The sequence below is a fragment of the Danio aesculapii genome, chromosome 9 (genome assembly GCF_903798145.1).
Source record: "Danio aesculapii chromosome 9, fDanAes4.1, whole genome shotgun sequence".
In the NCBI taxonomy this organism is placed as follows: domain Eukaryota; kingdom Metazoa; phylum Chordata; class Actinopteri; order Cypriniformes; family Danionidae; genus Danio; species Danio aesculapii.
This window is the reverse complement of record NC_079443.1, coordinates 28,828,333-28,972,511: the sequence shown is the minus strand read 5'-3', so window position 1 is coordinate 28,972,511 and position 144,179 is coordinate 28,828,333. Positions and strand designations below refer to the sequence as shown.

At 36.2% G+C, this 144,179-nt stretch overlaps 8 protein-coding genes across 9 annotated transcripts in view; 4 read left to right on the top strand and 4 right to left on the bottom strand.

The window, feature by feature from the left end:
• Nucleotides 1-8,703, bottom strand: part of LOC130235182 (armadillo repeat-containing protein 8-like) — a 24,143-nt gene extending 15,440 nt beyond the window's left edge. Inside the window, 3 exon segments of the mRNA XM_056465639.1 lie at nucleotides 1,760-1,831; nucleotides 3,944-4,020; nucleotides 8,621-8,703. Coding sequence (XP_056321614.1) covers nucleotides 1,760-1,831; nucleotides 3,944-4,020; nucleotides 8,621-8,668 — 197 coding nt within the window. The 5' untranslated portion in view covers nucleotides 8,669-8,703.
• Nucleotides 8,704-29,072: 20,369 nt separating this feature from the next.
• On the bottom strand, nucleotides 29,073-53,877 carry armc8 (armadillo repeat containing 8). The gene is made up of 22 exons (XM_056465509.1): nucleotides 53,795-53,877; nucleotides 49,120-49,196; nucleotides 46,932-47,003; nucleotides 44,942-45,084; nucleotides 44,751-44,848; nucleotides 44,581-44,673; nucleotides 42,944-43,024; nucleotides 42,769-42,844; nucleotides 42,322-42,412; nucleotides 41,887-41,947; nucleotides 41,590-41,790; nucleotides 40,960-41,055; nucleotides 40,155-40,237; nucleotides 39,827-39,908; nucleotides 39,655-39,741; nucleotides 36,839-36,931; nucleotides 36,607-36,756; nucleotides 33,742-33,837; nucleotides 31,545-31,640; nucleotides 31,260-31,332; nucleotides 30,660-30,753; nucleotides 29,073-29,994 (listed from the first exon to the last, which is right to left on the bottom strand). Exons 1-22 carry the CDS (start codon nucleotides 53,840-53,842, stop codon nucleotides 29,961-29,963), a joined length of 2,025 nt encoding a protein of 674 aa, XP_056321484.1. The 5' UTR covers nucleotides 53,843-53,877; the 3' UTR covers nucleotides 29,073-29,960.
• A 2,407-nt stretch (nucleotides 53,878-56,284) lies between these two features.
• On the top strand, nucleotides 56,285-65,748 carry dbr1 (debranching RNA lariats 1). The gene is made up of 8 exons (XM_056465957.1): nucleotides 56,285-56,620; nucleotides 56,791-56,915; nucleotides 57,577-57,657; nucleotides 57,753-57,838; nucleotides 59,427-59,651; nucleotides 61,171-61,248; nucleotides 61,333-61,478; nucleotides 64,732-65,748. The coding sequence occupies exons 1-8, from the start codon at nucleotides 56,424-56,426 to the stop codon at nucleotides 65,498-65,500; spliced, it is 1,707 nt and encodes a 568-aa protein (XP_056321932.1). The 5' UTR covers nucleotides 56,285-56,423; the 3' UTR covers nucleotides 65,501-65,748.
• Nucleotides 65,749-72,580: 6,832 nt separating this feature from the next.
• Nucleotides 72,581-82,757, bottom strand: rab5b (RAB5B, member RAS oncogene family). Its single transcript, XM_056465376.1, has 6 exons — nucleotides 82,669-82,757; nucleotides 78,534-78,823; nucleotides 76,678-76,829; nucleotides 76,474-76,596; nucleotides 75,935-76,028; nucleotides 72,581-74,243 (listed from the first exon to the last, which is right to left on the bottom strand). The coding sequence occupies exons 2-6, from the start codon at nucleotides 78,694-78,696 to the stop codon at nucleotides 74,131-74,133; spliced, it is 645 nt and encodes a 214-aa protein (XP_056321351.1). The 5' UTR covers nucleotides 78,697-78,823; nucleotides 82,669-82,757; the 3' UTR covers nucleotides 72,581-74,130.
• A 775-nt stretch (nucleotides 82,758-83,532) lies between these two features.
• On the top strand, nucleotides 83,533-90,740 carry tbccd1 (TBCC domain containing 1). The gene is made up of 7 exons (XM_056464780.1): nucleotides 83,533-83,921; nucleotides 84,664-84,995; nucleotides 85,078-85,242; nucleotides 85,773-86,139; nucleotides 86,729-86,915; nucleotides 87,948-88,451; nucleotides 89,847-90,740. The coding sequence occupies exons 2-7, from the start codon at nucleotides 84,666-84,668 to the stop codon at nucleotides 90,040-90,042; spliced, it is 1,749 nt and encodes a 582-aa protein (XP_056320755.1). The 5' UTR covers nucleotides 83,533-83,921; nucleotides 84,664-84,665; the 3' UTR covers nucleotides 90,043-90,740.
• Nucleotides 90,741-93,716: 2,976 nt separating this feature from the next.
• On the top strand, nucleotides 93,717-97,417 carry crygs2 (crystallin, gamma S2). Its single transcript, XM_056464901.1, has 3 exons — nucleotides 93,717-93,725; nucleotides 94,409-94,732; nucleotides 97,134-97,417. Exons 1-3 carry the CDS (start codon nucleotides 93,717-93,719, stop codon nucleotides 97,404-97,406), a joined length of 606 nt encoding a protein of 201 aa, XP_056320876.1. The 3' UTR covers nucleotides 97,407-97,417.
• lcmt2 (leucine carboxyl methyltransferase 2) lies at nucleotides 96,996-111,140 on the bottom strand. The gene is made up of 14 exons (XM_056465710.1): nucleotides 110,901-111,140; nucleotides 107,323-107,447; nucleotides 107,145-107,226; nucleotides 106,868-107,057; nucleotides 104,737-104,893; nucleotides 104,106-104,295; nucleotides 102,798-102,905; nucleotides 102,614-102,701; nucleotides 102,298-102,534; nucleotides 100,471-100,683; nucleotides 100,298-100,395; nucleotides 99,337-99,524; nucleotides 98,405-98,540; nucleotides 96,996-97,714 (listed from the first exon to the last, which is right to left on the bottom strand). Exons 1-14 carry the CDS (start codon nucleotides 110,940-110,942, stop codon nucleotides 97,547-97,549), a joined length of 2,022 nt encoding a protein of 673 aa, XP_056321685.1. The 5' UTR covers nucleotides 110,943-111,140; the 3' UTR covers nucleotides 96,996-97,546.
• A 219-nt stretch (nucleotides 111,141-111,359) lies between these two features.
• On the top strand, nucleotides 111,360-134,121 carry gtf2e1 (general transcription factor IIE, polypeptide 1, alpha). Of its 2 annotated transcripts, none has more exons than XM_056465508.1 (5): nucleotides 111,360-111,424; nucleotides 114,370-114,979; nucleotides 128,131-128,332; nucleotides 128,455-128,690; nucleotides 132,886-134,121. In XM_056465508.1, the coding sequence occupies exons 2-5, from the start codon at nucleotides 114,532-114,534 to the stop codon at nucleotides 133,341-133,343; spliced, it is 1,344 nt and encodes a 447-aa protein (XP_056321483.1). In that variant the 5' UTR covers nucleotides 111,360-111,424; nucleotides 114,370-114,531; the 3' UTR covers nucleotides 133,344-134,121. The 2 variants fall into 2 exon arrangements, with proteins under 2 accessions (XP_056321483.1, XP_056321482.1); XM_056465507.1 differs by lacking the exon at nucleotides 111,360-111,424 and adding an exon at nucleotides 111,434-111,566.
• The last annotated feature ends 10,058 nt before the right edge of the window (nucleotides 134,122-144,179 follow it).

Genomic DNA, 144,179 nt, shown 5'->3' with positions numbered 1-144,179 from the left:
CCTACTGTAATGCTGATTCAATTGAAACAGGAAAAAACATAGGGAGGGCTTGAGTTTGTTTGCCTGAATCAATTGGATGGTTGGCTTTTTTCAGAATAGTTTGTATTTTACCATTTCAAGTCATAAAGTTATTGGTTTATCATCATGGCACACTTGACTTTTTATCTCTGAATTTTAAGTTTATTTATTGATGATTCTTTCTGATGCAGAAGTTAAAACTTCTAACTTAAAATTACATATAACATAAAAAAACTCAAAAAAATATAGTAACTGTACAATATAACCAGAATTATGAGAAAAACATGACAGAAGAATTGTGATTAAAGTCAAATTTGCTAAATATAAAACCTGAATTGGGAGAACAATTGTTTATATTACATTACATTACAGTACATTATTCATTCATTCATTCATTTTCTTTTGGCTTAGTCCCTTTATTAATCTGGGGTCACCACAGCGAAATGAACCGCCAACTTATCAAGCATATGTTTTATGCAGCGAATGCCCTTTCAAGCTGCAACCCATCACTGGGAAACATCCATACACACATATTCACACACATACACTACGGTCAATTTTAGCAAATCCAATTCACCTATACCACATGTCTTTGGACTTGTGGGGGAAACCGGAGCACCCAGATACATTATTTTATATTATATTACATTACATTACATTACACTACACTACATTACATTACATTACATTATATTATATTATATTATATTACATTACATTATATTATATTATATTATATTATATTATATTATATACTGGTTTCCCTACACTGGCTACCAATCCAGTTTAGAATTCAGTACAAAGTACTGTTGTATGTTTTTAAATCCCTCCATGGTCTGGCCACTGAGTATATTTCAGAGCTAATTAATATACACCAACCCGTGAGATCACTTCGCTTTAAGGATCGACATATTTGCAAGTTCCGCAATCACACTTGAAATGTCGAGGCGATAGAGCTTTTCAGTAGCAGCTCCAAGACTTTGGGACGATCTTCCACTCTCATTTCCAACTTTTGAGGTCACTGAAAACACACTTACTTTCTTTAGCTCTTAAGCATGTGTTGTGAGTTTATGTATTTTGGTTCTTTGTATGTTTGCATGTATTATGTGTTTTTATGTACAGCACTTTGGTACCCATTGTGGTTGGTTGAAAGTGCTCTAGAAATAAATTAACTTGAGTTGAGTTATATTATCTCTCAATATTGACTTTTTCCTCAGAATTGTGGTATAAACTAACACATTAACATTGTGTGAGATGTAAACTTAAAACTGCTAAGAAAACAGAACTGTAAGTATCTGAAATGCAATTGTTAACTAATTAATGTAATTTACTTATTATTTATTAATTTTATTTATTTATTTATTTATTTATTAAATTATTATTATTACTTTTATTCTGAGATTACAAAAATGACATAAGAATATATTTTTAAATAATGTGCACAAAAAATTATTTTTAACAAATACTGCAACATACAGTAAACATTTTAAGTGGATCTAAACCTTTAATCAAAATGGTCCCAAAACTATTCATCCACACCTATTCCTGTCTTAGGAAAAACTGTCTTGACTTCTCTATATTCTGTTAGCAAGTCAAATTTGCATTTATGCATTAAGATCAATCACACTATTAGGTGAGATAACTGTGTAACTGTATAATGGTATAAAGCAACTATGATGTCTCGGTCATGCTGGTTTACAAAACCTCTATTGGTAAAAGGGAGTAAAGTGGGAGGACCTACCTTGGCACGGCTCCCAGCACGATCAGGTTGGCCTTCTGTTTGTTGTTTCCGATGACAGCATTTTTCATGTCACTGTTAACACAGGTGCAAACACATATAACACAAGACCTATGGCTTAATTCTTAAACTATTACAACTGTAATTAACCACAAAACTTCTTAACGGTAGAGAGAAAATGCATAAACAAAATTAGTACAAATATCACAAGCATTCTTTTATTAGATATTGAAACTGTGTGAACAATAAATGACCAAAATATTATGAATGTGTTGTTTAAAGCAGCTGAATTAAAGAACACTGGTGTCTTTGTTAGACATTTTCATATAGACAGTTAACATGTATTTGAATGATGTGAGCATCATAGAGGCTCATAATGATAGAGAGTAAATAGTAAGAGACTCCCAGCACAGATCTCATGACTCATTCAGCTCACTCACAGCATGCACAGGTCATGAAGCCTCACTCAAGTTCTCCTTTGAGGTTTCTACTTAATAGTACGAACATCGTACTCGCAGCACAAAGTGATTCTGGTCTGAATGAAAATGGAAATGCAGTATTTTTTTTTTCATTTAATTCTGATCTAAAAACAAAACTAAATTATATGTAAATTAATAATGCATTTTATAAATATTCTTCTTTGTGAACAAAAAGGTTAATGAGTGAATGTTTTAGAAAGGATTATTGCTACATAAACAGAGTTTAAATTATGTATGAATGTAACTATACAGTTTCAATAAACCCATGCAGCAGTGATGTTTTTATGCACTCTATTTATTCTATTTACTCAATTTATTTCAATTTAAACCAGGTAATATGTTCAAATGTAGGGATGAAATATAAATATTAGATATGATACTTACAAATTTTTTTTAGACATTATGATAAGAGGACTAAACTAAACCTGAAATGTAATTATTATTTTAAAAAGCTGAATCGTAGTACTAATAATGAAATTAATTCTGATAATAAAATACAAGGGGTGTCACGGTGGGGCAGTGGGTAGCACGAACGCCTAACAGCAAGAAGGTCGATTTGTTCGAGCCTCGGCTGGGTCAGTTGGCATTTCTGTGTGGAGTTTACATGTTCGCTTAAGTTTCCTCCGGGTGCTCTGGTTTCCCCTACAAGTCCAAAAGACATGCGCTAAAGGTGAACTGGGTAAGCTAAATTGGCCGTTGTGTATGTGTGTGAATGAGTGTGTGTGGATGTTTCCCAGTGATGGGTTGCAGCTGGAAGGGCATTTGCTGCGAAAATCATGTGCTTGATAAGTTGGCGGTTCATTCCGCTGTGGCAACCCCAGATTAATAAAGGGACTAAGCCAAAAATAAAATGAAGGAATGAATTAATAAAATACAAATAATCCAAAAAAGGAATTAAAAAAAGTAAAATCTCAAAAAAACAATAACCAAAGCATAAATTTTTTTGAAAAAAAAAAAAAAAACACCTAAATATTAATAAATAGCATACAATATTAGCATATTGACAATACTCACTTAAGATCAAAACCATTTGAAAGTTGTAATAATTACAAAAGTCATTACAAGTTATTAAAAATTACTAGTTTTATTATCCGACACAATAAATTCTTGCAATTTTTTTAATCTGGATGGATTCTAAATGGCTGTCAATGGTTTTATAATTATGTTCTTTATATATATATATATATAGCCTGTCATGTGAATGCTTTATTATTTAACATTTTTTAGAACCATTTCTTTAGCGTTATACTGTTGATCCCAGGTGTGGATGGCCTTTTAGAGCTACTATTAGTGGTGCATCTCTGTTGACGTTGTTGTTGACAATGTTGCATCATGTTTAAATCTGAGGCAGCATAATGTAATTCTAGAAGAAGCAGTATCTTAGTATGATGGAGTCTCTATAACTGTGGAAAAGTACTATGGCCTATGGAAGTCAGGAAACGTCAAGCTAACAGTAACCAGAGCTGGAGTTAAAATAAAGATGAAGAGAGCGAAGCCACAGCTACTCAGACACACTCACACAAACACACAAGTACAGCAGCAGTGCACAACATCTTACATGAAACAAATAAAAAAATTAAAAAACAACACAGACTTGTTCTCCGAGGAATAAAAACATCCTCTTGTGGTGACAGTCACAGCTTTTTGCACTTAAAAGTGAACACAGTGAACTGTAACATAGAGAAAAGACACATGGTTGCGTACTCACATGACTCCCTGCAGGACGTTCTGTGGGTCGGGGTCAAAAAGCCGGTCAACATAGTGGCGACTCGTGGCTGTGACTTCCTGCATGGTCACAAATGACAGAACAAAGATGATTCAGCAAACTCGTCCCATCTGAGGCATCACAACACCCTCTTTCTCGCCCCACAGCCTCCTCTCTGGCTCACAGGGGCACAACACTTCAGTCTGTTTATCCTTACAGTTGCAGACTGTTGGTGGAAGCCTCCAGAAGGACAGCAGAGATCTGATGCCGCTACCTCAAACGTTCAAAGAGAGATGGCGATTTCATGCCTAGAGAATTAGGGGATTGGTGGTCTGCGGGAATGACCAAGTCACCCCAAACAAACCAAACCATCTATAAGATCAGCTGACACTGAGATAGCACTCAAATGTTGATCCTTCAGAACATTAAAATCATAAATCTAGTAAAATATTACAAATTTTAATTGCGTGAAATTTTCAGAATCTGGGTCCATTTTGAGAGAAGAGGGCAAACCGATCCTAATTATATTCAGCAAAAAGTAACGAATTTAAAATTATAGTTTGAAAATGTTGTAAATAAAATATGTTCAAATGTGAAATAAATATTGGTTCTGCGTATCAGTAATAAATGCATAAATAATTAGTTTGATAACATAATATAACACCATAATATATACAGTTGCAAGAGAAGTATGTGAACCCTTTGGGATTACTTGGATTTCTGCATAAATTGGACAGAAAATGTGTTGTGATCTTTATCTAGGTCACAACAATGGAATAACAAAGTCTGCTTAAACTTATACTACACAAATATTATACGCTTTCATGTTTTATTGAACACATCGTGTACACATTTACAGTGCAGGGTGGAATTCCGTCCGTGGATTTGATGTTTTGAAGAATCAACATATATACAGCTGAATCTGCAATGCTGTTGTTATTACTGAGTAAAAAACAAAAGTAATACAATGAATAATATTGGTTTTGAATATTAGACAAATAGACGTGCAAATAATCTGTATTGTTTATAAATGAAAATAATGCAGTGATTTAGGTTTGTTCATGTGTATACCAAATGCATACTAATCAGTGTCCTTAAATGCAATTTTTAATCATAATAAATGTTATTATTACTATTAGGACTGGGTGAATTGGTCTAAAATAAAAATCTGAATGAATTGAACATTTTAACTCAATTACAATTAATGAACGATTATTTTATTTATTTATTTAGTTATTTTTTGCTCTCATAGTTCACTGACAGATTTTGTAGAGTAAATATTCTCACATATTACAAGTAAGAGATTTTTGAATAAAGGGTGCATTACTTGATTTTAAAATAGTTAAACACACAATATCTACTATCTATAATTACTGAACATCAACGTTGAACAACTGAAATTAAAACACACTCTAGAACCAACAGTTACTTTTTTTCTAATAATAAAATGAAAATAAATAACTTTTCTGAATACTACCTTAATGTACAAATGTACAAGTAGCTAAAGCTCGCTCATTTAGAGGCGGGAACTGGTGGACGTGCAACAACTTTATTTATAAGGTAAACACAAAACAATAGTAACTATTCTGAGCTACTCCACGGGACTCGACACTTGTAAACACTTGCTTTAAAGGGCTCACTGGAGTCTGCGCAGGTCTGCAACCCACCATATGCGTGCACTCGACCCAGAAGTATAAATCAGCCTTGACAGAGTGGGGTCATGTCACTCCACATGTGGTAGGAAGAGTAATTGAAAAAAATTGACCTGGTAAAATTAGATCGATTATAGGTTCTGAATGCCGATTTCGATTACTTTTCGATTAATAACCAAGCCATAATAATAATACTTATTATTATTATTATTTATGAAAAGAATACACTACGAAAAAAAAGCTTAGCATCAGCAGGAATACTATTCACATATCACATAAACAAATAAGATTATTTTCAAAAACTGCATTTACCAACCAGTATTTCCGACAACTCAAAAATTCACACTGACTTGACTTGAAGTTGTATAACACCAACAAAACTTGTTCCAGCATAAAATGAGCTACAAACACACTGCAACAACGCATTTGAATGATCTAGGATAATTATGGGATAAGCATTATGTCTAACTCTTATTACCCAGCCCTGAAGAATTATGTGGCTGTCATTTTAGAGGTCATTGCATTTAGGCTGCACTTATTACATAAACATTAACATTTATCTGACATTGGTTAAAGTGTGGGATGGTATGTAAGCCAAAACACACGTCCTCGAGTGTTTTGAGATATGACATCACGGCATGAATTTAGAAATATTACTATGCTGATAAATATTTTAAACTCGTATGTGTGTCTCAGAGACCTCAAGTGTAAATCTTAAACAACAGAGGTTAAACAGAACCTGAAAATTGATGAACCTGATGATAACTGTTGACTTTTTGATGAGAGGATTTCTACTTCATCATACAGCAAAAGGTTAAAGCTTTAACAGTATCACTCTACTGATTTGATTAAATTAGAATATTAAATATTAAACATTTGATAAGACGATACCAAACAAAACTAGGCTGCAAGATATTAGAAAAATCTGACATTGCAATATTGTTTTATTCTGCGAGAGCACCAGGAGGAAACCCACGTGAACGCAGGGAGAACATGCAAACTCCACACAGAAACGTCAACTGACCCAGCCGAGGCTCAAACCAGCGACCTTCTTGCTGTGAGGCAACAGCACTACCTACTGCACCACTGCATCGTCATTTCTAAACATAATAGTTTTAATAACTCATTTCTAATAACTGATTTATTTTATCTTTGCCATGATGACAGTAAATAATATTTTACTAGATATTTTTCAAGACACTTCTGAACAGCTTTAAAGTGACATTTAAAGGCTTGACTAGGTTAATTAGATTAACTAGGCAGGTTAGGGTAATTAGGCAAGTTATTGTATAATGATGGTTTGTGATGTAGACTATCGAAAAAAATATAAAGCTTAAAGGGGCTAATAATTTTGACTTTTAAATGGTGTTTAAAAAATAAAAACTGCTTTAATTCTAGCCGAAATAAAGTAAATAAGACTTTCTCCAGAAGAAAAAGTATTATTAGACATACTGTGAAAATTTCCTTGCTCTGTTAAACATCATGTGTGTGTGTGTGTGTGTATGTGTGTGTGTTGTGATATGACACAATTTCACTAGATGACTTAAATATCTCTATTTGTAAATAATTTATGATTCTGGAAGAGAGTGCATCTGCAAAAAATGTAATTGACAATCTACAATAATTCATACATTCAATAAAGAAAAAGATACAAATAAAATAAACAGTGTTTTATTGCTTTCCATGACGTCTTAACACTACTCAGGTACAGTGCTCAGCATATATAAGTACACCCCTAACAAATATATCTTTAAAATGAACATTTTTTTAATAGGAGGCTATAGTTAATCATCATAAGTTACAAACGGTCTAATTTCTTATGCCTGACTGCTTTTAAAATCCTCACACAATCACAGGCCCAAAAAAAAAAGGTGCAAAATGACCTAATATAATCCAGACTCAGCATTGCAGATCCTGCGATGTGACTATTGCGAATGCTCACATTACGATATCAATACTGAAATGAAGCTCTAAACAAAACAAAGCTAAAGTTGGTTTTATATTCACACATTCTGACTTTCTCCTTAATAATATAATTTCTAAATAGTGCAATCATAGCAGCACCCAACGGCGACACCGGCAACACCGTTTACAGACCATTTTGAGGGATGTAAACAAAAAACTATGATCCAACGTATTCCTGTTTTACATTTTTAATTTCTGTAGCTTCCGAGAATCCTAAAATTCCCACATATTGAAAAATAATTTCATGATAGCTGTTTTAACATTAAGTTTTGATTGAATTGTCTCATGTTACAGTTATGAAACAGTTTGATAACAAGCTGAGAATGTTCATGGGCCAATGACATGACCACATTTAAATGGTGTATAGTCAATGAAATTGTGCCAATGTTGTTTTGAAGTCATACTTACATGTGATTTCAGACCGAATCTTCAAAAAAGTGTTAAACAATAAAGAGCAATATATAAACGAATATAAAACCAACTTAGCCTTAATCCAAACAAAAGATGAAAGCTGATTTTTAAAAGAGGTCACCTACAAAAAGAATCAAAGTACCACCATATTTTTCTACACTACCATTTGAAATACTTTATAATATCCGGTTAAGAATGGTAATCACTATTTTTAATCGCTAAGCTACACAGGTAGCGACCCTGACAGGTGATCGCATCATTGCACCGGTGTCCCACCACAGTGAGTGCTGATCAACATGTGTCAAAACACAGGACACAAACTACAGGGCTGTCAAAAGGGGGGCGTTTCCAGCACATTTGCCCATCAGATCATCCCTTAAGCACTTCATCAGACAGTATCGAGCAGGTTTGATTTTGTTTTTGAAGCCGCGGCTCTAAATATAGATAGAAAACTAAATATAACTTTGATTTGACAGCTCTGAGCCCATCCAGATCTGCTGTTAGCCACATAAACAGACAGGCAGTCATCAGAAAAGCCACACCGGTGAAGTTAAGATCAACCGCTAAGGTCTATGTAATGTGTCTAGTGTATATCTGAGAGATCCTGAAGTGAGAATGTGAGTTTTTAATAGGAATAATCAAAGAGACTCACAGATAACACGCTGATGCGTAAAGGGGCCTCCAGCAGGCACGCCATCATTCACTCAGCGGAACATTCACAGCGGCACTTTCCACACAAACGTAGCTCAGCCAGCAGCTTATTTACAGCGGCACTTTCGTTACTGCTTTCATCGGCAGAACATTCACACCAGCACTTTCCACACCACTGGGTTCCAGGATCTACGAAGTTCGCCACGTAATATTTATATAATGTAATATGTATGTACATTTATATATATCGTTCCTATGACTTACTTATACATCAGTACGTTTTACTGACTCGTTCTCTTAATTTTTATTAACAATGCTTGAACAATAACAGAAAGACATTAATACTTTTTTTTAATTACACAAAAGCCTGAGAAAACAATCATTGTACATTTACAATCTTTCCATCCTCATTGATAATAATAATAATAATAATAATAATAATAATAATAATAATAATAATAATAATAATAATAAACATATATTAATAAATAAAATAACACAGTTTAACAAATAAAATAAATTATAAAGAAAATTGGGGAGTTGTAGTTCTAAAAAATATAACACTAAAATCCTCTAATGATGAATATAAATATCTTGCTTTCTGACTTTTGATCTCTCTCTCTCTCTCTTAATATCTTCAAATATATAACAAATTCTTCTTTAAACACCAGTCTTGAGGGAATTTTGAAAAAATTGCAATTATGAATATAACATTTTAATAATTTCAGCAAATTATTCATTCATTCATTCATTTTCTTTTCAGCTTAGTCCCTTTATTAATCTGGGGTCGCCACAGCGGAATGAACCGCCAACTTCCAGCTGCAACCTATACTGAGAAACATACACTCTCATTCACACACATACACTTCAAACAATTTAGCTTACCCAATTCACCTGTACCACATGTCTTTGGACTTGTGGGGAAAACCGAAGAACTTTTTATATTTTTATATAACTTATTATTTATCAGAACTTTTTTATTTGTGAATGTGTTGTATTTAATTTATATTTTTAACATGCAGTTTATATAGCATCTCGAGATGTGTGTGTGTGTATATATATATAATCTAGAGAGAGTGTTTTGAGTTTCATTGCTAGGAGTAGGGCCCCCAAATCACCAAGTCAGCCCCTGCATTTGAGTCATCAATATTGAATTTTAACCTTAGAAACTCTTTTGCAGGATAAATATGATTCATTGTGTTTTCGTCTCTTTATAGTTCACCCTAAAAAATTACACTTCATTATTTTTTACTCATCCTCCCAACTGGTCAAAACACATTTTTAGTAAAATGTTTATTGTTCATCTTTATATAGAGAGATATGTGGTTTTAAATGAGGGATTAAATCACTGATCAGCTCTATTATAGATCAGTGGACTAAATGACTTACATGGTATGTTATAATTAACAAGAAGCTTCTAGTCATATCTTAACTATTAATCAATAACAACTAGACAGAAACCTCTTCACAGTGGTAACTTGAAAAGCTTTACTTTAGGCTGTTTTGTGTTTTCCAATGTCAGGACAATTTTTCTTTTTTTAAATTGTCGGTACTTGGATAATAATAAACCCTAATCAAACCAATTTTTTTCAAAAGTTTTTTTTTTTTTTATTATTTGTGAAACAATCGTTTGTTTCTTAACACATGTGTATTTGATTGGTCAATCCCCAATCAGCGCTGAGAAAAGTAACGTGTACCACGTGACAAAGCATGCAGCCGGCTACACTTTTATTTTTTTATTATTTTTTATTACAATTTTAACTTTATTTATAAATTGATTATCTTCAATAAGTGAATTGTTTAATTTCCAGTAATTAAAACGAATCCTCGAGTTCTTGTATTACCAAGACTAATAACTATATGGATCATTTTATAATCACTATAAACTGAAGGCACTATATTAGTTTCTTGGACGTGATTCCCAAGTTCCTTAGATGTTTAACCAAAAATCAATTCTAGATTGTAATGATCTATCCTTATTATTCCCAAGTAAAGTCTATCTTATCAATATTTCTTTGTCTCCATTCATTCTGAATTAGAAAGTGAAATTACAGTGGGGAAACTGCCGGCTGTTTATTGCTAGGCCGGGCTACACTTTCCACACCGTAATTTCACTTTCTAATTCAGAATGCATTACTCGCCGAATTAATTAAATTAGTGATAAATAAAAAGCAGGATTCAGCTAAACACCGGATAAAAAGAACTTAGCACTCTTTTATTAATTTACCTAACGCCTAAAGGTTACCGGTGTTCTACCCTTGTTTTAAACTAAAACTAGTTTGATGTATTGTTCACTCTTATGTAAATAAAATTATTAAAAAAAAAAACGTGTCACTGTTTTCTGTATGCCGTTTGTTCAGCAGTAAATTATTTATTATATTATCAGTAGTATTATTATAAACGAAGAATACAAAAAAAATTAAGGAAAGTGCGAATGGAAGAGTGGTAAAAATTAATTTCTTGCACGGTTCACATGACCGTTTTGCGCATGTGTTAGAATAGCATGTGTGTGAAGTGGGCAAAACTGCTGCTGGGAGGATTATGTCAAATGACTAAAATGCAAAGGTTAAAACCGTATGTGGGCTGGATAACGTGTTTTTGTCGTCTTTGAGTGTAACGCTGTGCATTAAAGATAAAGGATGAAGGTTGGCAGTGGAAGGCTGTTGTCACGGAGAGCTGGACAAGATCTATGAAGAGCATCAGTTACCTGGAGAATAAAGAGGGTGTGAAGGTGGATCTGCTGCTCTGCTGCGGAGACTTCCAGGCTGTCAGAAATGAGGGAGACATGAAGTGCATGGCGGTGCCTGCCAAATACAGACACATGCAGACTTTCTACAAGTAAGCAAACGCCTGCGATAGATAGATAGATAGATAGATAGATAGATAGATAGATAGATAGATAGATAGATATAGAATAGATAATAGCATTATTTAAATTGAATAAAGTCACCTGTTAATACACTTTTTCTCTGTTATATATTGTTAAGTTTGTTATATTTGTTTTCCAAGGTACTACTCTGGTGAAAAAAAAGGCTCCTGTCCTGACGATTTTCATTGGTGGAAATCACGAGGCATCAAACCATCTACAAGAGCTTCCATATGGAGGCTGGGTGGCTCCTAACATCTATTATTTGGGTGATTCAAGCAATGCAGTTATATTAATAGGGTTTTTGTTTTGGTTGGAGATGCAGAATGATTTCTGCTGGTCTTAAGGGGATAGTTAACCCAAAAACTTAAGAAGCCATAGCATTAAATATTTGCAAGCCCAACGTTGCAGCAAATTATTACATTCTGTTTTTGATTTACTATACAAACATCTAAACGTGTAACTCAAGATACACTTAAGATTTACTTAACTGTGTACAGATTTACTTAAGTGTGTAAGTGTTGCTAATAGAACTCATGATGTGCTTCTTACACATTTACATTTTTGGGAACATATCAATGTATTCCATTCCCTTAAAATGGTTTATTTCCCTTTTCTTACTTGATCCTTAAAAAGTCTTACTGTTTCTTTCTTGAAACACTCTCAACCACCACTTTTGATTCATTTAAAGTTATCACCATATCAGCATGAAAAAAAAGCATTATGACAGATTTCTTTGTAATATGTCTTGCTAGTTGTCTGTGCTAGTATCTTATTGCATGTGTTATTGAACTTAATATTTAACATCATTTAATTACAAATGTTTGAGTAAGTAAGTGACAAATATCTGCATCAGAAACGGAGAGGCACTGATGCTCACTTCACGTGTTTGCAACCCCAGAACGCACACAGAATACTAATGAACACACACTCTCACACACACACATTTGCACATAATTGCAGAGCTGGTGAGGATTGAAGTGTATTATTGGGGAAACATCCTTATCTGTGTTGTGTGTGCGTGTGTGTGTTTTGTGCATTAGGGCTCTGGAGGGAAAAGGTAATGCATTCTTTCCTCTCTTTCTTTTCTTGTTATATTTAGTGATGATGGCTGAATTTGGTGACTCGGGGACATGGAAATGCCCGAATAAACACCTCCTTCTCCCTTTTTCTCTGTTGGAAAGGGGAGGAGAAGAAAGTGAAAACTTCTGTAGAAACACCAATTTAGGCATCTTGCACACATGCACACGATCCCCACTGGGGTTTGTGTTACTAAGATTGGAAGGAGATGGCTAAAAAAAAAACCGTCTGCAGTCCCACACACCCCACCTAAAGCACAGAGTGTGGGGGTGGAGATCATGAGAGAGAGAGAAAACAAGAAGCGAAGAAAAGAGAGAGAAGCAGGGTGCGGAGAACAGGAGGGGGTTGCGGATAAAGATGGAGAGATTTCAGTCAAAGTGAATGGGGGAGAACAAATGGAGGGATGGGAAGAAAGGGACTGGGGGTAGATGCGTGTAAATTTGAATTAGGATTGTTTTGTTTTTCAATTTCTTTCTATGCTGGTTATGTGAAGATGGAGATAGCAATATAGGGCTGAGGAGGACTGCGTCTGTGTTGCCACCCTATAGCGACGGACGGTGATTGACACAGTGTTTTATATGTTTTGACAAAACAAAAACAGTGCCGCCTCTCCTCTCTGCAACCTCTTCTGCGGTGCTGCAAGATAGCGCCGCTTGCAGCCTTCCTTTTTACGACATTTCACAAACATGCATTTCTGACAGAGCTTAACAACCAAGGAATTGAAGTCAATTTCAACTTGTAAAGACGTGTGTGTTTCTGAGTAAAACCAATTGAAGTTCCTTAATGTACTACAATGGGAAAATATCCTGAGAGTTGAGCTGGAGGTGGAGAAACAGAGAAGAGAGGAACAAGAAAAATCAGCAGGCTGTGTTAGTCTGCCACGCACTGGCCATGACTCTTTACTACCCATACGAAAATCTATATACTGTACTTTGAGGTCAGAATTATTAGCCCCATGTTTATTTTCCCCCCAAATTTCTGTTTAACGGAGAGATTTTTTCAACACATTTCTAAACATAATAGTTTTAATTACTCATTTCTAATAACTGATTTATTTTATCTTTGCCATGATGACAGTACATACCATTTGACTATATTTTCTTTTCAAGACGCTTCTATACTGCTTAAAGTGACATTTAAAGGCTTAACTAGGTTAAATAGGTTAAGTAGCCAGGTTAGGGTAATTAGGCAAGTCATTGCATAACGATGGTTTGTTCTGTAAACTATCCAAAACAAATATTGCTTAAGGGGCTAATAATTTTGACCTTAAAAGGGTTTTTTAAAAATTCAAAACTGCTTTTATTCTAGCCGAAATAAAACAAACAAGACTTTCTCCAGAAGAAAAAATATTATCAGAAATACTGTGAAAATGTTCTTGCTCTGTTAAACATCATTTGAGAAATATTTAAAAAAAAGAAAAAAAAAACTCAAAGGGGGCTAATAATTCTGACTACAGCTGTATATATTTATATATATATTTAGTTGATATTTGAATTTATTTTGGTTCAAGACAAAGACATATTTAATTTGTCAAAGTAAAACTAAGAATAAATGTAAAGTTTTATAATCGCCATGGCTGCAAGAGTTTGAAAAATTAAACAATATATTTTAACATATTAATATGTTAATTTATTTCTGAGAACTTTAATTTTCAGATTCATTACCTTTAGTGTCGCATGATCCTTCAGAAGTCATTCTAATATGCTATTTGGTGCTCAATTAACATTATATGATGCTAAGTCTACGTAACGTTTACATGCAATTTTTAATGAACAGAATGTTCAAACTATTTGCATTTAATTGAAATAGAATTGTCATTACCGTCAGTTTGGATAAATTTATTTTGTTCTTGGTTGTTTTGATCATTTATGTTTTATCTTAAACAGTTTTCATCCACGAAACAGTAAAAAAGCTGCATTATAACTGTCAGGTTTCTCTGAATAATACAGATATAAGTGTATGTGCAATTTGTTAATGACAAGTCTGTAATCTGGGTCTGATTAAAAAAGTGTTTAAACTGGTTTTGATAATGGCACACTGGGATTTTGAGAGTTTGTTTGTGGGAAGCATCACACGTTTGACAAATTAAGCAATACTAGGAGAAGATGAAGGAAAGGTTGTGTGACAAAAAAAAAAAAATATATATATATATATTATATATATATATATATATATATATATATATATATATATATATATATATATATATATAACTCCTATGGAGATGCCATGGGTCTGCTATTTGCCAATGACCAAGCTTGAGAACTTGGCTGGTCAATAAGAATACTCAAAATTAACTAATACAAGAATAGAGGTAAGAATGAATAAAAATACTGGTTTTGAATTAGGCAGGGTTGTGTGCCTACAAATACTAAATAATTCACACAAATATTAATGAGATCTAATGTTTACAATGCGCTGTCCAGATCTGATCCTGGAAAGACACTGTCCTGCAGCGTGTAACCCTAATCCTATACCACACCTATACCAAGGTTTTCAGAGCTTGAGCTATTAGAAGCAAAAGATTTGCCAAGAGCTGGCCTCTCCAGGAGCAAGGTTGGACACTTATATTTAGGAAACTCCATATACGTTATTTTGGGTAAAGTATCACCCAAGCCACTTTCAACTTAATTATGTCCAAAACACATGATGTGATGGAGTAAACCCCATCTTATCTGGCTGAGCTTCTGAGTTACCAGCAATCATCTCAAACTCAAACAAACAACTTCTGCACGTTCCTCACACACTCCTAAAGCTGAAAGCAGAGCGTCCTTTTTTTAATAGCTGGTCTTAGATCTTGCAACAGACTACCTCAGGATAGAGTTTAATTCTCAGTTGAAGACTTATTTGTATTCCATGGCATTTGATTTATTTGTATGTTTTTAATGTGTACAGTCCTTTCTATTAGTTAAGTGTTGTTAAGTTCCTGCTCTTTAATCTTATTATTGGTCTTTGGTGCACACTAGTGCTTGTATATAAAAAAGGCTGTACTTGATTCCATATAGACATGTACATAACTAAACTCACTCTATCTCTCTTAGCTGGACTGGGAAAGCAATGGTGGTCTGGTGAAGAAAACTTCCTGCTATCCGTGAGGATGAGGAGAATGATGAAGAGCAGAATTCTGTGTCAAGGGCCCCACGTTCGCCTCTTCGCCTGACCAGGGCCCTCAGTTCCCCCTTGCGATCACCCCTCCTTCCCCCTCGGCCCTTCCGTGCTCCATCTGAGAGCATGCGACCTGCCACCCTCCAGATCCCATGTGGTCAGTTTTAGCAGCGCCCCTCCTGAACTCAGCCCCAGGTACACACACACACACAATCTCCTATCACATCCACAATCATCTGCAGCCCTCTGGTGGCTCTTATAAGAACTTTATTGATTCATAATTTAGAAGAAGTATCCAGCTACCATGACAACCATTTTGGGTGAAATCGCTGCTTGCTCTAATGATTGGCTTTTCAATTTCACCCTAAGAAATCAAGGCTTTTCTAAAGCTGCAATTAAATGAGCAGAAAGTAATGGAGTCCATTTCTATCTAGGCATTTTTATTATATATTATGTAGCTAATGATGCTTTGATTCTTACCAGTTCTTGGTCGGTTGTGCACAAAACACATGATGCATGTTTTATGATGTCTCGCAGGTTCGTGGACGGCATAGAAACAGAAAGCAATTCCAAGCTCAACACAAAGGTTTGAGTTCGGTCCCAGCCTACCTCAGAGTGGCCCTCCATCCCCTTCCCCAGGTACAAACCAGCGTCAAGTCAGAATGTGATTTCTGGGAGGGAACATGAAGTGATATTTCTAAAAATAGACTGTCTTGCACAGTCAGACTTCTCCTGCAGCTTATTCTGGCCAAGAACCGCCCACTTAGACAGGAAGGGACCATCTGACCAATATTTAGAGCTGCCCAGCTATTTTTAATGTGTGGTACATCTGAAATCATATAAAGTTGAAGTCAGAATTATTAGCCCCCCTGAATTATCCGCCGCCTGTTTATTTTCTTTCTCCAATTTCTGTTTAACGAAGAGATATATTTTTTTCAACACATTTCTAAACAGAATAGTTGTATAACTAATTTCTAATAACTGATTTATTTTATCTTTGCCATGATGACAGTAAATAATATTAGACTAGATATTATTCAAGACAGTTCTATACAGCTTGAAGTTAATTAGGTTACTAGGCAGGTTAGGGTAAATAGACAAGTTATTGTATAGCGATGGTTTGTTCTTAGACTATTGGGAAAAAAATAGCTTAAAGGGGCTAATAATTTTGACCTTAAAGTGCTTTTTAAAAAATTAAAAACAGCTTTTATTCTAGCCGAAATAAAACAAATAAGACTTTCCTCCATAAGAAAAAATATTATCAGACATACTGTGAAAATTTCCTTGCTCTGTTAACATTAGTTGGAAAATATTTAAAAAAGAAAAAAATTAAGGAGGATAATAATTCTGACCTCAACTGTATAAGCTGAAAATTAAAGCTATTATTTTTTTAGAGCCATGGTGATTTGTCTTTCGAAAGTTTTAAGGTAGTTGATGCCACACCCTGAACTTCACAAACTTGGGCAAATCTAGTTCTTTCTAAGAAGGATTCATTGTAGCAGATGAGATGTATAAAAATGTAAATGTTATATGTGTGGATTTGTGTGCAGTGAGCCAAGAGCAGCTGGAGTCAAAGCAGAGCATCACCAAACTGAGTGAGGAGGTAAGGCAATCAAGAATATCCAATACAAATTCATTTAATTACAAAATATGAAATAATTTTTGCATAAAATACATTTAAAATGTTTGCACTGTATTCAAAATTGAGCCGTTGAGACAAGCTTATTAGTCCAAATCAAGAGAGACCAGAATTAGTCTTGAGTTTGAGTCAAGACTACACCAAATCCTGGAAAATATGGTTATAGACTAGGGGTGTCCAAACTTGGTCCTGGAGGGCCGGTGTCCTGCTGAGTTTAGCTCCAACTTGCTTCAATGCACCAGCCAGGAAGCTATTGACCTTATTCTTCAATGCAGAAGTGCACTCGTTTTGCGAGTCTGGTTCAGTCGCCTATGGGAGAAATGATTAGGAATTATAAACAGCAGAAAACTGTCAAACTACTCGCTCTACAAACAAGTGTTTGCATGACAATACAGATAAAATAAAATAATATAATAAGAAAATATCAGTTTGCAACATCAAGCAGCAAAACAAGCTGTTTTAATGTCTAAAAATGAATGGAAGTGAATGAGAGCAGAAGTCTCGAGCCAAAAATATTTAAATGGCTGCGCCCGCTCGTACGCGGAGAATAAAGTAAATATCTAGTAAGAGCTTGATAAGCTGATTCAGGTGTGTTTGATTAGGGTAGGAGCTACATTCTCCAGGACTGAGTTTGGACACCCTGTATAGACTCTCAAACTCTGGAGTTGTGCACCAGTGCAACATGCAGGTTACACATTTGTTTAATATCACTAAAGATCTCTTTTCTAAAAGTACATCAAGGTCTGCCGAAAGCTATAAGCCACTAGAGGCCACGCATTACATTGATTTTACCACTTTTAAAGGGTGTTAGACAAGTGGCTTATTGATTTTTTTAGTAAAAAGGCTGCACTACAGCATCAAATAAGACCTCTTTGTTCAGTAAGTACATGATAATAAAGAGTTGGCTGGTGATCATTTCAAACCTAACCCAGTCCGGATGATCAGGACCCTGATTCCAAGCAAAAAGCTATTAAAAGAAAGGAAATGTAAAACAGTGAAGTGAAATTCATCTAAAACATCTACAAGGAAATCGCTGCCTTGGACAATGTTTTACTGTGCAGTGTGCCTCAAAATTTGGTCATTGACACTCATAATCATCATGTCGCAACCAAAATGTTAACTATGGGTATTAGTGCATTTATACACTGTAAGGGCGTACTCACACTATGTACAGGTGCCTTGATCCGGGCTGAAGAACGCCTGTCCCCCCTCCGGTCTCCCCTGACGGACCGCACTCTCATTACATTCGGGCCTGAGCACACTTACGTCATCGATGATGCGCTGTTCAGTAAGCGCTTTCACTCAGTATATTTCACTCAGCTCAGTTATATTGTTTTAGTCGGAATTATGAGGTTTGCTAAAAGTGCAGCTGTCGTGCAGTGAGGGGTTTGCGTCTTTAATAATCTACGACAGTTTGCGTTCATTGAACAGTAAGAATGATTAATAAATCCATATGAAACAGTCCCTTAAGTCACGTCTCGTCTTCAGTTTCGGGCTGAGCCCAAGTGAACCGTGCTCTGGCACACCTCTTCCACCGGACCAGGGCCAGCTAACTGAACCGTGCCTGAGCCCGATTCAGAGCACTCACACTTCTCAAACGATCCGGGAAACAGGCCTGGGCATGGTTCGGATAGCATAGTGTGTGTACGCTCTTAAACCCAAAAAGTAAAGTTAACTCAAACTGTTTGAGGAAACAGATTGCAACAAACCATTTGAGTTACAAAACTAGTACAAAACTAGTTCAAAAACTAATCCTAATGAGTACTGTGAACTTAACACTAGGCATGGGCCTTGGATAAAAATATCACGGTTTTACGGTATTGTGATCACTGCTCTAAATTATATTCTTTTTAAATGTCTGGGTAAAAAAAATACTTTTTTTCCCTTTGAAAACAATATATTTCTATTTTTTTTATATATTTAATATATTTTGGAGCAGCAACATGTCAGCCTGAATAATTCAAATGAATCATTTGACTGCTGCTGTCATCATATCTTTTTTGCTGGAGACACTGTTGTCCTAAAAAACAAAAAAATGTAAATAAAAAATATTACACATATACCTTAGGAACGATATTACAGAAAATGTTGGCGGTTTTAAAACCTTGACAATTCCAAACCGCGGTATACCTTGAAAACGGTTACTTAACACATTTGAGAAAATGAAGCATTTTGACCACAGTAGAACCCAGTAAACAAAGAGAACTACAACTAACTGAGTACTGTAAAACCCAATAAGTTTAGGCAACTCAAACCGTTTGAGGAAACCGATTGTAACAAACCATTTGAGTTACAAAAAAAGTAATCTATATGGGTACTGTGAACTTACTCCATTTAAGTTGAAATAATGAGGTATTTAACTAACTCATTACCTTCAACACTGAGTTCAAAAGTCTTTTCAAATGAGTAGAATTAACTTTCAGTAAATTTTGAGTTAACTAAACTCATTTCATTTGATAAAGTTGACTGTTGGGTTTTACAGTGTATGAAATTGACAGATTTGCAGGAATGGCTCTGAATAAAGAATACCAGTCTGATTGCATTTGCCCGTTTACTTACATTCTGTTGATCTCATTCACAGATGACTAGTCTATCCCAGCAAGTCTCCCAGCTGAGCAAAGAGCTACAGGAAATGACACGTCTCCTCCGGCCCATACTTGTTATGGGATCTCAGCCCTCCTGACTGCCCTCAGTCCAACAATGCCTCAGTCTGCCAGCAGTTGCAGTGGTCCAACAATACCCACGCCACCAGCTCCTTCACCCATAGCCTCACCATCCACGCCACTCAGGCCAACTTGCTCCCTATTGGACAGTGCAGACACTGGGAGCATTGGCTTACCCAGCTGTCTCCTACCCACCAGCCCACCACTGAGACCCCACGCACAGGTTCAGGTGTCTCCAACAGGCTGTTCGAGAGGACCTTCCCTGCCAGTCCTAGTTTCTCCTGTGACAGCCCAAACAGATGGGCCTGGCACCCAGGCAGCTCCAACCCAGCCACCACAAGCCAATCAGCCCCCTTCTCCGTCTCTAACCTTTTCATACTCACTGCCATCTTTCCGCACTCAGTCTTCTTCCTGCTCCCCCTGCCAGGGGCCTCACCGACCTGCCAGTCACAGCAGAGGTTTGCTACCTCAGCCCCCTTCACTGGACAACCCAAATCCACCACTATCACATTGCTCGGCACCACCCTCGATCAATAACTCCCCAGGAGACCACAGGGTGGGTTTCAGCCAGTTCCCCTTGTCCCCTTCCTCCACTCGGATCCAGCCAGGGGCATGCACTCCTCCTTCTTCTTCTTGTCCACACACCTCCCCACCCTTGCCCTGCTCTCTGGACTCCCTGCCAGAAACACAGGCCTCTTTTGGCCCAACATGGTTGCCGCAGAACCCCGTCCAGGGACCTCCTCAGTTAGAGATTGAAATGCAAGAGTGGGCAGCAACTGCAGGGAGGCCCAGCACAGAGCATATCAGCTTCATAGATGAAGAAGGACCACCACTGTGAGAGACTAAATGAAGATGAATAGGACTAGCTGACTTAGCAAATAAGGGAGTGGTGAACTGGGCTAACTGCAATTTCCCCAATACACCTCCATACCGAACTGATTGCTGCCCCATTAGGATGACACTCTTATAACTACACAAGTTGTGGCTCTGTTTCAAAACTTAGTGAGCTGCCTAACCAGATAGCTTAGTTATCCTATGCTCCAAAACTAGACATCTAAAAGTGTTTTCTTTAAAGAGACATTGTTTGTCCAGAATTTCAGAATGCAGTGTGAGCTAGTTACAAATGCAATCCAGGATTGTGCCACTCATTAAATTGCTAAGTCCACACAAGAAACGTATGCTACCTTAATGCCATCTATTCGCCATAGATAGATAGGTAACAACCTGAACATTCTGTTGACATCCTCAAATTTTAAATGAAATATTTCTATGGCATTACAATTAATGCTAAAAATTAGAATCTGGGTGATCAGTAGACAAAACCACAATGAAAAAAGTAACAGGCATAACAGCTTATTTAACTATATTAGATCTTCAGTCTATTGCAATAGCCAAATAGATGCCATCGCCACCGCCATTTTGACTGTTAGCACATTATGTTGCAGCTGTCAGATGGAGCTTTTAGGTTGAGGTTAAATGTAATTCCAAGATCCATTACAAATCAATATATTCTCACTTCCAATATGGCTTAAACACATATTTATTCATAATTGCATTAATTAGTCTGATTTTAGCATGATGCTAAGCTAAATCTAATAGAACTATCAACTGCTAGAAATATTGATATGAACGGTTCCATGTAATTATCAGTGAAAGAAAATGTTTAGCCTAATATTGTTTGTACAAATGTATTAGGTCAAACAGCATTAGCTAGCAAAATGCTAATGTCAAGCTCAATTGGAATCCATAGGGTATATGCCGAAGCATGCTAATAGGACTTTTAATTTGCCAGTAACATGGGTTAATCATTTCCGGTGAATTGTATGCCAATGCAAAATCGGCACGTTTAAGGTCTGTTTCTTTAAAAATCAGCGATCTCCACTGGCTAAGTGATATCCGATATAAAGTGGGTCTCAGATTGTACAAGAAGCACTGCATTAAATAACATTTTCCCCCGCCATGTCTTTATAATATGAGCATTTATTTTACCCCAGTATATTGAATGGAGCTTCTACGCTAGCCTGCCGATTCTGACGGGCGTGTGCGAGTAAACGGCTTTTTGTCTCATTTTACGCTTGAGCAACTAAATGAATGCCAAAGTCTGTTTAACTGATTGTATTTGAATTACATTACAACATCGATGCTGTAAAAGGAACCGAATAAAATGGAAAAAAGCTCACAATAACAGGTCACCGGAAGTTTATCAGTATGGGAACAACACTAGCTCGGCATATACCCTGTTGTGAACAATGGTTAGATTACATGATTTGGGGGGGTTAAGAAGGACAGCTGTTAATCCTTTCAGTCATTTATGAGCTTCCTTTTTGGTTAGATTTAAACTTAGATTGTAGCTGACTATGGCAGACTATGTACTGAGGCAGTTCACTATGCTTTTGAAACAGCCACTGATATTCACTATATGGCAGCACACCAGTACCTGATACCAGCCAGTTACTCTTCTCTGAGCACAACTTGTTGAAGTTCCTCTTCTAAAGGCATTATATGACCTTCACATGCATCATTGTGACCCAATTGACACGGATCCCACTGCGGCCATAAATCCTCTTTGCTATAGGGGAATTTAATATAACAAATGAAAGTGCACTGATTAACTTGCAAGACTGTGCACTGATCATGCGCAGACTACAAGGACTGTCAGGTGGTGTTTCTTATCTCTGTATTACCAAAACAATGTTTATACTCTACTAATACCCACTTTGTGAATTGAGTTCGCTTTTTGAATTTCCAAACTTGGCAAATGAATGAAGCTGTCACAACACATTATCCATCATACTTCATTTGTTTCCTCCAGATTGTCTCGAGCCAGTTAACACATTTACTAGCCAGAACCACCAGTTGCATATTAAGTTAGCACGGAGACCTTGGGAAATATCTGTCCTCCTTGCAAAATTTAGTCAGTTTCAAGATTTCTTCATTATATTCAGTCAAAACATGTATGAATTAGTGCTAGCTGAAAGTGTAACACACACACATATGTACAGTACGTGTAGCCAGGGTACAAAATTAACATTTGCAACACTTCTAAAAAGAGCTCCAGCCACTAAACTATATTAAAGAAACTGTTCAACCGAAAATGAAAAATGGCCCATAATTTAACCATCCAGGGGGATGGTGCAGCGACAGCAGTAATACAGTCAATGTATCTGTCAGTTGTGATAAAACAGGAGCTGAGTCGAAAGGCAAAGCTCTCGATTTACCGGTAAACTACGTTCCTACTCTCACCTATGGTCATGACCAAAAGGACAAGATCTGAAATACAAGCGGCCAAAATGAGTTTCCTTCGCAGGGTGGCAGGGCACACCTTTATAGATAGGGTGAGGACCTCTGTCGCCCAGGAGGAGCTCGGAGTAGAGCTGCTGCTCCTCCACATCGAGAGAAGTCAGCTGAGTTGGCTCAGGCATCTGTTTCAGATTCCTCCTGAATGCCTGCCTAGGGAGGTGTTCCAGGCATGTCTCACCGGAAGACCCAGGACACGCTGGAGGGGCTATGTCTCTCGCCTGCCCTGGGAACACCTCGGAATCCCCCTATAGTTGAATGAACAACACCCCCGCCCCCCCCATAGTTGAATAAACTTAACTAGCCACAAGCTATCCTCAGTGTATATGACTTTCTTCTTTCAGATGAACACAGTCTGAGCAGTTTTATATTTTATCACTGCTCTTCTATGCTGTAAAATGGTTTTGGGTAGTGGCCACTTATCTGAAGCTTTCAAATCTGTTGTAAATCTGCCCCATATGCCATCGGGGGTTAATGCATGTCTTATGAAGTAGATCTATGTGTTTTCGTAACCAAAATATGTCACATTTTTAAATGATAAAGTTAAATAGTTTTCTTTTTAGCGTTTTCTTTTGTCCCACCCCCCACCCCCCCCAAAAAAACTGTGTTAAATTTAGTTCATTTTAAATAAGTAGTTTGAACAAATAGCAAGCATTTTTGAGAGTCTGAAGCATGACGTAAGACTTATTCATAGACTTATTTTACAATTTGTTCACCACAGAAGATGACAATGAGCAAGAAATCTAGTTGGCTTGGTGTTCCTGTATGACAATATACAGTGTATTACTATTACTCTTCCACTGCTAATGCGCCTTACATCATATAGATCAAGTCAGAGGTCAGCCAAGAAGATTTCAAGAACGTGCATTCAGCAGCAGTCAGTGATTTGAGTTTTATCATTTAAAAATGTGAAATATTTGTGTTACAAAAACACATCGATCCTCTTCATGAGGCACCCTCTAAACAATTTTGGAACAAATATAGAGAAACCAATATTCAAATGACACTTAACCTAATGTTTGTCCATATTTAAACCAATTACGACAACCCAGCATTTTTTGTTTGTTTGTTTTTTTGAGGGCTGTGGTGGCATATGGGTTAGTTTTACTAGTTTTATCTGTTTCTTGTATTCCTTGTACATCTGTATATTTGAAAAAAAAAAAACCCTGCAGGACATTATATTGCTTATAGTAGCAACAGTAAGCCTGCGATGTGCCCCAGGTGAAAATCTTGATTGATTTTGTAATAATTTGGTTTTGTTTTACTGCTTTGAATGATAAAATGGCCTCACGTTTCTGAAACTGCAACAATAAAAGAACAAATAGATGTCTTTATGGTACTTAGCTAAAATTGTTAAAAGATTACCAACCATCTGGCTGCTTCACTTCTTCACGGCAAAGCCAATTTATTCTCATTTGCGCTTGGCAAAAGTTCATTTGTGGCCCTGCACGTATTAATCCATGACATGCTAAGCGCTCTAACATGTAGTATCCTCCTAAAAATCATGATGACTAAGTTACGTCTATCTCCTTTAAACTGAATCAAAACAGAAATATTCAAGACAATCATTAGAGCAGTGTTTCCCCTGCTTGTTCCTGGAGGCACACCAACAGTCCACATTTCCAACCTTTTCCTAACCAAACACACCTGAACCAGCTTATCGCATCTTTAGAAGTTATTCCAAAACCTAAAATTAATGGGTAAGAGGAGGGAGGGGGCAGCATGGTGGAACAGTGGGTAGCACTGTTGCCTCATAGCAAGAAAGTCACTGGTTCGAGCCTCAGCTTGGTCAGTTGGCATTTCTGTGTGGAGTCTGCATGTTCTACCCGTGTTGGTGTGGGTTTCCACTGGGTGCTCTGATGGATGGATGGATGGATGGATAGACGGACGGATGGGTGGATGAATAAGATAGATGGATGAGATGTTTGGATAGATGGATAAGATGGATGGATGAATGGATGGACAGACAGATGGATAAGATGGATGGATACCTGTAGATGGATGGATGGATGGATGGATACCTGTAGATGGATGGATGGATGGATGGACGGATGGATGATTGGCTGGATGGATGGATGGATGGATGGATGGATGGACGGATGGATGTGAAAAGATGTATGGATGGATGGATACCTGTAGATGGATGAATGGATGGATGGATGGATGGATGGATGGACGGACGGACGATTGGCTGGATGAATGGATGGATGGATAAGATGGATGGATGGATAAGATGTATGGATGAATGGATGGACAGACAGATGGATGAGATGGATGGATACCTGTAGATGGATGGATGGATACCTGTAGATGGATGGATGGATGGACGGATGGATGGATGATTGGCTGGATGGATGGATGGATGGATGGATGGACGGATGGATGTGAAAAGATGTATGGATGGATGGATACCTGTAGATGGATGAATGGATGGATGGATGGATGGATGGACGGACAGACGATTGGCTGGATGAATGGATGGATGGATAAGATGGATGGATGGATAAGATGGATGGATGGATAAGATGGATGGATGGATAAGATGGATGGATGGATGAATGGTTGGATGGATGGACGGACGGACGGACGGACGGACAGACAGATGGACGGACAGACGGATGGATGGAAGATTGGATGGAGGATTGGTTGGATGGATGGATAGACGGACGGATGGGTGGATGAATAAAATGGATGGATGAGATGTTTGAATAGATGGATAAGATGGATGGATAAGATGGATGGATGAATGGACGAATTGACGGACGGATGGATAGATGGATGGACGGATGGATGGGTGGTTGGATAGATGGATGGATGGTTGGATGGACTGACGGACAGACAGATGGATGGAAGATTGGATGGATGAATGGATGGATGGATAGACAGAGGGATGGGTGGATGAATAAGATGGATGGATGAGATGTTTGAATAGATGGATAAGATGGATGGATGAATAGATGGATAGATGGATGGATGGATGGACAGACAGATGGACGGACAGACGGATGGATGGAAGATTGGATGGATGATTGGTTGGATGGATGGATGGATAGACGGACGGATGGGTGGATGAATAGATGGATTGAATTGGGTAAGCTAAATTGTCTGTAGTGTATATGTGTATGTCCTGGTCCTCCAGGTTGGGGGTTAAGCGGTGGGTTAACGACCCAGCTCGTAAAATTAGATGATACGAAACACCAACATGGTGTGGCAAAATATCAACTTTGATATAAATGGCCCCTGGAGTAAGCAAGTGAGACGAGGGAGACATCCAAAATATATACTGTTGGTGTGCCTGTAGGAACAGGGTTGGGAAACACTGCATTAGAAAACACACTAAACAGATCAAAAAGTCGAAACTGTGTCTTGGTACCACACAAAACCGCTCACATTTAGCTACATCAGGGGTCAGGATGCCATATGCTGGATCCTGAGAACTTGACATGAACAGCCAGAGAAGTCAATATATATATATATATATATATATATATATATAAACACACACGACTGAAATAAACTCAAATACACAGCTTTAGCCATCCTGCCAGCGTGCCTTCTCATAAAAATAAAGATGAAAAAAGTCCTCTAGCGCTCCCCATTATCCAGCATTCACAATACTTCTCAAAAGCTGTTGGCTGTATGACAGTAGAGAGCACTGCACTTTTATTTAACGTATTTATTTTCTTGACTCTATCCATGTATGTATTTATCGATGTATCTGCGATCCTAAGAACACGCTCCCACAAGGAACCTCACAGATTGTTCTAGCAGCCGCTGCCGATAGAAGCAGAAACACCTCAAACTGAATGAGTTTCTGACCACCATCTGATTATGGATCTCAGAAATGGTGATCCCCTCAGCGTCTCGGATTTACCAGCAACAAACTGGCTAAACGCAAGCGGTCAGTGAATAATTCGCCACATCTCTTGGAAGCAGATTTGATCAGTTGGCACCTGCACGTCTGCCATCTGTGCATCCTAACTTACCATACGTAGGGAAGGGGCACGCTGTTTATAACATAATAGAATACTTTGGTTTCTATTTTCGCTATTTAGGTCTGAGGGTTTGAATGCGGATGGTAGGAACTTGGATGGACTTTGGGGGTCTGGGGTTTCCTGCATGTCCAGTTAATTTGCATGAAGAATGTGCCTGCATATATGGGGGTGTGTGGGGCGGGAGGGGGGTTAGGTTGCACGACCCATGGAGAACAGGGGTCCAGATGTATTTTATTAACTGTAATAAGCTTTATGACAGACACTTAACAAGACAATAAAACAAAAGCTGATGTTTTGTAAGAAAACAGTCTACTGTGCTCTTTCTAAATGACCCTTTTTGTTTCTGAAAGATTTCAAAATATGATCAGGTTAGTTTGCCCCAAAATGAAAATGATTTAAATCATATGTACATCATTCCAAACCCATAAGAAACCCGTTATCTTTGGGAACACATTATTATTTTAGAAATATTGAGGAATTAATTCTGAAAGCCTAAAAGATATAATTGAAAGTATTCTGGTCAATTTCCTTTAGGCGGTTTAAGTATGACAAAAAGACAATGTTTAAGTATACAGATTTGATCATGGACAGTCAATCAAGCTTGCTCAACACATGCAAGAACCAATCAGGATCAGTTTTGCATGTCACAACAGTGCGTTTGAGCTTCTGCAAGAACTGATGAAGTTTCTCACAAGTCAAACACATGGGAAGGTTGTGCTTGTGGTTTCACATGTTAAAATATCCATCGAATTAAATATCATACAACTGCAGAAAACGTTAAGAGACCACTTTAAAATGTCTCTAGGTTTACCGTTTAGTTTGTTTTCTTGTGTAAACTAATAATTTTACAATATTTTTTAGACGGACGGACGGACGGAGGGATAGATAGATGGATGTATAGATAGATGGATATAAAGATGGATAGATGGATGGATAGACAGATGGATAGATGGGTGTATAGATAGATAGATAGATAGATAGATGGATAGATGGATGGATGGATGGATGGATGGATGGATGGATGGATGGATGGATGGATGGATGGATGGATGGATGGATGGATGGATGGATGGATGGATGGATGGATGGATGGATGGATGGATGGATGGATGGATGATGGATGGATGGATGGATGGATGGATGGATGGATGGATGGATAGATAGATAGATAGATAGATAGATAGATAGATGGGAAGACAGACATTAACATAAGACAAATATTAAACTTCTACTCCAACCCAGAACTAATAATTCCAGTAGCTCGAGTCACAGAATTTTCAAGGGGTCTCTTTATTGTTTTCTCAAGCTGTATGAAGTGATTGAGCCTCTTTTTCTTTTCTCTTCAGAATGATTCACAAGAATTTTCTTTAAAATTTTAAAGCATCTGAGTTTTGGGAAAACAGATGATCAATGGAGGGACAGAAATCTCTTCCATTTAATTTAAAGATCTTCATTTGCGTTCTGAAGAAGAACAACATTCTTTTGGAATGATGAACAGTTCAGAATGATGATCACAGTTTTCATTTAGAGTGAACTAACCCTTTAAACTGAATTTCACTCATTATAGAACAAGACTTTTATACTCTAAGCTGTGGATTTTTTTTTCATTCTAATACATTTTATGACAAAAAAGGAGAAGAGCTTGATCAAATTTAGGCAGGATGCAAACCTGTTTTTCCCATATGAGCTTCAAGGTCCAACGTTCCTGAAACCTCCTAACTGTAAAAGCCTCATCTGCAGCAATTTCTTCGGTGCTGAAAAGCCCTTCTTCTTTAGGAAAAAAAGACAGACACACACACAGAAACCAGTGGGCTGCTCCACGGCAGAGGCCTGCATATATTTGAGTGGAAACATTCACTATAGAGCTTCAAAAAGAGGGAGCAATGAGGAGAACGACTGGCTTAAAGATAAAAGGAGTGAATATGAGAAAACAATGGACCTGTCGAAAGAGCAAACAAACTTTCACCTGCTATTCAGGTTTGGATGATTTCTACCAAATGTCTTTTTTTATATGAGACCCCAACATGCCGCCTCGCCAGACAAACCCACATCAGCCTATATTACAGAGAGGAAAATACAAAGGGAAAAACAACCTGAAAGGGTAAATTAAAAATCCAAAAAATATATTTATATATTTATATTTATATATATTTACGAGGTATGTATCCACAAAAAAAAAGAACAAAAACAAGCAGTCTTTTTCTAACCTTGTTTCAAAATCCCACTTAAAATAATAACAATTATTATTATTCTCATAATAATAATAATATCATCATCAATAGTAAATCAGCAAACCAAAATGCGGAGGCTAAGCTCCTGTAAGCGTAGCACTGAGAGGTCAATCCGCTTTCTCCAAAGGGAGTCCAAAGCATCAAAGCCTCAATCCACCAGGTGGCGCTGCAACACACTTTGAGGAGCTTTCGTTTTCCTTCACGTTAAGTCCGAAAAGCAGACAAAACCAAAAATAATAGTTCCAGGAGAAAACAGAAGCTGACGGAACTGAAAGCCCAAATGGTGCTGTGGCCCCCTGGCAACCTCGTCTCTGATTTACCAAGCTGTTCGGGGTCTCCACAACCAAAGGTGTCTTGTGCAACCAAACAAAAAAGGAAGGGCAAAACAAAACCTAAAACACAAACGCAGGAGATGTGCTCCTCCTAGAGATTGTTAGTGAGGCTGTATCGCGCCTTCCTTCGAGGTCATGCCAAATACTGCTGCATCGCTGTTTTTGCCCTGAGAGAAAGAATGAGAGGAACAGACGCATCATTAAAGGATTAGTTCACCCAAAAATTTATATTAAGTTATTAATTACTGAGCTATGAGGGTAATTCAAGTCCCTGTGCTTAGGTGTTCATATTAATGTCAGTCTTAAGGATATCTATAAGCTACTGTGCTCCAAAACAAAAACTAAATTTACAAATCTTCAAGTTTATCACTTCCGTCAAAATGAGACAACTATTTTTTGACACCAAACCATACTTCACTTCCTCATCAAATCTTCTGACCAATCAAATGCTTTCTAGTATTTAATATGTACCGCCCCCTTCAAGACGCTGTTGCTGATGCTCAATTCAGTCTTTCATTCACGTCAAGGAGCGCTCAAACAAGGGTTCACCTAAACACTTGCAAATGTAAAAAAAAGTAAATGAATAAATAAATGACAGCCAAAATGTGTTGATCGGAACTCCTTATTCGTTTTGAAACATGTTGTGCGCATATACTGCACACATACTGGAAATATCCTACACACACATACAATGTCATTATGGAGGGAACTAGAAGATTTCAAATGAAATCCGTTACACACAGTGTAATGTTAATGTCTCATTAATGTGGATGCAGCCTTTTTAATGAAATGACTAGCAGGAGATGAGTGTGTAAGTGTGTGTGTCCTTCACCTGTCACAGAGGTTGGGATCTGATGCCTGGGTAAGTTTGTGTAGGATATCAACAAAGCCCATCTCCCTCAGCTTGTCTTGTCTCTCTTGTGAGCCTGGAGGAAGAAGGAAAACAAAACCTTGTATTCTGGACTACACACAAAGAATCCAATTTACACCATCAGATATGAAGAAACAACGCTGCATCAGTCTTGGTTTTTGTTTCGACTAAAACATTATTTTCAGCCCTGTGTGGTTTATGTTCTCTGAAAATGTGTGCTTTGATGTGTGGAATTTTAGAACAGACTTGAAAAGAAACATTAAGAGAAGAATAGTAAATCAATATTTTGCATTGGCCATTCAATGACTTTAAAAGGTTAGGTTGTATTATTTAACATCATTTTCTTATTAATCAAATATAAATAGTTACATTTTATTGTCTTATTCAGAAAGTTGGATGAATTATCATATTTAAGATCGTGTTTAAAAAAAGTTTAATAATTAAAACCAATAATTGCATTTAAAGTCCTAACTTTGCATTTCTTCATATGCCAAAACGTCAGAAAAACAGAGCACAACTGTTAGCCTGAGCTTCAGTGTTTTCAATGTTGATGTTTCTCACCGTCCTCCTCATTCCAGATGAGATTAGAGATGCAAAAGGTGGCAGCCAGCTGCAGTTTTACATTGGAGTGACCCTGAAACACACACAACAGAAGAAAAAGACACAAAACAAATGAATTAAAATGGAGGACACAAGTAATAATAGAAGGTGAACAAGGCTAATTATTATATTTGAAAAAAAATTCTAAGGCAAATTATCATTATACATTATAAATAATAAGAAAAAACAGTAAAGAGAGCAGACAAATGAAGGTAGTTTAGCAAAACCAGAAGACATTATGCTGACCATATAATATTTAATTTTTTGGAGCATGTCGTCATTGGTCATGATGAGTTCCTTGGCAGTGTTTCCGTCAGCAATGTTGGCTAATATACATAATGTCTGTAAAAAATGACAAAGACATTGTTAAATATCAGCTATGGAGACTTATGGATCAACCCCCACCCACTTGTCTACACAAAATAAAAATAAAAATGTATTTGAAGGAAAATGAAAATAAGAAATGAAATTATTTTGTAATGTTTGTATTTAGGAATCTTTCTATCAACCAATAAGGATCAAAGGTTTACTAAGTTATTATCTACACACGCTCCTTTGTGGAAACCCAACAGAGACTTCTACTGTTTTTTTTAACTCAACTAAACTCACTAAATCATTAATTTATTCATTCGTTCATTTATTTATTTTCCTTCAGCTTAGTCTCTTTATTCATCAGGGGTCGCCACAGCGTAATGAACCGCCAACTCATCCAACACACGCCAACACAGGAAGAACATGCAAACTCTACACAAAAAAGCCAACTGACCCAGCTGGGACCAGCGACCTTTTTGCTGTGAGGCAACAGTGCTAACCACTAAGCCACTGTGTCACCCCTTCAACTAAACTCAATTGTGTTTTTTCCCCATTGAATTGAGCTAAGCACAAAGTCTAACACACAGGGCACACGTATTAGGGGGTTGTTTGAATCCACTTTTGCTATTTTAAGGAAGGAAAAATCCACTCTGCGCCCCTGCACATGGTCTAACAGAGTTGAGCTTATTCTCTTAATGAGTTATGGGTGTGTTTGGAGAATAAACAATCAGAGTCTCATCTCTCATTCCCTTTAAGAGTCAGTTGCGTTGCGCCATGGCACATGTGCTATTTACATGGCGGTATTACAAAAACTGAATGCTTCACTAGCGAGAAAACAATTAAACAGACCATCTACTGTGCGAGAATAAAGAATGAGCCTCCTCCATTCAACCTTTACTTTCACTTTCACATCCTCTCTTTCGTGGATAAGGAAACGGTGTGGAAATTGGATTTGCCATTTAAAACAACGTGGCGGAAAATGGGAAAATTGGTCAGAAAATAGCAACACATCGTGGAAACATGTATTGCGCCTTATTGCGCCAGGTGTATGATAGGGCTCCATAATCTCTCTCAATTACTCCTAAACTTAACCCTTAAAGAAACCAAAGCCGCACAATGTCAAAAAATATTGTTTTCAGTAAAGGAACATCTGGTCTTTTTAGCTTTAGTTAAACAAGAACACCTAACCGTTCAAACGTTTGGGGTCTGTGAAGCTAATCTTAATCTTGACCTTTTTTAAATTTCATCTTTTTCTCTCTTAAAGAGATAGTTCACCCCACAAAAAAATCATTTATTGCCTACATTTACTCACCTTCAAGTCGTTCCAAACCTTTATGAGTTTCTTTATTGTGTTGAACACTAAGAAGGCATTTTGAAGAAAGCTGAAAACCGGTAACTATCAACTTCCTTAGTAGGAAAAACAAACACTGTGGAAGTCAGTGGTTACAGGTTTCCAGCTTTCTTCAAAATATCTCTCCCGCTTTATATTAGACGGCCTTAACTGCTATGTACTTGCATCAGAAAGTAAAAGAATGTACTAACTTCTGGTGCTCTTGAAGAGGGATACATGTAGAGTTAGGAACAGGTTGGGTGGTATGGGTCAATTTAAGGTGTATGAGGTGGTCCACAATTGTAATTACAGAAATTAATTACAGATATAATTAGATGCAGATATTTAATCAATCATTAGTACAATGTAAAACATGTATTTACATAATAAGTACACTCTAACAAACGATTAATTTCAGTGTAAGTACATATTAGTTATACCACCTGATATAAAGTGGCACCAAAATATCTTCTTTTGTGTTCAACAGAAGAAAGAAACTCAAACACGTTTGGAAGAAGTGAAGAGCGAGTCGATGATGTCAGAATTTTCAATTTTGGGTGAACTATCCTTTTAAGTCTCAACATGGCTGAAGCTATTTGGTCAATATACGGTTAAAATAACACAAAAAGAAAATATTTCGGTGGAAATTGGTAGCCCTTGACTTCAATAGTATCTTTGTGTTCAACAAAACAAAGAAAGAAATGCTTAAAACCACCCAAGGGTGTGTTAATGCTAGTAAATATTCATCTTTGTGTGACCCATCCTTTTAACTTGTATGAATCTAGTGTAATAATCGCTTACCTGCTCTTTGACCTCTATGCTGTGCTCTCCCTCCAGGATAAGCGTGACCGCCTGCATTATCTGCTTCCCATGTGAGCTCATGATCTGGTCTATATGCTACCAAAGACAAGCAAAGACAATCAGTGTGTTACAGAAAGCCCATAATCTCATTAGGCACTGAAAGGAAATATTTCCGAGCATGAGTTTTTGTTTTTGCATTAGAGCTGCGTGATTCTGGATAAACTGAGAGTCCAGATTTTTTTGTTTGTTTAAAATATAGATCACAATTCTCCCACAAAAATGAATAAAACAACATTAATAATTTACCAGAGCTTCTGATGAAATTGTATTTGCTGTAATACATTTTAATAATTTAGTATTAGTATTTTATTTAGTATTAAAGACACAGTATGTCAGCTTCACCACTAGAGGTCGTGCATGCACAACAAACAAAAGTGTAGTTTAATGATGCCGAGTGTAGAATCAAGGGAGTTGGTGTCTTCTTAACATTCCCTAAGACATCTACAGAAATCATGTTCAAGGATGAGCTTAAGTATATAAAATGTATTATCATGTTAATATGACGTAGAATAAGGCTGAAAGCTGTCAAAGCCGAATGAGCTGAAGAGAGCTGAGAGAACTTTTATTATGCCACAGTCGACCACTTCCAATAATTCTGGTCATGATCACATGGAGAAGCAGCAGCCAGTTTTAACATACTAAATACAATTGAGGGTTTTGTGCAGTCTAATAAAACACACAAAATACGAAAACATCTTGTGTTATTTTGTTTTTATAAAATAAAATTGGAAATTGAGGGTGTGTGATGTCATTAGCATGGCGAAACAATGACACAACTCATGTGACCAGCTAAAACTGGTTATTTCTCTGGATTTAAAGTCTCCATGAAGCACAAGTAGTGACCGTTTTTTTGTATTGGTGATGCAGCTTCTATAGAAGCGGAATAAAACATAAAACAGTGGGCGTGGCTTGTTTTTTTCTAATGCAAGCTGATTGGATGTAGTAAAGTAAGTGTTTCATTCAGAAGGATCAGGAAAAGGGTTTGGGGAGAGTTATTACAACCTAACAGACTCCTCTTTCTCACCATTTCTGCTTGTTGTCAAAACTGACAGTTGGAGGGCCGTGGTTAAAAACGTTAGCCACGGTCAATTCCTAAGATATACATAATCTGACAATTTAATTGAAAAAAACACAAAACTGGATATGCATTTTCAGATTTCAATTAAAGATTAGAAGGGCAAACTATTTTTTTTTTCTTAATGATATGCACGGATGAATTGTTCACCACAAAACTAGCAATGCGAGCTAACAAATCATTTGTTGAAACATTTGGGATGATGTTAGAACATAAGTCACCAAAATATGTAACACTACTTTACTGGATTTTTTTTATGTTTTAAAGAAAGTATTTATACAGATTGTAAGTCTTTGAATTTGATATAATATTTTCTATCTTAGGATGAAAGAATTATTCAATAACTCTAAATTCTCTAAACTCTAATAATAATTCTGATAACTCTAAACTCAATCATTTTAAAGACTTCATGTTTTTCACTACTGGATGAAACTAGCATTTTTGATGAATCGCTTGAATGAATTAGTCAATGACAAATACACTTTAACGGCCTCTTGTCTTCATCTACTGGTGCCACCTTAATTGCTACAACCTTATTTGAAGCATAAAATAAATAACATGACAATGATAATGATTTCAGACATTAATGTTTATATCAAAAATAAACTGAGAGAAGATTTGTTCAACACATTTCTAAACATAATAGTTTAATTACTAAATAATTCTAATAACTGGTTTATTTTATCTTAGCCATGATGACAGTACATATATTTGACTTGATATTTTTCAAAACACTTCTATACGGCTTAAAGTGACATGTAAAGCCTAACTAGGTTAATTAGATTAACTAGGCAGGATAGGATAATTATTTTATAACAATGGTTTGTTCTGTAGATTATCGGGAAAAAATAGCTTAAAGAGGGTAATAATTTTGTCCTTAAAATGGCTTTTAAAAATTTTTTAAACTGCTTTTATTCTATCCGAAATAAAACAAATAAGACTTTCTCCAGAAGAAAAAATATTATCAGACGCATGTGAAAATTTCTTTGCTCTGTTAAACATCATTTGGGAAATATTTAAAAAAAGAAAAAAAAAATTCAAAGGGGGGCTAATAATTCTGACTTCAACTGTATATGTTACCCTATGTATAAAATTGGAGGAACTGTTGTAACAATGGTTTAAAAAAAAAAGAATTCTATCTTTTGTCTTTTTTTTTTGTTTTGTTTGCCTCTTCTTTTCAGTCTTTATAGTTGTTGTTGCTTTTTGTATTGCTTTGTGTTGCTTAAGATCAAAAAATATATACATAATATTTAAAAAAATCTGTCATCATTTACTCACTCCTCAGTTGTTTTAAACATGTTTGACTTTTTTCTGTTGAAAACAAAAGTATATATTTTACAAAAAAAAGCTAGAAACCTTGAAACCATTGACTTCCACAGTATGTTTTTCCTACAATAAAAAGTTGATGGTTTCAGGTTTCCAGCTTTCTACAAATATCTTCATTTGTGTTCAACAGAAGAAAGAAACCCATAAAGGTTTAAAACCACATGAGGGAGAGTAAATTGTAGGAAACTTATAATTTTTTAAAAGTTGAACTATCCTTTTAAAGACTGAAGAGGTTCAACTACACATGAGGACTCTCTCTGGGTCAAACGCAGATTTGAATATTCCACTATGACCAACAAAGCTTTAATAAAGATGCAAATATTGTAGTCATATAGAATTAAGATTGCACATGTTTTAATTGAGATTGTGATCTTTCAATCATGCAGCTCTAGTATAAATGTTACCTGCCGGGTGGAGAGCAGGTTTCGGAGCAGCCCCAGTGTTTTCATGAGCACATTGGTGTCAGGATCAGACAGGAGTCGAAAGAGCTGTTCCGTGCCCAGAGCTCGAACGATCTCCACCTTCACCTTCTGATCCGCCTGGAATGCCATGTTCTAAACACACATTACACTTTTTGATGACACCAGGCTTTTATATTAAATCTCTCTGATGTGGATTGAAGTCAGCTGGTCTTACCATGAGAGCCCAGATGCCGTTAACCCTAAGAGCTGGACTGTCGCTTTGCGTGAGGCTGCATAGTAACTCGATGACCCCAGACTCTAAGATAGGCTGAGAACAAACACACTTTTAGACTTTAGTCAGTGCTCCAAAAGAAGTTATACATTCAAAGCAGGGAATCAACATATTAAAAGCAAATTAAATTACATAAAAAAATATAATAATAATATTTTAAAGGACAAAACTTAAAAAGATCCAATTTATTACAAAAAATAAGTGGAAAAATATATCGACATTAGCTTTAGTATAACTTCAATTACACTTAAATGACTTAATTCACATAAAATTAACAGTTAACAAGACTAACTAGGTTGCATTTAAAGCTGTGAGTAAACTTGTACAAGAACAACTTTCATATTGTATAAAACATTTGGGAATAAATCACGGTTTCCATCCACTGAGTTGAAGATGACAATATACTGTACAGCAGGGGTCTCAAACTCAAACTCGCGGGGGGCCATATCAGTGACTGACAATTCATAGGAGGGCCGTTTTAACATTCTAGCACACAACAAAAGTCGACACCAGATGTAATTGATGCACTTAGACATTCTTCCCCAGAGTATCAAAGCTCCTTTTTTGAGTCTTGTTGTACATATTGAAGGGGTATAGTTTAAATTGCTATGAAAACACTACAATTTAATAATTATTATCTCCCAATCAATTGTTGCTTGACCAAAAGTTTAACAGATAGTGTAAGACAGCAGTTTGGATAACTTTTTTGATTTTACCGGCAATTGTTCTTCTCAATATCATTCTTTTTTGTAAAACTACAACACAGAGGGGGAAAGTATGTACATATTCACATTTACTTTATCATGTTTAATTTAGCCAGCAGTCAAATTTTAATAATGTACATTTTTTATACAATTCTTAAAATGCATATTAGGAAAATCTATTAATCTACCATTTGAACCGAATATTAGCAAACTGATCATATTTACACCACCAGCATAACATGCAAGCCATGAAAAGGTGTTTGTACAACAAAATACAGGTGGTATAAAACTGATTATAATCAGATGACCCTTGAATATGTACAAAAATGCAACTTTAGTAAAAGTAGAGCACTTATGGACATATATTTCAACGTTTAAATGAGCCCCAGAAATAACCTGCATGTGCTCGACCGCACACTGAGAAAATCTGAAAGTTACCCGAATATATATTACAGTACCTTAAATGGCCTGAAAGTGTGAGTGTGTGTGTTTGGGGGGATGGGGGGGACTGGTCAAAACCACAAGTGTATATGCGACTGCACAACAATGATAGTGATTCAAAAATATATGTTTTGTTGGGGACGAATCTTGACGTCAGTTGTAGGCCGCAAGTGGCCCGCAGGCCGGCAGTTTGAGAGCCCTGCTGTACAGAAACTTTGGCTCAGGCATTTCAGACAGACTGAAAGATTTTTTGTGATGAGATCAAACTGCTGGCTTGTTCAATAATCTACTCACATTATTGCCGCATATTTATTCAGTGACTGTGTTTTTCCTTTTGTACTTCATGCGCGTCTTCTTGTCGGACAAATTTCAATCAATAAAGCTGCAAATTTTATATGCAAATTTTAAGAGCGTGTGCTCAGCTTTGTGTTTTAAGTCATCCAGTATATTTTTATGCAAAGGAACCTTACTTACTTACTTACTTATGCAAAGGAACTAGAGCTGTGCATCAATGGATTCAATCTTCAGTTACTACACTGAACTGAACTAAGCTGAACTTCAACTCTGAAAACTGGACTAACACAGTTTCAATTTACTAGAACTTCTATGTTAAGCTGCTTTGACACAATCTACATTGTAAAAGCGCTATAAAAATGAACTGAACTGAACTGAATAAATAGGTGGATGAAAACACACTGTACAGTAATGTTTTCTGTTAATATCTGTGTCTTCCGTTCAAATTCTTAGATATTATTGTATGTTCAAATGAATAGATATTATTTTTTATTCAATTATTAAAAATGATCCAGGATGCTCATTTAGTATTTTCAAAAGCACATCATACTGTATAATAGCAAAACATAAATAACAAATTGACAGTTGAAGTCAGAATTATTAGCCCCCACCCTGAATTATTAGCCCCACTGTTTATTTTTTCCCCAATTTCTGTTTAACAGAGAGAAGTTTTTTTCAGCACATTTTTAAACATAATAGTTTTAATAACTCATTTCTAATAACTGATTTATTTTATCTTTGCCATGATGACAGAAAAAAATATTTGACTAGATATTTTTCAAGACACTTCTGTACAGCTTAAAGTGACATTTAAAGGCTTAACTAGGTTAATTAAGTTAACTAGGCAGGATAGGGTAATTAGGCAAGTCATTGTATAACGATGGTTTGTTCTGTAGACTATCGAGAAAAAAAATTGCTTAAAGGGGCTAATAATTTTGACCTTAAAATGGATAAAAAAAAAATTAAAACTGCTTTTATTTTAGCCGAAATAAAACAAATAAGACTTTCTCCAGAAGAAAAATTATTATCAGACATACTGTGAAAATTTCCTTGCTCTGTTAAACATAATTTGGGAAATATTTTAAAAAGGAAAAAAAATTCAAAGGGGGGCTAATAATTCTGACTTCAACTGTAGTCCAACTTCAATTTCAAAAATCCTTGACTATATAGAAACCACACAAATCAAATACTATAAATCTAAAACAATTTTTTTGTTGACTGAAAACCAGTGTTTAAGCACTAAGGTTTAGGTGTGCTGAGTTTTTTCCCTTTGTAAACAATGTTAATAATGCTAAGCCCAACCAAGCGTGAGTACTTTACCTCTTTACTGGGTGAAAATTCCAGCAGAAGGTTGCATAGTGTTGAAGAGGCCATAACCAGAACCTCATCTGGTGCGTTCTGTAATAACTACCAAAACAAACAAATCATATGTTTATTCTGTTTGGCTTAGATTAGCGTTGAGATTTAGCTTAGCATCATCGGGATGTCATACCTTCATTAGTGGTTTCCATACCGCATGATCATGGAAACTCGTTCTTAGCTGTTGTACTGATCGGGATAAACTGTGCAGACATCTAGAGAAAAAAAATGAAAAGAAATCATCTGAAATACAAGAGCAACATTTATTTTTTTAATTCTTCAAACTTTTCAACATCCAATTGCTGTGGAATTTCAACAAACACATTTCATATTTACACTACTGATCAATAGTTTGAGGTCAGTAAGCGGTCTTGAAAAAGGACGCTCATTAGGCCCATCAACAATGCATTCATATTATAAAAATGAATTACAGAAATACTGTGAAAAGAGATGCCTCATACCTGACTGCTGCTAACCGTACTTTGATACTAGATTCTGATAAGCCGCTAACGATTCTGTCCATCATGTTTTCCGTCTCTGTAATCTGTAGGGGGGAAATTGGATCTTTTATTACATCTACCCAATATTATCTTTACTTAAGGATGTTCATTGTGAATAATTTGTCTGACTGACAACTGACACTCATTAACTGTAAACCGACAAGGTTTTAACAATGACAATTAAATTGCAATTAAATTAAATTGGAAGTGTGATTGTGACCCTTTAAAAATCCACATATTTCAGTCCAATTTCGCTACATGTAAAAGTGTATGTGACAAATAAAGGCTTTTCTTCATCATCATCATATGTTTTAGCTTAGATAACCACTATATACAGTAAAGCCCATAATTAGGGAAAATCCTGACATACAGTTTTTGTTCAAATGTAAATAAAAACTAAGAAATAATTTATTTTGCACAAAAATACCTCTTGTACATCATCTTATTATCTTTTGGGAGAAGCCTGTGTCATTTCCGGTCAAAAAAACTAATCTTGCTGGTTGAATAAAAGTAATGTTAAGTTTTGCCAGGGGTATGAATATATAATTTTGGGCTTGACTGTATGTGTTTGTGTGTTAAAATAACTTGAATGACCCTTTGAACTATTATATGACAATAATAGTAATCAGCCAGAACAGAATTCTTACTGTCAATTATGAACATGTTTTAACTGTCATGGTATGAATTAGAATTAGATAAGATAAGCTATAAAAAACACTTGTCGTGGTAATCTATCTATGACAGGAAGATAGCTATGGTGTCTCACCTTCTTCCTGATGTCCTCATCATTAGACCCCAGTGAAGCATAGAGTTTAAAGGCTGCCTGTCGAAGCTCATGTGCATGTTTCAAGTCATGATCCAACTAAACACAGACAGAGACATTATTTTTTTGTAAATGCAATCGGTTACATCAGCCTATTCTGCATATTTAGGTTGATATAAGAACAGGAGAAGACACTAAAATGTCCTCCTTTGCAAACGAATTAAATGCACGTGGGTAAAAACAAAAAATATATAAGAAATGATGTGGCTATCATTTGGTTTTAGGCATCAAAACAATAAAAGAGCAGCTTTCGGTCATTAAAAATAAAATCTAATTTAAAATCTAACTAAATTTATTGAGATCGTTCTTATACATACGCTTCAAAAAGCACAGGTCAGAAAATAAGGTATGTTTTAATTTTTGAAAATGAATGAATAACTAGTAAAATATTATGTGCTGGAAAAGGAAAAAAATGAGTTTTTAGAAACCAAATATTAAAACTATTGTGTTAAAAATATTTGAAAAAGAATGACAAATTCACAGGAGGGCTAATAATATTTATCTCAACTGCATAAAAAAATCCCTATTGCGTCTTTGACACATGTACGTATAAATATATGTGCATGAAGTTACCCTTTTAATATCAGTGATGGCACTGACGGAGCTGGGGTATTTAAAGTAGTCAGCCAACATGGACACGAGATGGTCCGTGACGCTGGCAATGCGCTGCAGTTCAATATCTGGCTCCATCAGGTAGGCCAGCGTCTCTGCACCCTCCACCCTCTCCTCCAGTAACCGCTCTTTACTGCACATCCGGACCAGGCATGGCAGAGTCTGTCCAAACAAACACACACACACACACCCAACTTGTTTATGTGTGCTGTCAGCTTTTAAATCAGTCACAATATAAATAGGTGTTCTAGGTGATACCTTTAGTACAATGCAGTTGTCTTCTGTCCTGATGGCTCCTGCTCGACACATGTACGTTAAACTGGGAGGAAGAGTAGGAGTATGTAAATTGAAGAATTCACACAGGTAAATTTACTTTAAATTAATTGGCACAGATAGCCTAGTGCAGGCATGTCCAAGCTCGGTCCTGGAGGGCCGGTGTCCTGCAAAGTTTAGTTCCAACCCCAATCAGACACACCTGGGCTAACTAATCAAGCACTTACTAGGCTTTCTAGAAACATCCGTGCAGGTGTGTTGAGGCAAGTTGGAGCTAAAATCTGCAGGACACCGGCCCTCCAGGACCGAGTTTGGACACCCCTGGCCCAGTGGCAACTCATATCTATACTGCTCTATCATAATAAAGGCTAAAATGGCAATGAATAAATACAGATTACCTGCATAATGAGATTTACTCACCATTTGGCGGCTGTAAGCTGCATTTCGATGGGTTTGTCCCTTTGCATCATTCTAACAAAAACCTGAGAGAGCTGTTCACCATCTACAAGCACTGAAAAACCCACACAAGTAAATTAAACACAGTAAATCAATTTATTAAAATCTTAAAACAACAGTGCTGCTTTGTATTTATTATTTCATATTAGTTCTTTAACAAAAACAGCAACTACATTGCAATCATACTCACTAGTGGCTTCTACAGAAGTACATAAACTCTCTATGAAGATTCTGAAGACTATTTTGTATGCCAAAGAAACCAACTCTGTGCTTTCATTTCACTGAACAGTGATCCTGATATTATTAAGATTTAGAAAAAGATGGACTGCACACAAAAGAGATATTCTTGGCTTACTGTGAGCCAGAGGGACAAAATAATGATGATGGTTGGAGAAAGAGGGTCATGCTCACCATTCACCAGTGTCATGGAGACCTGAGCGTTCTCATAGGCCAAGACTGAGAAACACTTCAACGCCTGCATCCGTACCTGCAGAAAGAGTTGTTCCCACATTATTACTAAGAATACACCAACCAGCATTAAAAATACAATAGCTAACAGAAAAAGCCATAAGGTTGCATTATGTACTTTATAAGATGGAGAGATAAGCAGAGGAGCAATGTTCTGGATGGCACCATGGTTGAACAAGACCGTCTGATGTTCAGGAGTCTGGGCAAAAAAAAAAAAAAAAACATTAAAGAAAACCAACACAAGCTAATGGAAAATATATGTAGCATTTTTGCAAAAATTATACGTTTGTACTTTCCCGTTTCATACTTCATACAGTAAGTGGCGCTAAAATTGGGTTGAAGTTTTTCAGGAATAGGTAAACATGTGCCCAAGTAGAGTACAAGTGCAATTCTATACAAGCTACTAAGAAAACAAAATCATAAAAAACTGATCATACACAAGCAGATAAATACAGTATGTGATGCAAATCATAAAAAGTCTAAAAATTATGTACTACGGTGAAAATATTTTGTGGTTATACAGTATATGGCAGTGGTTCCTAAAGTAGGGTTGGTGATATCCAAAAATCAAAACTATTACAATTAACATATTGTATCCATAACTAGCCAAATATAATCATAATAGTTGCATTAAACAACATGCAGATAAAAAGCCTTTTGATTTTTTTCCATTGAATTGTGATCCCTGGGTTGATTACTTTAGATTAACGACATAGTAATACTGCAGAGTATCTATGCGATTATTACATAGTAATACAGCAGACTGATCTTGCGACACCATGTTAAACTTTCCAGCACTCATGAACATTCAAAATAAATACAGGTCACGGCTGAATGTGGAGGATGATTTCTTAGTGCAGTCTCCAAAAATGTACTTGCTGTGCTCCAAAAACTGTGCCCACCCGTCTCATTAGGTGAGCTTAATGTTGAAATAAACAAATTAATAATTACTATACAAAAATTACATGGTTATTACATTGTTGCAGTTTTTGTGTGTTCAATATGCTTTTGTTTATATAGGCCTTTTGGTGTTTGCAATATTTGCATATTTATAACCACCTCAGAGGATAGTGGGGCTTGCGAGTGACAACTGTTATTTTTAGGGGTCATGGGTTCTTTTTACAGAAAAAATGTTAGAAAAATGCAGTGAATTGTGTAAGGACTTGACTAAACGTTCCTAAATTTAAACTAGAGAGAAAACAGTAGTTAAGAAATCATCTGATAATAGCAATGTTGACGTTTGAATAAGCTCTGCAATTCATTTCTGTCACATTTTAAAACAATTTTTTTTACAGTAGGCTGCTGTACAGCAAGCAGCTTCACAGTATATTATAATTAAATTTTACATTGTACTTTAAAGCAGAACTTTAGGTGTTTGTTTTTGTTTACATACGTCTGACTTCAATGAAATTAACCAGAGAATATTCAGACATCAAAGAAGGTGGACCCTAAGAGCCACATCTACCTATTAAACATTCATCACTGATCAGTGGCATTTTAAAGATATTTACCAGCTAAAGAACATTTTTTAAGAAAGTTTTGGAACGTCCTTTCAAACTCCTGAAACAAACTCCAAATAACCTTTGTTTGGGGCTGCTTTTGTTTAAAATGGCATCACATCAGTTCGTTCTTCACTTTAAGCATAATAGGCTCTTTTTAGTGTGGCCACAAATGTCTGTACATGGCTAAACCAGAACCTTTTACTTGCTTTATCATAAGTCTGAATAACTGCATATTAAGTGGTGTGCATGTTACCTTGCAGCAGTGGGCGAAGATTTGCGTGATGTATTCCTGCGTGTGCTGTGACCGACTCAACAAAGACATGAGGTGGGGGATCACGGTGGGATCCTGATAAAAATAAACACACTTTGATCACACTTGTGCTTGTGCATATGTAAATATATAAAACAACTGGACGTGCTTACTGTGTAGAGCAGCTGGACTGGTGTGACTGGGCTGATGAAAACGGTTCTTAAACAGCGCAGACATGCCTCAATAAAGATCAAATCAGAACACAAGAGACCTGTGCACAAACAATGGAGACTTGAGCACTGTTCTTATGACAAATACAGAAGGAATGTCCGAAGATTTAAAGAAAGAATTAAGGATTGAAAACCTTGCAACAGGGCTGGGATGATGTGACAGTCCACCAGGGACTTGATGTTGTTCTCTGTGCCCATGGATAGACTGCCCAACACAACCGCACATTCAGTCCTCAGCTCCAGAGTGGAGGAGCTCTGCTGGAGGAGATACAGGAGTCTACAAACACACATTCTGATCAGCAATAAACATCTCATGAAATCAAAACAGCTTTGAAATGTCAATTTCAAAAATAGTCAATTTTTCCCCTACTGTAATGCTGATTCAATTGAAACAGGAAAAAACATAGGGAGGGCTTGAGTTTGTTTGCCTGAATCAATTGGATGGTTGGCTTTTTTCAGAATAGTTTGTATTTTACCATTTCAAGTCATAAAGTTATTGGTTTATCATCATGGCACACTTGACTTTTTATCTCTGAATTTTAAGTTTATTTATTGATGATTCTTTCTGATGCAGAAGTTAAAACTTCTAACTTAAAATTACATATAACATAAAAAACTCAAAAAAATATAGTAACTGTACAATATAACCAGAATTATGAGAAAAACATGACAGAAGAATTGTGATTAAAGTCAAATTTGCTAAATATAAAACCTGAATTGGGAGAACAATTGTTTATATTACATTACATTACAGTACATTATTCATTCATTCATTCATTTTCTTTTTGGCTTAGTCCCTTTATTAATCTGGGGTCACCACAGCGAAATGAACCGCCAACTTATCAAGCATATGTTTTATGCAGCGAATGCCCTTTCAAGCTGCAACCCATCACTGGGAAACATCCATACACACATATTCACACACATACACTACGGTCAATTTTAGCAAATCCAATTCACCTATACCACATGTCTTTGGACTTGTGGGGGAAACCGGAGCACCCAGATACATTATTTTATATTATATTACATTACATTACATTACACTACACTACATTACATTACATTACATTATATTATATTATATTATATTACATTACATTATATTATATTATATTATATTATATTATATTATATACTGGTTTCCCTACACTGGCTACCAATCCAGTTTAGAATTCAGTACAAAGTACTGTTGTATGTTTTTAAATCCCTCCATGGTCTGGCCACTGAGTATATTTCAGAGCTAATTAATATACACCAACCCGTGAGATCACTTCGCTTTAAGGATCGACATATTTGCAAGTTCCGCAATCACACTTGAAATGTCGAGGCGATAGAGCTTTTCAGTAGCAGCTCCAAGACTTTGGGACGATCTTCCACTCTCATTTCCAACTTTTGAGGTCACTGAAAACACACTTACTTTCTTTAGCTCTTAAGCATGTGTTGTGAGTTTATGTATTTTGGTTCTTTGTATGTTTGCATGTATTATGTGTTTTTATGTACAGCACTTTGGTACCCATTGTGGTTGGTTGAAAGTGCTCTAGAAATAAATTAACTTGAGTTGAGTTATATTATCTCTCAATATTGACTTTTTCCTCAGAATTGTGGTATAAACTAACACATTAACATTGTGTGAGATGTAAACTTAAAACTGCTAAGAAAACAGAACTGTAAGTATCTGAAATGCAATTGTTAACTAATTAATGTAATTTACTTATTATTTATTAATTTTATTTATTTATTTATTTATTTATTAAATTATTATTATTACTTTTATTCTGAGATTACAAAAATGACATAAGAATATATTTTTAAATAATGTGCACAAAAAATTATTTTTAACAAATACTGCAACATACAGTAAACATTTTAAGTGGATCTAAACCTTTAATCAAAATGGTCCCAAAACTATTCATCCACACCTATTCCTGTCTTAGGAAAAACTGTCTTGACTTCTCTATATTCTGTTAGCAAGTCAAATTTGCATTTATGCATTAAGATCAATCACACTATTAGGTGAGATAACTGTGTAACTGTATAATGGTATAAAGCAACTATGATGTCTCGGTCATGCTGGTTTACAAAACCTCTATTGGTAAAAGGGAGTAAAGTGGGAGGACCTACCTTGGCACGGCTCCCAGCACGATCAGGTTGGCCTTCTGTTTGTTGTTTCCGATGACAGCATTTTTCATGTCACTGTTAACACAGGTGCAAACACATATAACACAAGACCTATGGCTTAATTCTTAAACTATTACAACTGTAATTAACCACAAAACTTCTTAACGGTAGAGAGAAAATGCATAAACAAAATTAGTACAAATATCACAAGCATTCTTTTATTAGATATTGAAACTGTGTGAACAATAAATGACCAAAATATTATGAATGTGTTGTTTAAAGCAGCTGAATTAAAGAACACTGGTGTCTTTGTTAGACATTTTCATATAGACAGTTAACATGTATTTGAATGATGTGAGCATCATAGAGGCTCATAATGATAGAGAGTAAATAGTAAGAGACTCCCAGCACAGATCTCATGACTCATTCAGCTCACTCACAGCATGCACAGGTCATGAAGCCTCACTCAAGTTCTCCTTTGAGGTTTCTACTTAATAGTACGAACATCGTACTCGCAGCACAAAGTGATTCTGGTCTGAATGAAAATGGAAATGCAGTATTTTTTTTTTCATTTAATTCTGATCTAAAAACAAAACTAAATTATATGTAAATTAATAATGCATTTTATAAATATTCTTCTTTGTGAACAAAAAGGTTAATGAGTGAATGTTTTAGAAAGGATTATTGCTACATAAACAGAGTTTAAATTATGTATGAATGTAACTATACAGTTTCAATAAACCCATGCAGCAGTGATGTTTTTATGCACTCTATTTATTCTATTTACTCAATTTATTTCAATTTAAACCAGGTAATATGTTCAAATGTAGGGATGAAATATAAATATTAGATATGATACTTACAAATTTTTTTTAGACATTATGATAAGAGGACTAAACTAAACCTGAAATGTAATTATTATTTTAAAAAGCTGAATCGTAGTACTAATAATGAAATTAATTCTGATAATAAAATACAAGGGGTGTCACGGTGGGGCAGTGGGTAGCACGAACGCCTAACAGCAAGAAGGTCGATTTGTTCGAGCCTCGGCTGGGTCAGTTGGCATTTCTGTGTGGAGTTTACATGTTCGCTTAAGTTTCCTCCGGGTGCTCTGGTTTCCCCTACAAGTCCAAAAGACATGCGCTAAAGGTGAACTGGGTAAGCTAAATTGGCCGTTGTGTATGTGTGTGAATGAGTGTGTGTGGATGTTTCCCAGTGATGGGTTGCAGCTGGAAGGGCATTTGCTGCGAAAATCATGTGCTTGATAAGTTGGCGGTTCATTCCGCTGTGGCAACCCCAGATTAATAAAGGGACTAAGCCAAAAATAAAATGAAGGAATGAATTAATAAAATACAAATAATCCAAAAAAGGAATTAAAAAAAGTAAAATCTCAAAAAAACAATAACCAAAGCATAAATTTTTTTGAAAAAAAAAAAAAAAAACACCTAAATATTAATAAATAGCATACAATATTAGCATATTGACAATACTCACTTAAGATCAAAACCATTTGAAAGTTGTAATAATTACAAAAGTCATTACAAGTTATTAAAAATTACTAGTTTTATTATCCGACACAATAAATTCTTGCAATTTTTTTAATCTGGATGGATTCTAAATGGCTGTCAATGGTTTTATAATTATGTTCTTTATATATATATATATATATAGCCTGTCATGTGAATGCTTTATTATTTAACATTTTTTAGAACCATTTCTTTAGCGTTATACTGTTGATCCCAGGTGTGGATGGCCTTTTAGAGCTACTATTAGTGGTGCATCTCTGTTGACGTTGTTGTTGACAATGTTGCATCATGTTTAAATCTGAGGCAGCATAATGTAATTCTAGAAGAAGCAGTATCTTAGTATGATGGAGTCTCTATAACTGTGGAAAAGTACTATGGCCTATGGAAGTCAGGAAACGTCAAGCTAACAGTAACCAGAGCTGGAGTTAAAAATAAAGATGAAGAGAGCGAAGCCACAGCTACTCAGACACACTCACACAAACACACAAGTACAGCAGCAGTGCACAACATCTTACATGAAACAAATAAAAAAATTAAAAAACAACACAGACTTGTTCTCCGAGGAATAAAAACATCCTCTTGTGGTGACAGTCACAGCTTTTTGCACTTAAAAGTGAACACAGTGAACTGTAACATAGAGAAAAGACACATGGTTGCGTACTCACATGACTCCCTGCAGGACGTTCTGTGGGTCGGGGTCAAAAAGCCGGTCAACATAGTGGCGACTCGTGGCTGTGACTTCCTGCATGGTCACAAATGACAGAACAAAGATGATTCAGCAAACTCGTCCCATCTGAGGCATCACAACACCCTCTTTCTCGCCCCACAGCCTCCTCTCTGGCTCACAGGGGCACAACACTTCAGTCTGTTTATCCTTACAGTTGCAGACTGTTGGTGGAAGCCTCCAGAAGGACAGCAGAGATCTGATGCCGCTACCTCAAACGTGCAAAGAGAGATGGCGATTTCATGCTAGAGAATTAGGGGATTGGTGGTCTGCGGGAATGACCAAGTCACCCCAAACAAACCAAACCATCTATAAGATCAGCTGACACTGAGATAGCACTCAAATGTTGATCCTTCAGAACATTAAAATCATAAATCTAGTAAAATATTACAAATTTTAATTGCGTGAAATTTTCAGAATCTGGGTCCATTTTGAGAGAAGAGGGCAAACCGATCCTAATTATATTCAGCAAAAAGTAACGAATTTAAAATTATAGTTTGAAAATGTTGTAAATAAAATATGTTCAAATGTGAAATAAATATTGGTTCTGCGTATCAGTAATAAATGCATAAATAATTAGTTTGATAACATAATATAACACCATAATATATACAGTTGCAAGAGAAGTATGTGAACCCTTTGGGATTACTTGGATTTCTGCATAAATTGGACAGAAAATGTGTTGTGATCTTTATCTAGGTCACAACAATGGAATAACAAAGTCTGCTTAAACTTATACTACACAAATATTATACGCTTTCATGTTTTATTGAACACATCGTGTACACATTTACAGTGCAGGGTGGAATTCCGTCCGTGGATTTGATGTTTTGAAGAATCAACATATATACAGCTGAATCTGCAATGCTGTTGTTATTACTGAGTAAAAAACAAAAGTAATACAATGAATAATATTGGTTTTGAATATTAGACAAATAGACGTGCAAATAATCTGTATTGTTTATAAATGAAAATAATGCAGTGATTTAGGTTTGTTCATGTGTATACCAAATGCATACTAATCAGTGTCCTTAAATGCAATTTTTAATCATAATAAATGTTATTATTACTATTAGGACTGGGTGAATTGGTCTAAAATAAAAATCTGAATGAATTGAACATTTTAACTCAATTACAATTAATGAACGATTATTTTATTTATTTATTTAGTTATTTTTTGCTCTCATAGTTCACTGACAGATTTTGTAGAGTAAATATTCTCACATATTACAAGTAAGAGATTTTTGAATAAAGGGTGCATTACTTGATTTTAAAATAGTTAAACACACAATATCTACTATCTATAATTACTGAACATCAACGTTGAACAACTGAAATTAAAACACACTCTAGAACCAACAGTTACTTTTTTTCTAATAATAAAATGAAAATAAATAACTTTTCTGAATACTACCTTAATGTACAAATGTACAAGTAGCTAAAGCTCGCTCATTTAGAGGCGGGAACTGGTGGACGTGCAACAACTTTATTTATAAGGTAAACACAAAACAATAGTAACTATTCTGAGCTACTCCACGGGACTCGACACTTGTAAACACTTGCTTTAAAGGGCTCACTGGAGTCTGCGCAGGTCTGCAACCCACCATATGCGTGCACTCGACCCAGAAGTATAAATCAGCCTTGACAGAGTGGGGTCATGTCACTCCACATGTGGTAGGAAGAGTAATTGAAAAAAATTGACCTGGTAAAATTAGATCGATTATAGGTTCTGAATGCCGATTTCGATTACTTTTCGATTAATAACCAAGCCATAATAATAATACTTATTATTATTATTATTTATGAAAAGAATACACTACGAAAAAAAAGCTTAGCATCAGCAGGAATACTATTCACATATCACATAAACAAATAAGATTATTTTCAAAAACTGCATTTACCAACCAGTATTTCCGACAACTCAAAAATTCACACTGACTTGACTTGAAGTTGTATAACACCAACAAAACTTGTTCCAGCATAAAATGAGCTACAAACACACTGCAACAACGCATTTGAATGATCTAGGATAATTATGGGATAAGCATTATGTCTAACTCTTATTACCCAGCCCTGAAGAATTATGTGGCTGTCATTTTAGAGGTCATTGCATTTAGGCTGCACTTATTACATAAACATTAACATTTATCTGACATTGGTTAAAGTGTGGGATGGTATGTAAGCCAAAACACACGTCCTCGAGTGTTTTGAGATATGACATCACGGCATGAATTTAGAAATATTACTATGCTGATAAATATTTTAAACTCGTATGTGTGTCTCAGAGACCTCAAGTGTAAATCTTAAACAACAGAGGTTAAACAGAACCTGAAAATTGATGAACCTGATGATAACTGTTGACTTTTTGATGAGAGGATTTCTACTTCATCATACAGCAAAAGGTTAAAGCTTTAACAGTATCACTCTACTGATTTGATTAAATTAGAATATTAAATATTAAACATTTGATAAGACGATACCAAACAAAACTAGGCTGCAAGATATTAGAAAAATCTGACATTGCAATATTGTTTTATTCTGCGAGAGCACCAGGAGGAAACCCACGTGAACGCAGGGAGAACATGCAAACTCCACACAGAAACGTCAACTGACCCAGCCGAGGCTCAAACCAGCGACCTTCTTGCTGTGAGGCAACAGCACTACCTACTGCACCACTGCATCGTCATTTCTAAACATAATAGTTTTAATAACTCATTTCTAATAACTGATTTATTTTATCTTTGCCATGATGACAGTAAATAATATTTTACTAGATATTTTTCAAGACACTTCTGAACAGCTTAAAGTGACATTTAAAGGCTTGACTAGGTTAATTAGATTAACTAGGCAGGTTAGGGTAATTAGGCAAGTTATTGTATAATGATGGTTTGTGATGTAGACTATCGAAAAAAATATAAAGCTTAAAGGGGCTAATAATTTTGACTTTTAAATGGTGTTTAAAAAATAAAAACTGCTTTAATTCTAGCCGAAATAAAGTAAATAAGACTTTCTCCAGAAGAAAAAGTATTATTAGACATACTGTGAAAATTTCCTTGCTCTGTTAAACATCATGTGTGTGTGTGTGTGTGTATGTGTGTGTGTTGTGATATGAACACAATTTCACTAGATGACTTAAATATCTCTATTTGTAAATAATTTATGATTCTGGAAGAGAGTGCATCTGCAAAAAATGTAATTGACAATCTACAATAATTCATACATTCAATAAAGAAAAAGATACAAATAAAATAAACAGTGTTTTATTGCTTTCCATGACGTCTTAACACTACTCAGGTACAGTGCTCAGCATATATAAGTACACCCCTAACAAATATATCTTTAAAATGAACATTTTTTAATAGGAGGCTATAGTTAATCATCATAAGTTACAAACGGTCTAATTTCTTATGCCTGACTGCTTTTAAAATCCTCACACAATCACAGGCCCAAAAAAAAAGGTGCAAAATGACCTAATATAATCCAGACTCAGCATTGCAGATCCTGCGATGTGACTATTGCGAATGCTCACATTACGATATCAATACTGAAATGAAGCTCTAAACAAAACAAAGCTAAAGTTGGTTTTATATTCACACATTCTGACTTTCTCCTTAATAATATAATTTCTAAATAGTGCAATCATAGCAGCACCCAACGGCGACACCGGCAACACCGTTTACAGACCATTTTGAGGGATGTAAACAAAAAACTATGATCCAACGTATTTCCTGTTTTACATTTTTAATTTCTGTAGCTTCCGAGAATCCTAAAATTCCCACATATTGAAAAATAATTTCATGATAGCTGTTTTAACATTAAGTTTTGATTGAATTGTCTCATGTTACAGTTATGAAACAGTTTGATAACAAGCTGAGAATGTTCATGGGCCAATGACATGACCACATTTAAATGGTGTATAGTCAATGAAATTGTGCCAATGTTGTTTTGAAGTCATACTTACATGTGATTTCAGACCGAATCTTCAAAAAAGTGTTAAACAATAAAGAGCAATATATAAACGAATATAAAACCAACTTAGCCTTAATCCAAACAAAAGATGAAAGCTGATTTTTAAAAGAGGTCACCTACAAAAAGAATCAAAGTACCACCATATTTTTCTACACTACCATTTGAAATACTTTATAATATCCGGTTAAGAATGGTAATCACTATTTTTAATCGCTAAGCTACACAGGTAGCGACCCTGACAGGTGATCGCATCATTGCACCGGTGTCCCACCACAGTGAGTGCTGATCAACATGTGTCAAAACACAGGACACAAACTACAGGGCTGTCAAAAGGGGGGCGTTTCCAGCACATTTGCCCATCAGATCATCCCTTAAGCACTTCATCAGACAGTATCGAGCAGGTTTGATTTTGTTTTTGAAGCCGCGGCTCTAAATATAGATAGAAAACTAAATATAACTTTGATTTGACAGCTCTGAGCCCATCCAGATCTGCTGTTAGCCACATAAACAGACAGGCAGTCATCAGAAAAGCCACACCGGTGAAGTTAAGATCAACCGCTAAGGTCTATGTAATGTGTCTAGTGTATATCTGAGAGATCCTGAAGTGAGAATGTGAGTTTTTAATAGGAATAATCAAAGAGACTCACAGATAACACGCTGATGCGTAAAGGGGCCTCCAGCAGGCACGCCATCATTCACTCAGCGGAACATTCACAGCGGCACTTTCCACACAAACGTAGCTCAGCCAGCAGCTTATTTACAGCGGCACTTTCGTTACTGCTTCATCGGCAGAACATTCACACCAGCACTTTCCACACCACTGGGTTCCAGGATCTACGAAGTTCGCCACGTAATATTTATATAATGTAATATGTATGTACATTTATATATATCGTTCCTATGACTTACTTATACATCAGTACGTTTTACTGACTCGTTCTCTTAATTTTTATTAACAATGCTTGAACAATAACAGAAAGACATTAATACTTTTTTTAATTACACAAAAGCCTGAGAAAACAATCATTGTACATTTACAATCTTTCCATCCTCATTGATAATAATAATAATAATAATAATAATAATAATAATAATAATAATAATAATAATAATAATAATAAACATATATTAATAAATAAAATAACACAGTTTAACAAATAAAATAAATTATAAAGAAAATTGGGGAGTTGTAGTTCTAAAAAATATAACACTAAAATCCTCTAATGATGAATATAAATATCTTGCTTTCTGACTTTTGATCTCTCTCTCTCTCTCTTAATATCTTCAAATATATAACAAATTCTTCTTTAAACACCAGTCTTGAGGGAATTTTGAAAAAATTGCAATTATGAATATAACATTTTAATAATTTCAGCAAATTATTCATTCATTCATTCATTTTCTTTTCAGCTTAGTCCCTTTATTAATCTGGGGTCGCCACAGCGGAATGAACCGCCAACTTCCAGCTGCAACCTATAACTGAGAAACATACACTCTCATTCACACACATACACTTCAAACAATTTAGCTTACCCAATTCACCTGTACCACATGTCTTTGGACTTGTGGGGAAAACCGAAGAACTTTTTATTTTTTATATAACTTATTATTTATCAGAACTTTTTTATTTGTGAATGTGTTGTATTTAATTTATATTTTTAACATGCAGTTTATATAGCATCTCGAGATGTGTGTGTGTGTATATATATATAATCTAGAGAGAGTGTTTTGAGTTTCATTGCTAGGAGTAGGGCCCCCAAATCACCAAGTCAGCCCCTGCATTTGAGTCATCAATATTGAATTTTAACCTTAGAAACTCTTTTGCAGGATAAATATGATTCATTGTGTTTTCGTCTCTTTATAGTTCACCCTAAAAATTACACTTCATTATTTTTTTACTCATCCTCCCAACTGGTCAAAACACATTTTTAGTAAAATGTTTATTGTTCATCTTTATATAGAGAGATATGTGGTTTTTAAATGACGGGATTAAATCACTGATCAGCTCTATTATAGATCAGTGGACTAAATGACTTACATGGTATGTTATAATTAACAAGAAGCTTCTAGTCATATCTTAACTATTAATCAATAACAACTAGACAGAAACCTCTTCACAGTGGTAACTTGAAAAGCTTTACTTTAGGCTGTTTTGTGTTTTCCAATGTCAGGACAATTTTTCTTTTTTAAATTGTCGGTACTTGGAAATAATAAAACCCTAATCAAACCAATTTTTTTCAAAAGTTTTTTTTTTTTTATTATTTGTGAAACAAATCGTTTGTTTCTTAAACACATGTGTATTTGATTGGTCAATCCCAATCAGCGCTGAGAAAAGTAACGTGTACCACGTGACAAAGCATGCAGCCGGCTACACTTTTATTTTTTTATTTATTTTTTATTACAATTTTAACTTTATTTATAAATTGATTATCTTCAATAAGTGAATTGTTTAATTTCCAGTAATTAAAACGAATCCTCGAGTTCTTGTATTACCAAGACTAATAACTATATGGATCATTTTATAATCACTATAAACTGAAGGCACTATATTAGTTTCTTGGACGTGATTCCCAAGTTCCTTAGATGTTAACCAAAAATCAATTCTAGATTGTAATGATCTATCCTTATTATTCCAAGTAAAGTCTATCTTATCAATATTTCTTTGTCTCCATTCATTCTGAATTAGAAAGTGAAATTACAGTGTGGAAACTGCCGGCTGTTTATTGCTAGGCCGGCTACACTTTCCACACCGTAATTTCACTTTCTAATTCAGAATGCATTACTCGCCGAATTAATTAAATTAGTGATAAATAAAAAGCAGGATTCAGCTAAACACCGGATAAAAAGAACTAGCACTCTTTTATTAATTTACCTAACGCCTAAATGTTACCGGTGTTCTACCCTTGTTTTAAACTAAAACTAGTTTGATGTATTGTTCACTCTTATGTAAATAAAATTATTAAAAAAAAAAACGTGTCACTGTTTTCTGTATGCCGTTTGTTCAGCAGTAAATTATTTATTATATTATCAGTAGTATTATTATAAACGAAGAATACAAAAAAATTAAGGAAAGTGCGAATGAAGAGTGTAAAATTAATTTCTTGCACGGGTCACATGACCGTTTTGCGCATGTGTAGAATAGCATGTGTGTGAAGTGGGCAAAACTGCTGCTGGGAGGATTATGTCAAATGACTAAAATGCAAAGGTAAACCGTATGTGGGCTGGATAACGTGTTTTGTCGTCTTTGAGTGTAACGCTGTGCATTAAAGATAAAGGATGAAGGTGGCAGTGGAAGGCTGTTGTCACGGAGAGCTGGACAAGATCTATGAGAGCATCAGTTACCTGGAGAATAAAGAGGGTGTGAAGGTGGATCTGCTGCTCTGCTGCGGAGACTTCCAGGCTGTCAGAAATGAGGGAGACATGAAGTGCATGGCGGTGCCTGCCAAATACAGACACATGCAGACTTTCTACAAGTAAGCAAACGCCTGCGATAGATAGATAGATAGATAGATAGATAGATAGATAGATAGATAGATAGATAGATAGATAGATAGATATGCATTATTTAAATTGAATAAAGTCACCTGTTAATACACTTTTTCTCTGTTTATATATTGTAAGTTTGTTATATTTGTTTTCCAAGGTACTACTCTGGTGAAAAAAAGGCTCCTGTCCTGACGATTTTCATTGGTGGAAATCACGAGGCATCAAACCATCTACAAGAGCTTCCATATGGAGGCTGGGTGGCTCCTAACATCTATTATTTGGGTGATTCAAGCAATGCAGTTATATTAATAGGGTTTTTGTTTTGGTTGGAGATGCAGAATGATTTCTGCTGGTCTTAAGGGGATAGTTAACCCAAAAACTTAAGAAGCCATAGCATTAAATATTTGCAAGCCCAACGTTGCAGCAAATTATTACATTCTGTTTTTGATTTACTATACAAACATCTAAACGTGTAACTCAAGATACACTTAAGATTTACTTAACTGTGTACAGATTTACTTAAGTGTGTAAGTGTTGCTAATAGAACTCATGATGTGCTTCTTACACATTTACATTTTTGGGAACATATCAATGTATTCCATTCCCTTAAAATGGTTTATTTCCCTTTTCTTACTTGATCCTTAAAAAGTCTTACTGTTTCTTTCTTGAAACACTCTCAACCACCACTTTTGATTCATTTAAAGTTATCACCATATCAGCATGAAAAAAAAGCATTATGACAGATTTCTTTGTAATATGTCTTGCTAGTTGTCTGTGCTAGTATCTTATTGCATGTGTTATTGAACTTAATATTTAACATCATTTAATTACAAATGTTTGAGTAAGTAAGTGACAAATATCTGCATCAGAAAAAAAATCAACAGTAGTGAAAAAAAAAGTCTTGATTTTGTTCTCAGCTGATCCAATATTTCTGCTTTATCAGGTTATGCGGGGGTCATACGCTATAAAGGTGTTCGGATTGGTGGTCTTTCTGGAATATTTAAATCCCATGATTTCAAGAAAGGTAAGTTATACAGTAATATTTTCAACCCAAAAGTATTAAAGAACCAAATCCGTTTTTTTTTTTTTTTTGTAAAAAATATTTTAATGTAATTTTAGGACACTTTGAATTCCCACCATACAACCCAGAAACCCTGCGCAGTGTGTACCACATAAGGAATATTGATGTCTTCAAGCTTAAACAGGTACTTTTTTTTTGTAATTTGATGTGCCGTATACTAGTCTAGACATCATATAGTAGTAATAATAAAGATATAGTTTCAGAAAAAGTAAAATAAAATCGACACATTTGAATTAATATACATAATAATAATAATAATAATAAATTAGGGGGTGGCACAACAGGTAGCACGTTCGCCTCACAGCAAGAAAGTCACTGGATTGAACCACAGCTGGGTCAGTTGGTGTTTCTGTGTGGAGTTTGCATGTTCTCCCCATGTTGAAGTGGGTTTCCTCCAGGTGCTCCGGTTTCCCCCACAAGTCCAAAGACATGTGGTACAGGTGAATTGGATGAGCTAAATTGTCTGTATTGTGTGTGTGTGAATGAGTGTATGGATGTTTCCCAGTGATGGGTTGCAGCTGGAAGGGCATCCGCTGTGTAAAACATATGGTGGATAAGTTGGCGGTTCATTCTGCTGTGGCAACCCCAGATTAATAAAGGGACTGAGCCGAAAAGAATATGAATGAATAATAATAAAATAAAAAAGAATAAATAATTAATATTCATAATAAATAAGTATTTTTTTCAAAGTTTGGAAATTTCACACAATATTACTGGTAAATTGACATAAAATTACTCGAACGACTTTACTGGTAAATTAAAAAATGTAGTTTCACAAACAGCAGAATTCCAGCAATTTAGTGGTAAAGTTTTGCCATCAAATTATGTGTGTGAAATTGGAGATAAGCTGTTTTCTGAGTATGTGAAAGACTTGTGATTCTTTAGCAGCTGTTGGAAAATAAAAAACACATTAGAGTGGATGAACTATGACGTCACCTTGTAGGCTAATTGGCTGCTAGCATAAAACTGGTTCCCTCGATAAAATCCCTATAGGATTTTTCCATATGCTTTTCGAAGATTGCAAATAATAACCTCTGTGTTCAAACACAGTTCATTACACTTACACATTTTGTCCAGATGAATAATCTTCTCACGAAAATACAACTTATGGATCTTAAATGCAAACGCAAGAACTGAAAAGCTAACATTAGGCTATAAACGGACTACAGTGCTTTTGGGGCGCTCGCCTGTGAAGTCAGCACCGCCCTGCTAACGACAACTTTCAAGCTTATTTCTATAAATATGCTCCATGACAAAGATTTATTTATTTTCTCTTGGTTTATTATATTATAATCCACACTATATATTATAAACAAATATATACGCGAAAACACATAGACCTACATGCCTTTTGGATAGTTTGTTACGTGGGAAATACATTTTGTTTTGCTTGAGTATCTTGAGTTTGTGTTAGCCACGGACCTTATTTAAGCGATTTTACTGGAATCCCATTGAAAAAACCCTTGACTTTGGGGCGAAGGAACCGGAACTGCTAAAATGCTAACTCGCTTCCGGGTTTTTGCGTACAAATTGACATCATAGTTCCTCCACTCAATAGCATAATTTAATAAAAACACGAAATTCTTGTTTGCAATATTAAGCAGCAAAACAAGTTAGTTCAGTTAGAAATAACTGGAAGTAGAATAGAAAATATTCTAGCAAACGCGTTACGCTGCACTCGCCTTAAATCTAGTTCAAATTCATTTCTATAGATCAAGATGCCCATAGACATCTTCATGACACATGATTGGCCACGAGGAATTTATCACTACGGAAACACAAATGCTCTTCTGCGCCAGAAGAAGTTCCTCAGACAGGAGGTGGAGAGCAGTACATTGGGCAGCCCTGCAGCAGCTGATCTTCTAGAGCACCTGCAGCCCAGCTACTGGTTCTCAGCTCACCTGCATGTTAAGTTTGCTGCATTGATGCAGCACGAGGTGGGTCTACATTCACAGCCAGTCACACTGTCACAGATACACTAGGTTTTAGCAAAGTCCCTTTAAGGCAAGTCATTTCACTCAGAGGCTATCTTTGAAACGCCTCTCGGGCAGTATGTTTGGGCATTCTGCTTGAATGGGAAAACATCAAATTCTCCAAAACTACTTGCCAAGCTTTCAATTACATTTTATATTACGAATCACCAATAAAATTGAACAACAACTGTCAATTTAAATTTATTTCTAAATGTTTGTATCGCACAAAATCTGCAGAAACTCACATCTGGTTCGAGCCCCTTCCCTGGAGAATTGTCATTCTATAGCGATCTCTGATTGGCTCCTGTACTAGAAGGCAGGCTTTTTTTGCCATGTAGCGATCGCTGATTGGTTTCTTACTAGAAGGCGGGCTTTATTTGCCATATAGTGATCGCTGATTGGCTCCTGTACTAGAAGGCGGGCTTTATTTGCCATATAGTGATGTCTGATTGGCTCCTGTACTAGAAGGCGGGCTTTATTTGCCATATAGCGATCACTGATTGGCTCCTGTACTAGAAGGCGAGCTTCATTTGCCATATTGACAGTTACACTTTTCCCAATTCAAAAGTATACGAGTGACATGTCTTGTATATTCTATAGTCTTTGGTTTAAGCCTGTTTAACACCTCTTACAAATATATTAACAAACATGTTCAGGCATAATATTATGACAAGCCTCTATCTGGCAACCCAACCATGTACCTTTTGAGTCACTACATATGGGAAAAGCTGCCAATTTGTTGAAGTTTGCTGGAATGGAGTTAAGCTAAAACATGGAGTTAGCAGAAACTGTTGATCAATTTTCAAAGCAACTGCAGGTCCACAGTGCAATAAATCATCAGCAGTTACAACAGTGGTGACCAGGGCAATGTGTCACAGCACACAGTTCAATGCTTCAGGCGACTTTTACATAAAATACTGCAACCCTGATGATAATTTTATAACTTGCCAACAATGCATGAAATGGGTCCAAGATCATCAAGATTGGACTGTTGATAATTGAAAGAACCTGATCTGGTGAATGCAATGCAAACTGATGTGCTTGGCCATACTGCAAATCGATGGCCTCCATGGTGTTGTTTTAAGATTAATGTGATTTTTATTTGTACATTTAAGACTAGATTGCTTATTGCTTAATATATTTTAATAAGTACAGTTCAGAATTACGTGGTTTTATTACCATTTCTTTTTTACAAAGGTTATTTGAAAAATCGCATTATAAACTACTTGAACTACTATTAATTGCATTAATACAGTATATATATATATATATATATATATATATATATATATATATATATATATATATATATAAATTGTCAATTTAATTGCAGACACCGATATTGGACATCTTGTCTTTGACCCATTCAACAATTCCAATTATATATCTCTTGCAGTTACATGCTGCAGATGTGAAATGGCTTAGGGTAAAATGTATACATCACAGATTAAAGTAAATAACAACATGCTGTTTGTCACCTCAGGCTAAGAATAACGCTGCTCCAAAGATCACCAAGTTTCTCTCTCTTGACAAATGTCTGCCTCACAGAGACTTCCTTCAGGTAATGATCCTGTTGTTTCCATCAACATGCAATTTAAGAAATAGCTGACTCCAAGTAGTGAATCAAACCATTGTGTTATTGCAGATTGTGGAAGTAGCAGACAGACCGGGCTCCTCTGAGCAGCTTGAATATGATCCAGAGTGGCTGGCCATCTTGAAGGCAACAGACAACCTTCAAAAACCAACCTGCAATTTCTGGAACCCTCCACAGGATAATGGACTACACAGCAGGTACAAAACCCATTACAATAAGCACATCTACATGTGCGTCATTTTTGTAATTGCTAAATTGTATGTTTATTACTCAAAGCAAATTAAAGTATTCACAGAAGGTGATTACATACAAAGCCGAGAGCGTGGAAATTTTTCATAAATGGGGCATCATAAATTATGCGAAATACTTAACATTTGTCTTAATTGTCTCAATTGCTCTGCCTCAATCGTGTCTTCCCTTCAAGTTCCCGCATACTTGAATTTGCATGAGGCTAATAACATGCGAGTAATCTGGAGTGATGCTGCGTCCCAATCTGCATACTTGTACTACGTCCTAAAAGTATGTATGGTTATGTTGCTTAGTTATGTGCCCTGTCAATCATCTCGACACATCATCCACATTTCTTTCATAATTAATTACCGTATTGGAAATGCAGCAGCTATTAATCTGCCATTCACTAGTCTTTTACGCAGAGAAATCTACTCGGGATTTTGAATAATTATGCATTCATAAGTTAATGCCCAAACACATCTTTACAAGTTCACATTGTTGTTGCATTTATAATATAACATTGAAAACTTGATTTAAATATTTTCCATTTGGCTAAAAATTAATTATTAGTCATTCAAACAACTTTACTGAAGCCTCTCTTCTTGATGGTGGGCCTTGCGCGTTCGCCATGTTTTCCGCCACTTTTTATCAGATTTTGTAGTTCTAAACAAATTCACACCCGACGCGCAATGTATTGTGGGCAATACTAGCAGTTAGAGTATGGATTGTTCTATACTTCGAATTTCTACGAGAAGTAGTAAACCATCCAGGAACTTTTGGCTTACTCTTTTCAACATACTACAGTTTGGGACTAGGCATGGGACGATAACCGTTTTCAAGGGATACGCGGTTTGGAAAAGTTAAGGTTTTAAAACCACCAAAAGGTGTACGATTTTTTTTATTTAGTTTTTTAGGGCGACAGTATCTTCAGCAGAAAAAAATATCCAAAGAAGTCCGTGTTTTTGAAATGAAGACAGCAGAAGTCAATGATTAATTTTCATTATTCAGCCTGCCATGTTTACCGTTCCAGAATATTATACGTCTTTCAAAAAATAAAATGTATTGTATTCAAAGAGGAAAAAAGGTTTTGTTTTTTACCCAGACATTTAAAAAGAACATATTTTAGAGCAGTAATCACAAAACTGTGATGCCGTGAAACCGTGATATTTTTATCCAAGGTTATCATACTGTCAGAATCTTATACCGGCCCATGCCTATTTGGGACATACTAATTCTATTTTCGAAAAATACAGATAGTATGTGAATTGGGATGCAGTATGAGTGACCAAATGATGCATGTGTTCTCTTTGGCTGAATTTACACTGCAGATACTAATGGTTAATTCTGATTTTGTGACTGAATTAAAAAAAAAATTTTAATGACCAGCTTACATCATCTTTTATACGTGACTTGTATCTGATTGTCTGCGTTTACACAGCACATGGCAAAAAGGTGCAATGACCAGGAAAAAAAGCAGGCTTTGACTGACAGCTGATAATAAAAGTGCACATTTTTTCTCTATTCCTGTATTTAATGTGTTTGCAGGGTTTAATTTTTATTTAAAATTCTTTTTGACAAGTTCTTTTACTACAGTTATGACAGAAAAGTTTTCATTTGGCTTTCTTATTTTAATCTAGGCCTTTTTAAACCAGTAGGCATCTTAATGTAATATCCATGGTTTGAATTATGCATGTGATGTATGCAACAGTTTTATATTAGTTTATATCGGTTACGTGGTGGATATTGCACCCTCTCTCTCTCTCAATTCAATTCAATAATGGCCTTATTGGCATGACAAATGCTACAAATGTATTGGCAAAGCATTTATAAAGTTTACATTGAAAAAATAACGTACACATATAATAAAAAAAAACAGTAAATAGTAGTAGCAGTAAAATGATTGTATATTCTCCTTGTGTATGAGATTTAAGGTTTGGGACTCTGTTGACGTCTGTTCTGAAATGAAAACATCAGAGTTGACATCATTCGCTGCTGTTTTTAATGATGTGCAACACTCATTGACAGGTGAAAATCTGATCTACCTGCTTACACTGCAGACATGAGGGCATGGATCTGATTCATATAGGATAAATTTCCACATATAAACAAGACCTGAATCTGATTTGAGTAAATCGAGGGGGAATCGGAATTGAGTCACTTGAAGCATGCAGTGTAAATGCAGCCTTAGAGTTTGCTGTGAAACATTTACATTTACATTTAGTCATTTAGCAGACGCTTTTATCCAAAGCGACTTACAAATGAGGACAAGGAAGCAATTCACACAACTATAAGAGCAGCAGTGAACAAGTGCTATAGACAAGTTTCAGGTGTGTAAAGTCTAAGAAGCAAAGCATTAGTAAAAAATTTTTTTTTTTTTTTTTTTTTTTTTTTTTTTTTTTTTTTTTGAGAGAGAGATAGGGCACAGTTAGTGGTATAGCCAGAGAGGCAGTTACAGATTAGGAAGGAAAGTGGAGACTAAACAGTTGCTTTTTTTTAGTCGTTTCTTGAAGACAGCAAGTGACTCTGCTGTTCTGATGTAGTTAGGGAGTTCATTCCACCAACTGGGCAGATTGAATGTGAGAGTTCGGGAAAGTGATTTCTTCCCTCTTTGGGATGGAACAACGAGGCGACGTTCATTCACAGAACGCAAGTTTCTGGAGGGCACATATATCTGCAAAAGTGAGAGCAGATATGAAGGAGCCAAGCTAGAGGTCACTTTGTAAGCAAACATCAAAGCTTTGAATTTGATGCGGGCAGCAACTGGCAGCCAGTGCAAACGGGTGAGTAGCGGAGTGACATGTGCTCTTTTGGGTTCATCAAAGACCACTCGTGCTGCAGCGTTCTGAAGCAGCTGAAGAGGTTTGATAGAACTAGCTGGTAGCCCGGCTAGCAGAGAGTTGCAATAGTCCAGTTTGGAGAGAACAAGAGCTTGAACAATGAGTTGAGCTGTATGTTCAGATAGGAAGGGTCGGACCTTTCTGATGTTGTAGAGTGCGAATCTGCAAGATCGAGCAGTTCTAGAAATGTGGTCAGAGAAGTTCAGTTGGTCATCAGTTGTTACTCCAAGGCTTTTTACCATTTTGGATGCAGTGATGGTTGCTCCGTCCATCTGGATTGAAAAGTTATGGTGAAGAGTCGGGTTGGCAGAAACTTCAAGCATTTCCGTTTTCGTGAGGTTACCAGCATACAAACGTTGCCATCTTATTCTGCTTCTTTCAGGTGGGATTTCAGTGCATCAGAGGAGGCCATGATGGAGGTTGTGAGTGATTTAAGCGGTGATCTCTGCATCCCTGAAAATTTCAGCCTGACCGTGCCTGCCTATGACCCCAGCCAACCTCAACCCCATGCCCTTCCAGCCTACTCCACCAACCCTCAAACCACAGAGCTGTGTGCCACTCTCAGCCTGACAGACATCTATATCCTGGCTGGGCAGAGCAGGATGACCTATGGGGAGCAAGGGGGCAAAGGAGCGACTGAAGAAGAGGATGAGGAGGACAGCACAGGCAGCGCAGACGAACCCAGCGACTTCCCAAGTGACACTTCTGGTCTCTCCAGCTCCTACAACCCTGATGAAATCACCATTGAGGATGAATGGGAAGAGGAGGAAGATGTGGGAGTGGGATGTGGGGAGGGGAAAGGTATGGATGCGGTGGTTCCAGAAGGCCAGGTGGGAAGTCAGGACAGTGATAGAGACAGCAGCCCTCAGCGAGAGACGGCTAATAGACTGATCTTACCTGCCCCGTGTGCCAAACCAGCGACGGAGGCTCCGCTGCACTCTTTACCACGTCTTTCTCTTCCCCCTCCTTTAGCATGTGTTTCTCAGGGCAGCTCAGAGGAGGAGGGGAGCTTCACAGCGGCCAGAGTCCCCAAACGCACAAGCGGAGAGACGACACAGAGCTCAGCAGGTCAGACGGGCGGCACACCTCAAATCAAACGCAGAAACCAGAGCATCTACACCGCAGTCGAGGATGAAGAGAGCGACAGCTAAATTAATGATGGAAAGTTTTACAGCAGCAAATCCCACACTGCATACACTCTTTATTATTATTCTTGTTTTGCTGTCTTCAGGAATGTCAGAGAGCTGCTTTTTTTCATCTGTGTAAAGTAACATCACAACCATTTGTGAGTTTTTATCTCGTATTTGTCCGTTTTTCCCCCTTTGTGATTGGTTTTAATTCAATTTTTCTATTTTGTTAGTAAATTGTCTCACTCAGCTTTGATTTTTATTAGTTTTGTAGTGATTGATTTGGCTTTGCCATTCAGTTGTACATACAAAATAAACTGTAAATCAAATTCTAAAAATATCATATTTATGATCCTGTCATTTATATATATATATACTTAAGAGCTGCATGATATTGGAAAAAAAATTATATTATGGTATTTTATTTTTTATGATTAAAGATTGTGATATGATTTTTATTTTCACATAGCAGTACTAATAGCACTATTTTACGTTTTCTGGGGAGTCTTAACAGTATTCAAGTACAGATATTGAATAATCACAATGCAAAAAAATGCTTTTCTTTATTTTGACTTGTTTCTAGTCCAAATATCTAAAAATTCTAAGATCAAGTTAAAATATGGTTTCAAAATTAGGAGTTTTTCCTTAAAACAAACTATCTGCCAGTAGGGTAAGCATGAAAATCATGTTTTTGCTTTGAAATGTAGATATTTGGACTAGAAACGAGACAAAAGTAAGGGTTTTTTGTTTGTTTTTTTGCAAAAATCGTATAAATACTATAAAAATACAGTAATTAAATGCAATTCTGTAGCTCCTGGTCAACTATTATCCAGACTCAACATTGCATATCTTGAGATGTGACTATTGTGAAGGTGCACATTACAATATTGATGCTGAAACTACACTAAAAGAAATGACTTTTTGGTGTGGTAAAATCTAATAAATTTACTCTCATAATTTTTAAATTGTAATAATAAGTGTCAAGGATAACTAGAATTTTTTAAGTAAATATTTAATATTTACACATCTACTTTATGTAATAAACTAGTGGAAAGAGTTAAATATTAATATTCATTTACTTATAATATTTAAATATTTTCTAACCGTTGCAAACTTTTAATTTTAATAACTGATATGTCGTAATGAATGTGTAGTTCTCAGAATGCTTTGCATGGGACTAAATTAAGAGTAGAATATTTAGAAAATAAAAGCTATCTTAGGTGTTTAAATTTAAGAGAAAGACTTGTTAGAGTTTAATCATCATTAGTTTGAAGATTAAGAAGAGTTTTGAATAAGTGTTATTAGTTTTGCGGTTACCACCTTTCAGAAGAGTAGCACTCATGCTTTGGATCTTGGCATTTTTCGACATTAATGTTTGATGCTACACTCAAAGAGCCATAGCTATGCTAATGCTAATTTTGAGATCAGTGAGGATTTTTAAAGTAAATTTGCTCTTGGGTTCAATTTGCTTAAACTAAAGCGAAATAACAAATTCCAATTCAGTGGAAATGTGTGTTTTAAATAAACAAGTTATGCCAGATGTACTAATTTGTTACTAATAAGATTCATTTAAATTATATTAAAAAAAAAAACATGAACTTTACATGATAAATTTAAATAAATATAAACTCAAAGTTAAAGATAATCAATTAAATTTTACTTCATTATTTAGGAGTGTTAGATTAAACATTTAAGTAAAATTGACAAGATATTGACAAGTTAATTGTATCTGATATAAGAATGTAAAATTTACATGAAATTTGTTAGTGCAAATTGTAACAAGGATCTTATTAAGTAAATCTTAAGAGTTATTATTTTCACTGTATATTGTGCAGCCCTAATATACCTTATTAGACTGTGAAAATATACTTTTCATGCAAATCACAAAGATTTTGCTTTAAGTCTCTGTTTATGTATGCAAATTTATTAGAACAGTTTTTAGTTGGCATGACTGTTTGATGTTATTAGCACTGTAAAGAAATATTTATAAAACGGAGGTCCACTGTTGATAATCTAACAAACTTATGGGAGACACTTTACATTAACAGTGGACAAATGGACATCTTTTCACTCATAATTTTAGAATGAATTAATTAAACTTGGGTATATTTTATATACCAAATATACCCCTTGGTAATATTTTTCATAATTATTATTAATATTCATTTCTCACTATTAATAATACATTGCATTAAATCATTTGGTTAGATGATGTAATATCTGGAAATAGTATTAGTAACAAAGGAACAACAACAATTCATAATATATGACAGTGATGGTTTTGCATAGATATTAGTGGGCAATTCTTCAACTATGACACTTTTAACCTTGTGAAGTTGAGTAAAAAGAACTTGTTCAAAATTAACGTAACATAGCCTCATAAGTTTAAACAATTTTAAGACCTGTAAGAGGACATACTTAGATATGAAGAGAAATTGTTCATATATAACATTTTTTACATCGTGAAGTGAACAAGTGTCATTTCCACCACATCTCAATATACAGCTTTTATTTCAAAATGAAATAAATTATGGCAGTTAAACATTGTCTAAGATCATTTTTGTATCTAGTTTAACCAATCTTTCCATAATATATACAATAATTATACATTTGTCAATGAAATAATCCCTTAAGACCAAACGCTGAATTGTACATCCTGTCACACTCTAAATATTATTATTAATTTGGCTGAGAGCTTATTAGAAAATAAATAAACTGAATTTGTATATTGAATAGAGCATGAACTCATAAACTGTGAAAACATTTTTAATGTGTGGTGATAACCTACTTTTTTTTTTTTTTAAATGTGTGTGGTGATGGAAATGATAGGGGGGTGATGGAAATGACAGGGTGTTGTGGAAATGACAATGAATCAATGTTAATGCAGAAAAACATTAGATATTTATTAGAAAAAATATTCAACTCATAAACTCACACTTATTAAACTCAATTTACAAAATTACTAAGCATAACCACACATTTTTTGCATGTGTAAACTGAAATTAAAAAAAAAAACTGATTTGTCTAACAGATGAACAGTAACAGTGCATACTGTGAACAACTGATTAAAAAGAATTACACATCTACAGGGGTTAGACAATGAAACTGAAAGGCCTGGTTTTAATTCATTACTGTGGTGGTGCAGTGGGTAACACAATCGCCTGCTGGTTTGAGCCCCGGCTGGGTCAGTTGGCCTTTCTGTGTGGAGTTTGCATGTTCTCCCCGTGTTTGCGTGGGTTTCCTCTGGGTGCTCCAGTTTTCCCCACTGTCCACACACATGCGCTATAGGTGAATTGGGTAAGCTATATTGGCCGTAGTGTATGTGTGTGAATGAGAGTGTATGGAAGTTTCCCAGTGATGGGTTGCGGCTGAAGGGGCATCCGCTGTGTAAAACATAAGCTGGATAAGTTGGCGGTTGGTTCCGCTGTGGCGACGCCTGATGAATAAAGAACGAGAATGAACGAATGAATAATTCATTAGTATGGTGTCGGACCTCCTTTTATAGACAATATACCATCAGTTAATCTCAGGAATGACAGAATAGTGCAGAATTCCCCTAAAATGCCCCATAGTGCTCAATAGTATTTACATCTGGTGACTGTGCAGGCCATGGGAGATGTTCAACTTCACTTTCTTGTTCATCAAGCCACTCTGTCACCAGTCTTGCTGTGTGTATTGATGCATAATCATCCTGATACACGCCACCACCTTCAGGATTCAATGTTTGAACCACTGGGTGCACATGGTTCTTCAGAATCGGTCGGTAGTCCTTGGCAGGGATGCTCCATCTAGCACCAGTATTGGCCCTAGGGAATGCCATGATATTGCAGCCCAAACCATCACTGATTCCCCCATGTTTTACTCTGGGCATCAATAGTCTGGTGGGATGCTTCTTTGGGGCTTCTCCACACTGTAACTCTCCCGGATGTGGAAAAGACAGTGAAGGTGGACTCATCAGAGAAGAATACATGTTTCACATTATCCACAGCCCAAGATTGTGGTTGCTGCATCATTCAAACAGGTGTTTGGCATTGGCACGAGTGAGCAGTTGGCCATGTATATTGACCCTGTGGAGGTATCGACCAACAGTTTTGGTGGAAACAGGAGAGTTGAGGTACACATTTAATTCTGCAGTGAGTTGAGCCGCTGTGGTTTTCTATTTTTTGGATACAATCAGTGTGGACCCGGACATCAGCGGCTGTAGGAGAAGCTCCACCGGCCTACATTGCTGGAGACCGAGCTGCCTGATGGACGAGTCTTTATCACGGAGAGCAGGTCCAGCAGAAGCAGCAGCGCTCCTCAAATCCACGTGGACATCAGTGGAGAGCCACTGCCTGAGGAGGAGCCCCGAAGAAATAAGCCCAGATACTGAGCCATCATAGTGTCCCATGGAGAATCAAGGGCACGTATGCGCATACTGTATATATAGAGTAAGTCTTTACATTAAGTTTTCTTCTCATTACAAGTTTTTAATCACTCTGCTGGATGTTTTGGTGGTTTTCAGTGTTGTTGATGTGGCTCTTGGGTTCTGGTTATCAGCTTGTTTTGGGAGGTTCTCTGTTTTTGACATGTGCTTTGCAGGGTTTTCTGAGCGGTCTCTCTGTGTTGCTGCTCAGTTGCTGGACTCCTCCGAGTGTTGGTCGGTCACTGATAGGTTAGGATAGGTAAGGATAAGGTAGGGTATTGTTAGGGTCCTTCACACGGTTTGCAGCTTGACGTGCTGTGAGGGCTTGTGTGCATCAGTGATGCTGAGAGCTTCACCACTGGTACTTCACAAGTACTGGCAGGGTCACCCATAGTGGACAGGTCTCAGCTGAGATGCCAGACCAAGACAAACCATCTGATTGTAGACAGCAGAAGATTGTCCTGATGTTCCTGGGAGAAGATCACTGTCTTAGCACAATTGCCTGAATGGAAGAACCTCAAAATGGTTTGGTATGTGGAAGGAACAAATGCACCAGTGGAACTATGTTAACAACTTTGAGGAGTAAATTATCTGAAAGATTTACACGGTCCGGCTTATTGTAGCTCCTATCCTACATTAACACACTTGAACCAGCTAATCAAAGAGTTATTAAGCTTACCAGAATCTAGTAAGATGTCCACTTTAGACATGTGTACATAGGTGGTCCTCCTGGACTGGGTTTGTTTGGACACCTCATGCCCTAAAGATTTTTGAGAAATTTGAAAGAAATCGGCACTAGGGGGCGCTTTAATCGCTCAAATGCAATATGCTGTTTAAAGAGCCCATATTATGGGTTTTTGAAAATGCTCTTCCATATACTGTGTGACACAGCTCTAAGTGAAGTGAAATATCCAGCTAAGGCTTAAATCTGTAAGTGTACAGTGTTTAAAACTATTGATTCATCTATAAAAGAGTCGACTCATAGTGCTTCAAACGAGTCGTCTTGATAACGAGTCATTAGGTGTTTCGTGATGACGCGGCTACGAAACACAAGTAGTTGCGCGCGCAAACCCGGGAGATTTGAAACCTGCGGCCCCGCCCACTAACAGAAAAAGAGCCACACACACACAAACACACAGACACACACAGACACCGGTCGAATGAAGTCATGCTGTGCAGATGGATATTATTGACAGTTCACCCAAAGATGAAACCTCAACATTATATCCCAGCCTTGAGCAGTTCGGGTGCTTCTGGAAACTACATGCTTAAAAAGAAGACTTCATCGGTTTGTTAAAGGAAGGATCAGTAAAGACTGTCAGAACATGGATCAGTGCATCATGAATCAGTTTCTTCCCCCATTTCACAAGTGTAAGTACGTGCGATTAAAATTATTGCCTCGTTTACTCTAGCTTGCAAATTATGTATTTAGTTGTGTTTTGTTACTTGTAACCGCGTGTACTGTATCAGGTTATCTCTTTATTCTCATATCGCGTGTAAAGCCACGTGAAATCGTGACGCGTGCTGCTTTGTTTACGGATCGTCAGCTGTTCCTACACACATGCAACGGTCAAGTTTCAAAATATTTCAGCTTCAGGTTCGAGGTGAGGTGTCTAAATTGCACCCAGCGAGCTGAACTGGCGCTCTAGGCATGTGTGTTGTGTTTTCTGGGGCGGAGGGTAATGTGTGTGTGTGCAGCACCGGAGCAAGCTGAACTGCCGCTCTAGGCAAAGCATGATCATATTCGCGGATATAACTGAGAATGCGGGTGGTGAGGGAGGTGTCGCCGACGCCTCTGTGTGTGTGTGTGTGTGTGTGTGTGAAAAGAGCAGGTAGACTGTGATGGGCTAGGAGATCTCCTCTCCAGGACTTTTTGCTTAATAAAATAGTTAGTCGTCAGTATTTTCTAGTCCATCGTCTGTATTTACATTCACCCACTGGCAGCCAAAATCCACTATGAAGCGTGTGTGCACTGTGACTACTTTTATATTGGTGATTAGCAATATAACACTCTGTCTCGTGCTGAAGCCTGTCAGTGTCATCGACCAATCGCAGCAGGCTTTCATCGGTCCAATCAGAACAGATTAGCTTCGCGCTGAGGAGGGGTTTGGGAACAAATGAATCACTGAACGATTCATATGGGAGTCGCTGGGATAATTAGGTAAAAATAAATGCAGATTATAGGACCATCAAAGTGTTTTTTGACCTTGCATGCATATTAGACTGTTGTTGGAGACCCTTACAACCAAAATATGATCCTATTTCATGTATAATATGGGCTCTTTAATGTATAAAAATATCTATTACATCATTTATATTATATATTAAATGTCCTCTTTATGAACAACAATGCATCTGAACTGCTTTAAATATTTGGCATTAAAAAATGTCTGTGCTGTACAAATCTCAAACAATCAATGATTTTGCTTATTACAAGACTGCTATTTATTAAATGAGATTTATTTTTTGTTTAAATGTCTGAAAGTGTTTTAAACATAAACCCCAATGTAAAATAAACCCTGTGAATTGCTGTTAGCATCTTGCAATTTGTTTGGTGTTGCTTGTGGTTATGGCTTGTGCTTTCAGAGGTAAATATTACTTCACGCGGGTGCAGGTAAACAATGTTGTAAATAAATACTAAATGACAGTAATCTGTGGTTTAGGTCTAGGCTATCAAAAAAGGTCACAGAAACCAAAGCCACGTTTCATTCATAGCAGAACAGCACAGCTTTATTTAAAATTGACAGAGGCGTTAACGAGATCAGATCTTATTCCACAAAAAAGGTGGACCTGAAGACACATGACAAATGAATTCTAGCTGTGTGACACCTTATCATGATACCTAATTCATTCCCTAAATGACCATATAAATGTTTTGGTAACCCATTGAATTACTGACTAAAATCAATTTGAAATAAAATTCTTTTTAATACACATCAACAAACAGCATTCGTAAAACAAAACTGAAACGACTCCTGTTTACTAGCACGCTCGGCAAGTTATTCTCACAGCTTATTGCCCTTATACCTCGGGTCGTCTCAAAACCGCTACTTTTAAGATGGTCCGCCGACCTCGATCAAGCCCAAAACAAAGAACACGGAAAAAACGGAGTAGGCACTTCTGTTTTTTTCCACTTTTTCAGGGGCTTTGTGGGCAAAAATCTGCATCTCCACTATATTTGCCATCCCAGTGCTCAATCAATCCCTTTGTTGATTTGTGGGTGCTTCAATATTTTTGTTGCTTTTCATTAAAACATACTGCGACATTAGCCTGGTATTGTGTGACTTTCGCATCCAGACAAATAAATGTGCGATGATATTCTGCAATTAATCATGAAGCAAAATGATTTTGGTTCAGTCTGATTGGTGCCAATATATAATAATTTGTTGATTGTTTCTCAGACAGTAGTTTACACAAAGCTAAAAGAAGATTAGGAAGGCATCGTAGAGCTCGCTGTTGTTTTGTGAACACCAACACTGAACTTTGAGATCAATGCTGTGGGGAGAAGTAAATGAAATAGGGAAGACAACATTGACTTTCTTCAATACTTTTTGGGTCAAAGATGAATGACGAGCTGCGCAAAGGGAGACCAGTTCAAACAAGGGTAATAAATAAAGCTGAAATCAAACAAATGAAGTTCTGCTTCGGTGTTCCTTCGTGTTAGAAATTTAGTAGATGTGGCTCATGGATGAATAACTGACGGGTTAGTTTAAGTTTAAGGTGCTGACTTTCTTCCAGTGTTAGAGTTGGGATCAGAATGGGAGAGCCCAGACCATATGGATACTCAGTGTAGATTTCGCTTGAAGACTTCTGAATGTTTAAAGGGGCATTATGGACCCTTCCAGGGGCTGAGAATGGGAAGGTTTGTTGGTTAATAATAACTCTTCAGTTCATTCTGTGTTTCTGTATCTCTTTTCCAATCCTTTATCTCTACGTGTGACACCCTGGTGCTTGCATAATGAAGATGAACTGAGGTGGAAATTCTTGTTGACTTGAAAGTAATACAGAATCCATATCTACTGCCAGACATGACAGAGTCCATCGTCCGTTCGCTTTCAGCCCCGTCCACCAGAAGTCTTCCTTGAAAAATCTCTTTGTGGCACGAGTGAGGCGTTTTCCTCAATCTCTTCCAGTTATTCCTTTCTTTCTTTCTCTTTCTGTATCCGTCTTGGGAGGTGAAAGGGTGAAGGGTGGGATTTTGGGGAGGAGAAGGTGTCGTGGTCTCCCATGATGGAGTGTTGACAGGCCTTTAGTTCCCACAGCAGCTTCGAGTGGACTGTGCATCTGGGTCCTGTAGGTTCACGCCCCTGTGTCGCGCTGCATGCGTAGGGTTTTGGGTGTCTGTTTTTGGCATCTTTTTTGCTATTGAGAAATAAACAAGAGTTGAAAAGTCAAGAGGCTGAGTTACATTGTTCATTTATGCCATGAAATGAAAGATCATTTCTGGAAAAAAACAGACTTTTCTTTGGTTGTCTTTAATAATTCATTTCATCTAAAATGGACTGGAAATTTACTTTCAAGCTTTGCCGCCATCCAACAACTGAAAGAAATAAAAAATAAGTCCCTGTCCTACATTTTTTTTTGTTGCTTTCCAATAGTTTTACTTTTTATTCAGAAGAAAAATTGACACTACTTTCATTTCATTGCAGTTATAAAGAGGTCATGTTGCAAGCATAATAAAAATCTTAGCTCTTCGTCTTCGTACCTCAATTCAATGATCTAACATGATTTGTCAGGTCCTGGATCTTTTGATCTTGATAACTGATCTCTGGCTAATTTGGTTCTTCAAACAAGTTTGCAAATCAGATTAAAATAACTTCATGAACTGATCTGAGATTGTTGCGTGTGTTGTGAAGGACAGATCTATCGATCTTCGAAACCATAATCAGCAATCTAATGATTGGCTGACAGCACAGCAGTGTAATGACATCATCTGATTAATATTCAATTATCCATGTGAGCAAAATTACATGAAATTCATAGTAAATGGTTTGGTAAATATGATATGCTTTAAAATCTAATGTATCAAGAGTCTTTAGTTATTTATTAAGGTTTACGAACGAAACGATCCTGGATTGTGTCAAATCGTCCATAACCAAATCCAGCTAATTGAGTAATCCACATATGAAGAACGAACTCCAGGAAGCAAACAAAAACCTCTTTCAATGGAAATGAGAATCTTTCCAGAACAGAATAGTGAATTTTACAGCTTGTGCATCAAATAATATATCACAACAAACATCTGCGTGCACTTTAGAATAATGATATGCTGTTTTTTAATACATACAATATACAGTCTATGCACAGAAAGCTGGATATCAGATGATGATGGAACATCATGCACTGTAAAAAATGCAGGGTTCCGCACAATTCATGTTGTTCCAACACAAATTGATAGAACAACAAATTTCGGTTGAATGAACATAAAGCAAACGTTTTTTTCCATTTTTTGTCCCCCCCAAAAAAACTCTAGAATTGTGTTATTCCACTCATTTTAAATAAGTAGTTTGAACAAGCAGCAAAAATAATTGTTTGAATGTGTGAAAATTAAATTAGTATCTCTTTAGTAAACAGTCAAACATATACAAGATTAAGCCAAAACCATGCAAAAAAAACCAACACAACATAATGGTATGTACATTTAAACAGTCAGCTAAGAAATGACTTATAAAAAAAAACACTGGACTTTGCAATGGACCTTATTTTTTTAAAGTGTAAAAATGTTAATATTACCCCTTTTAACTTCAATACAACTTTACAAAAAGACTAGTAAGTTGAGAAATCTTTAACTGAGATGGTATGCTAGGAAAGTTTTAGTTCTGCCTCTGAAAACAATATATATATTATATTAATAATGTTCCCTAATGTAAGTCTAAAGTTTGTATTCTCTGCATAGTATTACGAAATGCAATAAAATGAATCCCTTTCAAACTCTGACATTTCAATTCCTTTTTTGATGATATTTGTGATGCCACATTAACCACAGCTTTGTGTGCTAACAATAACAGCATGTAGAAGAGAACACACTGTAAGAAGACAGCCTTAACACTTACCAATGGCCAGGAACAACTCGTTTACATTCATTGCAGTCTTGGCAGAGGTTTCCATGAAAAGTAAACCCGTGTCTTCTGCATATGTCTGGGCTTCCTGTTCAGAAATATAAAATTATAGTCTGGGTTATGTACTGCACACAAGACATAAGCATTTTTTTAATAATTAGTTGGGTGATTCGAATATGTAGTTGCCATATATTTCACACGTTTGAGGTCAGTAAGATTTTTTTAAAAACATTATCGGTTTATAAAATGTTTCTTGTGCATCAAATCAGCATAATACAATACTGTTAGATTAATCACTGTAGACTGGAGTAATGGATCCTGAAAATTCTAAGTTATCTGGAAAAAAAATGCATTTCAAAATATTCAAGTACGATTCTTTTTCTAAATTGTAATGAAATTTGATACTTCATAATATTACTGTTTTAGATTTGTATAATCTAACCCAGACTGTATTTTTAAACCTTTTGCAACATAACTGATAGAAAAAACTCTAACAATGTCTTAAAATATAATAAAAGAGACAACGATTTGACCTCATACTCCACGAGTCTCTTGTCCGCTAGATCGGCTTTGTTTCCTGCAAGAGCAATGACTATGTTGGGACTGGCCTGCCGCTGCAGCTCTTTCACCCATGCTTTTGCACGCTCGAATGTTTCCTACAAACAGATAACATGGGAACAAGCAATCAAATGAAAGTTTGTATTATCTGTGAAAAGAATGTACTGTTCTAAACTTACAGGTTTAGTGATATCAAACACAACAATGGCCGCCTGGGCTCCACGGTAGTACATGGGGGCCAAGCTGTGGTAGCGCTCCTGTCCAGCTGTGTCCCAAATCTCAAACTTTACCGTAGTGTCGTCCAGACAAACAGACTGGGCCAGGAATGCAGCTGAAGGTGGACAAACAAACAACAGCAAAAAGTAATTAAGGTATTAAAACATTAATAATAATACTGGTGGGACTTGATTTTTAGACTTTTAGTTCTTTGTTTTATGAATCAGATTATTATTATCACCGTTTGCAAAATCTGGTAGCCTGGGGCTTTTGTTTCTTGTTGTTGGGCTACCAAAATTTATCTACAGTGTGCCTGGCGGGCTAACTATATGCCCTGCTCGGCACGGTATAGATAGATTTTGGTGGCCTGACTGAAAAAACAATAGCCCTGGGACTTCGGGCTACCAGATTTTGCAAGCCTGATTATAATAATCTGATTCATAAAACAAAGAACTAAAAGAACTAGTATTAATAATATAAATGTTTAATTGACGTGAAATTGACATTAGGGAAATTTTCCCTTGGCAACTAATTGACCTAAAACACAGAACTGAAAGTAAATAAGTGTAGATGATGAATAATAATAAATAATAAGACAAAAACTAACAGACATTAAAAGGAAATTTAATATATCAAAAAAACAATATGTAAAAATGTATCTGAATATTAATAAATGCTGATTTAGTATAGGAATAATACTAAATTATAAATAATACTAAAATACTACAGGATATAAATGGCGAAAAGAAACACTAAATAGGAGAGAAGTAAATACTGAAAAGAGAATACTCAAACTTAGCTTTAGCTTTCTCAGAAAATCATTGAGATGACCCAATAAATTATAATTATAAAGGATGACGATTACTAATGCATGTAATTTATTATAAATAATCATTGAAAATTGCTGTCTTTTATCATACTATAGCACCATTGCTAGCACAGGGTTATATAAAAGCCATAAACCACTCAAAAACACACTTTAAAGTGACTTCTTCTCCACTACATGCCTTAAAAAACCTTGGTAAAACCATCGTGATGCATGACCTGAAAGTGTTTTATCACTTTAACGAGTCCAATCTAATATTAGAGTTGCATTATGGGCATTTATATGATGTCTGTCTGTCGATGACTTTATGGGAGCCAAAGTCTGTATGTAATTATATACATAAATTCTACTATTAAGATTATACTAGAGATAGTGAATCTGGTTTGTCGTCATACACATGATGATGTCTTTTATCAGTTGATATGTGCTGCTGTGACTAATTACATGGTTAGTTTAATTGAAAGACAAATTAAGACAGGGTTTTACAAACTAGTCAGGCTTCCCCTAACGGAAGTTTTGCAGCAGGAATCCCGTGAATCGACCTGCAGAGAAACTTATTAATCCTAAACGTTTTGAAGGTAGCGTATGTGGGAATGTTAATGCAACACACAGTTTAAAACAGAAATGCCCAAAGAGTCTGCGGGCCAAAATTGGCCAATTGTAACCTTTGATTTGGCCCACCATCCCATCTGAGAGGAGAAGTGAGTATGATGGAGAGGGTTGGGACGAACGCCTTTAACACTGAAAATACAATTTTATTGTAATAAGTTCATTAATAAATGTAAAATAACCTGTATTAGTTACTATAAAGCAATGTTTTCTAGTAATTTTTAAATATTATTAAATAAACTAGGAAATTAATCATGGCGGCCCACTAGCCTTTAATTAAGTTTGGTTTGGGCACCCCTGGTTTAAACTAATCAATGTTTTCCTGTAGCTCCATTCCAAGCTATATAAACTCAAATCAAATCCATCAGCTACAGTATTCCTCACCTCCAATGGTGGTCTCCTGAAACTCATCAAACTGTCCCTTCACAAAGCGCAGCACCAGGCTGGACTTGCCGACGGCCATGTCTCCTAGCAGCACCAGTTTGAACTGGCAGATCTTGGTCTGCGGTAGGTTCCCATTGGCCCTGCCTGTCCCGCGGGTGCTCATGATGTAGGAAGGGTGGCCGTCCTCCCTGATAGCGTCTCTGAAAGCAGCAGCTCAAAGCAGTGGACTCCGTTTCTGAAGTACTGCAAACGTTTTATTAGGCCACAAGGACAGCAGTTAGACTGTAATCCTAAAAAAAAAGAAAAAGAGAAAATGTTTGAGCACAAAGTTCCTGGAATGGGTAGTGGAAGAGGAAGTGACTTCTATGGTAAGAGCTAACGTATGAAGACAATGAGTTTTTCTGTCATTACAATGAATTAACACATTTAATTATATTTTTGATACTATTAAATATGTTTAATACATCATTGTACACAGAAGATAGCTATTATACTGGATATTAGAAAGCTGCCCTTAACTATATCTTACTAAATTCTTGCCAATACAAGCAACTTTCAAGTCAGCAATCAGAAACCACAGATGCTTTGTGATTGAGAATCAGTTCTCATCCAAAAATAGGGAAGCTGATGAGTAAGGCAACAGAATACGATTTATTAGGTAAGAGTGCATTGCTAAACTATCTCATGACAGTTAGAGCCCAACTGTCATACATAATTTTTCTCATTCTACATTTGTAATAAAATGTCTGATGTGTGACACACATTGTTATTAATAGCACACGTTGTTAGTCTTTGGTAAACAATCAATCCATGCAAGTTATTTCACAGAAAAAAAAAATGTTTTGGTAAGCTTCAGTCAAAGTCTGAGCATTTGCTGTAGTGGCAGTCTTCCTCTGTTGATGTCAGTTTCAACTAGGGCAGCACAAAATATCATTTGAGCATCGATATCGCAATGTGTGTATCTTCAATAGTCAAACTGCAAGATTAGATTATTTATTAAAGATTAAAATATATTGTTCTTTTTAAATAATTTGTACAACGACCATGTTATTTTTTTGTTTGATTGTTTAATTTCTGTAATTGAACATTGACTCCAGAAAACCATAAAGCACTGTTTGTTTCACTTTAATCTTTGCTCTCTGGTATTTATATATGCTTGAATTTATTGTGATTTATGCAAACGCACTGCATAGAAAAAAAGACTTGCTCGTCCCACTCTCTCTAAATGAATGAAATATTTTCAAAGAGAGCCATTCAATTAATCTGGTGAAATATTCTTATTGCAAAAATAAAACATCACAATGTCAGATTTTTACAAAATCCTGCAACCCTAGTTTCAAGTTCAACCACTATATTCTTAACCATGCCACTCTTACCTTTAGTCGGCTACTAGAGAATGATGCAATGAAAAGAAAGCCCTGCCTCCTCCTCAATATGCTGTTTCAGTTGAAAGTAATTCAACATACTGAAATAAAACCTGTTTCGGTTCATGCAGACTTTAAGTAAGCTTCAGAAGTGATTAATGGCATTCTTATTCAATTCATCTTTATTTCTATAGCACTTTTGCAATGTAGATTGTGTCAAAGCAGCTTAACATAGAAGAAGTTCTAGTAAATGGAAACTGCTTCAGTTCAGTTGTTCAGTATAATGAAATGTCCGGGCTGAAAGCACTGAAGAGCAACTCCACTGATGTGCAGCTCCAATAGTTCAAACCTAGCAAGCCAGTTGCGAGAAACAAACTTCTCCAATTGACAGAAGTGAAAAAAATTATGAAAAAAACAGGCTTAGCTGGGCACAACCATTTTTCTTCTGGCCAAACATCTTATCTTCACATCTAGGTGAAAATATGTCATTACTGAAAGTACGCTCTTTGCAATTGCATTCAAAAATCCACTGTTTCCCCCCTCAGTTATACATTTTACGAAGCCCCTTTGCAATGGATGTTGGCATAAACAATGATCAGAGCCCTTACCACCCTAGATGCTGAGCAGGTAGAAAACCACCAGGTTTGTGAAACTGCCACCTCTTTGTGGTTTCCCGGCGTTTGCTGTTCTGCTCTCAGACTTTCCATCAGTATCACTTTGCAGTGCAAATATTTATAGCTACACTTTTTTAAGTGCATAGGTCAGTTTGCCATCAAGCAACAGCTTTGCCATCAAGCCGTGCAACAACCTAAAGGCATTAATTAAAGTGTCACCAGTGATGAGCGTGAGCTTAATATGAAACATCTCTGATGAGGCAATTATTATAATTACACATGTGCTTTTTTTAATAAATTGCATTTTATATAGTACTTCACACATGCACACGGCATGTTACGAGTACTATGATACAGGATTCATTTTCATGCTGAATTACAATCTTGACCTGAAAAATACATTTTGACATTCTGACTTCTATAAGACTAGTATTATAGAATACGTAAATACTATGGAGGTCAATGGTTACATGTTTTCATCTATCTTTAAAACGTCTTCTTTTGTGTTCAACAGAAGACAGAAACTCAATGGTTTCGAACGTTGAGGTAAAGTTGGTTTTGTATTTGCACATTCATTCAGTGACAACTTGTGACATTCTCCCTTTATTGTTTACCATAGTACTTTGAATATTCGGTTTGAAATCACATGCAAGTATTAACAACATTGGCACTATTTATTTGACTGTGAACAATATTGTACTTTGATAGTCATTTGGCTGCTAATATGATTTTGCTATTTAGAATTTGCAAGGAATACTTTTCTGAAATTATATTATTATGGAGAAAGTCTGAAGGTGCGAATATAAAACCAACTTTACCCCAATGTTTCGAACCACCTGAGGGTGAGTAAATAGTGAGTACATTTTCATGTTTGAGTGAACTACACCATTAATAATTCTAATAATTATGTGTATGTACATTTATCTGAATTATAAAGCTAATAGTCAGGAATATGTCTGTTGATCTGAATAAATAATAACTCTCTCACTATCCTTCAGCTTAGTCCCCGATTTATCAGGAGTCGTGACAGCAGAATGAACCGGCAATTGCCCTGGCATATGTTTTATTCGGCGAACGCCCTTCCAACCACAAGCTAATAATATCCGAGTATGTCTATTAATCAAAATAATAATGCATTAATTGGTAGTATATCATTCATTCATTTTCTTGTCGGCTTAGTCCCTTTATTAATCTGGGGTCGCCACAGCGGAATTAACCGCCAACTTATCTAGCATATGTTTTACGCAGCTGATGCCATTCCAGCCGCAACCCATCACTGGGAAACCCATACACACTCATTCACACACATAAATACACTTTGGACAATTTAGTCTACCCAATTCACCTGTACCGCATGTCTTTGGGCTGTAGGGGAAACCGGAGCACCCGGAGGAAACCCACGCGAAGGCAGGGAGAACATGCAAACTCCACACAGAAACGTCAACTGACCCAGCTGAGGCTCAAACCAGCGACCTTCTTGCTGTGAGGCACCAGCACTACCTACTACGCCACTGCGTCACCTGGTAGTATATGTATTGATCTAATTATTCATTGTAATAACCGTGAGTATATCTATTGATTTGAATAATAATGCTAAATTCGTATGACTACTGATCAGAATAATAACTAATAATCAGGAGTAGATCTAAATAAAATACTCAGGTGCATGTCTGTTGTTCTGGATAATAATATTAACAATCAAGGGTATGTCTATTGTCTACTGATATGAACAATAACGCCAATGACTCTTCTGATTCATAACTGTAATAATCAGCAACATGTCTGCTGATGTGATTCATAACTGTAATTTTCAGGAATATGTCTTCTGACCTGGATAACAATCCTAACGATAAGGAGTAGCCCATGTCTGTTGATCAGATTAATAACTCTAATCATCACGAGTTTGTCTCCTGATGTGAATGATAACTCTGACAGTGAGGAGCAGATTTTCGTGATGAAACGCAGAACTCTGGCAGTCAGGTGAACGTGTCTGCTGTGATGCATTAGAGGCGCAGTATAGACTCTGACCATTAACGTGACTCGTCTCGATCCAGGCGAAGCGGCCCAAGCGGTGCCATGAGCACCAGTTTCCTAAACAACCATATCTGGTTTTGAAACATATGGGGATCAAAAACTACCAGGATAAGTGATATTTACCTGTTGTTGCCAGTCGCGGCTCTTTCAGCGATGGCTGTTCGGTTGTTGATCTATCAGCTGGTTATCGGGCTGCGAACACTTCCTGCACATCCGCGCATGCGCATTGTTGAGACGTACAAGTCAAAGCTTGTGGAGTTTTTGGATTTAAAATTATGTATACATCATTTCTGAGCAGTTTTAACAAACGTAATTAACGTTTGTGTGTGTTGTGTTGTGTTGTGTTGTGTTGTGTTGTGTTGTGTTGTGTTGTGTTGTGTTGTGTTGTGTTTGGTTTGTGTTGTGTTGTGTGTGTGTCTGTGTGTATATAATAAAAGAGGCCCATAGATATATTTATATATGAAAGAAATTTCATAAAAACGGTCATATTTATGTTTTAATAAATCTAACCTGATTTCATTCATTCATTTTTGTTTTGGCTTTGTCCCTTTATTAATCTGGGGTTGCCACTGGGAAAATCTAACCTGATTTCTTTCAAATAATTAATTAAATAAATAAAATGTATATAATATAATATAATATAATATAATATAATATAATATAATATAATATAATATAATATAATATAATATAATATAATATAATAATATTAATTTATATAAATAATTTGTATATATCTATGGGCCTCTTTTATTAGACTATATTGACTGATTTATTTTAAAATCTAGAGAGGAGAAAACTTTAAGATTAATACATAACACCTAATCTAATTTAATCCTCATGATACAGCAAAACTATTGCATTTGGTAGTGTTTTGCTGGCAAAGATGTTAATTGGAGGTGTATTTTAATGACATCGATTATGTAAATCTCTATATGACTTTTATATTGAAATGCAGCAGTGCTCCAAACGGAGCGATTTGCGTTACGTCACTTTGTGACGCAGACTTGGCAACCACTCTTGAACAGTTGGACAGTTTTATCGTTTGTTTTCTTAGAGATGGTTAAGCTGGACGTTAGAGAAGTTATATGTTCATTAGTTTTGAAGTAATTTATTATTCTGAGGTGATGGTTTGCTGATGGCCTTGACCTAAGGTGATTCTGTAGTGAATGAAACGATTATAATGAAGTTTTGAGCGGTACAACAGCGCGCGTTCGCGAGGTTCCTGTGTTTGGTGTCGGGTCGCGCGCGATTCAATGTGCACAGCATCAGACTCATTTCCATCTAAATGTTTATTTTATACACGTTCAAATGTATTTTTACCCAAGAAACCAAAGGTGACCACCTTTTGACACCGTAAAACGTCCAGTGGCCAGGTAAGGAGAGAGAATTCTGAATTTGTTGACACTGTGTTGGTGTAAGTTAACGTTAGTTTTGAAAAATATGTCGTAAAGTTACCTTATTGCTTCACGTCCTTCTCTTAACAGGAGTAAAAATATTCATCTCTAATACACAAATAGTATAATTTAATCTTAAATAACTTGTTATACTCTTAAGTTACCATCTGTTCTCGTTTTTCGTAATTAAATCGTATTTCTGCAAAATCGTTTAAAATGAATAAGTTTTTCCACAATCGTTTTCAAAAAAAAATTTTTGAATCTAAAGGTTTATTGGACGGGTTGTCTCACTTTAAACATTATAGATTGCAGGAAGGTTGTGTCTCTTTCTATAAATGTGCTTAATATTCAGATTTGTATTGTAAAATGTCACTGGTTTAGTGTGTGTTTTTTCAATGAAAGTGTATTCTCACTGGATTGTATGGAATTAATGAAGTAAAACTTTGGCTGAGGATGCTGTGGTCGTCATGGAAACATTGAAAAAAAAATTTCAATTCAACAAGGCCATCAAGTGGTTACTTAGGAAATTGTTTGCCTTTGCCTGCTATACATGTAGCTATAACTTAGACAGTCTTTCTTTTGTTACTGACTCTATTACTAATAAAATTATCATTTTATTTTTAACATATTATACTATTTTACACATGTATTCTAGCACATTGTCACTGATACTTTAATGATGATTTGATACTTTCTCTGACCGACTCAATCTCTTCTATAGAAATGGACAAGTACACAGCATACGTATGGCCACGTTTGGAGCCCTTCCTCATCGGGGTGCTTCCCGCCACACCTCCAAGTAAATTCAGCATGCATTATCTGCGCAAGATGTCCAGTTACGTCCGGACGCGGGATGGCTGCTTTCCCAGGCTTGGCTGGCAAATGTGGCGACATATCGCTTGCGGAAAACTGCAGCTTGCAGAGGATCTGGCCTGGCTCTATTTTGAAACTTTTGATCTGTTGATGCCACACTCTGCTGAGCAGAGATTAGAGTGGGCAGAAGCTCTGTCTCAATGCCACACTCAAAAGGAGCTCGACAGGCAGCGGTGTAAGGTACGAATAAAGAGGTCTAGTGCTGTTAGACATCATTATTGCTATCCTGCAGCACTAATCGTTTCTTTTCACCTTGCTTTAGCTGTCAGTAGACACTCTGCAGTTTCTACTTTTCCTATATTTACAACAACTGAACCGAATCTCTCTCCGCACGTCACTGATTGGAGAGGAATGGCCGAGTCCCCGATCACGATCACCCTCATCATCTTCTTCTGAGAGAGATGCCAAAATTAGCTCCCAAAATAAGGTGCGTGTGTGTGAATCAGTCATGTTATAAAGTATGAAAAAAGGAGTTTATTTTTATTTCTTTTATTTAGAAAGTATGCATTAAATTAATCAGATATGACGTTAAACACGTTCTATTTAAAGCTTACTATTTCAAATAAATGATTCATTTATTTAATCAATTATTTACTATAATGAATTCTTGGTGTCTGCTTAATTGTTGTGAAAATAAATATCAAGAAAATTTCGTTTTTAATAATACTGAGGATGATGATGATGATTTTCCCAGTACTGGGTTGCAGCTGGAAGGGCATCCGCTGCGTAAAACATATTCTGTATAAGTAAGCGGTTCACTCCACTGTGGTGACCCCTGATTAATAAAGGGACTAAGCCGGAAAAAAAAATGAATGAATGAATAAATAAATGATGAGGATAATTATGATGATGATCATTTGTGTGTGTGTCTGTGTGTCTAACTTGCATTTTTCCCTGTAATCCTGTTGCAATTATCAGTATAGTGCAAATAGATTTTTTTCCTTTCTCTTTTACCAGAACTGGGACGTCCAGGCCCATCTTACTTTTCTTCAGACACACCTGCCTGAGCTCTTGGAGCTGCTGGTGGAGCCAGGACAGCTGAGCAGTTCAGGACAGGTTTCGCGTGACGGCCACCTCACTTTAGAGGCCGTGGAGAGCCTTAGCCTTCTTCTGGAAGGATCTGTGAGCCACAGCCGTACAGTTCACCCGGTCCACAAGCTCCTCAGTCGCTCACAGCTGCAGTCCCAAGCGGGATTCTCAAAACTCAGTTGTTCCTACTCTCTGCAGCAGTTCCAGGATTTTTTGCGTCAGGCCCTCTGCCTCAATCCTTTTGGAATATCCAACTGCTCACAGTCAGGCAAAAAACTGTCATGGGCCCTGCAAGGTAAACTTAATGCTGTTCTTCTAAATTAAATTTAAATTAAATTAAATAATGTAATTGTTAGTATTTTGCGGACTTCTACAGATTCAATGATCTTTGGGAGTAAATTTAAAATTTTCATATGCAAAAAGGCCATATTTGTTTAGAAATCTTAAAGGAACAGTAACAAAAGAAATGTATTTGTTTAATACATATTTCACCAAAAATGGACATTTACTCCCCCTAAATTGGTTAAAAACCTTTGAGTTTTGTTTTAACATTAAGATCCATATTTTAAAAAAGTGTTTTGGAAAACACTCAACGTTCTTAACAAATAAATATGTTTTTATGTTTAACAGTAGTAAGATATTCAAACAGGTTTTTGCCAAGTGGAGAGTGAGTAAATTATGACAGAATATATTATTGAATATATTATATTATGATATATTAAATTGAACTTTAAAAAAATGAAAAATAGGAATATTAACTATACAAGTTAACTGAACCTCAGGGAAACAGCTAAAGGATTGTGTTATGGATCTTTTGAGTGGTTTAGCTTGATCTGATGGATGGTAAATCTGATCAGTGGAGTCACGAACCTTTAATTTTACAGTAGAGGGCACGCTAAAGAAAGCCAAAATATTCCGAAACACCCACGCGGCTCCTCCAGGAAGTCGACTGGTGCTCATGTCGCAGGTCTGCAAGCAGACATTGGCCAAGGACTCTGAAAAGCTGAATGACGTCAACATCAAACTCCACCGCTGCAGTGAGGCATTCATCTACCTTCTCTCTCCTCTGTGGTAAGGAAACACTTCATTCATAATTTAAGCATGTCGTGATATACCTTCTTTTGTTAAGCTGTAAATTGTCCTGGAAGTAAATGCAGTATATTATAATAATATGTATCATGATAGTTACTGTGATTTGAAGATTACAACTTTTTAGTGCCATTTGGCCACGAAATAGCCATAAGTTGCTGATGTGGCAATATATATGTAATAAATAAATGAACAACTTTTTAATGTATATCATGACATATCATTCTTTCTGTCTGTCATTATATAATTGTATATGATATAATACATTGTCAATAAAGAAGGTGTTTAGATTTATGTAACTAAATAGTTAAGTATATGATTCTTTATTTTCTGTAGCTTTTTATTTCTGAATTAATTTCTCCCATTTACTATAAATAACATTTAATAAAACATAAAGCCTAAACAAATGTTGATACTACTTGAAAGTTGGAATAATGCTAACAAATACTCCCATGCCTCTCACATTCTCACAATTTCATGTTTCCATATTTCTTTGTTTGATGTGTATAGCATTTATCCAAAGCTAATTAAAGGTAGGCATTTTTATCAGTTCTTCCTTTACCTGAGAGTTAAATCAACAATTTTGGCATTATCAATGCCATGCTTTACTGTTTGAGTTTTAAATTGGAGCATATTACAGATGGAAAATTAACACAATTGTTGCTACACAACTAGTCAACAATCCTGTCCCATTCCTAATAATAACATCAATGGATGACTCACAACTTGCATAACTAGGGCTTAACTAACTTACCAGAAAAGCTGGCATAGTCTCATGTCTTTTTATCAAGTTGAAGTTTCCTTTATTTTGTCATTTAAAACATCACAGGAGAACGAAATTATGCAGAACAAAATTTTGAAAATATAATAATTCAAGAAATGTAACGTTATATATTAAAATATGTACAGGAAAAACAGCTTAGCAGAAAAAAAGCATTATTATAAATATAAATAAATAAGAAATAAATATAATATAGTGTGGTCCAATCAAAACCAAGCCTTTGTGTCTTGCAGGTCAGTGACCCTGGACAAGTGCAGGAACAGTACCGTGGTTCTGGGACCGGTGAGGACCAGTGTCCACATTCAGAACTGTGAGAATGTCCGTGTTGTTTGTGTGGCCGGTCGTCTAACCATAGGAGGCTCCTTTAACTGCATAATTCACTCCCTCACTCCGACTCGACCCCTTCTCCTACCTGGAAATGTGTCTCTCACTCTGGGCCCCTTTCACACACAGTACCCCACACTAGAAGACCACATGGCGAGTGCAGGTTTAGCAGTGGTTCCCAATTTATGGAACCAGCCTCTACTGTTTGGAGTCGAGGGTTCAGCTCCAGATACAGGCTGCTACCGAATCCAGCCCCCTTCTGAGTTTTATCCACTGGTGATTCCCTTCCAAATGGATGGGGATAACTGTGAGATCCCTTGGAGCCTGCCGGAAGACTTCCAGAAGGCTCTGGAGAGCCGAGAAAAGACCATAGAGGAGTGGCAGAAGACAGTGAAGGATGCACACCTGAACAAGTAAGCCTACTTTTTGGTTCCTCGCCAGGCTGTAGATAAACATAGATGTAGATTTATTAATGCTTCCAAAATATTAGGCCAAATCAGACATTGCTGTGTGTTGAGTGTAATGTAAACAGTTTTGTTCAAGGTGTTGTATCGCACTTGTTGCTTTTCTTATAAAAAGTTGTGTGTGTGTGTGTGTGTGTGTGTGTGTGTGTGTGTGTGTGTGTGTATGTGTGTGTGTGTGTGTGTGTGTGCTAGAGCTGCACAATTCTGGCTAAAATGAGAATCGTTTTTTTTTTTTTTGCTTAAAATAAAGATCATGATTTTCTCATGATTCTGTAGATGTAAAACATGAGGTTAATAAGAGTCGGCAATTATTATTGTTTTTTCTCAAACATATGGTAACAACAATAATAATATTATGTGTAGGTCTACTGGTTTCTATAAATAATTCTATTCTACTTATAATAATTCTGATGTTGAATTATGTTTGAGATATATGCTTGCAATCTGTCATTGACAACATTATTAGACCATTTAATTCACTGGTAAAATCAACATTACATAGGCTAGAGTAGTTATACTGACACTGTAAACATTTATTTTCATGAACAACTGTGTGTTCGCTATGAAAGAAATAACATATGAAATGCTTGCTGTAATCATTACTCTAAAATGCGATATGATTATTTAAATGATGTGCACACTTACGGTTTCATTTTCACTGCTGTTCATACTTTGCGCTTGGCTCTCAAACGATCACTCTGTGCCACAAACAGAATATTATTTACAACTTTATTACCTGTTACTCATAGCCTATGCAGGTTCTGTTCACTAAAGTAGACGCGCGCGCGTCTATCATTAAGTAGGTTGTGCAAAGAAGACAAAAATGAGACATTTTTAGGTTAATTATACTTTATAAATACAGTATGCGACTTTCAACATCATTTGGAGGTGTCCATGTCGCTGAGCAATGTATGTGAAACAATGAAAAGACTCGTGCAGCCGCCTTTGCTTCTCTCTTCTCTGCGTTAAACAGAAATTGGGGGGAAAAATAAACAAGGGGGCTAATAATTCTAACTTCAACTCTATGTCTGTAAAGCAAGTGTTAGCTGAGATTCCAGTGTGTTTGTTGACCGCCAAACTCTTGTAAAAAAGCACACGTCTGGCCCGAGCTTCTCCGTCAGTCTACAGCATCAATGATTGACTTCTGCACTAGTAGGCGGGGCTTCATTCACCATATTGACCATACACTTTTCCACATTCAAAACTATACAAGTGACATGTCTTCTGTGAATGTAAACAAGATGAATTCTAGTTCAGAAAACTTATTTAAGCCAAATGTGAAATGGTGAGTTTGTTCTTATGAGGCTTTCAGTAGTGTTGTATTGTGTCTTTGTTGTCTTAAAGGGCTCAGCGACGGCAGTTTCAGGCCTTAGTAGAGCAGAAGTTCCATGAATGGCTACTTGAGACAGGTCAAAGACAAGAGCTGGACAGCCTCCTTCCTCCTACCATCGCCCCACCCACCTCTGCAGAGCACTGGTCTCCCAACCAGAACACACTGAAAGACCAAACACATGAACAACCAACGGGAACTGTTTGCTAAGAAAATGGCTAAATGTTCAAAACCCCTTTAGTTCTCACAGAAGCATTAGCAATCTTCCGGTACGAAGGCTGTCCATATAGAAAGCTGGATCTGAATCTGATGGGGACATTGTGTCCTGTCACATTATTGATGTCTAGAGAAATCTATGCTGGATGAGTTTGTAGAGGTGCTGTTGTGTATAGTGTTGCTGTTGGTGTCTGATTTCGCTGTTTAGGCGTTATGTTACTGCCTAGTATAGGACACCAGGGATTCCACAAGTTGACATGCAAGAGAATATCACCATAGGAGTCGTTATTTAATTAAAACAGGAGTACTGCTCTTGTATGAATTTAGATGGAACAAGGATGAGTTGTGTGTAGGCATGTGTTGACATGGTATACTCAGTTGATACGTGGCATACACTCACTTGAAAAGTTTACAGTTGTTTTCTGCTGAAATCTCATGGCCAGTATGAATGTTTATATTTCTCCTTTGCTGTATGTTTGTTCACAATGCCTTACACTCTGTAATTGCACTATTGCTGTATCTTCACAATACAGATTCCACCAATGCTGTCACATAAAATGCCTTGACGTATTCGTGTCTTGTAGGAGAGTTTAAGTGCATTTACTGGTAAGTGTACGTTTATAGACAACACTGTGATTATGTAATAAAAGACCAACAATCCAATTTATTAAAAAGGAAATGGCTTCATAAACAAAATTATTTTTTTATATTTGGTTTGAAAACATACTTGCAGTAAAACAGACAGGAAAGATATTTGTCTGTCTTAATATATCTGTTCTCTGTGTACATCAGTTTTTCAGGGTCTATATCAGTCTGTGTATGTTTGATATATTTGAAAACTGTAGTAATCACTTTTTTCTAGTTTTCACAATTGCATTTTTCTAGTTCCTGTAACTGATCCTGTAACTTTTTTTTAGTTCCCATGGTTAATTCTTCTAATTTTTGCTTATTTCTATTTTTAAAACACCTTTTCTATTTTTTTATCTAGTTAACTATATTTCATTTAGCTGTGAGTTCATTAAATAGGCAATTATCCATTTGCTTGTTCAGCATGCGTCTGCAGCGTAAAGTGGGAACAGAACAAGATGGTCCACTCATCTGATACATGATAAAATAATTGAGCTTTCCCTTATAATACACTCATAATACACACTAAAATAATATCATATGCATTGGGGTATTTACATCCAAATCAGGTGAATGCTGAATGAAATACAACAGTTTGCATATGTGCCTCCCTTTTGTTAAGGGTCCAAAATTAAGTGGACGGAATAATAATCATAAATCAATCTTTTACTTTTTAATACTTGGTTTCAAATCCTTTGCAGTCAATTACAGCCTGAACTCTGGAAAGCATAGGCATCACCAGACGCTGATTTTCATTCCTGGTGGTGCTCTGCCAGGCCTCTGCAGCAACTGTCTTAAGTTCCTGCTTGTTTTTGCGGCATTTTCCTTTCAGTTTTGTCTTCAGCAAGTATAATGCATACTCAATCGGATTCAGGTCAGGTGATTGACTTGGCCATTGCATAACATTCCACTTATTTCAATTTAAAAACTCTTTGGTTGCTTTTGCAGTATGCTTTGGGTCATTCTCTATCTGCACTGTGAAGAACCATCAAATGAGTTCTGAAGCATTTCACTGAATAGGAGCAAAAACTTTGCCTGAAACACTTCAGAATTCATCCAGCTTCTTTTGTCAGCAGTAACATCATCTAAAAATACAAGAGAACCAGTTGCATTGACAGCCATACATGCCCACACCATGTCACTACTACCACCATGCTTCACTGCTTAGGATTATGAGCAGTTCCTTTCCTTCTCCAAATTCTTCTTTTCCCATCACTCTGGTAAAAGTTGATCTTGGTCTCATCTGTCTATAGGATGTTGTTTCAGCACTGTGAAGGCTTTTTTAGAACTCTTGTCTGGCCTTCCTGTTTTTGAGGCTCACCAATGGTTTACATCTTGTGGTGAATCCTCTTTATTCACTCTGGTGAAGTCTTCTCTTGATTATTGACTCTGAAACACATACACTTACCTCCTGGAGAGTGTTCTTGATCTGGTCAACTGTTGTGAAGGGTATTTCCTTCACCAGGGAAAGAAAGCTTTAGTCGTCCACCACAGTTGTTTTCCGTGGTCTTCAAAGTGTTTTGGTGTTGTCAAACAGTTGTTTTGCTCATGCCTAGTGTTTTTTCTATCTCTCAGAATTTTTTTTTTCTCCCAGGCTAATGATGGCTTGCTTGACTGATAATGACAGCTCTTTGGATCTCATCTTGAGAGCTGATGGTAACAGATTCCAAATGCAGATAGCACATTTGAAATGAACTCTGGACCCTTTTATCTGCTCATTGTAATTGGGATAATGAGGGAATAACACACACCTGGCCATAGAACAATTGTCCAATTACATTTGGACCCTTAACAAGTGGGAGGCACATGCACAAACTGTTATTATTTCTACAGCATTTACCTGATTTGGATGCAAATACCCTTAAATTAAAGCTCAGTCTGCAGTTAAAGCACATCTTGTTTGTTTCATTTAAAATCCATTATGTTCGTGTATAGAGCCAAAAATGTTAGAATTGTTTATAGATAGATAGATAGATAGATAGATAGATAGATAGATAGATAGATAGATAGATAGATTTTTTGGTTATTATTTTAGTGTGTATTATGACTAAGTGAAAGTTTAATAATTGTTATTATTCTTGGCAAAATCAGTTGACTCTGGTCTGGCGGGCACATATCCAGAGTGCCAATTTCGGTAATGTTTGTTTGTGTAACACATGCTTCAGTGGATCAAAAGTATGTTTCTATTTAAATTATATACATCTTTTCAGTGTTTTGAGGGATACTTAGTGTATTGTGACCTACAGTAAGCTCTGATTAGCTACTTCAGGGGTTACTTTAGGTCAAACTATAAACTATGCTAAATCTAAATACAATCAGTTATTTTGGTAAAAAGGGTTCTGTCTGTATATTTGTTTGTCTGTGTATGTTATTTACATCTCTATATTGTGTTTTACTTTTACTGTATTACATTGAAAGAAAGACTTCTCAATCTTTTTATGTTGTGACGTAGGTCTAATGCTATGCACACAAAAAAAGGTCAGTAATTCTGACAGAGTATATGCCAAATAAATAATTTCAATGTGTCTGGCATTATAAACCTAAATCACTGACTATACTCAAATCTATGTCATTTTCTCCAGATTTAGTTTAGTTAGTTGGTTCATTTGTCAGTGGCCGTGCTTGTTGAAAAGAGCTGAGCCAGTGTAATGAGTGGCATTCAACGTGGCATCACACAATCCAATGAGTCCGGGCTCTTTATTTGGCAGTGCTCTTGGCATCAGGTGCTGGTCAGTATGCTGTGTTTGTTGTGGCTCAAGTTGGTCCAGTCGTGGGGTGCAGTGGTGTGTCAGGATGAATGAATGGCTATGCCAGGCTAGTCATTATCCTTTTAATCCCCATTTGCTTTTCTGGAAAAAACCTGAATAGTGCGAGAATCACTGACTCGATTTTTGGATCTCATTTTCATGACAAAGTGAATATCTGGCCCTCCCCTTCTCGTCATTTTGACGTTTGAGAGCTGCATATTTAAACAGCCCCCTAATCATTCACTCTGGACTTCAGACAACTTCCTCCTGACCAGCCTAAATACAATATTCAAGATGGGCAGGGTGAGTAGAACTGAATATAATGGAAAAGGGGCTGAAAATCTAGATTAGTTGCATAAAAAACAATATTGTTTTGCTTTGTGAATGTTAGTTATGGTTATGATAGTTTTTGTAAATTGTACTTATTCGTTATTCTTATTTCGTAAATTTCAACAGTTGTTTTGGAAAGAAATGTAAAAATATGCAGTAAGTAGAAAATTTGCAATATTGTAAACTCATCAGCAACTCATAAGTTATATTCATGTCTTTGTGATGCTTAAATGAGGACACTATTTAAAACACCTTGATTTGGAGATTGTCTAAATGTTTTGTGGTCAGTGAGTATACATTAATGAAACTTTAGTCCTTAATTGTTTTTGGTGTAGTTGATGAAATGTGTTTTTATTTGCAGCTCATTCCATTGTGGATCAGTCTAAACTTTAACAATCATAGTTTTTTTTTAATAGATCATATTGGTTTATGACTGATCAGATTGACCAGTGCTGCTGATAGCTGATTAAGCCAATATTGCTGACTAATATTGTAATGCAAATACCTGTAATATACTAAACATCACATTTACTTAATACCTTAATACACAACCCTACATATTTAACATGCTGGGTGCATAAAATAGAATTAAAAAATTATCATTCCCAGATAAAGGTTAAAAGCATTGATAAGTATTTTACGTTTTGTCAGTTTAGTGGCTAATTCGTACGAATTATGTTGAGGTTACGTTACACGACAAGCCTTCAAAAAGTGGTCTTCAACCTCATGTCTCTCAGATTGTGTTTTTTGAGGACAAGAACTTCCAGGGCCGCCGTTACGAGTGCGACAGCGACTGCTCCGACTTCCACACCTACCTGAGCCGCTGCAACTCGATCCGTGTGGAAAGCGGCGCCTGGGTGGTTTATGAGCGGCCAAACTACGCGGGGAACCGCTACCTGCTGACCAGGGGCGAGTATCCGGAGTACCTGGGCTGGATGGGACTCAATGACTGCCTCAGTTCCTGCAAGATTATCCGCTTTGTAAGTTCAGATATTATCAATACATCAAATATTGGGTTATACTTTATTTTGGTTATATTCTGAGGGATTTGTTAGTCAAATTTATTAACGCACTTTTAAAGATCAGGCGCAAAAGCCTGGGACTTTTTTCTTAAAGTTGAGCTTTTTGCAGTTATTCTCCTTGAATTAAAAAAAAAATTCCATGACTTTTCCCAGGTTTTCCATGACCGTATGAACCCTGTAAACAGTGTAAGCATGGGATGATAACCGGTTTCAAGGTTTACCACGGTTTGGAAAAGTCAAGGTTTTAATACCACTAAAATGTTCTGTTATACCGTTTCCAAAGTATTTGTAATTTTTTAATGTATTTCTTTATGTGTTGTAAAGAAATCTGTGGTTTTGAAACTAATGAAGAGAGCAGAAGTTAATTATTTTAACTATTTAGCTTGACATGTTTAATGCTACAAAATATTATAAACGTTTCTTATAATAAAACTTATTGTGTTCAATAGGGAAAAAGTTTTATCCAGACATTTAAAAAAAAATTATTTTAGAGCAGTAATCACAATACCGTGAAACCGTGGTATTTTTATCCAAGGTTGTCATACCATCAGAAACTTATACCGGCCCATGCCTAAAACAATGTAATAATATTCAAATGAATTCTGGTCAACAAGCTTTCTCCTAGTCAATAAATGTTAAAAGGGACCATCATAATTTAATGTAAAACCTGGAAGATTGGCTGTTCTTAGACTGAGATATCAGACTTTTGCACTATGTGCTCGAACTGAATTCAATTTGCTGGGTTAAAGCCAGTGTCTGAAAAGTGGAAGGTCAGGCATTAGAGCTTTTCTAACCATTACATCCGGTTAACTAATTTGGCCGTAAGGGTGTTGCCAGCAGATCAATTTCCATATGGCCTGCTGTTTTCAATAGAGTCATTTTGAAAGACTGTATTTGTCTGTATAACAGACGCTTGTTGTAATCAATAAACCATAAAAATAATTACACTCCAGTCAATCTAATTCTCTTTAATCTTCTCCATCACTGGCTTAATTTAGAATAAAATGCATTACGTAAGACATGCAAAATCTATAATATTTCACAACATTTTCTGCCTGAAGGCCTTATGCACTTTTAAACAAAAATGCCTGGGTTGTTTTAACTCAAAGTTTGGTGAAATATGCAGTGTTCTTACACCTCTTCCAACTTCAAATTCCAGCACTTTCAAGGTGCATTTTTATGGTTTTCCAGCACCCAACCACCACTGTAAATGACGTTTATATGCTGGATGTACTTTTTCACAATTAAATCCATTGTGCTATTTTATAAATCACAATATGACATTTTAACTTAAACTGTTGAATACTTTAAAGTATATATTTATTGGGATAGTTCACCCATAAATGGTAAATAAATAAAAGTTCAGTTATTGGATGAAGTATCTTTTTAAGTTTAGTCTCTTTCTACCTAAAGTTGATATCTCAAAAAATCAACTTACAGTCAGATGTTGTTTGGGTGTAGTACCAAACTTTCGTCATTCATGATATTTCATGTGCATTGCGATTCAAAATTCATGCAATAAATTAAATCCTTATGAGTCCCAGAATATTCTTACAGCAAATTAATGAACTGTTCCAGCAAGTTGACATGACAACTGTTTTAAACTATTTCTGAGCACTGCGTTTGGTGTTTTTAGCTGCAAAGATACATTCTGCGTGAATGTCTCCTAAATACGCGCATACGGTGAACAGTTTGCAATTAAAACTGGTCGCATGGCAACAATTTTATGCTCTCGCACAAATGCTCCCAAATATATTTTGAGCTTGCAAAGATAAAATTTCGGCCGCATATGCAACCATAATGGTCGCAATTTCGAGACCTGCAATTTCAAATTCAAGCAGGTTCAAACACTTTGTCCAAAATCCAAGCACTTTTCTAACCTTGAACACACTATATTAAAAATCAAGCATTTTCCAGGATTTCCAGCACCTGTACGGACCCTGAATATGGACAAAGTCATTGTGTTGGGCAGGGGTGTAGTGGACATTTTAAAAGTGGGGGGGACAGCTGTATGAGATCATATGTTCATATAATTATTAATCACCTGTTTTTAAATGGTCTGTCTCTAAAAGGGAGGGGGACGGATCCCCCCTGTCCCCCCCGGTTGCTACGCCCCTGGTGTTTGGCCCAGTACTTGAATATCAGAAGCATAACACTATAATATAATTGAAGTAATATGTTTTGAAAATTCTCCAGATTAAATCAGTGGACAGCAAAGTCCTTCAAAGTGGGCAAAAAAGATAAAAGCATCCATTTATTCATGTAAAAACTTATTAAAGTCGTAAAGTATGGACATAAACATAAATATTCATTCTGTTGTCTTTTTGTTTCATTGATCCTGCACATCTAACCCATGCAGACGAGTGGAATGCAGTACAAGGTTCAGTTGTACGACAAACCCGACTTCACAGGCCAGGCTATAGAGTCCATTGAAGACTGTCCATCAGTGCAGGAGAGGTTCCGTCTGCGAGAGGTCCATTCCTGCAAAGTTCTGGACGGATACTGGATCTTCTATGAGCATCCCAACTATCGTGGCCACCAGTACTTCCTGGATAAGGGCAACTACCGCAAACCAGTGGACTGGGGCGCAATCTGTCCCAGCGTTCAGTCTTTCCGTCGCTTCACAGAGTGATGTTTCTGTCACAGTGCTTGGGCTATTTGGTTGCATGCTCAAACCAAAGTTCTGGCTCAAATAAAAGTTTGGCTGGAGACTCACTCAGCAGCACATTTTTTTGCTCGTTTGTTGTTTGTGCTTGAGTGCTATGACTAAAATCAACAGCATAGTATTGGTTTAAGATCCACAGTTACGGGATGGAGATTGAGGTGAGTTCCAAATGAGAAACAGTTTCCACCTCCACCAATGAGCACCAGTTCAGAGCCTTCACAATCCAGAAGCTCAGAGCAGAAAGAATGCAGCATCAGAGGCCAAGGCACACACAACTGAAACAATTAGAAACAGAGATAAATCATGACAACAAATCCAAAAAGGTTTATGCTGGAACAAACTATAAAAATCACAACAATATAAAATGCAGTCCTCAGGTGCCTCTCTTACTGTTCGATAAAAAGTGGGATTCATTTTTAAATATTATTATTATTGAAAAGAATTAACACATGTAATTGAATACACATATGTATATACAGTTGAAGTCAAAATTAAGCAATATTTTTCCAATTGTCTACAGAACAAACCATCATTATACAATGACTTGCCTAATTAAATTGCACTTTAAGATGAATACTAGTATCCTGAACAAATCTAGTAAAATATTATGTACTGTTATCATGTCAAGAATAAAATAAATCATTATTAGAAATTAGTTAACAACAAACTATTATGTTAAGAAATGTGTTGAAAAAAATTCTTTCATTAAAACAGAAATTCGGGGAAAATATATAGGGAGGCTAATAATTCTGACTTCAATTGTATATTCCAAAATTGAATTATTATTCAAAAATACAATTTCTAATATAATTAACTTCCTAAGACTGAACACCTGTTCATACAAAAATAATTACTATAAACATGAAGTAAAAGCAAAAACAAATTCTAACTAAAATCTATAATGATTTTAAAGCCAAAATGATCAATTTTATATTAAACCATTAGCCAGTGCTCGAGTAACTTACAGTATCCAGCTGGATCTCCACACAGCTTCCAGTGTTGAGATTTATTACAGAAACTCCTGGTACTCCATCAGCCTGAAGCCAGACTCCACCAACCACAACCAGCTTCTCATTAATTACATGAGCTGAGTGAGAGTATCTAAAAATAGAGATTTCCATCACACAGAAGCAGCACATATCTTTCTTATGATGCATTCCTTACATTTCTCACACCAAAATAAAGTCTTGACGAGCAGGGCTGCACGATATTGAAAAAATCTGATATTGCGATATTTTAGATATATTGAGATAGTTTCAAAGATGGTTTGAATAGCTCTACTTGACTGTTTTCTGGAGAGTAAAAAATTGAATAATCAAAATGCAAAAAAAAAATGCTTTTCTTACTTTGTTTTGTTTCGTTTCTAGTCTAAATATCAAAAGATTCTTAGACCATATAACAGTATTGTTTAGTTTTCACTTTCAGAAGAAACAAGTGAAAAAAAAAATAATAGTTTTTTGTTTGTTTTAAGGAAGTGATCTGCCAGTGGGGTAAGTGAAGTAATCTTGTTTCGCTTTGAAATGTAGATATTGGGCTGGAAACAAGACACAAATTCTAATTAACAAATGTTTTTTGCATAAATTATATAAAGTCGATATAAATAAAGTGATTAAATACAATTCTGTAGCTCCTGATCAACTATAATCCAGACTGGACATTGCAAATATTTGCAATGTGACTATTGCAGATGCACACTTTGCGGTATCAATGCTGAAACGATATATCGTGCAGCCCTAGTGAGAAGTCTCAAAAGTCAGAGCAAAAAATAAAAAGTGAATACACCTCTAAAAAATAAGTTTGAGCAGTAAACTCTAAAGATTGGGTTTGAAAAACAAAATATTAAATCAAATAACACTGATGACATCAATAAATATATTTATAAGAAAACATTTTGAACCTGGGCACTGGAGGTGGACGTAAATCCTTCATCTCCCAGCAGAAACCTGATGATGTGGGTCTCAGATAAAGGGCATCCCCCAGAGGTCTGCCTCCTTCCCCTAAACCTCCAAATATCACAAGCCCTCCTCCATAGGCACAAGCTGAATGGGAGTGGCGGGCTTCCGGACCAGCACCAACAACTGTAATCTGATGGAAGCACAAAAAAGATTACATAACAATCACTCTTGAGATGTGATGGCTATTTCAGATAATACACAGGACCATTGTTGCACTCTTAGAAGATAACCTCTAATGGGCCTTGCACTACTTTTAGAATGTTTAGGTTCTTTTATTATGCTTATATTATGTTTAAAATTAAGATATGAAATTCACACAAGAACACAAACATGCTTTTGGGAGTAAATTATTTATTTTTAAACCATATTCTTTACATTATTATAAAAACACATGGATGTAGCATGGGGCTAGCAATGTTTAGATAAATGTTCAATCTCCAGCAAAATCAACATATGCATGAAGTGATAAAAAAGTACACCATCAACAGCAATGGAATTAAGATAAAAAGCATCTGCCAAATGCAGCTCATATGGTTATATTAATAAACTAAACGGGTTAGGGTTATGTTTGGGTGTAGGTTAAGGGATGGTACCTTGTTATAAGCTATAATATGCACATGCAAAACAGGAATCTTAAATAAAGTGCTACCAAATTTGGTACACCCAGTACCAAACACATCAGTGTGTCGAAACTGCATGCGTGTTTGGTCATGATCCAAAATTAAATTAAATAAAATTTTAAAAAGTCCAAAATGATGCATGCATCGTGATCCAAAATTAGAAAATGTCAAAAAAAATAAAGGTGTTTTATATTTTTACTTAATGCATTAAAACATAGTTTTGCAACAATTCTGAACAAAGTCACCACCAAACTGTAAGTTTTCAATATGTTTTAATACATGCCTCAGTCCAGTGCTTGTCCTCCAAACAAAGGAAATGTGCATCTCCTAGAACCGGATCCTTTTCAGAACGTCCTCCAAACACAAACAAAAAGGTCTTGTCTGAAATTACACGTGAACAAGAAGTTATTGCTTGCCTCTTATATTGCACAAAATATATAGAGTAAAAAATCTCACCGTTGTAGCATATTAAAGTAGATGTGTGTCGCCATCGTGGCTTTGGACCAGTGCCAGTACAAACTATTTTCTTGAATGAAAGCTGTACTTCATCAGCAAGGTCAACGCTCACCAAAACGACACTTCCTGATGGACTGAGTGGAGAAGATCTGCCCCCAAAGAGAACGGCTCCACCACCAGGGACAGAAGTCAACGTCTGATAAAGACTCACCACTGAGGACAACAAATGTCAGGTATTGCCTTTCACTTATAAACTGGTCAAAGTGGTTATTCTGAAAAACTACAATAAGTAGGTATGAACACTAATAGATTTTTGCAGGCATCCAATATTACTTTTGTAAAGATGGCTTAATCTCTCCATAATATCAGGCTCTGAGAACTGTTATGGAATTTCCTGAGACAAGACCACAAGAATTGCTATGCAATAAAACAATAGACTTTCTGATCTGAGAAGAAGATCAGCAAACCAGCTGTTTAACTGTTCTATTCAAATCACTGTTGACAATGCAAACATGAGCTGGAAAGACAGAGCTACACCTCACCAGGGGCGATTGCGAGAAAGTTCACCCTTCTCCTTTCACCTCAAGCCCCCCTTCTTAAGTTCAGAGCAAATTTCACAAAAATGTCCAAGGTTTTAATATGGTGTATCTTGTAGCCTTATATTCATGTTTGAGATCATTTTAAATGTCTCTGTGTGATTGGTAAAGTGGTCTTAATTTCACTGTAATATTTCACTGGTATTTGTTGATTTGGTTTTTGGCTTTGATAAAATCTCTGCCAGATGCTCCCCCCTATAGAGATAATTAACACCTCAAATTCACCAGGCAAGGGTCTCGGTGACGCTTCTATTATCTTGAATTTATGGCTATTTGTTCTGAGTTGAGTATTTACAGGAAATGTGAACAAATATCATTGGCATCTTGTAGTCAAGACACCCCGTTGCAGCATCTCTGAGACTTATGCTGCAACGTACTTCTCTGGTCAGGTATGCATCTCTAACTCTTTAATTTATCTTTGAGTAAAGGATGTTGTATGTTCACAGCATCATCTCTGAATTGGCTTTCTGGTTGTTTTATTATGTAATTGGCATAATACAATTTTGCCTGACAAATAAAATGTTAAGTTTTGATTCATTCTGAATTCTCCTGAAATCTTTTTATATCCAGTAGATTAAGCGGAGTCTTGCGCTACCTTTATGATTCGACATGATTAGATTGATTCTAAGGCACATTTGACTGTACGGAGTCGTTTTGGCATGACAGCATGGAGAACTTTAATCATCTTATTGCTGAAATTAGCAAGATGTCTGGAAGTGGCTAAATCTACTACTTTTTAGGATAAGTGAGCAGTTGGCAACCAGACTATTAAAGTATTAGCTAACCCTACTGTACATCCTCTGGCTAACTTCAGAGTGTTGACATACTGTTCGTGGGAAGACACGCAAACGCGGGGCGTGAAACTCTGAGCGGCGTTTGGTTATAATGAACGTATTACTGAAGAGTAAGGGAACAGATATAAATCAAAACTCTAAATAAAGTCATAAATAATGAATGTGATCCGTTCTCACATTTAGAAATACAGCTTAAATTTTTGCATCATTTAAAATTAGAGTCAGATTAAATTCGGAGCTAAAAAACGAATACAAATACATTCTAATAAATAACAATATTCTATTCAGGAGCACTAGAAAAGGCCATACCTTCGACCATGCTGTTAGTTTCGTCATTGGGCTAATAGATGGACTTCTACACTTTTAACTCCTTTTAACTGTGATTATTTGGAAAGTTTTTATTTCCAAAATGTAGCTTCTAACCAATGATAAGTCACCTTTATCTCCATGTACTTCTACACAGGCACATTTCCAGCCACCCTCCTCTTTGATCAGGACCCTTGCTGCAGTGTCTCTTCCGTTTCTTCCGAAGCCTCCGGTGAGTAGAATAAATTCAGGGGTCAGGAGGGCAGATGCCATACCGAGAGCCTCCACAGATGGTGATCCGCACATGGGCTGTATGACCAGAGGAGGATGTGTGTCCCACTGAGGAGTCATTAGAGGAATGGAGGATGCTAGGAAAAGAGTGCATGCATCTCAAATTATCATGCCACCTTCCCTAGTCATACATGTAATGTAGGTAATGATACATACCATTTGGTAGTGTAAGAAGAGCTTGCCTGGTCACAGAACCTTTGGAGGCTGTAAGGATGAAGTAATGAGAAAATTTCTGGTGCCATTCCTAGTGAAGATAAACATGTCATTTGGTTAGACTCAGTGGTAATTCTGAAATCATTCAGACAATTTTTTCTTTCTGGGAATGAGTTCATTTGCTCACCTCAAACTCATCAAAAGGCTCCAGATTTTCAACTCTCTGTTGCTCATCTTTATGAAGAAGGTCAAAGTAGAACTGGTTCATGTCCAGACAGACACATTTTTCCCAGCCCTGTGGCAGATAAAGATCTGTTATAATGTGAGATAAATGTTGATTACTTAATATATTTGTAAATAAAAAACTTTAAAATACAAATTAGAATTTTAGCTCCACTTATTCCAGTTTTTAAAGTCACATGATCATTCAGATATTTTATTATGCTAATTTGGTGTTAAAAACATTTATTTTAACTATCAAAATTTCCACTTAATATCTTTGAGTAAGCTTTTTATTTTTAATATATAGAAAATGAAAAATAGCACACAAAAAAAAAATAATAAAAAAATTCACTTTTGATTGAGGGTAGTCTTGCTGAATTAATCTTTTAATTTCCTTTGAACTTTTGAAGAGTAACACTGCAATATATATATATATATATATATATATATATATATATATATATATATATATATATATATATATATATATATATATATATATATATATATATATATATATATATACACACACACATACACACACACATACATACATACATACATACATACATACAGTTGAAGTCAGAATTATTAGCCCCCCTTTGAATTTTTTATTCCTTTTTAAATTTCCCAAATGATGTTTAACAGAGCAAGGAAATTTTCACAGTATGTCTGATAATATTTTTTCTTCTGGAGAATGTCTTATTTGTTTTATTTTGGCTAGAATAAAACCAGTTTTTAATTTTTTATAAACCATTTTAAGGTCAAAATGAAATGCCCCTTTAAGCACACTTTTTTTCGATAATCTTCAAAACAAACCATCGTTATACAATAACTTGCCTAATTAACCTAACCTGCCTAGTTAACCTAGTTATGCAAAATATCTAGTAAAATATTATTTACTCTCATCATGGCAAAGACAAAATAAATCAGTTATTAGAAATGAGTTATTAAAACTATTATGTTTAAAAATGTGTTGAAAAAAAATCTTCTAACCGTTAAACAGGAAGTGGGAAAAAATAAAAATAAACAGGGGAGGTAATAAATGAAGGGGGCTAATAATTCATTATATATAATGACTGGTTAATACCTGCCTGCCTGCCTGCCTGCCTACATATATATCATACCAGACCAGTCAACCAGTCATTATTGTAAATATACCAACACAATTTCAATATCATCCCACTTGTTATGTTACATTATTTAAAGCATTAATTTAAATTAAGTTACTAAAACATTATAAATGGCCATGAAATCTTAATACGAGACTTACTTGCTGTATGAATCTCTGGGTTTGAGCCACAGTGTCTGGATATTGTTGTAGAGAATGAATTTTAGAGTTAAGCTTCAGGAAGTGGCTCTGCATGACTCTGCCAAATGGGTCATCTGGGCGGATCTGTTCATACATCACAAACATAGACTGTGGGAGGAGCCTTGCAGCCCAGCCAATCACAGCATCCGACCTGGATGAAAAAGAATTAAAAAAGATGCATGATAAAAAATACACGAAAGTGTTTTCAAAACAGTAAAAGCTGCATTAATTTGTTCAGAATTGATTTAAAGAGCAATCACATGAATCCTGTCTCACAAAGAATCATAACGGGACTATATTTGATCTGTCGGGTCGATCATTGCAGTGCAGTAGCACAGCACATGAGTGACTCGCCATATCCATAAATAGAGAAATGTACCTCAGTCTATCAATAGAAGCATGCTGTTTTATTTATTAACCTCTAAAAGTGCCAAATGTTACTGCAGCTTTAACTATGGCCTCTTTTTATGGTACAGTAGAAAAAGGGAAACGATTAGAGGAAACAAAAAGACAATGATATCAGATTACATAACAGACTACAGAATGATCACCAAGGCTCAACTGTTGTCCCATACCGAATTCACATCCTCACCATTGTGTCTCCATGTAAGTAAGCACCACCTCTGACAGGATGAGTGTAGGATTGTCCCACTGCAATCCAGCTGCGCTCAGAGTCGCCTCCACCTCCTGCTCCTTCCTGACATCCACACCAATCAAATTATAATGACCACTGCTGATGAACACAGCATCTATATATGGGCAGGAAACACACTGTGATTGTTCTAACACTTATCATTTTTTTTGGAAACACAGACAGACTTGGAGAATTTCACTAGAAAGATCTGCTCATATTTTCTTATGAATTATACAGTTTATATACTGAAGGGTTTGTATGGTGCTGGAAAATCTGAAAAAGTCATGAAGTTTTGAAAAGCCCTTTTCCGGGTCTGGAAAAGTTTTGGAAACACAAATAAATCCAAAATGTTTTGGAAAAGCCATGGATGTTTGTTTAAGAAATATATGTGAACTCAAACATATTTGAGATGATAATTGCGCTGTCCGTCTCTTCACATGACCGTAATTCAAGATAGATGTTGAGTGTCATGTCCAGAAACAATCTCTAACTACAGAGTTAAGATATTGTGGGTGCTAAAGGTAGTTTTTAAATTTGTTTTTTATGTAACAGGGACAAAACACTTTGTTATTCAAAGAGCATTGTTATTCAAAGACAGCCAATGTCATGTACATAGAGCATTTAGCATGAAGCTAATTTGCTGTCCTTGTCCCTGGTTAGCTTTTACATTAAAACAATAATAAAACCATGATACAACATATATGTACAGAGCCACAAACATAAAATGTAAGTCCATCTGTATACTACTATTTTACTATACAAGCCTATTCTACACTACTAATTGTGAAAACTCAAGCAAAACATTTCTAAAATGTTTACACAGACAGCAAGATACTTTCTAAAATAATTTTACAGATATAAAAGAAATATGAACTACATACATTTTTTTAATATGCTGTAATAAATTTGATCAAACTTTTTTTTTTCTTATTTACAACATTTGTAGACATTGCAGGAAACAATAGGTCATGAATAATCACCTGAAAGTTTTGGTCTCGGAATTTTAGTAGTACAAATGTGTATGAACCCATATATTGTAATGTTTAATAAAAATAGTTTATTATATTATATTTGTTTACAAAAGGGACTAAGCCAAAAAGAAAATGAATGAATGAATATTTGTTTATATTTTAAACGATCATTGCTGACAAATTGATAAATGTTTGTTGTTAGAAAAACAGTGAACAAAGTATAAAGATTTCAAATTAATTAGTAATTTTTGGTGGCTTTTATAAGATTTTATTATGCTATTATTTTTTGACATGCTTATTACAATTTATCAGCATGAATGTACAATGTGTTTCCAGAAATAAGATCATAGACAAGATTTAGAAAGAATGTGCCATGCCTTCTAATCCAAATGTCCAAATAGCAAATAGGTTAACTAATCATTTACCAAATAAATAAATATAACAATTTTTATAAGATTAAAAATAATCACAGAAAATAATAACAATCATTAAAAATAAATAAATACACAGATGGAGGTAAAGAAAAAAGGAAAACATCATACCATATATAAGTACTAATATTGGTGATAATATGCGTTTTTTGGCATATAAACTCATTGTTTTCATTGATGGGCAGCACAATGGCGCAGTGGGTAGCGCTGTCACCTCACAGCAAGAAGGTTGCTGGTTCGAGCCCCGGAAGGGTAAGTCGGCATTTCTGTATAGAGTTTGCATGTTCTCCCCCTGTTCGCACCTCCGGGTGTTCCGGTTTCCCCCACAAGTCCAAAGACATGCGCTATAGGTGAATTGGGTAAGCTAAATTGGCTGTAGTGTATGTTTTGGTTCTCCAGGTTGGGGGTTAAGCATTGGGCTAACAAGCCACCTCGTAAAAACATTTAGTGCGACTAAATATCATCTTCGACATAAACGGCTCTGGGAGCAAGTATTTTTATTGACATATTTTATGGCTGTCTTTTGTGAATCACTATCATCATTTTTAATTTAATTTTAATGTACAGTAAATAATACCTAAGTTACAGTATTGATAGTTGAAAGACTCTTTTTGTCTTTTTTGAGTCAAGACAAAACTCTTATTGGTCATATAATCCATTAAAAATATGTGACAATGGATGTCTTACTAGTCTGCTTTTTCAGGACAGTCTCCCAATCAGGCAATGTGTCCTTTAGGCAAGCATTGCTATTGATCAAGGCCGCTTTGCGATGGGCAACTTCTGGAAAGTCAACTTCAAAAACCGTGACACCTCCAAGAGCTCCTTCTGCATGCAGCCGGAAAAACAGCGAGTCAAACCCTGCTCCCAGTGACAGAATCTGAGATTAAGAGGAGGATATGATCATATCTTTCATTCTCCACACAGTAAGAACACATATACAAAAAACAAGGACATTTCTTCCCACCTGTCTCCTGAGGCAGGATTTTGTTGCATGGAGAAACTGCTTTACACAGTGATCGACTGCCTTCCAGCGCACATAATAACCTCTGACATAGAAATAAACACGCATCATAGATACAGTATAAACTCTCTTGTATGACATTAGAATTATCAAAACAGCCTGAACTTTCCAAACCTTTTACCTATTAATGAGTGGAGCTCTTCTTGACATCTTGCACACAAAATGCTTGAGGAAATCATCGTGGAAGTAGCCCTGTGCCGCTGCTGACACCTTACTGACCACACTGCTGTCATTTGTCCCTTGTACCTGAGGAAGAATGTGAAAGGAAAAGAGGTATTTCACAAACGAATGTCACAGTTTGGGAGAACACAAGGGTGAGATGATGGCAGAATTTGGCTTTTTTTGTTTGTGATCTAACCCTTTAGGTTTAGAGTGTTTCATTTATCTAAAATGTATATTATAAATAGGTCTGAATTATTATTAGGTTATTATTATTATTATAATAAACTTTTCAATATTTACTATTTTTTCCTAGTCGTTATAGTACTGTTTTTGGCATGCATAGACACATTTATTTCCTTATTTATTTTAATACTTTTTAATATTCACTTTAATCCAGTTGAAAATTATATATTTAATATAATTCACAATAATTTTTCTATTTTGGCATTTTTTAATGTTTAAAATATTTTAGATATTGTTTTTAATTATTCGCTTTATTTTTTTAATCCAATTTGTTATTTATTTTTTACCTTGATAATTGTGTGTATATATATGTGTGTGTATGTATGTGTGTGTGTATATATATATATATATATATATATATATATATATATATATATATATATATATATATATATATATATATAGTTTAAGTCAGAATTATTAGCCACCCTGAATTATTAGCCCCCCTGTTTATTTTTCCCCCTAATTTTTGTTTAACAGAGAGAAGATTTTTATAACATTTGTAAACATAATAGTTTTAATAACTCATTTCTAATAACTGATTTATTTTATCTTTGCCATGATGACAGTAAATAATATTTTTCTAGATGTTTTTCAAGACACTTTTATACAGCTTAAAGTGACATTTAAAGGCTTAACTAGGTTAATTAGGTTAACTAGGCAGGTCAGGGTAATTAGGTAAGTTATTGTATAACGATGGTTTGTTCTGTAGACTATCGGGAAAAAAAATAGCTTAAAGGGGCTAATAAACTTGTCCCTAAAATTGATTAAAAAATAATAAAAACTGCTTTTATTCTAGCCGAAATAAAACAAATAAGACTTTCTCCAGAAGAAAAAATATTATCATCCATCAGCCTATCAATGAGCAAAGACGATTGATGTTGTCCATCCACAAGAATGAAACTGCATTAGAAGGCCTTAGAGGAGAAAAACTCTTCTAACTACAGCTGATCAAATCATTATTAAACTGGTAAGTGACTTTCTGAGTCGATCTTTCTCTTTTGTATGATGTAGTGCTGTATTTATACCATAAAACTGTAGTGTATTGAGTGCGAGATGGGGCTCACATATCAGGACTATAGGTGTTTTGTGTTGGCCACTCTATAACCCTGAGTTACTTTTTGGTTGGCCATCTGTTTGCTTCTAATGAGTCTCTTGTTTTGGTTACTGCAGATTAGTTTAGTAAAAAGAGCTTTGTTTCTTATTTTAGGAACAATTATTGTGGTTAATTATTGTGATCTCCCGATTGCAACAGAGAAATACTGGCAAATATCTCTTGACTGCCACATCTAGACATTTTATGCTGTTCAGCCTTATAATCTTAAAATGTGATCAAAATAAGCTGTTTTGTCATCAGATACGTTAGACATTACGCTAGAGAATCATTCAAACACTAGCTCTAAAATGACGTTGGTGAATTAGTAACGGCTTCTGCTGTTCTGAAATCAGCTGCAGATAGAATTGATTGTAGAAAAAAGTAGTTCCTCTTGCAAAAGGATTTTTAGACTTCATTGATTTTATTTTTTATTTACACAATTATGCCAACGACTGTTGTATAAATGCAATATTACACAAGTAGCAGTGCGATATGGCTGCATATCGTTACTAGTGGGACACTAAGGCACGCCTCCCAGTGCTGATATACAACCATATCGCACTGCTACGAGTGTGATATTGCTCATACTTATATATACATGCACACACACACACACACACACACACACACACACACACACACACACACACACACACACACACAACTTATATTTCATTGATGCAAGTTTTGTCAGCAAACATTTCCACTGACTTTTTTCTTTCCATTTCCTGTCTCCTGGACGCAGGGGTGGATTTATTGATTTGGGAGTCCTGAGCCATTCCAGCCATGGTGCCCAACAGTCTGTGGCACCCCAACAGTCAGTTGCTGTAATATGCGCCTTATGTATGTTTATTTATTTATTTTTGTTCTTTACTTATATCACTCAATCTTCTTCTACACATTATATTTTAATACAATCTCTACACAATAAATGATTTGTTTTCTTAAAATTCCAGTAGTACAAATGTGTATGGACCCTGATATTGTAATATTTAATGAAAATGATTTATTATATTATATTTGTTTATATTAAATTATTATTGCTGACAAATTGGTAACTCCTTGTTGTTAGAAAAACATTTCCACTGACTTTTTTTTCTTTCCATTTCCTGGCTCCGAAGGCAGGGGTGGATTTTTTGATTTGGGAGCCCTAAGCAATTCTAGTCACTTGCAGTAATAACAATATAATATGTAATTATTTTGCTGTCCTTTTCCTATATCCCTCAATCTCCTTTAATTCACTCATTTTCTTTGAGTGCAACCGCAGGAAACCCACGCAAACACAGAGAGAACATGCAAACTCCACACAGAAATGCCAACTGACCCAGCCGAAGGGCGGGTCTGTGAGGCGATTGTGTTACCCTTTTTTTTAATACATTATATTTTAATACAATCTCTACACTCTAACTGATTTGTTTTCTTAACATGAATTCACAACTAAAAATAGTAAATCAACTCTTTAATTTTTTAATTAAACCTTTAGGTGCTTCGATTTCTCCCACAATTCAAAGACATGCTTTACAGGTGAATTGGGTAAGCTAAATTGTCTGTAGTGTATGTGTGTGTGAATAAGTGTGTATGGTTGTTTCCCAGTGATGGGTTGCAGCTGGAAGGGCATCTGCTGTGAAAAACTTATGCTGGATAAGTTAACGGTTCATTCCGCTGTAGCGAACTGAGATTAATATAGGGACTAAGCCAAAAAGAAAATGAATGAATGAATGAATGAATGCTTTTTACCTGAATTAACTGCTGGACAGCTTCATGATTAGGGGTGGGGGCAAATTTGCATGTGCGTAATAATGGCGTAAATCTTTTTTAGACCTTCACCAACATATAATAAAAAACTATGTTATATATCATTTAATTTATGCTTCTATGCATTTACTGAGGGCTCCCAGATTTCCCGGGGGATTAAGCGACTGTTTACCTTTTTTATTGGTTAAATCCAGCCCTTGCCTTTGGCACCTAGACACCTCACACTACAGTTCACATATTGTCATATCATATGTTGTATGATTTAGTGCTGCATTATGATTTATGCATTACAATTATTACATACTACACCAGAGAATCATAACACTGGACACTTTGACAGTTTTTAAGTGGTGAAATTTTCTGTGACAAATTTCTTAAAGTTGATGACAATGAGCCGATCCTGTTAAAAACGACATAACGAATATAAACAGTGGCAGACTCACAGCAGCATCTTTTCCTTGTTCTCTTTTTCTGTTTACTGGCATCACTCTGGACACACGTGGAGCCTTCACTGTGAAAACAACAAGGAAGCAGCACAGCGGAAGCGGCTCCACATCATTCTATAACAAAAGCTTTTCAAATAGAAGCTGATAAAAGAATTCAAAGCGAAATACGTTCAGTCAAACCAAAGACTATAGAATATACATATAAACTTGTATACTTTACGTGCTGAGTGTCGCTACATGCACAGTGGGATTGTACCATAGTACACAGCAGCACGGGACTTTTAACAAATTGTTATTTTACATTTTTTTTCTTTTAAATTTGATATATAAATAGAATTTTTTATACATACTAACGAAATTGGCGTATTGTTTTAAAATAATTGATGCGCAGCATATTTTGGTAAAGCGTTTTAAATGGCATATAGACTTTTCAGCAACATCCTGTACGTCATTTCCGCTATACGTTAGCGTGATGCTGAACTAGAAAACTTGTTCTGATCTAAACAGGAGGAGAATTAAAGGTTTGAACTGTGTTTGTTTTATCTCCTTAAGTTCTCGTGTTGTTTATTTTGCTGGTTGTGTGATTATAACGTTTACAGCATCTCTCAAAATACCGAATCATCGCGTTAATCTTACATTAAACTCTCCAGATACATGACACTGGTGAGTACGTTAGTCATCTGTACTCTCACACTGCTTTGTATTATTTTCATTTAGCGTATTTATATCATACTTTCACGTGTAACTTCAGTACATAACGTTATTTAGGACAGCACAAACTTACCTTCGTTCCTAAAGTAATTAACAACCCTGAGACATTGCTCCTAAAATGAGCTCCTTTTATTTACGTGTTTAAACTCCCGCTGAACGACTGCTGTTAACACAATAATCCAAATAAAAACAGCGTTTGTTTATTTTTTCTGGTTTATACGTTCTCCATAATGGTTTCTGCATGGTGCATCATTTTTACCACCTTTTCAAGATTTAAGTCTTTTGTGTCTCCAGAATGTGTCTGTAAATTTTCAGCTTAAACACCCATCAGATTATTTATTATACCTTTTAGAATATTGAGTTTTCTGCTCTGAACACAATGTAGCTGTTTTTGTTGCTTGTGCCTTTAATGCTAACTTTAGTTCCCCCCGCCCACCGTTCCCACATGCCTGTTAGAATGTGCCACATTTCTCGCCTCAGCTACATCAGATAAACACCAGATCTCACGTAAAGTTAGTGAGAAATACTACAGGAGGAACGTTCCCAATGATTATTTGATGTATTTGTTGTGGAGTTAATTCAAGGTTTTCACATAGGCATGGGTCGGTATAAGTTTCTGATGGTATGATAACCTTGGATAAAAATATCAGTTTCATGGTATTTTGATTTCGGTTTTAAAATATGTTCTTTTTAAAAATCTGGGTAAAAAAAGAACTTATTTCCACTTTGAACACTGCTTCTAAAATCGCATACTTCTATATAGTATGCTAAAAACAGTATGCAAGCCGAGTAGTATGTACGAATTCATAGAATTCGAAAAACAGTATGCGATAAGTACTTTTCTATCAGTCGAGTAGTAAATTGTAAATTTAAATGCACTTCCTACTGAGAAGTAGGTGATTTTGGACACAGCCAAAATATTTTATTTTGATAAAAATTTTAAGGTATTTTGGAACAGTAAACATGTGCGGCTTCAAATGAATCATTAACTTCTGCTGTCTTCATTAGTTTCAAAAACACAGATTTCTTTACAATTTAAAACAGCTTCTTTGGATATTTTTTTCTGCCAGTGATACTGTTGTCCCAAAAAACAAACAAAAAATGTAAATAAAAATAATCTTACACATACTTTAGGAGTGGTACTACAGAAAATTTTGGCAGTTTTAATACCTTGACTTTTTCCAAACCTAAGTATACCTTGAAAATGGTTATTGTCCCATGCCTGTCACACACAATGTTGTTACAAAGATCACTCACACGCACACAAACACAGCGGACACACACAGCGAACGTGTTTAAATTTTTGCATGCAAATGTGACATGATACACTTTAATATCCACTACTGTATGGATATCTGTTATGTTCATTTACAAAATAAACCTGGATTGAAGCGACTTCTTTTATAATTGTACTGACATGCGGCGTGGTGATAAAGACAGTAAAATCGCTGTAATTGATTACAAACATGCACTGTTTTAAAAACATTTAAAACTTGTAAAACTCATTGTTGATCACATTTGATGATGATTGATTATCACAGCGAGCTGAACAGATGTTTTAATCCAAGTTGCTTTGCGCATGTCCTGTCTTGTTGATATGATTATACGTGTAACTACGGAGTCGGAGACGTGTTATTACGTGGCTGTCAATCAATTTGGTGGGCGGAGAACCAGACTTCTGTCACGTTGTTGTGGGCCTTAAAATGGGAGGCATTTGGATCTTATTTTAACATCAGAAAATTAAAAAAAAGAGACTTATCATGTTTATATCACTCCAGTAAGACTGGACACACTACACCTACACACAGTTCTGTCCAAACAGCTCACAAAAGATGATTTTCATCAAAGGTGCCCCTTAAGGTAAAGTTATCTAGTTATTTCAAAAAAGATTGTTGAAATGCAACTGAAAATGACCTAGGGCTGGGCAGTATGGCAAAAATGCAGTCTCGATAATTTTTTTCCATATTGAACGATAACGATATCTATTTCGATATAGGTTGTAAATGCTTTAAGATTAAAAAGAGTGTCCCAACAATGGCTGATGCCACAAAAATTAAAGACTCCATTAAATGGCACAACATTTTTTTTGGGCAGATAAATTATAGGTAGCAAAATACCTCTAATATCAACGCACTTTTACATTGCCATTGTTGCACATTTATGCTGTGTGATTGGCTTTTAGATCTATATAGAGTAAAACGTCCAAAGCTTATCATTGTTATTGACATAAATTATATCGCGATTCGATATAATATAGTTTATCGGCCCATCCCTCGAATGACTCTTGAAAGCATTAGTTATTAACCAACAACTGAATTATGATAAGTTGTTTATTAAATGAGGAATTTAAGGCACTAAATTACAGTTTGACAGTTAAAATTTGTGTGTATATATATATATATATATATATATATATATATATATATATATATATATATATATATAAAATGTACAATGAATTCATAAGTTAATTTAAATAAGTTTCATTGTTCAGTTGTGGCCTGTATTTATTTTTGATGTAGGTGAGTGCCGTAAAGGTGTCAGAAAGTTCAACCTCATCCCATAATTTCAATGTGCTGTGTCTTTAATATAACATAATCACCCGAGGAGTCTGAAAAAAACAAAAGGTTGATGGCTTTTAATTTGCATGATGGTTTTGTAAATGTATGTATTAACTACTATTTTTTCTTCTGTATCTTCTGGATAAAATATGTTAAGCAGTTGATAAATTTTTTGGTTTTTCTATTTTTCACAGACCTTCCTCCAAGAAACCTAAAGTTCAACTCCTCACTGTCTTGCATAAAAGACAAACTGACCCTTCATATGACAGTCAACTAAAAGCACATTCTTTGTCTTGAAATTTCCTGCTATCTCCATCCCTCTTTCTTTTAGTTCTTCTCGTTCCCTATTCTTTATCATGACTGAACCTGAGCTGCTCACAGAGGTGCCTGCCTCTCTCAAACGGCTGGCCAAGCAGGTTGTGCGGGGGTTTTATGGCATTGAGCATGCTCTCGCCCTGGACGTGCTGATCCGCAATCCCTGTGTACGTGAAGAGGACATGCTGGAGCTGCTCAAGTTTGACCGCAAGCAGCTGCGCTCTGTTCTGAACACGCTGAAGGCTGACAAGTTTGTCAAATGTCGTATGCGCGTGGAGACTGCACCTGATGGGAAGACGACGCGACACAACTACTATTTCATCAATTACAGACTGCTGGTTAATGTGGTGAAGTACAAGCTGGACCACATGAGGAGACGCATTGAGACGGATGAACGGGACTCCACTAACAGAGCCTCCTTCCGCTGCCCCTGCTGTACCAACACATTCACTGACCTTGAGGCCAATCAGCTGTTCGACCCAATGACTGGTGAGTAGAAAACTGCAAGACTGTGAGAATATTAAGACTTATTTTGGAGGGCATGTTCTCAACACTTAAAAGAATAGTTCACCTAAAAATGAAAATTCATGTACTCGTGTGCGATCAGAAAACTAGTGTATTGGTGGAACGCCATCTTTACCAGACTCGGGCAAACTCCGCCTCTCTTTTCACTCCGGGCCGAAGCCCCAGCTGGCCTTCTTTGGCCCAAGCTATTCGGCGGGCCGAAAAAGTCCAGTCGCTGACCCAGAGGAAGCCCCGCTTTGGCCTGATCGGGCCCTGGAAGTGACTGTGGAAACGTGACTGGCACACTCACTTTAGGCACGATAGTGAAAACACGGCTATAGACTTTCCATTGTATTTGTTTTTCCTACTATGGGTGTCAGTGGTTAATGGTTTGTAACATTCTTCAAAATATCAAATTTTTTTGATCAGCATGAAAAAAATCTTAATGTTTTGGAACCACTTGAAGGCGAGTTAATGTTGAGTAAATTAACACTTTTGGGTGAACTATTCCTTTACGATCTATATTAGGTTTTTTTTTATCATGAGACAAAAGAAAAAAGGCATTAGTGTATACATTAGTTGACCAACTTAAAATATGGGATAGGAGATTCACATGAATCAGTAAGTTTTTTATGGAAATAAATTAATACCTTTGCTTAGCAAGAACTCAAGGACACTTAAAATAAATACCAGTTAAATACCAGTAAAATAATTAAAATATTAAAAGTAATAAATATTACTACAACTATTTAATAAAAATTTTTATCAAAATAATAATATCAAAAAATTTATCAAATTTATCAAAAAAATAGTATCAAAAATTCTAAAATGTTTTATTAAAAAATGCTGTTCTTTAAGACGTTATGTTTATTTATAAAGAAATGCTGTTCAACCAGCTTATATGCAAAAACAAACTATTTGAATTGTTTCTTTTGTCCTCTACCCACACAACACCTCTTTTTAATAAATTAATATAATTATTCATAGGGTGATGCAAGATCTTGGTCAAATCAAATGGAATGTAATACATTTCAGATAAAGCCAGCTGTATTAGTTAAAATGCCACTGCTTTTTTGATTGTTTCTCTTCAGAATTTTGTCGACAGGCATATTTCCTGAGATTCTGAAGGTTACAGGAAAGTGAGTGAGCTATGGGACAAATTAATTGTTGGATAAAGGTGCATGAACATTGAACATGATGTTAAAATCAATTAGAAAATGCCCATCAGTTAAGAGTAATTTTACTAGAGCTTGCTAGAATTTTCATGTATGAAGAAGATATAAACATATGCTGGCTGTTGTATTTTGACATGGCTAGCTAGTCTCAAATCATGTCATCATGATTCGTAAGACTCTTAGCCATCATTCAGGAAGTGGAAAGAGATTTTAAAAATAGGTCTGTGTTTGATCCCTGATATAATTTATCAACTTTTGGTATGCAATTAGTAATCTCTAAGTGAGAAATTATAGATAGGTCTTTATCTCCACACTGTGGCAGAGCTGCATACAGACACTTGATGGCAGCAGAGGTCAAAAAGTTGAATGCATTGATACAAAACACTTGAATGAACCTCACTGGGAGACTGATGCTGAATTGCATCAGTTTGTAGACAGTAGTGACTGACAGGAAAGGGAAAAAAACACTTTCGTAGGTTTAACATAAATAAGCTTCAATCTCATAGCGAGCGGCTGTAAGAATGAGCACAATGCGTTGACATCATCACCATCATGCGTTCTGCTTCTGTGCTTGCTGTTTTACATTTCTGACTTCAACAGCTGCTGATTTATGTACTTGAAGTACACACATGCACACACAGTGCTGCTGTTGACGTGACTTGCGTTATAAAGGTTTCAGAGATGAATCTTGAGAACTGCTAGCCATTCCTGTTTAAGCTTTTATCATGGTCTGAAGCCAGAAAAACCAATGTCTGCATAGTGTGTGTGTTTATTTGGGTCCATTCCAGCAGTCTTGAGTCATGTATAATTGATCTAATCTGTGTTTGTGTTCAGAAGGGAAATTTATAAGGAGAGTCTAATGCACTGAACACTAAAGACACATCAGCAGTCTTTAAATAACGTCTGACCTAACAGAGGGACTTGTCTTCATGGATGTTGTCTGTTTTATGCACATGTTCACATACATTTTTAAAATCTTTAAAGTGCTCCTTTTTTAATCGTTTTTTTCCGATATTACCTTTCGTTTGTTGAGTTTATGTAGTTGTTTTACTTTGAAACTTTGCAGAGCTTTGAAATTCACAGGGTAAATGGGGTTATTGATTCTGATTTATAAAACTGCGTAGAAACCTTCCTATAAGCCAACATCAGAATATTATGGTTTATATTATGATTTAACATGGTTAAGACAATATTTAAAGGAAATATGTCAACTAGAGTTTACTTACAGTTGTGCACATTCTCGCTGTCATTTTTTCCATGGGAAGTGGCGAATGCACGTTTCCGCTCCTGTTTTGTGTGTATACCACACTTACAAATGCGACCCCATTGTTTCCCAAAAGAAAACAAAAAATATTCTAAACTGGCCCAAAACAAATTGTCAGTAATTGTACAACTTGCATAGGAGTGTAATTAATTTTCTTAATGCCAATCTAAGGTCTTTACTGATTGGTCGCTTTGACACCTAAGCACTGTAGTTATAGCTAAGGCCTGGAAGAATTTAGTTACCTTTGTTGAATTGCAGAAAAAAACGCTGCATTATCAATTCATATATATTGCTAAAGTATTAAGACTCTAGTGCTGTCATTATTGTTTGCATCACCATACAAAAGCAAAAATACAGATATGGTAATGGCCATTTCATAGCCTGGATCATCTGACCAAGAGAGTTTTTGTTTTTTTAAGGGGAGGTATTTATAGAGCAACTGAAATCTTGATTGACACTGAAAAATCAGGTGATTGCTTGTTTTTCTCGGACGGATGTGATCCTATTGTTGGGAATTGACTAAGAATAAAGAGTGAATCTAAATGAAGCATTAAAGTGGTTTCATCAATTAAAAAGAAAATTCTAGATTATTTTCAAACCTCAGTGTATATAAACAAACAGGAAATGCTGACAGTAATGGACTTGCACTGAAAGCCTGGCAGACAAGAAAACCAGAGGGCTTTAACATAAAAGTGCAGCAACTATTAAGAAATATTAAAGCAGTACTTCAGTAATAAAATGTTTTTAGAAGGAGACATGAAGCTGGAAGTTGCTTTATTAGAGGCTTGTTTGAAAACTTTGGTTTATATTATCAATGCAGTTCTTCTGTTTTGAGTTGCTTCTCAGCATTTTGTGGTAGGACTACACAACATATCGCTTGAGCATCGATATCACAGTGTGTGTGTCCGCAATAGTCTCATTGCAATGTATGTTGTTAGGATTATAGATCACCAGAAACACACCATATTTTTGGAGACACTGCAGAATTGACAGTTTGTCATCTGCACGTGTTTTTAAGGCTTGTCACTATGTGAGCATTTTAAGAGAGATTAAAGCATTTCAGTAGTGCATAAAGAAGTTTATTAAACATTAATTTGATTGAATTATTATAGGATTAAGACTATGTAATGTTACTTTGCGTTTGATTATTTAATTTCTGTACCTGAATTCTGTTACTCTCTTCAGAAAACTATGGAGCGCGGTTTATTTCACTTTAATATTTGCTCAATTATATTTATTTATGACTGTAGTTTTTTTATTATATGCATATAATATATTACATAAAATATATATTTACTTTTCGTTCCCCTACAAAATCAGACTGTTTAAGTCATCGGGTGAAATTATATCGCAATAAAGATCTCAGAGAAAAAAACATCCCAATGTAAACTTTTTCCAGTGTCTCTGCATTCCTTTCTGTTGTCTGAACACACTTAAGCAAAAGTTCACTTAATGTGTAATCTAAGATTAGAGTTGGTATAGTGCAATGTAAGTAGGGAACTGTTTTCCATCCATTCTCAGCCTTATCTTCATGATTGAATCTACAATGCGATCAGTGCTGTCTTATTCTTAAGGAATGCCTCTTATCAGCCTGTTCTTTTCAGTGACACAAAACCAGATTGTGCAACCCTATAGTTTGATTACTAAACAAATTACTCTGATTGAACTTTTTTAAGCCAAAAATTGGAACCTGTATGGTTCCTCGATGTAAATTCTTCTCAGAATAGTTTTTCCTTCTCAGGGATTGTTTCATTAGATTAATGCATTATTCTTTAACCAGTGTTTTCACACTTGTAATTAATTTTTTTTTATGTTTTAGGGTTTTTTCGTCTTTTAATTGGAATAGGACAGTAGAGTTTACAGAGAGGAAAGTATTGGAAGCAGAGAAGTGGCGGCAAAGAACCTTGAGCTTGGAATTGAACTCAGGTCGCCGTGAGCACCACTTAATTACTAGGCTATTGGTGCCGACATCAATTTTTGTTTTTTTGGTATTATTATAATTGTTTTGGTCCACACTCAAGGAAATGAATGATACACTTTAGGGTGCACTCACACTGGGCTATCCGAACTGTGCCCAGGCGCATTTCCCGGTTTGTTTGACAAGTGTGAGTGCTCCGAATCGGGCCCAGGCACTGTTCTGTTGGCCGGCCCTGGCCTGGTTTGAAGAGATGTACCAGAGCACGGTTTGTGCTTAGGTTCGGAAGGCAAAATGCAGTACGAGTGCAGCCCATTGGGTGAGATAGGACGGGACAATCATGCTACAGCAGAGTTAAATGCAACTGTAGTCCCTTAGTCCTGGTTACCATGTCATGTTTAATACCATACTGGCTGTTTGTAGTGTGCTGTTTGCTCAGCCTTTGCTGTTTTTAATAAAACTTAAAGAACAACACTTAAGAACTTTCTAAAAAATGATACTATGGATGGAGTCAGTTCAGTGCCAGAAATGTCTATATTGCACACAACAACTGAAGATCTCTTGCAAAGAGATTGCATTTCCTATATGAACTTATATTGGCAACATTTTGTAAAAAGTGACGAATGGCCAATGTTTAGCATTCCACCCTTGCATGTTCCATTCACATTTCAGCCAAACCAGTTTGTGTGGGAGACTTAATTGGCATGTTTGGTGCACACCAGGAGTCAAATGGCTGTTTATGCTTGTTCAAACGAAATACCAAAGCAATTTGGCCAGAGTTTTTAACTGCATCAAACCTGGCATGTGTGAGAGCACAGTCTGAATGAACCAAAACCATATGGTGCAACCTGTATAGTCCAATTCCTGAATGAACGACAATAATAAACCACCCTGCTGTTTTAGATTCCACTATCGCTTTCGAGAACAAACTGGTTGGCTACTATTCAGATTGCTATCATTCCATTTTAAGTGTAGCTTACTTACTATGAAGGCAAAATCAGCATCCCAAATAATGTACATTTGTTAACCACAAGTCTAAACTTCATCATTCCTCTCATGCGATCTCTACCTACAAATGTGGTTCCAATGCTCATCTTGTGTCGACATACAGGAGGAAATTTCTTCGTACAGAAAGCCTATGTTTAAGTGAGTGATGGATAGGAAAGAACAGGAGTAAAGAGACAGAGTGATAAAGGGTTTTAGGCAGTGCCAGAGGTGAACGGTGAGTGTTAGAGGAATAGAAAGGCAGGTAAAGAGCGCTTGGCACGTGTTCACCCTCACCTCTGCTGAAAGCAAACTGGCAGTCAGGGAGGCAAAGCTGTTGCTAGGATACACATCAGGAGGATTGGCGAGGATGAAGCAGAAGAACGGCCAATGATGAAGCATCTAACCCTGTGAAGACCATGCCATTATACACACACTTATTTCCCATGTTCACTCATGGACTAGTATATACCTGAAAGGATTTTATAAACATGGGTTTTGTGACACACGGTGCTCTCTGTCCACTGAGTGGGCTTATATGTGGATGTTTTTCAATTGGATCTTTTTACCCTGTACTGTTTTTTTACGCTTGGGTGGCTTAGTTGTGTGTTAGAATAGGAGACTGTATTGATCTGATTGGTCAAGCGCATCAAGGTCCCCCCTCGTTGAGTCCCCCCAAAAATTGATCTATGAAAATCTCTTTGATTGGTGAGGTGTTCGGGGAGATAAGGAGATCTAACAGGGTCAGGCTCGCATGGTAATAAGTCACTCGCTGATCCTATCTTGGCATGTCTTTACTCTATCTCATTTCTGTTATCTCCCTTTAGTTTTTCCTTCCTTCTGAGTTGCGTGTGTTTGTTATAAGCAGAGCTGCAACCACCCAATGTTCAGATAAATGGATAAGATTTATTTTTGTTATGGTTAACTCATATTTCATTTACAAAATCTCATGCTATCATTAATAAACATTAAAAGGTTTCCAGCTTGTAAGCCAGTTTTAGTGTATTAAGCGATGCAATGCTCAAATATATAATACTAAATTCACTGTTTAAAATTTCAGCGTCAGTAAGTATTAGACCATTTATATCTGTGTGTGTATACCGTTAAAGTCCGTTAGACAAGTTATTTGATAACAGTGGTTTGTTTATAATTCATTCATTCTTTCATTTTCCTTCAGCTTAGTCCCTTAATTAAACAAGGGTTGCCACAGCGGAATGAACTGCCAACTTATCCAGCATGTTTTTTACGCTTTGGATGCCCTTCCAGCAACAACCCAACACTGGAGAACACTCATACACGCTTGCATTCACACCCACACATACACTGTGGCCAATTTAGTTTACTCAGTTCACCTATAGCGCATGTCTTTGGACTGTGGGGGAAACCGGAGCACCCGGAGGAAACCCACGCTTACACAGGGAGAACATGCAAACTCCACACAGAAATGCCGACTGACCCAGCTGGAGCTCGAACCAGCGAACTTCTCACTGCGCCACCGTGTCGCCTGGGGGTTGTAATATTGACCATAAAATTGATTTAAAAAATGTTTTTATTGCCACCTCACTGAATAAAATAAGACTTTCTACAGAAGATAAAATGTTATAAGAAATACTTTGAAAATTTCCATGCTCAGTTAAATATCACTTATTGTTGTATAAATTTCACAGGAGGGCTAATCATTTTTTACTTTAAATCTATATTGTAAATACACCAAAACACAGACACAAAATAGTCAATGTGAACCTTTGAAGTGGATCAAAAACTTTCATCAAACTTACTGAACAACACCCATTCTAATCTTAGGAGGTTTTTGATACTTTTTTGATCCACTTTGAATTGGATACCCACTTGGATAAAAATATCACGGTATTGTAATAACTGCTAAAATAAGTTCCTAATAAATGTTTTTCCCCATTAAACAAATACATTTTATATAAATTTTCTTTATTTCTTTATACATTTATAATATTTTGAAACATATCAGGCTAGATAATTAAAGCTCCCTTCATTAGTTTAAAAACACAGATTTCTTTACAACACACAAAAAAACACATAAAAAAAAAACTTACTTATACCTTGGGTACGGTATAATAGAACATTTTAGCTGGTTTAAAACCTTCACCTTTCCAAACCGCTGTAAATCTTGAAACCGGTTATCACCCCATGCCTACTTTGAACTATATGCAGCAGCACTTTCTTCGGCAGCAAATCAGCATATTTGGATGATTTTTGGAAGATGACATGAAACTGAAGTAATGGCTACTGAAAATTCATCTTTGGTGTCATAGTAATAAATATAATTTTAAAATGCTTTCAAAGATGAAGCATTTGTTTTGTAATAATTTTTTTTATCAATTGGGTGCAGTCTTAGTAACCTTAAATACATTTTACAACTTCGCTAATTGTGATGTCATTGATCAATAGTTTGGAAAGGCTTTGCATTACTGCAGTACACACACGTTTGGGGATTATTAACAGACTTTGTTTATCCACTGTGATGATAATTATGTAAGATGTTCTGTCCTGAAAGCTAATCCTATCTGAATTGTGTTTAGGATACTCTCCATAGAGCAGAGATGCCCAAACTAGGGCCCGCGGGCCCTTCATATGAAAAAGTTTGGGCACCCCTTTCATACAGCCTGTATTGCATTGAATCCAGAAGATCTCTTTGAAGTCATCTTCACTTTATATCTTCAAAGATATAAACATTTATTTTTTATTATTACTATTGCATTAGCGTTAGTAATTTGAATCATTGTAGTACATTTGTCACTGTTGCTCAGGCCCCCTCATGAAAAAGTTTCTCATCTCTCAAATGCCGAAATGATGCTGGATTCATCTTTAAAGGACTGTTCACAAAAGTCCTTTTGTTCTTTGGCGTAGACGACTGAACAAAGCGCCGTCCTGCTTTCAAAAGAGCTCTGAATCACTGGAGAGAGTACTGTGTAATTTAAACCAGACCTATTCATATCTCATAGATAATGCAAAAACTATCAACACAAAGACACCAGCCCACTTTCTCTCAATGCCAGCCTTAATGTATGCCTGCACACTAACCGCGCAGCTCCATGTTCCTTTAGATCCACTACGACAATGTGTGTGTACTCGCAGACCCACTAAAATGACAAAAAGAGTGTGTTAATGTGCCATATTGCTAATTATCCAAGGCTTCGGGTTTGATATCTCTACAGAAATATGGTTGGGAGCCTCTAATGGCATGTGAAAAGACAAAAATGGGTACCTTTTATTTCTTGTTTTAACATCCTCTTTTTCTGGAGCTGTGATGGTGATAGTGGGTCAGTGATTCCTTCAGTTTAACATGCAGTTAATAGCTTTCCTTTCTGAACTAGTGAACTTCCTCTCTGTCTGTCTCTTTGGGGTCACCCAGAGCATGTTTTTTTATTCCGGTGTGCTGCTTTTCAAGTGTTTATATAGCCTAACATGCTGACTGCATCTGTACAGTCTAGCACTAGCAATTAGAGATTTTTAGATCTCATGTTAGTTCTTGCATTTAAAGCATCCAGCAGATGTTGTTCAGCAGAAAGCATAAGCAAGTTTCAAGACATGTTGGCGCAGTATCCTAATCACTGATTATGTGTGTATATGCCCAATAAGTGATTTGTAGAACCATATTTTTCTCCGAATATTTAATGCTGCTGTATTTAAAATAACTGTAACACTGAACTTATAGTTTTGTTTATACATTTTGTAAAACTTTGTACTGTTTTAATACTGTCGGTACTGGAACTTAAAAACAAAAATGAGTAATCCTTTTATATTTTAATTTTAAAAGACACGAAATATATAATATGTAATTCAGTTGTTAATTCAAAATGGCTGATTTCTTGAAGAATCTTAACTAGTAACTTTATAATCAGGTAATTGAATCATTGGCTCAATTGATTTGTTCAAAAACTGATTCATTCAGGAACAAATGCTGCAGGGTTAATCTGGGATACACTTTTTTTCTCTCTCTTGCTTGTTAGGACCTATTCTAGAAGGGGTGCAATGGATACTTTTATCTACAATGTCACTCATTATTAACATCCTGCTTTTTTTTAAACTTGTGTAATTTGAACATCACATTTATGAAAAGGTAAATGCTAATGTTTGGTCAAAATTGCTGTCTTTTTTATGTGATCTTACTTGACTCATATTTTGGGAATGTGAAAAACACAAACACCATATTTGGTTATGTTTCATCTTAGACATGGGACGATAACCGTTTTCAAGGTATACCGCAGTTTGGAAAAATGTTCTGCCCAAATGTTCTGCTATACCGTTCCTGTGTGTAAGATATTTTTATTTACATTTGTTTTATTTGTTGTTTAGGACAAAAGTATCTCCAGCAGAAAAGATCTCTAAAGATGCCGTTGTAAATTGTAATGAAATCAGTTTTTATGAAACTAATGAAGACAGCAGAAGTCAATGATTAATTTGAATTATTCAGGCTGACATGTTTACTGTTCCAAAGTATTATAAATGTTTCTCAAAATAAAATATATTGTTCAAAGGGGAAAATTTTTTGTTTTTGACTCAGACATTTAAAAAGAGTATATTTTAGAGCAGTAATCAAAATACCTTAAAACGATTATATTTTTATTATTAAGGTTATCATACCATCAGAATCATATACCGGCCCATGCCCATTTCGTTTAATACATTTAATTTTATTTGAACTTTAATTTAATTGGCTTAAACACAGTGAATTTGTTTTTGAAAAGTGAGTGAAGAACTCAATGTCAATTACATGTACAATATAATTACAATAAAATTTCACCCTATTATTGGCATAATTTTCCATATCAGGTCAGTGAGGATGCTTCAGTTTTTTTTCGACAGATTCTTGTTCTGATAATATACATCCTGAAAAAAATAAACTATTAAAAAAACCACTGCAGTGCAAACACACAAAAATACCACAAACACAGTAGTGGAGTAGGCCTTGACCTTGAGGGAAAAAAAGTGAAACTTCTTATGCTGTACTTTTTTATAATGCTGTAACAGTGCAAAGAATAACATGTTTTTAACAAAGGACCAGGGCAGCAGACAACAAAGATCAAAACAAGTTGTTTGTAGGATTTGAACGAGGGCAACAGTCAAACATGTCAATCTAGCTGATGTTTACATGGAAAATCAGTGTGTTGTATGGCAAAAACTTCTGTTTGAATGCTATCTTTTACTCTGATAATACAAGATGTTTGCATGGATCTGAAAATGTATCTCATTATTTTGTAAACGTTTAAATGTAGCTGGTTATCTCTTTATCCCTTATCACTTGTGTCTTGTATATGTGTGTGTGTACTTGTTTATGTAGTTTACAAGGACGCACAATTGTATAATGAGATGAATATGACCTAGGCATACACCATTAAGGTGGTTTATGAGGATATGCCTTGTGTCTTCGTAATTCAAAATGCTTAAATCATACTTAAAGGAGTCTTTTGACATTTGCCATATATTTTTAGTGAGGGCTGGATTTGGTGGTGTGGGTAGGGTAAGGCCATATAATAAGCGTTTTTTTGTTGTTTCTTTTATACAGTATAAATATACCACACTTATGAAGAGTCCTTGTAAACCGCATATACGTATGTGTGTGTCTGAGTACTGGTTTCAGTGGTTTCCAAAAACATGCTTTTGTATAATGACATGGGTATGACTTGTATGTACTCTAATTCTGTGGTTTACGAGGACAAGTCTTTTGTTCTTGTGATTTCAAGATGCTTAAAAAGCATACTTAATAAGGACTTTCACATTCAATTAAATACATTATGCCTATGGAGAGTCCCTGTAAACCACCAATACCAATGTGTGTGTGTGAAGATAGACAGACTGTCCAGGAGGGCTGCTTTAAAATTGTTCCCTGCAGCTCAGGGTATGTCGATATTTCCTCTAGAGCTGTGTCAAATGTGTCGGAGACCTTTTTTATCTTCCCTTCACCTGACTGTTATTTCTCTTCTTTTTTTTACAGTCTCTCCCACTCTTTGTGCTTGTCAAATTGTTTTCTTTCCCCCTCCGCTGCTGTATTGGCAGAGAAGACATCTGTAGTAAAGGGGCCTAGCTGGAAGTGATTGTTTTCAGGAGCGCCTTCACAGATTTTGTTGTCAACTTTCCAGCAAAGCTTTTAAAATGGAAATTGCAGCTAGTCGTTTACTCGTTTGATTCCCTTCAAGGCCAGAAAAATTGGGAATTGGGAAGCCATTTACCATGCACTCAGCACGGCAACATGGGACCATTTTAGTGTAAAAACCATATTGCTGGGGTGCCTTTGTGATATCAAAACACACATGAATATGAGTAGAACGACGTTGTAGATAAAAGCCTACAGTTAAAGGTAGGTCACAATATCTGCACCATCTGTGACCATTAAATGCTAAGTACATGAATATGTAAAGTGTGTCAAGGCATGGATTTTTTTTTATTATTTAGCTAGTAGCCGATGTACGCCACACACTCATATACCAGGCCCTGCTGTGCGTGCTTTTGTCAGAAGGCTGTAAATAACTTCAGCAGCAGATGGCAAACCAGACCAGCTTCGCTTTGCTGTGGAATCGCCGGTGAATGCTGGGACCAAGCGTGTGTTTGTCCTTTTGTCTGTGATTGTTCTTCCATTTTCCTGTTTCAGTATTATTAGACTGTGAGCAGTGGTTTTGGCTCAGGCAATTAGTTGCATGGCGCTGTAGATGGATTTCACTTTATTTCCATTTGTAGTCCATACTATATGCATCATAATTTCTTATTGTTCAAGTAACGATTATATGTTTTAATCAGTAATTTAAAAAAATGCATTTTTTCCTGCTACAAGCAACAAGTTTTGGGTCTAACATTTGTAACTTACTTAAATATGTGACACAATTTTACATGGTTACTATCTTTCTAACAACATACCATCAAAAGGTTTGGGGTAGAATGTTTTTTTTTTCAGCAGAGAGCCAAGAATGTTAAAAAATTATCAAAATGGAAAGTAAAATCTGTTAAAAAAAAAACATTTGAACTATTTAATGTAATTGCTAAACTGAAAATTATTTTAATTTACCATCCACTTGTTCAAAACCTGTATGAGATTTTTTTTTCTTAACACACAAGATGATGTATAAAAAATTAAATAAAAAACAGACTGTTTTAATTTAGAAGCATTCAGATTTTACCACCATGGGAATAATTTAAATGTTACAATGTAATAAAATACAATATGATAATTATTCTAAAAAATGAAATTCTGTCAATTAATTATTTAAAATAATTAACTAAATTATATTACTTAATTCTATTCCAACCACAAACCTTTGAATAGTGTTGGTTAATATAATTTTATTATTGAGACAGTTTTTGTCAATTCCAGTATACATAGTTAATCAATTATTATGGGAATAATCTTGATTAGCAAGATTGATTTGTTGTGTTTTTTTTTTTTTTTTTGAAAACTTTAGTTACAATATTATTTTCCCTGGCCACTGATGTTAGTATTTCCTGGTTTGAGACCAGCTAATATGAAAAGCAAAGCCAAATTTTCTAGCCTGATGGGATTGCTAGAGGATAGTTGGCCAGATTGGGTTCTGGCTTCATCTCCAATTCAAAAATTGGCTCCATGTCTGTGGGAAAAGGGGACATGGAATCCCAGAATTTGGAGCCTCTGGTTAAAGGGAACTGGAGATATGAACTTTTTCTTTTAGACTCCTCTTCCATGACCCGGGGTGCTCATTATGGTGGATGGTGTTAATGTGGGATGTTGTTGTTTCACAGCACTGATAAGGCATTTCAAAACTTGTATTTTAAGACATTTTTCTCTGTACCACAGGTACGTTCCGCTGTACATTTTGTCAAACAGAAGTAGAGGAGGACGAATCGGCAGTGCCAAAGAAAGATGCCCGCACTTTGGTGGCACGGTTCAATGAGCAAATCGAGCCCATCTATGTATTGCTTCGAGAAACGGAAAACATCAACTTGTCCCATGATCTACTAGAGCCCGAACCATCAGAAATCCCAGCTCTAAAACAGAGGTCAGAGAATCTGAAATACTGCACTCTCATGTGCTTTAATTTTATAAAGGATGAAAAATTAAAATAGGTTTTATATTATGTCCGCATAAGTCTTATTCATCCAATTCTGACTTTTCCTACAGTCGGGAGCGGGCTGCACAATCTGCAATGGGAGCAGGTGCTGGGGGACCTGTTAGAGAAGTATGGAAAAAGGGCACATCGTATGACCTCTACACGCAGAATGTGGTCATCAACATGGACGACCAGGAGCCTCAGCCTGGCCAGAATGCTGAGGGCAAAGCCCCCAAAGAGAGGCCCGTATGGCTGACGGAAAGTACAGTGCAGGGGGCGTACAACGAGACAGAAGCTCTGAAGAACCGTGAGTCACGTCCGCTGTATTGTATCATGGTGAAAGTAGTATTTGTGATCTCAGATAAACATCAATGCTGTTTTTTTATGCATTTGAGGTTTTGCCTTGTTATTACTGCATATGCTCCTCATAGATCTGAATAAAGTCAAACTATAAATTAGGATGTGGGTTTAGATTGACTTAAGGGCATAATGTTACACCAAACATGTTCCCTAACCCTCAAAAAGCAATTCAGCTGAAAGTTTAAGAAGATCTGTAGGTTCTTTCAAGTAGGGTTCCTTTTTTTGGATTATGCCCCCCTGTTTTGACAACTTTTTCACTAGTTTGCTTGTAGAACCCGACTAGTGGAGGTCTGTTGGATTGTCAGTCTCTTTGCCATAATATACTTTTTGCTTTGATGCCAAAGGCTGTCTTTCCAATTATCCTCATATATAGTCCATCAGACCTCACCTTGACAGACAAAATGATTGTGTTTTACCACACTGCCACATACACATAAGAATAATTGAGAATATACAATGTTATATGCTTGTAATTAACATTTGTTGCTTAACTAGTACCTAAAAACCTAAAATACATTTGAGTTGCTTTTATTTTCATTTTAGATATTTATTTATGTTTTTATAATATCTTGTTACCTGTGCAGACAACAATATGTTCCTCATACATTCAGCAATTTAAAGCTTGTCCCTCAAGAATGCGGGCTTCTACTTCCAAGCTTTGAAAAAAAGGCTAAAAAATAAATAAATCTGAGCCTAGTCATTAAAATCATCTTTGTCTCTATTTACACCTGGTATTAAGATGCGTTTTGTTGTCCGACAACAATAGATTAATTTCACGCGGCCGCCATTTTTAAAAGTAAAATCGAGGCTGCAGTGGGAAGAAACCCGGAAGTATTGTTGGGAGTTACATAGGAACATTGTGTACCAGGCTGTAAATATTATCAGTGAAGATAAAGTGACAAATTTTTAATTTCACCGCCTTCCGAGTGACCCAAAGGTTTTGTTTTGAATGAATGGTGAAAATAAAAGAGATAACTTAGCTGACAATGAGCTCTGATAAGGGAAATGGCAATAGTCAGCTAACGTTTACTTTCCTAAACACACATTTTAGATGCTGTTTATCAAACTCAAGTTAATGAACTGATTTTTTTACTGTATTAGACTTCACGATACTAAATTAAAAGAAAAACCGTCAATTTCCCGTTAACATTTAAGGCACTGTTGATGGCTTTCTTAAAACAGCGCTGATTTGCCATTGTGTTCACGTGCTCAACAGAAATGCTTGTGATTGGCCGAAAAGGTCATCGGTTCACCCTCCACTGTTTAAAGAGTACAAACACATATGAGCGGAGCAATCTGCTTGATGACTCGACTGATCTTCGCGGCTGCTTCGCGATCCAGTCTCCGTGTTTTTGTGTTTGTATTGGGTGAAGAACGGTAAACTGAGTGCAAACACAGATGCATGGAGACTGGAGCACGAAGCAGCCGTGAAGATCAGTCGAGTCATCCGCGCTCAGCAGCGCTTCAGTGTTAACTTAGCGCGAAATGGACAGTTTTAAAACTTCAGTACCAGGACAACACTATTACAGACAACATGAGGGTGTGCTACAGAGGGCTGCAGTGTTTTATCGCTCACCGGGTTACATAGGCTGAAGCAGAAAAGCGTACCCACGATGTTTACCTGCTGCCATGAACTGAAGCCTAGGAGGACACGAGCATATTACTCTTAAAGAGATTGTGATGTTGTTTGATACTTAATATGCTTTTAATTGTTTAAATTAAACTTAACTGAATGATATTAAAGTGATGTTTACACCATTTCTGCAGTTTGAAATATCGGCAACAGATGGAGGTTTGTAGTCTACAGCATATTACTGCAATGTTTACAGTGCTGGTCCTATACTTCCGGGTTTCTTCCCACCAGAGCCTCGCTTTGGTTCTTTAAAATGGCGGCCACGTGAAATACGCATATTGGACAGTGTTAATATAGATGTGAACAGAGTCTAAAATGTTTTAGATCTTTTCCATTTTCAAATATTTAGAAAGTTGAGGTGCTTTAGGTGAAAAAAGGTAAACAGCCACAGTAACACAAGCCCACAGTTTGGTGAAGTCTTGAGCAAAAATCAAAGATGCTCCTCATGTTGTTTTCCGTTGTCTCCTTTTGCAATTAAATATAAATTGCACTTCTTATCTTATTTGTCTCATTTACATCAGAAAATAATTTTAAAAATCCCAGAAACAGGTTTTACAAACCCTAATTATAATGTTTTAATAATAATGAGCAAAATTGTAATATGACATGAGGCTAAAATGTGCATGAAACTCTAGTTCAACCGTTTACATGTGTCTGTTGCCTCATTACAAATGTTTATAGCCTTGTAGTGTGGCGCTGAATAAATTTATAATCTGTCAAAATCTTGGCAATTATGGCTGCCTACTGTTCCTTAAAACAGGGGTTCCCAAACTTTACCACCCGAGACTCCCAAGATAACAATGCGAGTGACTGTTTTCGGAAATGGTTATAATTACACAAACGTTGCACGCAGTGGATCTCACACACCTATAGGCATATATAAACACAATCATATTGACAACACAAAAATGTGCAACAGTTTAACAAACATATAATTTTTTTATTATTATTATTTTATATTAAAGTGGTGGTCCACTACGATATCATATTTTAAGCTTTAGTTGATGTGTAATGTAGCTGTGTGAACATAAACAGCATGCAAAGGGAGCAATGCAAAGGGAGACCTTAGTTTTTACAGATTTAGCTTAGCAAAGCCTACAATGAACGAATTTTGGAGACTACAAAAAATACTTCTGGGCCTTGTGAGATCACAAACGTACTTTTACCGCACACACACACTGCACAGCTAAGGGGCGTGGCCAGAGGCACTGTAATGTTATAGCAGAGGGAGCTGAAATGCCATCTAAACGCTGCTATTTTCACAGAGCTGTTTCTCTATTTGGGCTTCCAAATGACACGCCACAAAGACAGAAGTGCTTACTGTTCAATATTATATTCCAGAGAATTATAAAATACAAAACAAATACATCTCGTGTTACACGCGTCTACAGACACTTCACACACACACACACACACACACACATACACACACACATACAGACACATACACACTCACAACGGGGATCTCTCTTAAAGGAGCCCCACCCCATTTTCACTCGTTACAGACACTTGTCAGATGTTATTTTAGAGAGCAGGCATGAGGTTGACTGACTGTTTACGCAAAAAGCACGTGCTTGTACGGGCGTGACGTGGAACCGATTCGCGAATCGCAGCACATTATGACACATGACCAATCAGAGTCACTTGAGGGGCCTTTCGGAGGAACTATTAAATATGACAGTCATTTTCATGTGTGCTGAGTAGCTATATATAATCAAAGTGAGATTTATGAAAAAATAACGTGATTTCCTTCAAGTGAAACATGAGCACACATGGCTTTGCATCTTATAAACACAACCAAGCATTAAAATTACATTCTGGACCACCTCTTTAACCTCACCTAATGAGACTGGTGGGCACAATGTCTAAAGATATATCACATGACATTAATCTAACGTAAAACCCTAGGGGTTGCAAAAAAAAAAAAAAATTCAAAGGCTGATGGCTTTTTATTTTCCATGTTGCACTTTTAATGTAACTATCTAAATCTTCTTTAAGTTATGGATTAACAATGGTAATTTCAAAAGTTTATTCAAATGTCTTACACTTAGAAATCACCAAGTGGACCACTGCCCCCCCCTTCATTGTCCTGCGACCCCAACATTGGTAATCACTGCCTTAAAACATGTCCAGTTTTCTAAAATAAGAGCCCCACATACATAGGACATATAATAAACTGTGTTATACTTAGAAAATAAGGGATGATAATTGCATAATGTTGATCCCGTGTGAATCAACAAATGAGCAAACAAATGTAACATTATTAATTCTTTTGTTCATCATCAGTAGTTGTTGTGAGTGTTTTGAGAATTTGGAAGATGGACTTGGAGCGAAGAGAAGATTGTCTTTTGAAAATCTCTTAAATTGCGGCCTGTTTCTTACCCAAAGCTATCATATGGCTTCAGAAAGGAATTGGATTTAGAAAGTGTAGCAAAAATTGTAATTCTTCAAATAATGATGCATCTGAATTTGTCTTTTTATTTTTCTTCCAATTTTTTTCTCACACCAGCTGGCGAGGACTCTGTAGTAACCCAGGAGGGAATTACTGGAAGAGGAGCCGCGCAGGATGAGAATGAGGAGGTGATGCAGGCTCTACTCATTCACGAGAAGAGGAGTGGAGCTGGTCCAGGAGGTTCCGCCGTCTCCCGACCAACTGTTCCAGCCGCAAACGCCAGCGACTCCGACAGCGATACCAGCGAGTCGGACGAGGACTCTCCACCGCAGGCTCCAGCCCACACGCTGCACAATGCTACAGCCATGCGGCCAGGAAAACAAGACAAGGAGGACGAGGATGATGACGACGAGTTTGAAGAGGTCGGAGATGACCCTGTGGTTATGGTAGGAGGAAGACCCTTCTCTTACAGGGAAGTGAGCCAGAGACCTGAGCTGGTGGAACAGATGAGCGCTCAGGAGAAAGAGGCGTACATTGAGATGGGCCAAAACCTTTTCCAGGACATGTACTTCTGAGTTCATCATGCTGGTTAGCTTCCTCTTCAATCTTTCTGTATCTCACTTTTTTTTCCACAGGATACAGATCAATCTGTTTCTTTTGCACACTTCATATCAAACGGTGTTGTGCGGTGTGCCAGAGTCGAGAAATGTAGTGTTTTACCAGTTAACTCTTGTTCTTTCTCACTCCCCTGCCATATTCACATACAAAACTACTCCGGTGCCAATGATACCGCAGTATCACGGTTGTAAACAAGAGTATCATACATTGGCAAACACGCTCGCATTGCTAGCTTTCCAGTTTGTTTGCCGTTTCATCACATTCAGAGACTTACATTTGTATATCAGTGTTGCCACAGTAACCTCTGAGATGGTTTAACCTCCTTTAAACCAAGGATTTTCTGACATGAATGACTTTTGAATGACAGAAAGTGACAGACTGTGGTTTTTGCTCAAAGCTACCTACCAAGGCATTTCCTCATCTTCTTGCTTTTACATTATTTTCAATGGCTCTTTTTCCTCAGCAGTATTTAGCAAGACTTGCAGTTTGAAAGGAAAGACAAACGATCTTCATGCGGCTGGCTTCCTTAACGCGATATTGAATGAGATTTAATGAGAGATGTTTGTTTAGAGTGTGATTGCTTTCCTTTCACAGCAGAAATGAGCACTTTTTTCTTTGATCTCTGCCTCAGTGGACATTATTCACTTCAATTTGTTTGTCATTAAGTGGAAAAAAGGATGTTTTTTCAGTTTGTTAGACCTTTTACTGTAATAAAAAGCTGAGTGTGAAAACTGACAGTGTGTTCATAAATATGTGTGTGTGAAAGATGAATATTAGTTTCATAAACTGTTATTTCACACAAATGTATTCACAGAATGGTTTATTTTGACTAGGAAGAAAAACAGGTTGGTTTTGCAGTTACCATTTCCAAAAAAATATGTTTGAATTGACCTCTCATGGTGGGATCATGTAATTGAATTTGGAACAGAGTCTTTGGGGATGTGCTTTGGTGCAGCTGCGGATGAGATGATGCTTGGATGAGACGGTGCGGGAGATCAAATCTGTGGTGTGTTGACGTGCAGCCAAAGAGAAAAGCGGCAGTGATGCTGTCAATTCATATTACAGGTGCAGCACTGTGGAGTCCAGACAGTAAGGGTATCTGCAGCTCAGAGCAGTGGGTAGTTTTGCATGTAGGGGACGTGTTTAAACATTTTGAGGTCATGTGTTTTACAATATAATTTAAAAGGCTCTTATTATGCAAAGTCAACCTTTGGAAGCTGTTTGGGCAGACTAGTAAGTAGTATTCACTACCTGACATAAGTCTTGTTCAAGTTTTGAGAACAACAATAAATAATTACTTGACTTCTAGTTGATCATTTGGCATCAGAAGTGGCATTAAATGAAAGGCAAAGGCCTCTAGATTACGCTTATATTACCAAAATAAAATATGACCATGCCTTGATTTTTTTTTTTTTTTTATTGTTTAATTAGGACAGTAAGGTCTTGACTTTGCTTAGACAAAAGTCTTGTCACCTAACAGAAATAATGTACAGTATAGAATTCAAAGTCATGGTGCAGTGGAAAAAGAATTAAAATTGTGTATGACTCCATTGAGCTTGGGGGACTGCATCCATATATCTCTGCATTGACTCAAATAACTTCTTAATAAAGTCAACTGGAATGGCAAAGAAAGAGTTCTGGCAGGACTCCCAGCTCAATAATGTTCATATCTGATGACTAGGCTGGACAATCCTGGAGCATCTTTACCTCTTTTGCTTTCAGAAACTTTGATGTGGAGCTGAAGTATGAAAATGAGAACTATCATGCTGAAGAATTTGCCCTCTCCTGTGGTTTGTAATGTCTTACAGCACAAATGTCTTTAAACCTCAGGCTGTTGATGTTTCCATCCACTCTGCAGATCTCTCGCACACCCTCATACTAAATGTAACCCCGAACCATGATTTTTCCTTCACCAAACTTGACTTATTTCTTTTAGAATCTTGAGTCTATGTGGGTATTTGTGATGATTGGGGTGCAGTTCAACAGATGATTCATCAGAAAAATTGACCTTTTGCCACTTTTACAAATGATCAACTAGAAGTCAAGTTATTATTTGTTGCTTTTACAGCTGGGATTGACGGCAAAACTTGTCAGGTAGTGTAGAAGGCAAGTTATTAGTTCTTGTTTTACAACTGTGATTGACAACAAGACTTTGCCAGCCATATTAGAGTGGTATAAACCAGTCAACTCCCTTTTTAAAAGATATTGTAATGTTAAATCAGGATCCAAATCCCAGAGATTTTGAGGCTGACCGCACTGTGACATAGCAATGTGGTTGTCCCCACACACTGAAATGACTGACAAAAGCATATTATCATGGCTCAGTATTAATGCGTATTATCATGTCTACAACGCAGGAATTGCTTAGAAACTTGGATTAAAAGATCTTCCAACTATCTGTGATCAGCTGTTCCTCAAGAAGGAGATTTTTAAGTTTAGAATGGTTTTTAAAACAGCTCATATAACTGTAACTAAAACAAGGATGCTTCAATCATACAGCAGATTCCAGTTTGTGGACAAGACAGCAGCATATATTTTCTCATATCCTGTCACATTTGCAATAAGTTGATGAGCAAAAACAGCATAACATTAAATGTGTGTGTTTCTGCACAATGACCTTAGTTATGGTACTTGTGTGTGGCTCATTCATCGTTGCAGAAAGGCTGAAGAAACTCCACAACGACTACATCAAATAACCATACAGAAACTTCCTGGCTCAGTCTTTGGCATTTTTGCCAAAGAAACTGGATCTCTCTGCCTTATCCAAATCTCCGGATGTCTCTGTCATTGTGACGTGTTTATCTCACACAGAAGAAGCAGACATGTTTCTACAGTGACTGGAGGGAACCAGCTCATTTGCATTTAAAGGTACAGACACAAACAGCTACAATTTTCTATGACTCCAAAATGTACATTTTCAGCAGGGTATAATAAATGATCTGATGGGTATTTTGAGCTGAAACTTTACCAACACATTCCGGAGACACCAAAGATGTATATTACACCTTAGGACTCCAAAATGGCACTCCTTTAATACTTAAAAGTGCCATTGTGAACATTTTTGACTCTTCTACAACATAAAATACCAGGTAACACTTTAGTTTAGGTCACAATTCATGCTACTGACTACTGGCTTATTATCTGCCTATTATTAAGATATTAACTGTTCATGATCTTATCCTGCATCCCTAATTTTACCAAAACCTTACTACCTTACTAACTATTAATAAACAGCTAGTTAGTAGTTGTTTACTAGTGTTATTTAATGGTTTGTTAATATTGTGAATTGTGACCTTAAGTGTTACCAAATACTAAAATGTGTTGTTGTTTAATAAATAAGCCAAGTTAACATGATTGTTTATCTAAAAAATATGAAAATTTGCAATCTGTCCCTGTATGTCTGTCTTTGTTTTGGTTTGTGTAATCCGCCCACTGCCAGTTAACCCAGTTATATTTTAGCACCTTGGGTTGTCTTGACAAAACAGCATATTTCATTTCAGTTTTGACGGCTTCCTTAATGTTTGCGGGCCAAGCACAGCTGAAAATGGGACCTCAGGAGGACCATAGCAGCCTTGAAATGACAGATAGATTCAGGTTTTTTTTTTTTTATTATCCAACAATACAAATATTCCAAATGTATATTAGCTGATAAGCTTACGGTTCAAGGCTTGATTGTCAGGCACGCTCATTCCTCTTTGTTTTGTTTAATGAAAACAATTTTTTTTTCCTCCCACCAACAATTTTTATTTCTGAAATTCCAGAAGACAAAAACTCAAACAATTTGTAAAAATTTATATTGACTTAAAACATTATTTCTGGACCCCAGAAACAAGAAAACCTATAAATGTACCACAATTCTCAATTGTCTAATCAGAGATGTTCACGATGTATGCTAACTTTTTTTTACAAGGAGACATTTTTTCAGCTGATTTCAGTTACCATGCCTAAACCTCTGTTTAACATATAAATGAATGTCAAATGAAAAGGCTTTCATTGGATTTTACATATTTATGATACTTGTATAATGTTAGCTGACCTTGTTGTTGTAAATGACTTTCTGTGCTCAGCCAGACTGGGTTGATCAGTCTCGATTCATTTATTAGCCACATTCAGCCTCATACCTATTTTACTTCTATTTTTTATTGCCTCGGCTATAAATGAAAACCATTTCTCAGACAGGAAATTCCGAGGACTCTTGATTATTTCAGCGTTTGTGAGGTCAAGGTGTTCTGCGCTTCATGTTTGTTAATGTGTTTATGTCTAGCGCATCTTCAGCATCTCGGAAACTTGCCTTTCCCTTCTGATGTTTTTGTTAGGAATGTTTTACAGGGGATGTTTTTCCACTTTTACCTACACAAAAATAACTAAGACTTTTTAAAAAATGTTTGTTTATCAGGTTTCGTCTGTTGAAGATTTATTTTCCGATGAGTTCACAGTTTGGACTCCGGTGTTCATTCAGCCAATAGAAGCTCATTCAGCTTTATAATGACATGAAGGTAAGTAAATTTGCTAAATATTGCTAACTTTAATGGAAAAGCTTTATAAAAAGTAGCTATACATTACACACAATAGAATAAACGCTTAAGGCAGTAAACCTATGCAGTTATGTCATGTCATAAAATGGCAGAGATATAGTAGTTTAAAGGCTTTACCCTCTGGAGTGACAGCTTTGAAGGGATGAGGGACTAGGGGTCAACAAAGCTGTTATAGAACTCTTTTCTGAGTAATTTTAATGAGACTATCAAAGATGCATTTTTTCCCCAATGGTTGACACCCAAAAATGACAAGATAAATGACAAGTACATTGTGTAGGCAGCATCTTAATTTATGTATGGTTGTTTGTTTTGCATGAATTTTTATTAATTATTTTATTTTATTAATTATTTTTAGCAATAATTTTCTAATGATTTCTGAAATATTTTATTTATAACTCATATAAATATTGGGTAACACTTTACAATAAGGTTGTATTAGTTCAAGTTAGTTAATGCATTTACCAACATGAAATAACAATGAACAATACGTTTAATACAGGATTTGTTCATGTTGTTCATTGTTAGTTCATGTTAACTCATTTTGGATGAGAATAATGCATTAAAAATGTTGATTGATAAATCCTGCAAGTGTTGTTCATAATTAGTTAATACATTAACTAATGAAACCATATTGTAACCTTTAGTGTAACCAAATATTGTAGTAGCCTTTAGAATAATATTATACATTTATGTGTAAAGTCAAACCCCAAACATCTAGTTGTCATTCTGTGACACCAAACAATTTCCATGCACAAAAGGGTCATGGTTGCCTGAAGTGTCCATTAGTTGTAACCCTCAAAATCCTTCATTCTGAAGGGCCCTTCCAAGTGGCTAGTTTTGAGCACTTCAGTTTGAAACGATCCTTTAATATGGCTGCCATGATTGTTTTCACTCCAAAGTGCACTTCAGAAGGCAATATATCCTGCTTGAAAAGCATGGTCATTCCCACATTTGTACATTCTGGAACATACTTTTTAAAAACCATGATGTAAGATTAATTTCAAATTCCATATAGTACCTACTTAGTATGTGATTTCAGATGCGCTCTTGGGACTGCGTTGACTGTTCTAAGCTGAAACACCAAAAATGAGTTTCCTCACACCAAAGTGATTCTAAACTTGACAAAAGAAAACAAAAGAAGATATTTTGAACGATGTTGAAAACCAGCAGCCACTATTATAGAAGTCAATGGAAGCTGCTTTCCAACAACCTTCAAAATATCTTCTTTTGCATTCAACAGAAGATAGAAACACACAGGTTTGGAGTTGTAGGGTGAGTAAATGATGACAGAATTTTCATTTATCCTTTTACCGTGCCTTTAATAGTAAGCTTGGTTAATGGCTTTGGAAATTTAAGCTGTACTTGCATGACTTTAAATGTTGATATGTGCTGAAAGAGATTTCTGAAATAAGGTTAAACAAAAGAGCCATGTAAAGTAACTTGCATGTCACAAAGTGCATTATTAGTTATTAGTGGTGTAACGGATGACAAATCTCACGGTTTGGATCACTTTATGGTTGTTTAGTCACAGATTAGACCATTTTTTAGATCAGCCAAAAAGGGCAGGAGACAAATGTTATTGGCTTTCCATTTTATTACAAAGACATATTTAAAATGAAAGGAAGAAATAATCAGCTGAATAAAAATTAATTGTAAAATATTCAGTACTGTGAAAAATACTGTTGTTGATAACACTAAATATATAAATGTGACACTATAATTTGTACAAACCATATTTATTTTTAGTCTCATTTTGAATAAATTATTCAGTTATCCACTCATAAAACTTAAAGGGCACCTATGGTAAAAAATCTACTTTTCAAGCTGTTTGGACAGACATATGTGCATGTATGGTGTATAGATTGTCATATTGGGGTGATATAAGCACACCCAGTGCTTTTTTTCCAATTTAACAACATAAAAAACGGTGGACCAATTGGAGCTGTTTTCAAATCGACCGCTACTTGACGTAGGAGAGCGGTCCCCCACCCACCAATATTGATTGACAGGCGCGTCATCATATCATCAGTTTGTTGATTCACGTCCGCCATTTTCAGTGTGAGTCGAAGCGATATCACTATAGGAACACGCTAGCTCTATTTTTAGATGCAAGGCTCCTTGGGCTCAACACAAGAGCAATATTCTCCACATTATCGCTCTAATCGGAATTATTGGTTGTATCTTTAGGTAGGTTTGCAAACATGTGTACTTCTCATTGAGTCTACCTTATACTTCAGCCGTTTGCATTTCTTGCGATCCCAGAAGCTCCCTGTGATCTTAACTAGCATGCGTTTTAGAATTCTAAACATAGGTTTCTATCAGGGTACACTCAAGTCGACAGCTGGGCGCCGCGGACCGCTGCAGAAACCTATGTTTAGAATTCAAAAATGTGTGGCGCGCTGATTCGGGACACTTCATGTATCTGGTGCGCCACAGAGAGTGTCTGGTGTGCCGTGTCGCGGCTTCGAGCGGCGCATCCGGTGCCTCGGGCAAAGTTAATTCAGTGTGCGTGGTTATTAGTTTCTGTGTACAAGCTCGGCACTTGAAACTAGCACACAGTTGGCTGTCAAAATGTACAAAGACACATGATTTTGTACTCTCTGCTTGGTCTGTGTCAGAGTCGTACATGTACGACTGAATGGTGATCCTCTCACTCCTTCTCCTCTGAGTCTGCCTGTCAGACTCTGTTGCAAACGCAGAGCGGGTGAGCTCATCGCCCCGCCCCCTTGTTACGTTGGGCGGGAAGCCGAAACTAGTCTACATGTGAAGCAACACACCCATAAATCAGCGAACTGTGGACACTGCCCCCAACATGACACTTTTTAACACATTATAATAAAAAAAATCTGAATTGTGTTTTAAACTGAACCTAAACTGTCACACTCAGAACCATAATATTAATATTAAATCTTAAAAAAGAGGTAAACTATGGGCCCTTTAAAATGTTTCATTGCTGGATGTGTCATTTTTGTAGAATTATTCAGTGGCATATTTCTGATGTGTGGATGTCGCCATCTATTGGTTACATATTGTAATTGCTGTCTACAACTTTCATTTTTGATTAATAAACATATGCAAATCACAATTATTTACAATTTATGTTGGGTGGTTGTTGAGATCCTGATCTTTTAATGGTTATTCATGTAGCGTACATTGCATTAATGCATGCTAAACGAGTAGAAAACATCTTTAATAATCCACAAATCAACATCTAAGAAACCAATCACATCCCGAATAACCTACCACCAGGGGCGTAGCAACCAGGAGGGACGGGGGGGATACGTCCCTCGCACTTTTAGAGACAGACCGTTTAGAAACAGGTGATTAAGAATGTAAACCTTTGGGTTTCATACAGCTACCCCCCCCCCCACCCACTTTTAAAATGTCCACTACACCCCTGCCTACCACAACTTCTTCCATCATCATTATACATTACAGAATAGCCTAAATGCTTTCATACATGTGGTTTGAATGACAAGAGGTGATTTCTCTGCAAATCCATACCAATCACTGATCTTCATGATAGATTACACCCCTATTAGCTATTATCACACAATTAAAGAATGAAAAAAGTGAAGTGTATGTTATTTTTAAAAACAATAAAGCACTAACATGTTAGTGCAACTCACCCCGTCCAGTTGATTTTGAAACTGTTATGATGATAAATGCATAAAACACCATAATAAATCATTCCTATTTCCTGTTTCTCTGAGAAAACTGAGCATGTTTTAGTGCCCTTGGAGATTTAAAGGGTCATTGTTTACTCACTCTTTACTTGTTTCAAACCTTTGAGTTTCTTTCTTGTTGAACACAAAATAAAATATTTTGAAGAAATATGCAAGCCTGTAACCATTGACTTTCAAAGTATTTGTTTGTCCTACAATGGAAGTCAATGGTTACAGGTTGCTTTTATGTTTAACGGAATAAAAAAGGCATTTTGGGGCTTCGGAACCAGTTGAGGATGTGTAAATGCTGAGTACATTTTCATTTTTGGTGAATTATCCATTTAAATCTAAAACTGCAGTGAAATAGAAGAAAAGCATACTTTTTTTGCAATAAATAAGGTGTTTTAAGCGCAATATATTTTTTTCATGATCTTTTATGATTGCATACTGTGGTGTTGGGGATGAAGATTAATAGTTTAAAATAAAACGCCAGATATGTGCCAGATCAAGAGAAGATTCAGAGTCGGAGATTCAATAAAAAATTAAGAAAATTTACTGAAGATAGTTCGCAGTTTTATTTCAGAAGGGCTTCACATTCTCGTAGAGCTTGCTGACCGATCTTCTGACTTGCAGTACAACAACACAGCAATTATACTCACACATACAGAAATGGTGTCGACTCGTAAAATGTTCTGATTGGTTAAAACAAAGATAGACAATTCTAAATAGGTACATCTATGCAGGGTCGTATCTGACTCCCGATAGGGATGGAGGCAGGAGTATTGGGTCAGGCCCCCGCAGACTATTCAGGGGTGATCTCAAACATGTAGAGCTGAGCCCTTGGACACGTATACATACGCAAGAGAACAATAGGGTATAGGCACAGCTAGTGTTTCTTCCCATACTGATAAACTTCCGGTGAATGGTTAATGTGACTTTTTTCAATGTTATATGGTTCCTATTACAGCATCGATGTTGTAATGTAAATAAAATATAATCAGTTAAATAAACTTCAGCATTTATTTAGTTGTTCAAGCGTAAAACGAGATGAAAAGCTGTTTTCATGCATGCGCCCATCTGGATCAGCAGGCTAACGCAGAAACTCCATTGAAAATACTCGAGTAAAATAAATGTTCATATTTTAAAGACATGGCACGGAAAATATCTAATTTAATGCAGTGATTCTTGTACATTCTGAGACCCACTTTATATCGTAAATCAATCAGATAGTAAAGATCGTTCATTTTAAAAGAAAACTACAGTGGCTGAGCGAGCTTAACGCGCTTAACGCGCTGCAATTTAAGAATTACAAAAACACCAGCAAATTAAGAAACAATCTTCATTAGTTTGACAGTGCTGGATTTTGTCACAACACAAACAACTGAAGAAACGCACTGCATTGTCACAACACAAACTTAAGAAACGCACTGCATTGTCACAACACAAACGTAAAAACACACTGCATTTTGTCACAACACAAGCAACTGAAGAAACGCGCAGAATTTTGTCACTACACTTGCAAATATCCTCGTAACTCAACGGACATGTTTTAAAGGGACCCAAAAGCATGACATACCCTGCTGAGATATGGATGTGTCATTATGCCGTGACTGTTGCTCAGTGAAGTCGTTGGTGGTCTTTTAAAGGTGAATTTTTTTGTTTATTTTAATATTCTGATTACAAAATTCAGTTGTCTTTTGTAAATTATTAGCCTAATTGATGATTAACTAAAACTGTGCGTTATTAAAGTTGCTTGTGTTGTGACAAAATGCAGTGCATTTCTTCAGTTGTTTGTGTTGTGACAATGCAGTGCGTTTCTTCAGCTGTTTGTGTTGTGAAAATGCAGTGCGTTTCTTCAGCTGTTTGTGTTGTGACAATGCAGTGCGTTTCTTCAGTTTGTGTTGACAAAATGCAGTGCGTTTCTTCAGTTTGTGTTGTTACAAAATCCAGTGCGTTTGTTCAGTTGTTTGTGTGTGACAATGCAGCGCGTTTCTTCAGTTTGTGTTGTGACAAAATCCAGTGCGTTTACTCAGTTGTTTGTGTTGTGACAATGCAGTGCGTTTCTTCAGTTTGTGTTGTGACAAAATGCAGTGTGTTTCTTCAGTTTGTGTTGTGACAAAATGCAGTGTGTTTCTTCAGTTTGTGTTGTGACAAAATCCAGTGCGTTTACTCAGTTGTTTGTGTTGTGACAATGCAGTGCGTTTCTTCAGTTTGTGTTGTGACAAAATGCAGTGTGTTTCTTCAGTTTGTGTTGTGACAAAATGCAGTGCGTTTCTTCAGTTGTTTGTGTTGTGACAAAATGCAGTGCGTTTCTTCAGATTGTGTTGTGACAAAATGCAGCGCGTTTCTTCAGTTGTTTGTGTTGTGACAAAATGCAGTGCATTTCTTCAGTTTGTGTTGTGACAATAAGCAGTGTGTTTCTTCAGTTTGTGTTGTGACAATAAGCAGTGCGTTTCTTCAGGTGTTTGTGTTGTGACAATATGCAGTGTGTTTCTTCAGTTTGTGTTGTGACAATGCAGTGCGTTTCTTCAGTTGTTTGTGTTGTGACAAAATGCAGTGTGTTTCTTCAGTTTGTGTTGTGACAATGCAGCGC

Coding starts and splice junctions, on each gene's coding strand:
- crygs2 (XM_056464901.1), top strand. Junction 94,733..97,133: donor CCTGCAAGATTATCCGCTTT/GTAAGTTCAGAT, acceptor TAACCCATGCAG/ACGAGTGGAATGCAGTACAA.
- gtf2e1 (XM_056465508.1), top strand. CDS start 114,532: ATGACTGAACCTGAGCTGCTCACAGAGGTGCCTGCCTCTCTCAAACGG. Junction 114,980..128,130: donor GCTGTTCGACCCAATGACTG/GTGAGTAGAAAA, acceptor TCTGTACCACAG/GTACGTTCCGCTGTACATTT. Junction 128,333..128,454: donor ATCCCAGCTCTAAAACAGAG/GTCAGAGAATCT, acceptor CTTTTCCTACAG/TCGGGAGCGGGCTGCACAAT.
- dbr1 (XM_056465957.1), top strand. CDS start 56,424: ATGAAGGTGGCAGTGGAAGGCTGTTGTCACGGAGAGCTGGACAAGATC. Junction 56,621..56,790: donor CACATGCAGACTTTCTACAA/GTAAGCAAACGC, acceptor TTGTTTTCCAAG/GTACTACTCTGGTGAAAAAA. Junction 61,249..61,332: donor CTCACAGAGACTTCCTTCAG/GTAATGATCCTG, acceptor GTGTTATTGCAG/ATTGTGGAAGTAGCAGACAG.
- tbccd1 (XM_056464780.1), top strand. CDS start 84,666: ATGGACAAGTACACAGCATACGTATGGCCACGTTTGGAGCCCTTCCTC. Junction 84,996..85,077: donor TCGACAGGCAGCGGTGTAAG/GTACGAATAAAG, acceptor ACCTTGCTTTAG/CTGTCAGTAGACACTCTGCA. Junction 86,916..87,947: donor TACCTTCTCTCTCCTCTGTG/GTAAGGAAACAC, acceptor TGTGTCTTGCAG/GTCAGTGACCCTGGACAAGT.
- lcmt2 (XM_056465710.1), bottom strand. CDS start 110,942: ATGCCAGTAAACAGAAAAAGAGAACAAGGAAAAGATGCTGCT. Junction 104,296..104,736: donor ACTTACATGGAGACACAATG/GTGAGGATGTGA, acceptor TTTTTCATCCAG/GTCGGATGCTGTGATTGGCT. Junction 102,906..104,105: donor CCCAGAGATTCATACAGCAA/GTAAGTCTCGTA, acceptor TATCTGCCACAG/GGCTGGGAAAAATGTGTCTG.
- armc8 (XM_056465509.1), bottom strand. CDS start 53,842: ATGATGGCGTGCCTGCTGGAGGCCCCTTTACGCATCAGCGTGTTATCT. Junction 36,932..39,654: donor AATTTTCACCCAGTAAAGAG/GTAAAGTACTCA, acceptor GTTTGTTCTCAG/CCTATCTTAGAGTCTGGGGT. Junction 36,757..36,838: donor ACGGCATCTGGGCTCTCATG/GTAAGACCAGCT, acceptor ATGTGTGTTTAG/AACATGGCATTCCAGGCGGA.
- rab5b (XM_056465376.1), bottom strand. CDS start 78,696: ATGAGCACCCGCGGGACAGGCAGGGCCAATGGGAACCTACCGCAGACC. Junction 76,597..76,677: donor TGTTTGATATCACTAAACCT/GTAAGTTTAGAA, acceptor ATCTGTTTGTAG/GAAACATTCGAGCGTGCAAA. Junction 76,029..76,473: donor AGAGACTCGTGGAGTATGAG/GTCAAATCGTTG, acceptor ATTTCTGAACAG/GAAGCCCAGACATATGCAGA.